General features: G+C 42.0%; 2 protein-coding genes across 2 annotated transcripts in view; both read right to left on the bottom strand.

Moving 5' to 3' along the window:
* Positions 1-83,838: 83,838 nt before the first annotated feature.
* Positions 83,839-124,183, bottom strand: foxo6b (forkhead box O6 b). The gene is made up of 3 exons (XM_053447159.1): positions 123,695-124,183; positions 84,468-85,536; positions 83,839-84,434 (listed from the first exon to the last, which is right to left on the bottom strand). The coding sequence occupies exons 1-3, from the start codon at positions 124,181-124,183 to the stop codon at positions 83,839-83,841; spliced, it is 2,154 nt and encodes a 717-aa protein (XP_053303134.1).
* A 19,769-nt stretch (positions 124,184-143,952) lies between these two features.
* The window catches only part of LOC128462131 (replication protein A 32 kDa subunit), a 5,050-nt gene continuing 4,823 nt past the window's right edge, over positions 143,953-144,179 (bottom strand). Inside the window, exon 8 of the mRNA XM_053447423.1 lies at positions 143,953-144,082. Within this exon, the coding sequence (XP_053303398.1) occupies positions 143,998-144,082 (85 nt within the window). The 3' untranslated portion in view covers positions 143,953-143,997. The remainder of the gene's footprint in view (positions 144,083-144,179) is intronic.

Below are 144,179 nucleotides of genomic sequence, written 5' to 3'. Positions count from 1 at the left end.
CACTACGATAACATCAGGGTTGCATTTTTCTATTCAGATTTTATAACGCTTCCTCCCCAAGCCACAAAGGACACTACATAACTGTTTTGACAGGATTGTGTATACTCCTAAGGGTTGAGTAATCACAAGATTGGTGGCCCATTCACACTGAGGCACTGTCCTGTGGTTTGTGCTGATGGAACCGGGAGAAAGAAAGATCATGGTATCTTGATGGATCAATTTCCTACCATACAACACTGAGGTCACAACGTGGTTTCGCAACATGATTTCATAACGACTGACCTCAATGGATAAAAGATTTCATGCTTGAGATATTGTCGGAGAATCAACACATTCTCAGCCATTGAGGTTGCAGCCATGCAGCCCTGTATTATGAAGGAGAAATTGAGCAGTTGGAGAAATCTTCCTTATCGTTTTCACTCTGACTTCATTTTACACATACTGTCCTTAGACACACCGGAATACTTAATACAATTTCACAGTTTAATGATCTATAAGATGTGATGGATTATAAATTCTAGAACTGGTATGGCACTGATATTAACATTGTGTAGTGTGTGTGAGAGGAAATTGAAAAAGTTGAGTAAACCGGAGTGTATCCCGATGAACAGGGCTAGCTGCTAATGTATTGTGATAGCTTATGTGTTATTTCCTTTTCAACAGCGTGCAGTCAATAGCTGTGAAGCTGCCCGGTTCCACTTTTTCCCATGCATAGTAAAACGAGTCAATATTTGCCTTGGTGCGGCTCCTGAAGCCTGGGCTTTAAGGTCTGAGTTATCTGAAGCCACAGCTGTAACACATAATCGTCGATCTGCATTATGTCTGATAGAAGTTTCTTATTGGTGATCAAGTATCACAACTTCACGCAATCATCAGACATACTCTGTGTGAGTCAGCGTAAAAAGGGCATGACTGAGATCTTCATAGGAGAGGGGGGGGGGGGATGTTGCAGTATTTTAGTGAACAAGTGAGTGAATCCAGCTTCTGAATGACTCACTACTACTCACTGCAGTGTACAGCAGTAAGCAGCAGGGATGCAAATTTAGAAGGACCAAGTGTACTTCATTAGATTAGAGATGTTCTGTTTAGTTTAGATATGCTAACTAGATTTACTGAGGTGAGTCAGTTGTTAAAACTGCACAGCAGAGCCCCACTTGTAAACAGGGTGACTGTTTACAGAGATGGTGGCCGCTAAAGCCGTCGGGCTGGTTGCTTTTGGGATCCTGTGCTCATTTGGTGTGTATGTCCTCAAAATTAACGCACGTCATTAGCGACAGACTTTCAAGACAAGCTGTGTGATCAGGCTTTACCCGTCTCTCTTAACATTAGCCAAATATGTTGATCGCCGTCTTTGTTCATGTTTACTGCACACAAATCAGGAAGAGGCAGACAGATTGGAGTCAAAGATTTAATCTACTAACTTTAATCTTAGTTTTGTGGTGTGGCTTCTACTGGAATCCTCTAGTAACTAATGTAGGTTTGATGTAAGAACGTGAACATTAACGTTCATGACTCAGCCAGTTGCCTACACATTTGGTTGGATAATCAGTAATATATATACACAACAGTATAACGCGGGCCTTAAAATGCATTGGAAATGTAAAAACTACATAGGGTGCAAACATAGATTGTATATAAAGATGGACAAAATAGCTCCACGTCCTCCCAATACACAAAAAGGGGGGGCCAAAATGTCCTGGATATGAACACTGCAATCTTACGCCGCTGACGTCATGGCCACGGTCTTATCAGAAGCAATCGGGGGATGGAGCAGCTGTATCAAGGTCCCGCCAGTACACACGGTTGACCAATGACGTTTCACCTTGATTTTATAGCCTCAAAATAACTGGACTAAAGGATATTTAGCATTTGCTGAGTAAAACTACACTACTGAAATGAAAGGACTACCTTTTGACCTAAGCTAATACATATGTATATATACTTTCATCAGTAACAGCTCACAGTGCATCAGCATAATTTAGTTCATACACAAATGAGGTGGATTTAAACCAGAGTTTTGTTTAGTTTTGTCAGCAGTGTCAGACTGATCATCAGGCAGACCTGGACAAATCCCAGTGGGACACCACATTGATTAGGTGATGTTTTTGTCCCTAATGCGGATCCACAGACCCTCTCTGTGTGCCTGTCAATTGAGGTGCACATGCATCCCTGGATACACTCTGTGGTATAAACAGTATGTAAATCCCAATCCTCCGCAGTGAGGATGAGGACAAATAGAATAAAGCTGATGACGGTGTCAATTTAGGGGAATTAATTCATCGTGGTAAAACATTGTGACTCAACATGAATTTCTATGGGAGCTTTACCATTTCTGTGCTGCCTCAACACTTGTTTGTGTTACGACTACAAAGCTTTGAATGTCTTTTAGCAGCTGCATTGCTGGATGCCAATAGGTGTTTGGAAAATAAAACATGTTTGTGCAGGTTTTCCATATTCTAAGAGGCACTTGAAATAATTATTGATTTAGAGATTTTCTTGAGTTACCAAAGTTGTTGGAACAGAGGCCTGCCCGAGCATGATGTCATGACTTTGGTTCTCTCACACATCTTGTGGGAAGGATGAAGTTAAAGGTACAATTTAGGTAATTTTAGCTCTGAAGAGAGAGGATTAGGAATTTAACTATGGATAAATGCTGCTAGGGAAAGGTCAGCGGTAGCCTGTTTTCCCAATTAATTTCTATGCTTTATAGTTTTATTTCAAGTCATGATTACACCCTTCCATCTGTGTATACACTGGAGGTGTTGAGTCACACGCTGCTATACAAGGAATAGCACACAAGGCTGTTAGGTGTGAGCGAGAGAGTGTGAAGAGCTATTTTGCACATGTGTAGACCAGTGGTTTCCAAACGTTCTTCAAAAATGAAACCTATCCAGGTTTTTTTTGTTCATCTCCAAAATGTCCTCAAAGGTGAAATTCAGTGATGTAGATTCAGCCAAGACAGCTAATTGTCCATACATGAACATGACATTGAATTAAATCTGTAAAAATATGAAGAGGAGGAGGCTGGAGTAGTGTTTGGAGCTGCACATGAACAACGCAGCTGGCTTTAAATTAAATCAGAGGCATTTACTTGGACATGTGACTGTCTGAGCCCTGGGCAGGACTCCACTGAAAGGCTTCCACTGAACAGCCTGATTTCAGTTCTCTTGGTTGGTGCAGGACAAAATGTGTCAAATAAGTATTTAATAGTGACAAATCCATCACTTCTCTGACAGTTACTGCTGGCAGCAAAGCATCTTACACTACTATAACTGCTTTCAGACATGCACTGAACTTCAGAGATCAGTTTCTGCAACCTTGTCTGCAGAAAGTCAGAAGTAGTCGATGTGAGAACACAGCAGGAGATCCCCCGCAGTGCAAGCGGAAAAAAGGGGGATTGATGACGTTTCCAATACGCAACAGATGCAAAATGAAAACAACAACAACAACAACAAAAAAACATCTCCGGATGAAGAAGCGGGGCCATACACGGAGCAGAGAACCTCCTGCTGCATTGTCCATGTGTGAAAGTTAAGCTCTGGAGAAAGTCCGAACCCAATTCTCAGGAGTTCCTTCGCGGTCTGAACAACCAGCTAACGTGTGATGTCCTATTTCTGAGCTAACAGCCCATTTAGGAAGCTTTTCTTTCTTTTTTTACAGCATTTCAAGGTACACAGTTCTTTATTATCATACACATGGTAAAAACAGGTGTTACACATACAGTGAAATTCGTACTTTGCTAGTCCTCCAATAGCACACGAATAGAGATGAAGACAAATAAAGTCAGATATGGGGAATGCAAATGAACAGTAAAATGAAGAAATCTTGTGGCACCCCCGCCCATCTTCAAGGCACCCCTGGGAGCCAGGACACCCACGGTGAGAACCACATGTGTGGACAGCTGTGTTAAATGAAACAGAGACTTATCTGTTCTTTCCTGTGACAAGACAAAACACTGGGGAAACATGTTCTGTGTAGACAGGCAGTGTCTTTATTTTCACACAGCTGATTTTACACTTTATCATCCACACTGTTACCACAGTCTCTTCCATACTGAAATGTAAGTGGCTCTGTGACTGTGAAGTGTGAGCGCACAGTTCCGCCTCAGGTACATTTGGCTCCGTTCCTTCTGCGTCTGTCTCACAATGTTTAGGAAACAAAACGTCCAAAGTACGACCCACTTTTTCTTTCTACTTTGTATTTTTGTGCTTTGCAAAAAAAGACAGAGCACGGTCCACTGTTATCTCTGTCCAGGACTCACTAGTTGAGATGCTGCTCTGCACTTAAGTGCACCACTCTGTGAAACCGAGAGGAACACTGCCAAGTAGCAACGGAAAGAAATGCAAACTTGTCGTCCGAGCCGCCTTAGTGCTTCATTTCATCTTTTGCCAGGGATCACCACGGTTCACCAGGCAGACTTTGGACCAGGGCCATCTCCTTGGTTTCTTAGATTTGCATGGCTGTCCAGACGTCAGCAGCCCCCATCCCTCCACCCCTCCACCCCTCCACCAGCTCCTAAATGCGTCAGCAGTCCCTCCTCCCATCCCCCTCTCCTCCTCTTATCCACGCTGCCTCCCTGCAACACCTCACCCAGGCTCCCACAGCACATTGTGTCCTTGAGGACTCACTAACAACAGGCACCCCTTCCCCCACTTATGCACTCTCTTTCATTGATATTCAGTGTGTCTAAATCGGCACCATTAATTCAGCTGTCACCAGATTGACACAAGTATAAATACTCTGATTATTGCCACTAACCTCCTTGATCCCAGGTTATCTGTGTTCAAATAGGATTGAAACCAGAACAAATGAGCAGATTAACAGATGAGTTCCTCATGTCAATTTCTCTGCTCTGTTCATGTCACATCAGACTTTTGATTCTTTACCCAGACAGCAGAATGGTCCGCCATGGATCCATGCACATGTTTCTGTTCTCTGATTGAATATAATAGGTCAACTGTTAACACGGGATGTGTCTGGTGTCTATGTGCACTAATGCATTTAACCTGAACAGCTGTGTGACATACTCATAAGTACCTGAATGTGGTTGATGTGTCTTATTTTCTCATTGAGACATCCAATGACATTCAGTTCTTTTAAAGTAAACGTGACACTGTTTCTATGGACTTTATCTGCCTGATCTCCTGGTATAAAGTTCGTAGAAATCCAGGAGAAGTCGATATGTGAACACAGAGGGGGATTCACCGCTGGATTCAGCAGGAGCGAGTAGGGGATAAAGAAACTAAAAGAAAACAAATATCTGCCAGTGAAAAAGCGGTGACACAGACTAAGATGCCAAAAGATCAGCAGAAAGTGTCCGGGAGCTGTATACATGATCATTTCCTGCCTTTGCGAACTGCACCTGGCTGCTGCACCTGTCGCCTGAATAACACAGAGGATTTGATGGTGTTGTAAACGTGTCTTTGCATGTGTGAAAGGCCAACTCTATGTAAACTGTGTAGCCAATTGTCCGGAGTTTACCATGAGGTCATGTTGTAAAAGGGGTTCCTTGAGATGAGATGATGCAGTTTCTCCTATATTATGGCGGTATAGTTGGAGCAGTTGTTTCACTGGGAACTCTTCTGCATTTTTCATTGGTTGATGCTGTAGCTTTAGTGACTCAGGAAGTGGATTGTCGAGATTTGTTGAACCACCAGGCGACAGTCTAATAATTGTCAAAAAAGCACTATGAACAGCAGTAGAAGAATCAGATCTTAATGTTCGACTTTTACAAGGACTTGTGTCAGTGCCAAAGTATAGAAATACTCAGTACTTTGGTAAAAGTACAAAAGTTTGTGAAATATCAATTAAAATAAGATATGACTTGATTATATTACTGATGCATATTATATTGTAAATTAAGTCTTATTTTAACTTGTATTTAAGTAAAAATATGAGTACATTTTTTTTTATAAAATCATCACTCAATCTGTCTGTTTTAATTGCACATTGTTTTACATTTTCCACATTTAATGGTGTTGTATTTGTTTATAATTTTAACAGAAGTACTGTATATTCCAGGATCACTTTTTTCATGTTCAACAGATGTTATTGATAACATTAATAATGGCTGCATCAAATTGGATGTTTTGGTTCCAGGGGCTATGGAGGATTCTGTCTTATTAATGATAGCACCTCAAATGAACAGACACATCATCAGTGTTATTTGTACCACATGTCCTTTGATTGCAAGTCAAATGTTCAATTGGTCATAGGAGGAAAAACATGTTACGACTTAAATCAATGATATGTAGCAGGTGTTTACATCAGCATGTACAGCACCAGGGCCCTGAAGGGGGCTCACCTAAATGGAACACAGCCATTGAATATGTTGTTAATTAAATCAGTGCAGACTATTCAGGATGAATACTGTTGAATAAAGGACAGATCAAAGCAGTACAACCTGTGAGTAACATGTTACTGTTATGTTAACATGTCATAACACAGAGTAAAGATATCGAGAGCAACAGCTCAAATTCATGATTGGACATTAACACTGCATTCATGATGTGTCAACAGAAGGAAAAGACCTGGATACCTTTTATTCCAACCAGGTAGCAATGAAACAAAATATGGTGACTGTTCATTATTCAAGTGAAATTAAATAAAAATGAATTCAGCTATCTATATTTTGCAGCCATTTTGCTGTAGCTACCATAAATTTCTAAAATATCTCAGGAACATCTGGGTTTGTACAATGTCAACATTAATTAGCACAGTGACATTCTCTATACTGGCAATGCAGGTAATTGTGGACGTGGGCAACCAGTTTGTATTCAAATGTTTCCACAGTGCAGATTCTGTTCCTGATATTACTTAACTGACCCACATTCATCTCTGAGCTAGTGCATAACCAGAGCTGCTGATGACTCCAGTAGCCATCACCCGCACACAGAAACAAAGTTACTTACACCAAAACTATTTGTGTATATCCTATAAGTCTGAAAAATGTGAAAAGGGTATTTCCTTGATCAAATGCAAAGCCATTTCTTAAAACTAGAACTCAGTTGAATACATACCTCCCCCAAGGTCCAACAGTCCATGTGAAAGCACATTTAAATTCACTAGATCCTGATATTCATTTAGATCTGCTCCAATGTGCACACATTCATATGTATGAGTCCCCTAAACGTGCCTGGTTTTTGTCAGGAGATCCACAAATTAAAATGCTGAAAATAGCAAAAAATCTGAATCTGCACAATATATGTTGATGGGGTCTTCTCTGCTTCACCCTGCCACAATTTGTCATGGGAATGGGTTTTTTGCATAATCCAGCTATAAAACAAATGCAGATAAAACTAGAAGGGCGCTCTGAGAGTGCATACCTCTGCCAAGGCTACCACCCTATCTTATCATGTCAAAGCAGTGTTTCCTATCAATTATCAACACGGTCGTGGCCCTGCCATGTTCTCATTTATTTTTCTCGTAATAACATTAGACATCTCCTGCTTTTTGTGTGCAGTGCAATTTGCAGATCTACTGTATTTGCCTTGTATTTGCTTGCGCTATCGTCCATAACCTTCTTAACGTCCATGCAGTCATACCTCATGGTTTCAGCTGCTGTTATCTACATACCTGCGAGTGGCATGTAATGCAGATCTCCTGTGCGTGCGTGTGAAAGCTCTAGTCTGTGTACCCAGAAGCTGTTGCGCTTGAGAGCGACATTCGTGCCCGTTTGCTACCGCCGTAGGTACCAAAGTGGTGCTTGTTGTCAAAAATATCTAGAGGGTACCGTTTAGTACAACAGATAAGCACTCTAATTTGAAGTCAACTCACAAATAAAATAACAAAAAATCCTTCTTTGTTTAAAAGCATAAATTAAGTGTAGGTCTTAATTTGAAATGCTGTGTGAGACAACTTTACCCTTTTACCTTTCAGCACTGTCAACAACAAAGCTTTGGCGTCTTGCTGCCATGTTAGTCACTAAAGCTGCTTTCAGACATGCACTGAAAGCTGCAGACTATATCCGTATTTTCTGCAGAGGAGGTGCATGTGTGAACGCGAATGTCCAAGTGAGACGCCCTGCTGTTTCTGTGTATTTTATCCTGCCAGACCTCCTAGTATGAAGTCCATAGGAAATCAGGAGAGTTTGATGTGAAAACACAGCAGCGACAGATGCTAAATTTATACAAAATTAATAAAGACAATAAATACCTCCCGGTTACTCAAATTTCCCCACTGTGGGACTATTAAAGGATTCTATCTATCTACAATGCGGTAACACACTTAGAAGACCCGTGAAGATGTCGAGAGAGTTTGTGGTGATGAGAACTGATGACGGTGTTGTTGTGCTGTAAACATGTTAACGTGATCTCCATACTATATTATATTATCTATTGTATCGCCAAATACTTATATTGATACCCGTACTATATATCATATATTATATCATACTCTTTGTATATTCTTTGTATATATAAGTCTATATACACATATTTTATTTATACATGTGTACATGTTATTATTATTATATTCTACTATTATTATTATTATATATACTGTTGCTGCTATTATTACTATATACTGCTATTATATTGGTATAATTACTATCATATATAAATATATATTATATACTATATATACTGTACTATCTTTTATATACTGTCTAACAATAACATTACCATCATATCATCAGTACTATTACCATCATCTGCCACTGCACCTTATCTACCCATTTATCTTGTGTTTCTGTTTTTATTCTTTCTACCGCAATATTTTATATTTTATATTTTATATTTTATTCTATTGTATTGTATTTTATTGTATTCAAATGTACCGGCTGCTATGACGACTTAATTTCCCCTCGGGGATGAATAAAGTAATCTATCTATCTATCTATCTATCATAGTAGAGTTAAAGCATTACTTCCTGCCTCTGTCTGCTGCTTTGGGTAAACTCTTAATACAGCTGGCTTGATGAAAACCAGTATTCAGTCTCCATGACCCCACATGGCAATATATTGTCAGTCCCAGCGCAGATAGTCTTTTATACTATTACACAGAGCGACAATCAAACCAATAAAAGTTGTTGTTGAACTCTCCTACAGCTGAGTGAGCAACAGCTCCCCAAACACATCGGAAACCTGCTTTGAGTGGCTGAGTCAGGCACTCTCCCCTGCACCCAGTGTGCAAAGACAGGCCTTTTATTGACACAGCTTGAAGAAAAAAACCACACTTTAAAAAAAAAAGCAATTGATGTGAGGTAGTCAATCCTCCCTCCCTTAGCGGAGGCCTGATTGTCTCAAGAGCTCTGTCCAGTAAACAGGCGTCCCTATAGGACCAGGCAGCCAGACGACCAGCGTCGGAGCAAAATTCAAATAAGATAACGGAGAAAAAAAGAGCAGAAGACAAGGCAAGAAAAGAGCATCCCTGTGAGAACGGCTGGCTAAAAATATATCCTCTCTGAGCCTCCCCAAGGTCACTCTGTCATTTTGATTTGATTGGAACACAGCAGTCACAGCCATCTTTCCTCCTGAGCCTCACTAACAAGCATAGAATTACTCGGCCAGCGTCTGCTCAAACATCTTCCACATCTGAAGCACATATTAGCCTCTTAGATTGATTTTGAGTCCTTGTCTGAGCCGTAGTGCATGTCGTCTGTTAACCAGGTACAGCAGACCTGATCCCTATTTCAATCTAATGAACTGTACTTCTGTCTCTACTGTTAGGAACAAACTGTATCCTCATTCAAGGAGAACCGACGTGGTGAATCATTTGCAGAGCTCTGCCGACTTTGTTCCCCGTTCACTCCCATGTATCGTACATTTGCATGTTTCCCAAAGTGTTTTATCAGGACAGAATTTCAAGGGAATTATCATATGCTGTTCTCTCAATGTCCTTGATGTTTGTTTACACCGGTGGCTGTCTGTATTTTGATGAACATTAGCTTGAGGTCACAGTCTACCTAGAGTTTTATTGAACGCGTCGCCATTTAAATTCATGACTGGTTTGCATGGGTTGAGTCACAGGAGGGTGTCTCTTATGTTTAAAAGCTATGACACATCTGGGTAAATATTAGTGAAGGAAAAGACAGTACACACTAAAGAAAAAGAAGAAACAGGAGGAGGCTTCAGAAACTGCTCTTCCATCTAAGTCGATGAGTTCGGCCGACTTTCTGCAGTATCCATACGATCACAAGGCAGCAGCGGGTGGCATGTGTTGCACCGTGAGTCAGAAGAGCTGGCTTATTGAAGATGGGGATTTCTCAGATATGTTTCTCGGAGGTGTGATACACATGTTGACTCAGACATGCAAATTTACACTGCCGCTGCGAGTTAACAACCCTGCAGGTTTCAAGAGATCGGGAAGAATAAAAAGCGGCGGTTGAACCAAATTTACTCAATGACAAGTCAGGTTATCAGCACATGATAAAATGTGTGAGTGCAGGCAGTTAAAGGGATGGTTCAGAGTAAAAATTGATAATTCACTCATTATCTACTCAGCACTGTGCCTATGGAGGAGTTGGTGAAACGTTTGAGTCCACAAAACACTTTTGGGGTTTCGGGGGTAAATAGTCAAATCCAATTCAATTGAAGTAACTGGTGACAAATTCTTAAACGTTAAAAGACAACAGAAAAAACATGCCTCCATACTAGTCCTGTGGTGTCATCCAACTGTCGTCATTTACAACATATTTTTAGTCCTAATGTCCTCTACCAGTAGTGATGCTACCGGAACTAGCCATGCTACCGTGTGCACGTGCCCTTGGGCGAGAGCTTTGGTGTGCGTGCTAACGTGAACGTGGCTCTAGAGGAGGACATTTAGGCTAAACATTTTCGAATTTCAAGTTTGAATGTCAGGGCCTCTGAACACTTGGATGACACCACACGAGCAGTATGGAGGAATGTTATGTTTTTTTCTTAAGTTTGAAGAAGTGGTCACCAGTTACTTTGATTTGGCTTCAATGTTATATACCCCTGAAACTCCAAAGGTGTTTTGTGGACTCAAACACTTCACCAACTCTTCGATCGGCAAAGTGGTGAGTAGATAATGAGTGGATTTTCATTTTGGGGTGACCTGTCCCTTTAACATATCCAGCGCTATCCTACTGTTTAATGCACATGTGGCATGATTCTGACACGTGCACAACAACGCACACCAACACTGGCACTGCTGTTGTTAAGGGGCTGTCTCTTCAAGGCTGATGGAAACAAAGCCTGCATTTATACTTTATGAGGTGAAGTGATGATAAAGTATGAGGAAGACTGTTTGGTTAATCTTTTACTTCCAAAATGCCCTTGAGCAATATCCCATGTGCAGAAACCCTGAGATGAAGGTCTGGAAAGGGTTTTAAATAAAGAGAAATAAGAGAAAAATAAAAAAAACAAGGACCTTATTTCCCTGTTTGTTTTTATTAGTCCTTGTAAAAGCTCCATTCACATAGTACCGGTGAGTCTGTACTGTACACTGTGCATTTATGATTTACACTCTTATGACGACACCCGGCCACAAGGAAAACAAAACACAACGTGACGCTCGATGTGTGGGCAGGCTGGGAGGAGGGAGCCAAAGTTTCTGCATGGTAATAAGACTTAGTCAGCCGCCCCCGTGAAGCTGAGCTGGCTGAGCGACAGTTTACTCACAGCTGCTGCCGCCGCTGCTGCTGCGCACGTAGTCCTGCTTGTGCGAAGTCAACCACACAAAAAAAACATGTGAGATAAGTTGAAGAAAGAACCCCCCCCCCCCCACAGATGTTTGTTGCAGGGCTGAAAGAAGAATAGAAACGGATATGTAACATGAAACCCGAATCAGAAAGGGGAAGCAGCTGATGAAGTGTGTTGGGTAGGCTGAAACAGTGAAACCAGGTCTCCAAAGTTAGCAAAAACCAATCTTGTATACTAATGTGATTGAGAGTTTTTCTTTATTAGAACTCAAATCGAAGACCATGCCGGTGTCAATATACACATTTCAAGTCATTTAATCCAAAATAAACTATTTTAAGCCCGAAAACATTGTGTCTTGGACTGCTCAGTTTTTTCCCTCTAATGTTCACCTTAACTGTTCTCATCCTAATTCCATTTACTTGAGAGAATTTGGGTTATTAGGTGGCAAATACCATTTAAATACCAGGGACTTGCAGCTGCGCTGACCCCCGCCTCGAGTGGAGGGCACTGGTGCATGTTCGGAATGGATGTGTGCTGTAGATAAATGGACAGGCGGGGGCCCTGGCAGCACGGCTCTGAACAGGCAGATTCATGGCCAGACAGTAGAAATCTGTCAGCCTCCTGGCAACGTGAGAGGACACCTGGAGGTAATGTAAGCAGAGCCCTCCCCACCCCCCCCCCACCCCCCCCCCCCCCCTCTCCCCTTCTATCACTCTCTCTGTTGCTTCTTTCTCTTTATCTCTCCGTCTCATCCCTCTCCCACCCCCTCCTCGTGACTCATCACCAGAACCTTAATCACCAATGAGTGGGCAATGCCTCCCCCTTCCACCAGACAGCAGAGCTGGAGGGGGGAGGGGGGAGGGGGGATGTGCCGGTGCTCTGTTGCCCCCTGCTGGGTGTTGGGTTGCACTGAAGCACATCCCACACGGTGGAGAGATTTTGTGTTTGGCTTTCATGGGAACAAAGGAGCTGTAAGGAGCGACCTGTTTGCATCGAGGCCCCTCACAGGGGCACTCCACAAGTTTTACATGTGAAAGTCACTTTGATAATGTGTCCTGTGGCTCTGGGGGGTGAAACCCCGACGACGCCATCACAGTGCCTCAGTCAGTGAGGCAAATGTATAACAGAAAACATTCATGGCAAAAGACACCACTTGCCTCATGAGCAGTGCTGGGAGTAATAAGCCCTGTTCACTACACACACACCCAGGTAACTAGCAGTGTAACCTATTACGTTTTTTAATTTACGTAATTACGATTCTGAAATTTAAACAGGCTTTTAGTGACCATTGCTTCTTATAGACTGGAGAAGATAAATGCTGCCATCTGCATCATTCCACACAATGTACAAGAGTCTGATCGTTTTCTCCTGGAAATATGGACGTTGCTGTTACCTTCTTAAGGACAAAAAGGACCGGGTGAGGACTTTGTTTAGATCAAACCTGGTAAAAATCACACTGTAGCTCGGTTTATTACTGTCTTCTGCATTTAAAACTAAAATGGAGGTAGCTGCTAAGAACTACTAGTCACTAAGTCCAATGTCTGGTCACATGTTATGATGCCGGCCAGTCTCTGTTCACAAGCACAGACAGTATACAAAGATTGATGTAGATTCTGGGTCAGGAGAGTAAAGCCCATGTAGAATTTCCTGAAACCTGAATGACCAGCAGAGGGCGACTCCAGTAGATGCAAAAAGAAGTGTGTTCTATAGAAGTCCTGGAGAAAATGACTCTAATTCTCACTTGATTAATGATGTCAATAATAATTGTATTTCTCAATCGCTAGTTTCAATTCTTCTTTAAGCTACTACTGTCCAATGGATGCAGGTGGCAGATGTAAGTGGGGAAGAAGTGCAATGTGTGGAATGAGTCCTAAGTTGGAGGAAGGAATTGTTGTCTTGGCCGGTCACGCCGTGGTAAGCGCAGCTGTAACAGGGAACAAATCATTTTTCGACTCTTAAAGGGACAAAGAACAACTGCTATGACACGTGAATATGCTTATGAGTGTGTTAAACTTCATCAGGCATTTGTCAAGAGGTTTATGGACATTAAAAGTAAACAAAAGGAACTAGAAATATCTGTTTAGGAAGAGAGGTGCACTGAAGTTTGCATCTCTGTTTGGGACAACCTACTGCTGAGAGAAAGACTGTGCATCAACTCAAGACAAGACAGATTGGATGACACCCGATATGTCAAACCTCATTCCCTGGAACCTCCCCCCTTCTTTTTGGAACCTTTGGGCTTCTAGCTCGATGATGCATTTTGCTGTAATTTGCAATAGCTTCTTCATGAGGCACCAAACAATAACATAGAAAGTAATGAATTGTACAAGTCTACACAGGGGTTTGTGCACGTACAGAAGTTGCACGGAATCTTATCGTGGAGGATTCAGCAGCAAGGTACACAATGTGAGATGATAATAAGGGGGCGTCAGTGCACTAAATAGATGAATGAACATGAGGAGGCTTGATAAATCATAGAGTCAAGGCTGATCAAAACAATGATCAATCAAAGCCATGAGGACTTGCGAGGGAGCAGTGCTGCCACTGCGCTGATGATGACAAAGCTTATGAGCGTGTGCAAATCAAAAACAGTGAACAAAGCATCGTACATTTTCTGCTGCGCTGCGCTGGGGAAAGTCAACCTGCTGGGGCTCTGTCTCTGTAGGAACCTCAACACTTCAACTAACCAAATCATGGCATCGTTACAATGACAGATTAGGGACTAGAATTCTGCTTGGTTACCAGAATGTGGAATGCGTGGATTTCACTCAGGCAAGTTTTGAGCTCGGATACAATTACTTGACCACAAGCTTGATGTATGAATTACATAAGATACGATACGATACATTTATTGATCCCAAACACATGCACAATCACACGAGAGCAGGACAATTTGTCTTCTGCTTTTGTCCCCTCTGGTGAACATCACAGGACAGCCATGCACAGCGCCTGGGAAGCAGATGTTGGGGGGGTAAGGTGCCTTGCTCAGGGGGACTTAGACAGTGGGGGTAGGGAGAGTGCTCTTTGGACTTTGAAACAGAGAAAGGAATCGAACCAGCGACCTTCCAGTCCGATGTCCGTTACTTTCTGCCCATAGTCCAATTATTCTGCCACTAGTCCACCGCCTCTCCAATTAGACACACTCTGACTCTATAACAGTCCCAGAGAAGGCCTTACAACTGGCCTAATGGCTCATGACCATAGGGGACCCAAAAGCCCTTCACATAGATTCCTGGTTTGAGTGATGACGAATACAATTCAAAATGTCTGTTTATCGTATAATATTTAAATGTACAATATATAATATGGCCGCAAAGAGTCTGATTCAAAACAATAACTAATATCCTAGCTAACAAAATTCAACATTGTAGGACCTTCAGCTTTTAAAATATAGAATGTTTTTTTTCTTCTGGGATTGTAGTTGTATAGCTTCCCAGTTGACCCCAACTCAAGTTATATCATAGCATTCATAACACTGTTGCTATGATGATGGTTAGCCCGCTGGGAAACATGACACAGGACATACACTCACTGACCACTTCAACAGGTCATGTCAGATGGCAGAGATAATGATTATGATGATTCTACTCGCAACAGTTTGAACCCAAATAACCTACTCCAACCCATCCTCCCTTCAGAGCCCTGCATGTAGTAGACAGTTATTCCTCCCTCGTATCAAACTCAGCTATAAAACAGGTGGGCTGAGTAGTATTTGTTATATTTGTTGTTTCATCACACGCCAGAGAGAAAAACTGTCATTTGTTGTGTTGTCCTCTTATGTTTTGTTAGTATTTTGTGCCATTTGTGAGAGTTCCTCGATAGCCTGCTGGTGTTGAGTGTCCATTCCCTCATGTATGTAAATGCACACAACAAAAATTTAGGAGGCCTATATAATACAACCTTAGCCAAAATATGGGCATCATGTAGGTAGACTTCGTGTCACTTGCATTTGATCTGTACAGGTGGACCCAGTAAATAGGCCACTGGGTCTAATTATTGAATTATTTAAAATACAAAACAATAAAAGGCAAAACCATGATCTTTAACTGGTCTTAATCAAAGTTCTTTTGCTGCCTAAGCTCATTCACAGTCCTGTGCATGGAGACCAGCTCCCATACTCCTGTATGCACAATTTGTACATTTCATGTTTTTTTATTTTTAACATTCTACCTTGGAAATTAAATCACAACCGCAGAAAATGATGTCTTTGGAAGTTTTATTAGACAATGTGCTTGGGAATGAGATGCAGTGTGTCCCAAAGCTTCTTTTGTCTCATGAAGCATGTAGATTGTTATACAGTTCATTGTCGGACCTCGGTTTGGTTTTGTTTATTGTTAGTGTACATTATGATGATGATGCAATATGAGTCAGTTTATAGCTCTTCCGTCTTTTACTGCATGTCTCTCTGCGCTACATTTGACATAGTATAAAATAATAAAGATGTCATTGTGATTTGTGTGGTAAACAAATCATTTATAGACTTGCACACGTTTACCCTTTTCCCTGCTGTTTGTCAGAATCAGTCTCTCTTGCTCGTGCACTTGCTCGCTTAATAGTTGTACGTATGTGCGCACGCTGATTGGGAGATTCTGTTCTTGTGCGTACTATGAAATGTAATCCAGCCACAAAAACCAGCCACAAAAATGTTGCACTTCCTTCCCAAAAACAAAGCCACTGTCTCTCTATATATAACTGCATGGTCTCAGGAATTCCCCTCAAAATGCAACTGGCAAACCAAATGAGATTAGGGTTGTGGCTGCGGGAGGAAAGTAAGCCCAAAACAACAATGTTTAAGTGGATCTTTCCTTGTCTCTGTGTTCTTTGTTGTAAACTGTCCCAAAAAAAAAGTTGAACTCACAAAAGACTATTTTTTAAGGTACTTTAATATTTCAGTTGCTTTCATGTTTAAGGGTAGATATGTCAAAGTTTTGTGTTTGGATATGGTGTGGGATGGGAGTACTGGTTAGTTTGTTTGGGCTCAAGGCCCAACATGATTACCCAGTATACAGTATGGTGTGCAAACAGAACATGATGGAGCCTTGTAAACGCATGGCACATCTAATTGAAGGAGAGAGAGTCAACAGGGGCCCTCGTCTCATGTTGGCCCCTGGGCCTCCTGCTCGGTTAATCCAGCCCTACATCCAAAGTATTATTTACAGAGACATTTACTTTAGCCTCATTTCATTAAGTTCCTTTATTTTTCCATGCCATTTACTGACTAAATAGTGGAATGCACACAAAGCACATCCTGTTTTCACAGGAAGCGAAACAGAACATAGAGGAGGAACCGTTTAATGTGAGACAGTCTTCAACATCGTAAGGCATCACACGAGCAGTACAAGCATGTTTTAAGTGCCAATGTAATTAGTTATTAGTAAGTAATGTCATAATTACATTGGATCATGAAAACAATATGAGGGAGAGTTGTAGCAGGGCCCCAGTCTGTTTAATGAGATGTTCTGGAACCACCACTTGAGGTCAGTGTTGTTCTAATCTAAGAGCCATTCCTTCCTCTTGGTTGTGCCGATGTCCTGAATATGAGGTCAACGTCTGTAAGCCCATCCCGTGACCTGAGCGAGGAGAGGCCACGTGCTCCTTCAGCCTGAGAGGAGCCACAGCCAAGATGATAATATGATCATCTCAGTGTGAGCCTTGACAAACTGATAATGCCTGAAACAAAGGCTCACTGAGGCGTGGAGCGATGCTGAGGCAATAATTTTTATGCAAAGGAAATGCAGAGAGAAGAAAATAGCTTACAGTAAACCAGTAGAAGGGGATTACACAAAAGGTTTTATGTCATTTTTTTTCTATTAATGTAAATAGGATTTCAAGCCAAGCGTTGTGAAGATTGGTTTCGCTTGTATAACCTTCTACAGTTTATGTTTGTGTGTGTGTGTGTGTGTGTGTGTGTGTGAACATGGTGGGAGAAACAGTTGTGATTACAATATGTTTAATTCTATAACTGGAATTATGTCTAGTGAATAAAATAAGAAATAAGTTGATCTGTTTTTCTATGGAACCTCTTTAGGAAAAGAGCCTGTGGTCTGTGAAAGTACGTGCTTGTTCTATTTAACACACAGCATTGTAATAATTCGATTTATTGTGTAATTTATCCAAATGTTTTCTCCTTAAATACGGTCCGTATCATTTTCTAAGTTTAAATCAAATTAGAAGATCATAATCTGATCTGTGACCAGTGAGTGATATTTGTGTCAGTGTAACTCAGGGTTAAAGACACAACAGTTAGGACGTGACCTCTGTGTCCTCAAACGTAGGGGCCCTCCTGCTGCGTTCTTTTCTCCTTAACTTGAGTCAGATATGTAAGTATAATTACACCCCGACACGACAACAATCTTGTAAAAGGGGCCCTAAATATGTGCTTGATGTTTACATACGTTATATTGTTCTAAAAAACATGAGGCTAAAGCAAACAAGACAAAGAGTCAAGTTTCTTAGCAAAGCTGATCATGTGCTCATTGCCTGGGAAATGAAACTCGATTGGGTGTCGGGGTCCGTAATGGTTCTTTAATCATGATTTCAAAATGCCCGGAAACAGTGAACAAAGGCAGGTTTCCATAAAAAGGGTAATTTTCTGTCGATCAACTAAACGATTAATCGCCTCAACACTACACCTATTCACAACAACGAGGCTAAACTAGGGAGGGTGAGGAGCAAGCGTGAGGACTTGGGACTCGGGTTGGTGAGTGAGCCTGACTCGCTGCGCCCCGGGGAGAGGAGAGTCACTGACCCGTGGTCAGTCTTCGTCCAGCAGCAGCACACCTTACATATTATCACTCGAGTGAGTCATCAGTGGCACGTCAACATCACTGAGGTTCTTCCAGCCAATCTTCCTATTGCTTTTTTTTAATGCCCCCAGCGTGCTTTGTTTGAGTGATTGCTCCCTCTCTTTCTTTCTCCCTCACTTGTGCTTTATATCCTTTAAACAGCCCCCCCTCACACACACACAGACACACACACAAACACACACACACACACACACACACACACACACACACCCACACACACAAACACACGTTATCCACCCCTTGCATGCCTCCATCACATTCTGCTGCAAAATTTGGAGGTCTGCCAACAGTGTTACATCGCTGCTGCCGTGCATGAAGGTGGCGAGTGTGTAGGTGTGTGTATTTATATGTGTGTGTTTTTGAGGGCCTGTGCTTCCATGAGAGCGCACAGCAAAGTGTGTATGTGCAGATGCACATTGTGTGTGTGTGCGTGTGTTCACCAGTTTTAAGCACACAATGTTTTCTTGCAAACATGTGAATTCAATTGACGAATGAAGGGAGTAATCACGATGAAGTGAGTGTGTGTCTGTGTGTGTGTGTGTGTGTGTGTGTGTGTGTGTGTATGTGGACAAATGGATGAATGGATAGCTGGTTTTGTGGTTTTTAGGGCTTTGTTTGTCTGTGCGTGTGTGTGTGTGTGAGCGCTTGAGTAAGAGACGATATGTTGAAAAGAGTGAAAGAATGTGCGAAAAAGAGGTATTAGATGGGTGTTGTCTTACAAGCAACAACAGCACATTGCAGAAAGAGGCATTTTCAACCAATTTATTAATCCTTTTAGGCAATGTTCCCTGTTCAGAAATGCAAATTGAATCAATCTGAGTCTGACTTTTAAGACTTTCAAGTGGGATTTAATTAGAAGCCGAGGCACACAGTTTTAATGAGAGAGGGGGTGGAGAAGAAGGAGAGACAGAGCGGGAGAGAAAAGGGGGAGAAGGAGGGAGCTAGGGGAGGTGGGGTTTTAATGCTATTCCTACGGGATGAGGGTGAAGGACACATAAACCCAGCGCTGACGGCTTTCCTAAAAGAAGAAATTCCATCTTTCCATGCGGCCATCTGTCCATCCGTCCCCGCCGCCCTTCACCTTCGACTCAGCTGTTCTCGCCCAAGGAGGCGTTGGAGCTCGGGGTCTGTTTGGTGACATTAAACAACACCCGATCCACTCCAGACCCACACTGCCCAACAGCAGGGAAATCGCCCCACTTCCCCTGCCAGTGGTTCTGCAATCTCCAGCCCTGAATCCTTTGTCCCTTTGTGTTGTGTTATTTACTCCAATGCCATTTTTCTTTCCTTCTCCTCCCGTTCCTCGCTGAGATTCTCTAACCCTCCTCATCATCCTCCCATCATTTTCCGAGCCCTAAGCTGACTGAGCCTCCCAAAGCTATCAGGTCTGATTGTCTGATCTCGAGGCATCGAGTCCGCCGGCTGAAATGAAAAATGAGGATTCCTCTCAGCCTCTATTTTTATTCTGTTTTCATTCTCTTTTTCATTCGTCTCTCCTCGGTCTGCACCTTTTTCTTTTACCACCTCTCTTTCACAATCTCTATCATGCCTCCCCTTCGCAAACACAAACACACACACACACACACACACACACACACAGAGACACATACACACATACACACACACACACACACACACACACACATACACACACACACACACACACACAGAGACACCTCACTGCTGGCTCTACCATTCATGTTTCTTCACCTTTTGTGGCCCTCCGCGAGCCTGCCAATCTCATCCCGCCCCTCCCCTTGTTTCTGTGCATCTCTGTCCTCCGTCCTCCGCTGGGTTGACTGGTGAATGCTCTGACACGGGAATATGTGATGGCAGATGAAATCACTGTTTAACACTTTGGATTACAGCCTGCAAATCACAGTGTAAATATTTTGCCCATCTGACAAACAAAGGAAAGAAGTGACAGAAAACCGTAAAAGAGGGAACACTTTAATTACAACAAAGATGAACAATGAAACAGTTTATTTTACTGCCTGTGTGTTCTGTGACTACAGTTTAATTACAGCAAAATGTGAGTGGACCATAAAACACTCGTTTAAATTTCACATACTCATGTAGCTGTGGTGTAATTACAAATAAAATAAGGATGATCAATAAAATGTTTTATTTTAAAGCCCATATTTTCTGTGAATACACTGTAAGTACAGTGGAAATCCATCAATCAAATCTGATTATAAAGGCATATTCACAAATAAAAATGTGTCTTTTTCAATATTTTTCTTGAGATGCAACATCCTCTGCCCTGGGCAAGAGCAAAGATACCTACAAAAAAATCAGGATGGATAAAAGTCATACATTTAAAGTAAATGATGTGTGGGAAACTAATTAAGTCCTTTCAATATGTATCTGCATTGTTATCCCCTGGATCCAGGGGCAGGCCCAGAGGGGCAATGGCCCCAGCTGAAATCTGATTGGCCCATTTGTTTTTTATAAACCAGCAACTCATTAACAATACTAACAATAATATACTATATTGTAACTATAACAGTTGTATCTTCCAAGCTTTTGGAAGTACCCAATGTGATTGAAAAAGGAACATGTGTACCTTACTGAGGTTTCATCCATACCACAATGTTTTCAGTTGAAACAATACTTGGAAATGATTATCAATGTTCTGGTAGCCGAGGCTAATGCTGGTTGTTTTCTTCCCAGTAGAGGGTCATGTGATAGGAGCCTGATGAATCAATGAAGATTATATCAAGACCGAAAAGTCCAGATCTGCGAGAGGTTGTCTCAAATGTCTCACCCCTGCATATTTAAACTTCTCTGTTATAGTGGCTATAAAACTTCACAGTAGATTGGATGCCAGGTGTGCAAATATCATAGTTGATGCATTTCCCCCCCAAAAATCTAGTAATGTGGATGTAGCCTGAATCAGTCATATTGCAAGGGTGTGGGACATATAATTGGCTCCACTGTGTAAATTGTGGCCCCTTTATGGCCCCTGTTTCAGAAGAATCCTAGATCTGCCACTGGGTGTATCCGGTGATTAATAAACAGGTAGTGATTACCCCCTCATTACCAAACCTCTTGCCTTCTTCCCTTGTACTTGCATATGTTCAAGTAATGTATTGATAACCTGTGTACAGTAAATAATTACAAGGTCATTTGCGACTGTAATCCAAAGCCTCACTAATCACTGTTTTCCATGTACCATTTATTACAGTGGTCAATAGAGTTGTTTAAAGGGTGTCTTTTCTAATGCCACTGCCCCCATTAAGCTTAGTTTGGTTGATAAGGCACTCTGTCTTTCACTTCACTATGACCTTGCAACTGATAATTACAGCCCCACGCTCATTATAATGCCCCAGGAAATCAGTCATGCCTTATGGTAATGTTATTTTTCCTCAGTGGCGAGCAGTGTAACAAATCTCCTCTAAATATCAATTGAATTATCCCCAAACTAAATCCCAACCTGATCCCTCAGCCCGTTATCAGGTCGTCCTCTCGTATTGAGTCGAATTCGGTGAGATGTGACTCGCGGTGGGTGGATGTGCCTCGGCTTTACTGAGCGAAGAACTGCCGAGGGGAGTGATCCATCACAGGAAAGACAACAGGCTCATAACAATTTTTTGAAGGGGAAACAAGATGTCGTGATTAACAAGGCGTCATGGAAAAATATGTGTTTTTGTGTTGCTACATTCCAGGGAAAAGATGACTAATGACTTATAAGGACCTTACTGAGTTAAGAGACAGACCCTAATCACATTAGAAAGGAATTTTGAGACAGGGTTGCATAATCTGAATTTTTTCACATAACTTCATGGACAAAGACACTGATACCAATATAAGTTTCACAATTTAAAACATATATATCACAATCATGGTTAAGGTATGTCTCCATGAGAGCATGGTACCTGTGCTCTTTATCATTTTCATTTGCTTTTTGGTTATGGGTCAGGCAACGAAAGTGTACCTGCTCAGGTGATACTATTTAAACTGACATACACGGAACAAGATGTGGTGCATGAATAGATCCATCACTGGACTTTCCCCAGGGCAGGGAGTTCAACTCCTCTAACATTATTATCATTGACACTTTTCACTCTTGCGTTTGGTTGTTAAAGCAAACAAAAACAAAACTTGGTTGGAGAAAGGTCACAAGATCAATCCTGTGATTGTCAGAAAAAACTAAAATATGTGTCTAACATTTGCACATCATTACAATCTTTTGCATACTAATTAGGTTAACCTAACCTCTCACCCTAGGGAAGACCACAACCAAGGCTCTAAATGTTTATTCGTCTGTACGCACCTTTGATCTGATGGAGGTGAAGCAGCACTATTGATCACGGTACTCTGCTGAATCAAGCAATTTGTTGCTTATGCCGGTTTCAAGCATTAACTCCGGAGTAATGTCCGCAGAATTGGGTCTGGACCTTCTCTGGAGGCTGTCTTTCACGCATGAACATGAACAACACAGTAGTCGACGGAGCGTTCAGGTGAGGGGTGGTGCAGCAGGCAGAGACGTAACATCCTCGTCTGTGTCCTCTATGTGTATGGCACCTCTTTTTCAATTATTATAATAGTTACGTTTTTTTTTTTAAATGTCATCAATGCCCACTCGCTTGCAGTGAATCCTGCAGAGGATCTCATGCTGTTTTCCCACATGAGGTCATTAGGTCGTGTTTTTACTAAGGGGCCGGCAGATGAAACTCCAGAGAAATTCTGGGGCCTCTCACTAAGACGTTTTTGTTCCCCTGAGAATGTAAGGAGATTTGCTGTAGTACAGGGTATGCTTGAAATAAATGAATCTAGACGAATTGTGACAATAGATCAATCATTTTTTTAATTTATCATGCAATAAAGGATAACATCTCTTTCAGGAAGCTTCATAATGTGAAGACTTTTTATCATATCCTTTGAAATCTGTTGTTGTTTTGGTGAACGAGCATTTTAAACGCTGCATTTACAAAAGTTTGATGGGCATTTCCCCCCATTTTCAGATGTTAGAAAGTAATATTAAATTATTATGTGAAAAACATAGGTGACACATACAACTAAAGTTAAAATGACTGTAGAATGAATCAATACTAAGTTGTTGCCTGTTGGAAAACCCATAACCTGACCTTATCCTGATGAATGTGTTCAATGATAATCCACAGAAGAAAGGATGAATAACTAATCACCAGGTTTATTAGATTTAAAGCTGTATAAAGTAATTTCACAGCCAGTGAAATGAGCTGTAAACACAACATTAACGTGCTAAATTATTAACTTGTTGTGGCGGACATGTTAGCAAACACTTCATACACATCCAGCTGAGTCTGAACAACATTAGCATTTATTTAGCATTTATTGAATAGTGGTGTCCAGTACTGCCAACTTTGTCTGTTGCTGTGCAGGTAGTGCACAGTGGGTGTATCACAGCTTGTCCAATGAAATGAGGTTATTGACAGCAGAGTGTTTCGAGGGGAAATCCAAAACAAAGAGCTAAAAGAGGCTAAAAGGCTTGGTGGAGCTGAAGGGGAACTGCGGAGGTTAGTGATCGTTCTCTGTGGGTTTGAGACACATGACACCTCGTGATTTGATCCATCATTGTGATGATTATTGATTATTGAACACTTCAGCTGAATTTTAGGGTTAAATCTCAATACCTTATAGGGTTGATTGTGATATGATTGAATGTAGGAATAAAAAAGATTAGCCACTGACAGATTTAATCCGAGGTGACTGGTTATCACCTGTAATAGATCAAATCTTTTTACTGCGTCGACCTAAGTGTCATAAAAACAGACAGAGGAGAAACTCCTGGCTGAGACGTGGCTGACAGCCGAGCCAAAATGTTGTCTGGGGTCCCCTGAAAGCATTGCTCCTGTCCAGGGTTGATGGTGGGGTGAGGCAGGGCGAGGCGGGGGTGAGGCTGCCTGGTGCCACTGTGGTAGACGAGCTGGTGCTGTGTAAGGCACAAGGTGATGGAGTGTGTGAGGTCCGGTCTATCGCTGTCATTAATAACCCAGACAGGTCTGCCAGCGCCTTGGAGCCCTGCTCCCATACATAAACCTCAGAGCAGCCGCCAGGGCCCCTGCACTGGCCCCCGAGGAGACGCACACACACATATCAGCAAAGCAGTCGGACTACTGATGTTAACATGATAGAGAGGAGTCATGTGTGGTGTGAGGAATAGTGCTGCACCTGGGGTGAAAAAGTGTCTCAGCAGAAATACCCAAGCTTATGGTCTCATCTGTGACGTTCCAACATATTTTCCTTCCCTTCACCGGGTCCACTCACCCGAGACAGACCAAACAATACAATATTTGATGGAGCCGGGCAGATGTGTCTCTGCACTTGTCTTTGTCACAAAGCAACTTTCTTTACCAGTGAGAGTAAATCTATTAAATCAATGTGCACAATGTCCTCTGTCATTTTGGCTTTTGTCTTATTTCAGTCCCTTGACTGTTAGATCTTACTTTGTGCATCTCGTCTTAGTGTCGGATAGTTTTACATGATTCAGGTCTTTTTGAACACTAATGACAGAGCATTTGGAGCTGTTAAACCCTTTGTTTATGAGGGAAGCAAAGATATGGCCCAGAATAAAAAGCACATCCAGAGCGGAGACGGGATGAGGACCGAGCGTCTTCAAGGTTCCACAGCTCTTATTGATCAGTAAATCTACACAGATATTCTTATTTTTGCCAGATATCAGCTTCGATCACTGAGTAGCTTCTCTTTTACCTTCTCTGCCTTTGAACATAGTCGAGCACCTGTCCTTCAACATCTCAACACGCAGGGGAGGGGGGGTAGGGGGGTGAAGGGAAGCACTGGAAGGGCTTGGTTGATGGAAAATGCAAAAGGGAAAAGGAGATGGAATGGCAAAATAACTCTGTGTGTTTGTGCGGGAGGAGAGGGTCCTTACCGATGGAGATGGGGGAGATAAAGATAGAGATGAATAGGAGAAGAGAGGAAAGAGGGAGAGGCTGTAATGAATTAATGACTGTTCTCACAACTAGATGCCTCCTCTCTCCAGCTCAGACACAGCCGATGAAATAATAAATAAACACATGAATAAGTGAAAAGGCCTGGATGAGACGGCACTCCAGAGGGGGAGAAGATGGGAGTGGGGTGTGGGGTGGTACTGGGAAAGAGGGGGGGTTGATGGGCGGCGGAGAGGGGGAGAAAGGGGTGGTAAGGCGGATAGGCAGGCGGTGAGCCTCTCTGGTGATTTGCTCCAACATCAAGCAGCTGGAGGTTACTGAAAAATTTAGCAATGTGCAGGGAGCCAGTGAATGCTAATAGTGCAGACTGACACCCCCCCCCCAACCACCTCCCTTTACCCGCACCAACTCACCAACTCCGACCACCTTCCGTCTCTGGTGACCTTGCTCGACGGCGAGATCGAGCGGCCTGCCCGCATGCTAACGAGATGCTGGCTCTGGGTGTGCAGGGTTGCCAGACGCAGCAGGGCGCTAAAAGGCCAAGCAGGGGCCATCGAAATGACATGTTAGCATGGCCGGGGCCTGGACGGAGACGGGCAGGGTGCCACTCATCCGGGCCGACAAGGTCTAGCAGATTATATCAGAGAGAGAAAGAGATTTCACTTCAAGAAGAAGGCTGTTAATGAGGAGCGTTGGACTTGAAAACAACTTACAAAGGCACACAGTACTCATGGAGTGACTGAGTCATATGTCCAGTTCACCCATCTTTCCTATCAGTATAGATGTGTGAAAATGAACTGATATTCATCCAAAAGTCTACAATACAAGAGACAAAGATTTGGCTACATCCATATCCATCTACAGATCCAACGTGAATTCTCTATGAAACTTACAAAAGTCAATAAGTCTGTATACAGCGAGCTTGCTTTGTGGCCTGATCACATACCAGCTTCAAGCCCTCACAACATTCATACACTGATGGAAATAATGGACTCACATTGAAATCTAGGTGGGTATTGCACTGTTGGGCCACGTCACTGTCTTCCCGAGACTTAGAAGTTGTAATGAGTACAAAAACAAAACACGGAAATTAATATAAAAAAATGTAAGACCAGTAATTGTAATTTATTTGACCACATATAGAAAATAAATGTCTCTGGTTTAGATATTAGATCCCCAACATACCAGCACTGAAAACCTGATTAAATCAAGTCCTCCCACTTGTCTTTCCATCATCAGCCCAGAAAACTTTCCAAAGCTAAATATCAATGACTCTCATTCGGTGATATCATATTGTGTCTTTTTTTTAAGGTTAATGTTGAACTTGGCCAACTCCATCGAATGCTTGCTGGTGAATGACTCGCGGCAAATCCAAATCTCCAATCACTGTGGTTCGTAAAAGGGTCTCAGCTAACACCTCGTGTGAGAGTAGGAAAAGAGAGCAGGTCGTATTTCTGTCTTTCTCCCAACCGCTCAACCGATCTTCAGAGCTGAGGTTTATTTATCACCAGGACAGTGCCATTATTAGAACGCCAATACCATAACCCGAGTTAAACTGAGAAACAGGGTTTTTTATCATTATTGGAGTCGTTAAACGTAGTGACACAGAATCTCAAGACTGCTTGTTTCAAACTAAATGATTCTTTGCAGAACCGCAGGGATATGAACCAACATTTCACCACGTTTCTATAGGGAACATTTCTCGATGCTAACCGAGCACAGTTATGCAACAGAGGATGCCTAAAGGACTTCTTTTTTTTTTTTTGACAAACCCTTTTTGTTAAGAGTGTCGGATTACTGGAGGGTAAGCAAGCGTTACAAAGCTTTAACGTGTCTGGGCCAGTAAGCCCTCATCAGAGCAAGTGAAATGCTGCTGACCCTTTGTGACAGTCGTGTCCCCTTCAGTGAACCCTCTGCAGTGTTAGTAATCTGTCATTTTCACTGCTATTTGTGGGATATGACACCATTTACTTTGCTTGATGAAAAAATGAAGGATTGAATTTTAGCAGATGTGGTTATTTATAATTTTTATAAAGAAGAGAAAAGCCCGATCACAGGAGTTTTTTTCCACTTTCATTGGGATTTCTCCTCATTTGACCCTAATCTGTCCCCAAGCTGAGTCATCTAACACAGATAATGTTGTTCTGATCTAGGATTTCTGTTGTCACATTATGGGAGTATCACAAAATTCTACATTATCCATTTTTCATGTTTGTAATAGGGCCAAGGGGCAGGAAAAGGCTATGACTTATAGGAAACATTACATTCAACTGTGACAGTAATGAGTTATGAGTGATTGATTCTATTTTTGAAGGCAGGTGAAGTGTTTCTTTAGACAACTGTGACCCGAATGTCCTCACCACCAGCTCTGGTCCTGCAGGCCCTTTGGCCCGGATGGCCCCCCGGTCTCCGTCCTCCGACAGGGATGCTGACAGACAGGATTGGAGGCTCTGGGCGCCGCCGAGGAGCCCTGATGACATGATTTACGGGAAGAGCTGCTGGGGTTGCTGGGCGACGTCTCGCTGCGGTCCCCCGCCACTATAATCGGAGCTCCTCGTCCGGCTCCGAGGAGTCTGCCCAGGCTCACATCACCTCCTCCCCTCCTCTCACTCCTCCTCACCCCCTCCCCTCCTCTGCAGGCCTAACTCAACGACTCACTCCCTCTTGCCTCCCCTCTTCTTTGTAAGACAGAGGGAGGGAAGGTCAAGAGGCTCGCAACAATAGTAGCTATGTTATGAGGGCCACTCCCTTGAGGTGAAGAGACAGATGCACACGCAGACACACACACAAAAGATGCACGCACTCAGGCACACATGTACACACAGACACAGATATGCATGCAATACATAAAACAAAGAGCAACACCAACACAATGGCGCTGTGTTGTCTCTCCTTCCACTGTGGTGTGGATTTATTGGCTGCTCTGTGGCGTGCACATCCATCCCTCCTGTAAAAGCGCATTGTCTGGGCTCCTCTGAGCAGCAGCTCCAGTGCGCTGGCTCTCCATATCTGAGCCTAACACCTCCACTGCTTTCCTACCCGCCCACTATAATCAGCGGAGAGCGCTGGGGAGCGACTTGGAGTCTGGCTGGCTGGCTCGGCTCGCTCCAGAGTGCTGGCTGGGAGCGAGGTCATCTGTCCAGAGCGAGTCTCCAGGGAGGGAGAGGGAGCGGGATGCAAGGGGCTATTTGAGGAGCAATGGAGGATAAGGAGAACCCTGTCCTAAGTCACACCGGTCAAGGCTTTCCTGAGAAACTCAATTCATTTTCTCTTTAGATCTTTTATTGGCTGACCTTGGAATACCTTTCAGGATAATGTTGTTTTACCACGCTAAGATTACATGACGTGCATCACTTAAAAGAGGGCACATAAGTTCCTCACTGCTCTGTGGATTCAGATAATTAGTTCATTAATTGGCCAGTGTTTTGACTTTCTGACCTTTTTTTATAAGGATGACAGAGGAAACCTCCTGTAGTGATCAAATTCATCTCGATAAGCTGACGATTATTAAAACCTTTCATTTCAAATGCACATTACCATCAAATTGAAATTTGTATATATTAATTACATGAAAACCAATGATAGATAGAATTACTTACTCTGTGCCATTGTCCTCTCCTGCTCTATGTCTGAATGGGATATTCTCCATCTTGTCCTAAGTTCTAAAATGGGAAAGTATTTCATATTAAGAGGTATTGTTGTCTGATCTGCTGGACGGGCCACATGGCTTTCATTTTACTGCCATACAAGCCAGTAGCCAGACAGATGTTGGCATGTATCATTGATTATAAGGCCAAAAGACTTGATGATGCTGAGGTGCACAACTGAGGTGATGTCCCTAACATCCACTGGTGCCCACTAACACCTGCTCACCTCTACTGGTGGTTGGTAACCTAAATTGTGCAGAAGACCTTCAAATGGGAAGGGGAAATTCAACGTCCTATATTCTAAATATTACCACTCTATTATGGTGCAGCAGGCAAGAGGTATTTAGCTTAGCTTAGCATAAAGTCAGCACTGGGAAACATTATTGGTTAGCCTGAAGCTTTTCAAAGTAAAAAAAAAAAAGAAACACCCATCAGCACATTTAAATCTCAATAATAAATGTATCTCAAAATATTGTCTCAGTAGAATTTAGCCAAACAGTGCAGAACCCAAACTCCTATGTGCTATCTCTCTGATTCTTCAGTGTCCATTCATTATTTATAGCTTATTTTATTGATATGTTAACAGGACATGCAATCGGTCAAGCTACCGGTGGATTTGATCTGCTCCAAATTACATCACTAGCACAAGATGGTTGCGCTTGTGTCATATTTTGGATACATTTTTACAGTCGGAGGAAGTGGAGTAATCCATCTTCATTTACGACAGTTTCAAACATTCAAATATTTAATATTTATCAAGTTTGGATTTAAATCAAAGAATGACAGCCTTACTGCACAAACACAAGTCAACCCAGTTTTATGGTGGTGTAATGATGATCATTTTATAATGCATCCATTATAAAATGATTTTCAGCATAGATATTGATGGTGTAAATATAGCTTGTTTCTCTGACAAGACCCATTTAAACCAGACAAAAGTAGTACAGGTCTATTAGCTTCAGGCAGGGCTGTAAATACACCTCATCAAGGAGGACATGAGTGAAAATATAAATATAAAGCTTTAAAATGCCAATACCCATGACATGACACATCAGTCTGCGTTTTACATTCAGCACTTGTCGACAGTGACTGGCTCTTCCATACTTTAATGAGATCAGGGCCAGTGCTGGCTCACCCATATATCGCTCTGACCCCTGTTATGGCAATCTATTCATCAGACAGCCTGTGTTTTTTCCAGCTGAGCCTGTGAAGCAGCCAAAGAGGCCGACACGACTGTGATCTTCCATGCATGAAAACGTGCGGCACAGGAAGGGGAAGAAGAGGGGAGTACTGAGGAGGCTGTGCGAGAGTTGTCTGCGCAGAGGCCTTCAGCGAAGTCAACAACACAGAGCCCTGATGGAAGCAAGTCGACTAACACTGCTGCTGGAGTTGTGTGTGTATTTGTGTGTGCGCACACACGTAGGTGCACGCGTTTAAGAAAAAAACTGATGGGAGCCAAAGAAATATATATTTTTTTTTTTTGCGTTTTGATAGAAGGTTTGTCACCATAGAGCCTCTCATCACTTTTCAAGTAATGAGAACAGACGCTTCTCAGAGATATAAACCCACTTTCTCTGCATTTTCTGAGCTTTATCACACTCGAAAAGAAACCTTCAGCTACCCCCTTTACTCTTTCCCTCTTTATCATCAATCATCTCGCTCTTTCTGACACACACACATACACACACACAAACACATACCGTGTTGAGAGCCCAAAGTGTTGAGGTAATGACTTACACATGTCCCTATTAAGGATCTGGCACATGGCGGGGAACTTTCCCACCCGTCCATAATTGATATTAATCCCTGCTCTTTGGAGTGGCTCGGGGGAACGGTCGGAGGAGACGTTAATGCTTATACAATGCCACAGTCCTAGACCCCATGAAAAAAAAACCTCCTCTTTGAAAAAAAAGGACTGGAATAAATGAGATTAGACCCCGGCAGACAATGAGGGGATGAGACAAAAATGACAGAAAAGGGAAAATAACAAAAGGAGAATAGAAATCTCCTTCAAATGTGGACATAACAGTTAATGAAAAAAATGGAGCCAGAATTAGGCTTATTAAATCTCTAGTATCAGATAAAAATACCTTTTGTTTGGATACTCTACCCTAGAAAAGCTTTCTATTGAACCCTGGCTTAAAAAACTGAAATGCCACCTATTCAAAAAAGCACTCCTAGAAGTCATTATAAAGGGACACAAATATCTATAGGTAGAATTAGAGCTAAAGCAAACAATAAGATATAATAACTAAACATTTAGTGCATACATCTGTAATGCAAGGAAGGCAAATGCATCGTAGTCAATCCTATTTGTAAATAAGTTTGGCTTGGCTGTACTGTCTATTCTTACTTACCTCGGGTGGTGTCTTTCCATGCCTCCACTGTAGCCAGATAATCAGATTGAATTAGCATTTTGTCCTTCAGGCTGACATCATGTATGTGTAATGTCCAACATCCTTCTCATCCAACATGGAGACTGAGATTGCATTTTTCACAACAGCTAAGAAATATGCAGGGTTAACTTCTATCTACTATTCAGTTTACGACCAACCTATTCAACTGTGTGATTTCCATTTCATCATTTTCTGTGTACATTATTCTGTCATTACATTTCATACATGTAGCTTGCACGAGATGTTAAATATCCCTTGTACTTTGAAGGTCTTCTGCATAATTTAGGTTACCAACTACCAGTAGACGTTAGCAGGTGTCAGTGGCCATTAGCAGATGTTAGGGACATAGAATAGAAGACATGATAGAACCTTATAATCCAAGTATATACAACTCATAATCTCCATACAAACCATAATCCTACATTTTTTTTATTGGTTTGTTTCTGCAAAACCTGGGGTCAGGTCAATGAGTCAATGAACACAACACCAGAGTAACTTAATGTCACTGAAGAAACTGAAAACAACAACAAAATCAACAAAACCAATGCAAATGAGTTGATTCTGTCCACCGACAGGATTACTGTCTAATCAACAATATATTGATAATGTTAAATTGGCTAGTTGGCAAATATTCAATGTTATGTTTAGATGATGACAATGTAGTGTGTATCATTGTGTGCTATCATCATCCTACCACTTAGTATTAAATATCAGCTTAATGTGTTTAGTGTATTTTCTCAGGGGTTAGCTTCAGCGTCCTATTCGGTGGTTTAAGATAAAGATGAGTGTGAAAGAGACAAAAAGGGAAATCAGCATTTATCTCAATCATCAACTCATGCTAAAAACTACATAAGTAACTCAGAAAATGTGTTATATCCCCATTTTGATAAATCCGAATTAAATAATATTTTCGAAACTTTAAAGCTGAACTCAGATCTGTTTTCTATGGATGGGCTCTGTTCTTTTGTCGGTTTACCGGTAAATGGTCTGAATGTAAATGGTTCTTTTCTCGTCTCGATGATGTTTTACAATACAGTTTTGCCAATGATCCATTTACACACATTTCTATCAAACATCATTCACCCACAGACATCAGGGAACATTTTAGGTCCAGTGTCTTGCCCGAGGACACAGTGGCACCACAGGGTGGCCGTGGCTGAAGGGTAGAGCGTTCATCCGACAACTTGAAGGTCGGCAGTTCGATCCCCAGTCTTCCCCATCTGCATGCCGAAGTGTCCTTGGGCAAGATGCTGAATCCAGAATTGCCCCTCATAGAACAACAAAGTGATGCAAATAGATGCACTGAATGAATGTGTGTGTGTGAATGGGTGAATTTAAAACTGTACTGTAAAGAGCTTTGAGTGGTCATCAAGACTAGAAAAGCGCTCTATAAATACAAAACCATTTACCGCTGTTCAATGGACGACCTACCATCCTGAGCCACAGCCTTCCTTCTAATAATCTTATATGTATTACCCAAATGGATCGCAGAAGCCTCGACCGTGATCAGACAACTCTGATCATAATGAACGGCGATGTGTCTGAGAGCACAGAATGACTAGAATAATGCAAATTTGTGCAGCCTTGGCAAAAAACGGGAACCATTATTCTAGTTCAAAACGGCAAAAAGTCAAAGTTAGTTATATTGCACTAGATGCGACAAAGCTGGTTGCACCTGCACTACGGGGTAACAGGAGGGTGTATTATAATCTGTGACTTTTGTCTGTCACAGCTTTAGACCACATTTTAAGCACACATGCTTAACATGCAATAATTTAGCATCTATTAGCACACCCTCCTGTACCTTACTTTGCCCAGATGTCAGCCTTACTGGGTGGTTGCATTTGCAAGCTACCACTTGTGTTCGACTGTCTGTCCCACCACTCAATGTCGAGCAGATTCAGCAGCTGCTGGTGTACAGGAAACTGACAGCCTTGCATCTCTGTCCAGTCCAGGGTGTGAGAGAGTCGACGGAGTTCAGAAATGAAAGAGAGTCACCTGTGGTTTCTATTTCAAACTGCGTCCTTGCTGTTGGGTTTGCAACAGTTTAATCACAAGTGAACTGGGTCAGTTAGTGTAAGAAATTGTGGTCCTTGGTTTTTTTGTCCTTTGTTCTGTGGAAAAGTGGCATGTCCTTACTCCTCACTCTATGAGGGACAGAGAAGAACTGATGCATGCTTTTATTACGAACAGGCTTTACCTCTCCCATTCTCTGGTCTACCCAAGAACGTCATAAATCAGCTACAGTGGGTTTAGAACTCTGAAGCCCTTTTGCCGACCAGGACCAGAAAAAGAGTCCACATTACTCCTGTGTTTAAGTCCTGAGATACATGTCTCATGTGCTTACAGTTTATGGACCTGTATGGCTCCTTAGTTCCTCTGGTATGAGTTTGATAGCTGTTCCCAAGTGGAACTAAAACCTTTGGTGATTGTTTTTCCGATTGATTGATTGACTGATATTGTCCCAGAACCTTTCTGGATAGAGGACGACAGCTCCACTCCCTCAGCCACAGTTGTCCAATGGTGAGGGAGATAAGTAAGGAAGTAGATAAACTATAGTGGGAAACTGAGTCCTTGTAGAAATATCTGAAGCCCTGAACACGAATATTAATTTGACCCATCACCAATTAAAATGTTGGTGAATTGGTGAAAATTCTTGAATTCTTTCTTTTCAATAAATTGCATCATTAAGGTTATGTATCCCACTCACAAAAAAAAAAAATTGGGCCCATTAAATGAACATACAACCCTGTGGAGTGTACCTCCAGGTGTACATCTGAAAAAGACGACTTCGACCTTCTACCCTTTATTGAATCAACTTCTGGATGTTAAATACAATGAAGCAGAACAAATGAGAACTTATGGACAGTTATGTGCAGCTAATAGGTTTCATTGATTCATCCTGCTGACCAAATTGTTCTGATAATATATAAGTTCACTTATATCATAGGCAGTTACAGAAAAAGCTTCCCTCATTGCTCATCCCTGAGGGCCCCGATGAGTTCCCAGCTGAGTGTCAAACACACTCTGGAGTCTGCCTGAATAGACACCCATCTGCCCCTGCTGTCTGCCTGACGAAGGAGGGAGGGAGGGAGGGAGGGAGCAGTGGGAAGGTCTGACATGGAGGTCAACCGAGCCCTTACAGTTGTAATCCGCAACGAGGGATAAAAATGAAACTCTCCCTCATACATATAAACATGACCTCATACTAGTGATTATATCAGTTTCACTCGAGTGAAGTGTTATTTCTCAGGTAAGATTAATACAGTCATGCTCGTGCAGTCAGGCGACATGCATGCTCTAGGATTATCAAAGCAAGAAGTATCAGGAAACAATGAAAGGGTTGTGATCTTCGCTGCTAAAGAATGACAGATGAAAATGTAGTTCTCTGAAGATTATCAGCAAAACCCAATAAACAAAAGGTACAGAGCCTGACAATACATCCCCAAACACATCAGTGCAGGTCAGCTTCTAATTGTCTAATTGTCAGACTTTGTTGTAATGGACAGTCTGTTGTAAATCAGATAAAAGGTAAAAAAAGAAAGAAATATGAAGTGCCAGCTCAAGGAGTAAGTGTATATATATATATATATATATATATATAGCGATAATAAATCACTCCAAATCATTGAAACTTTAGCGATTAGCTCACTCACTGCCAGATCCTTGCTAAACTGTGGTCTTGATAGAGCTGCTTGTCGGGCAACCAATCTCCATAGAAGAGCATTCACTTTATAAGAGTGCATTTATCTTTGAAACTCATCCAGATGTGCCCCATGTTTCCAGCTGTAACGATGCTCCGGACTGGAGTTTTTCATCACTGTAAGTTCATCTCTATTAAGAATAAACACTGGCTTGTTTTCAACTTCTACAAAAAGATTCAATTTCGTTTAGACAATCGGCATCTACTGCTTGTTTCTTGTAAGTCACCGCGATGATCATCTGCTACACGTAAGAGTGTGTTTTCTTCACCCTATCACTATGCCCTGAGTATCTCTAAAGGGTATTTATTATCATTAGATTTAAATAATCTCACCCAATTTTGGTTGTACCACACACTATTAACCCCAATCTGCTTGATCCATTGCAACTCCTCCTTCTCTTAAAGTGCAGCCATGCAGAGCAGCTACTTTTGTCTTTATAGTGAGACATTACTTTGTATGCAGGATATTCTGCGTAGTGAATTAGATGAAATATGGGTACATCCACATATTTTGGATACAAATAGCCAACTACTAAGTGTAATACAGCATTCATCATCTGTCATCAACAGCAGAAGTGACCCTCCATTTCTCACTTTGATCCTCACTTGTATTCTTTCTGTTGTTTCTCTTTCCCCACAGAGTCCATTGATTACGGTCATTTCTCCCTTCATAATAAAGGCTTTGACAGCTTTGTCACAGTTTTCTTGGCAACCACAGTTTCCGGCGTCATGGAGAGCCTTTTGGAGAATTGACTGCACTCATATAAAAGCTAAATATACAACAGGCATTCAAGAGAGACAGATTTACCTGAAAATGTTAAGAACCAAACCCTCTGCAAAGGGAATAAAAAGAAGATGGAAGTGCCGTTGCTATATTGCTAAACGTTCAGTGGTTGTATGATGATTGGTTAAGTTTCCTCTGACATACGGGCGAGCTGATAATGACCAGATTCTTCTATTGGGTGGAACACTTTGTTCAAAGGTGGAGTTTTTCATCATTTTGCTCCATCTGATGGCCTCGAAGATAGATGCTCTGCTGTGAGCCCTGCTGTTCCTCACCGCACTGATTGGACTTCTGCAAAGACGCCCTGACCGCTCAGGGGCCCACTGGCATCCCAGAGCGATGCCTCAGAACCACACACTACTAACAACTACTACAAACACACAGACACACACACACACTGGCTTTTCAACATACGGATGAGCACAAAAGGATTTAAATTAGGGGCATGGATTAATGCTTTCAAATGTGTCAGTGTTTCCGTTGATGCTGTGATCTACTGAGTGTGTCAGAGGTGGATGTTTGCGTAAATTTCAAATGTGTGTACATGTGCTTGGGATTGAATAAAAACTAAAGAAGAGTGGGAGAGAATTCTTGAGGGAAAGTTTTAGAGTTTTGATGTGGGAACGGTTGGGTTTTCCCTACAAACTTAAGGTCTCGACCTTATTATATTATGATCTGGCTATTAAATTGGAGTGAACAGAATATCTTTTATTACAATCGATTCTTCATTTTCGCCATGGACTTTTGTGTGAAGCACCTTGTAACCTTGTTTAGATAAGTGCTATACAAATAAAGTTATAATTATTATTATATTATTTGATCAGTGATGAGTTTAGCCACATTTTCTGGTAATATGGTGTAAAGCAGAAAACACACAGCAAGACTGAACCAGACTTAAGAAAGAAAAAAAAAACCACAACAGACGATATGCCAGTTCTGTAGCCTCATTGTGACTGTGGCAACTTTCATGGCATTTGCCTTCTGCAGAGAGATGATTTAGGTCAAGCTAAACAGCAAACAGGTGAAGCAGTTAAATACATTACTGACACCACATCCAGTTCATCACCTCTGCTTCTCATAACAAGAGCGAGAGAAGGTGGAAACTCGTCTTCATCACTTAATCTCTAAATCAGGTCAGTCTGGAACAAGCTCCTTTATCCTCTTTTTTTCTTGGGGTGTTTTTGTAAAGAAATCCCCGGATTCCATTACATTTACCGGGCAGCTCACAGTGGACGTAACTCAGTGACTTCGGACATACCTGAACCAGCATCAAGGGGTGACCAATCACATTTGATTAAAAAAACATAAATCAATTCCTATTGGCTATAAATTAAAGTGGGAGTGTCCAGGGCGCAGAGAGCTGCGTCCCTTGGAGAGTCTGCAACAACCAATTAAAGAAAAACCTCAGGTCCCTTGGTTGCCAAAAGTTTAAGACCTTATATTCACTGTCATTTGGCCGGCGCCCTGCACCAGGAAGTATGTGTTTAGACCGAAATTAACCGCATAGAATTTGAGACGGCTTGTATTGAATGCTAACAGGTGCTTACGGTCAACAAGGAGCATTGTACGAGTAATATATTTCTATATAATTAAATTATGTTTAACATTTTTATACAGGCTTTTTAAAGGATGTTGGAGTATTAACCAGCCTCCACTGGTTAACTTGCTAGCAGCAGTTCACCAGCTATCCCAGTAAGATTAAGCACTATTGCTGCCTTCCTATGGGGTCGTGTTTATGTGTTCACAAGAAGAGACAATTTAAATGTCCAACTTTAGAGCTCATAGATTTCTTGAAGCGCTGAGTTCACAAGTAACAAGGTGTTGCTGATGTTTGAGTCATGGTCACTGAAGTAAATTTCTGTTGGATGATAAATTGTTACATTGTCATTTCAGTTGTAAAGAGCTTTTCTTGTCATTTCACCAGGTATCAAGTGCTGAAATCCCCAGTGGCCTGTTTTCTCTGTCCTTTGTGTTTTGTACAATACTGCTAGCTTGTTTAAGTGTGAGCCTTTGCAGCATTCATGTTGTCAAGCAGCTGTGTTCTCAGTACATCACTTGAATGCTGAGCATTTTGTGTATGTGACTTCCCATATTATTATCACAATAAGCTCTTGAGTTTCACTTGAAGGCAGATGTGTCACCAAGACTAAATATTCTGCAGATAACTTCACTATACCCCTTCCTGATGTGACCAGGCCCTCATGTAAAGTCGGTGTGTCGGTTTGACAAAGAAATCTGTATTGTAAGTCTTCAGGTGTAAACACATAACTAAACTGCTTGATTTCATGTCAACCGTTTTTTTCTTCATATATGTACTGGTACTAACATCAATTTTGCATGTTGAACTTCTGTTCACAAAATGGTCATAAATGTTGGTATTTCTCCCTGCAGGGCTTAGTACTTATTTAAATATTTGATCGATAGCCACCGTTTAAAGTAGTCATGTTTCGACAAAAGCTGTTCCATTCACTTTCATGCAACATCACGAAATGAACTAGTTGGTTGCCATTAACAAGAAAAGGATGAGGACCTTACCTCAACCCCTGTGGGTTTGGCCTACTTCCTGCGGTCGCTCCACTCATCCCCTGCAGCGACGTACACTCGCCATGTGCTTGGGCCAGCCATCTCTGGTCCTCTTCTCGTTTTAACAGCTGTGATCTGACCTCGGTTATCCTTCGTTTGTCATTACAGTTGCAATGAAAATTACTCGTTTTAGTCATCAGCAGTACAGCACTCTCACACGCAAAGAATCTTCTCTTTTCGTCTGGCTGCTACACTCATAATGGCTGATGTTACACCGCAATGAAAATCAGTGATGAATGCAATGTAACGATCAGAACAAAAAACTTTTATCCAACATTCCTTCCTATGATTTAGGATTTGTTTCACAAGAAGATGAATGTAAAAAAAGAAAGTTCTATATCCCAGTCATGGACATATAATCAGGTAATGCTTATGAGCTTTTGTAGTTTCTCTGTCAACAATTATTACACAATGTAATATTTTGACTAAAGTATTATTCCAGCCCTGTGTATTTTGTTAGGTGCTACATTTGGTGCAAACCCCCTGGAGTTGCACAGGATGTGTGTCAGTACTGTTTGCTGTTTAACTTTCAGCCAGTTCCTTCATCTGCCACCCTCCACCTTTTCCCTTCCCGCTCCTCCAGCTGTTATAAGTCTTGATACCCAGGTTGAGACTGAACCTAGCTGTCGGGACCTCCCAAGGTTTGGCCTACTGGGTCAGGGACCACCAGTCAGGGGCTAATAACTCAGATGGCAGAGGGAAGAATCAAAACCAGACCCTGCACCGAGCTGAGAGCTGCTCCCTTCAGCACCACATCAGTTTTCTATGTGTGGAAAGACAAAAATCCTTCTGAGCTGCTGGGAGCCTAATTGTATAATTAATGTTTTTTTTGTATAATTGAAAAGTCTCCTTGATTAGAAAGAGCTAAGGAAATAAGGGAATAGGCTAACACACAACTTCAGGGCTTGTTATCAGCAAGCTAATGTGTAAGCTTCATCGAACCTCAAGTTCTGGATCGAAAAGAATTTGCCACCAAAACGTTCATATCTCAGAGTGTGTTGAGTCGTTCTTCTATTTTCTATTCACTTTTTTTGTCTTGAACATGTCTGCTGAGTTAATAAAACAGCAAACATAGTTTTGTAAAGCATATTTACACCTGGCGTTTTTAAGTTATTACATATTTATTATTTCTTAACCGAAGTACATTTTGCAGTGAAGCATTAGAGTGATGGCTAGCTAGTTATTAGATGAGGATAAATTTATAAATTAGATTCACATTCTTTAAAAATGTTCAAATGTTTTGCAATCTTGACATCAGGCATCCACACAACTCTTACAACACTCTGTCAACCACTACATGAGCTAACAGTCTGGGCAAGATTAATTGTTGATTGGTTCATATTTAATTTTAATGTGCCATCACTTTAAAATAAAAATAATACACCAAGCTGGTACACGACCATTGATCAGATAATATGACAAATATCTTAACATCTTATTAACATTCATGTTGGAGGACTTCTATTAGAGAGGTTGGGCAGGGTTTGCCAAACCTTACAGCCTATGGCCCCCAATATAATGGTGCTAGAGACTAAGAACCCCCATTTTTCCAAAGGAGACAGATTTGACAAACTTTGATTTAGTTCGGGGATCCCTCAGGGCACATCCACATTCCCTTTTATTTTTAAAATTCATCACTATTGCTCAATAACGCCTTGCATCCAAACTTCTCTGGATTGTGCAAACCCCAAAAATGTAGATGTTTGGAAACGCTGCTGCTCCTGTTTTAGTTTAAAACATCTGGGGTTGCGTTGTATTGTATTGGCAGAAATTGAGATGTTTGGAAACAATGAAACAGTCCCCTGCATTCACCTCCTGGTTTGGTGTTATCGATCGATGATGAATTCAACCTCGGTGTTTGTCCGACAAAAGACATGGTTACTCTTACCTTTCACATTTTGGGAGCATTCAGGTTAAGCATGGTATAGCATGCAGATATGTAACATATAAAGATTGCTCCAGAGATCAAGTGTTTTTATTTACAGCAAATCAATACCATTATCAGACCTTATCACCAAAAACTCTCTTGTATGACCCTGCTGTTTTATCCTGTTTGTATTCTTTCTTTTCCAAATCTGTCGTGTGTTAGAAGCACCATCAACACACCCACTTGCTCGCAGTGATACCTCGCAGGGAGAATATCTTGCTGTATTCTCACATCGGCTAATTCCGACATGCTTCTCACTAGGACATTTGTGTTCTCACATCTAGCCCCTCTGCAGAATGTCAGGAGATTATTCAGAGTTCAGTGCATGTCTTAAAGCAGATTTGAACCAGTGCTGATATAATTTAGTTTCTAACTTTAGATGGCGAGGATACAGTTACAGTTTATTTTTATTTGGGTTGGAGGACTCTTCTCTTCTAACTTATTTTGGTTTGAATGTGGTCCCTTGATGGTTATTCCAAAACCTCTTACACACAGCTTTTTATGTAAAAAATAAGTGAAAAGATTTCTTTTCAGATAAAAGGACAGAGCGTTAGTCAGGAATGCTCCCTTTGTTCTAATATGGCTTCCAAATGCACTCTTATTATTTTTATGGCCTTTGTTCTCCACACTGGCTCTGTGTTCTGAGGAGTTTCACACCTTCATACATACTGTATATATGTGATAATTGTCCACAGACTGCTCGCCCTCCCACCTGTAGCGTTTTCATCTTGGCAGCTTCTCCTCCATAACGATCTTGGCTCGTATCTTTTGTGCTTTTCCGAGCCCGCCGCCCGCTCCCTCATTCACTAATCACTAATCAGAGCTTGTGCCGCTGCTGGTCCACAGTTAACCTCTAGGCACTTGGGAGATGCTCCTCCACCTCCTCTGCATATGGCCATTGTAGATCTTGGGTGGCAGCCAGAGTGCCCCCTCTCGCCGGCCCCTCCCCCACCATACGTTGGCGCAGTACTGAGGCATAAAGGCATTTGTATGCCAGTCATGTTTCGAAGGGGCCGCTGGCTCTTAAAGACTGTGGGAAAGGGGGCATTTCTGCACTGAAACAGCCCCGTTTTCACACATTCCTGAGGAGGGCATATTGAGCTCATTATCATAGCTAACTACAATGGCTCTCTGTGTGGGATATGGGATTTGGTAATGTGCCAGATATCCTTGGGTGCATGTGTAGATGCACATGTGTGAATCTCTTGTCATTCTTCGGTGTGTGCTCTGAAGTGTAACAGATAAATTTAGAAATGCCTAATTTGAATTATCCAGTATAATAACCAAATTTCAAAGCTCAGCTCTGTTCTTCTCACCAGAAACAAACACTGCATTCTATGTGATGCATATTATAAGAAAATGTTCTAATAATTAAATTCCACATCTTTTTTTCCAATATATTTAGTAGACAAGGTTATCAAATGACTTATGGGTAATCTAGGCAAGTATCAACATTTTTTATTTCAAAAGTCTAATTCCAACATCACTGATGCGTTAACTAGCACTTACTTTAACACACTTATTTACCTTCTCTACTGCACTTTAAACAGATTTATTACTGCACACTTATTCCAAGGTCTCCTCCTTTACTAATATTTCAGTGTTGTCCCTCAGTTTTAAGTCGGTTTGAAAAAAAGCTTCTGACCAGTGAGAATATATCAATTTGAAAAGATCAATAACAAGAATGAAATATTTTTACCATTCACTAATCAAATTTGCTTTGGTTTCTCTCCACAGCCAGAAGTGACAGGAGCAGAAAGTACAACAAACAGTATTCATTCTAAGTTTGGATATTAGGGCTGTTTTACCAAATTATTTATTGACCATTAATAATGATATCATAATTGAGTTCAGTACCTGCCATTCAATGACCTTTCATCACCAACAAACCATTATTTCCCTTCCCTGTCTGTATCTCCGTCCTAAGCTCACATGGTTTCCACTGACAAGGTCGTATTTTGACTTTTATAATAACATTTAAAACAGCTGTGGATTTTTTTCAAGAAACCTTTTAGAAGATGTTGCTCAAACAGGAGGAAATACTTAAGTTGTTGGGGACTATTTTCAACAGAGGATTCATCCAGATTTGGTGATGTAGCAAATACCCCAAGGAGCAGGACAGTATGTGTGGGATTGAGGTAAAACAAACTCAATGGTAATGAACCAACAACATATTGCTACAATGGGACTTATTGTTGTTTATTCATTTCTTTTGCTCCCAATTTTCTGTTACTGGCTCAAACATGGCTATCCCATGAAGACCCTGTTTCAGAGAATGAGTTCATTCTGAGTTTAGCTCTGAGTTGAACTCAGGACTTGGACCACACTGGATAAAATATTGTTCGCCAATGGAGTCTTTTTTCTTTCTTCTGACACACATTAATGTTTCCACCTCCACTGGATTAAAATGAAGGCTCCTTATTTACTTGTGGCCATGGTGAATGGTGGTATTGAAGCTGGATTGATGGGGACTTTTATTTATCTACATGGTACGATCCAATTCAGAGTGAACTATCTCTGAGATGATGGAGCAACGTCAGGCTCAGAGTTCTTAAACCAGCTACAACTTTTTCATGTAATCATGTAAATAAAAACAAGTATTGTGCATATATACAGTAGGCCTACATGTTAATGTACACTTACTTGCATGTAAAACAGGTAATAAACAAGAAGGAATAAAACAAAGCAAGATACAGCAGTAGTTTGCAATAAAACCAGGAATACTCCCACTGCAATCAAATGTCCACAGCTACAGTGATAACAGCACAATAAATGTGCTCATTATAATTTTGTCAGAAAAGCCTTTTGAGATGAGCTTTAACTGTTTCCACGACTCATTAAAAATCTCTCCAACTGTTTTTATGCCTCTGAGCCGGCAACAGCCATATTCCGAGCCATTATGTTTTCAGGTTATCCGTGCATCTGTCCGTACGTCTGTCCCTCTCTCTGCAACAGGATATCTCAGGAATGTTTGGAGGGAATTTCTTTAAACCCGGTACAAAGGTTCATCTGGACTAAAGGATGGACTGATTTGATTTAAATGGTGATGTGTCCAAGGTCAAGGTCACTTTGTGCTCACAAAATGTTTTTGGCATATTTAGTGCAGTATCTCAGGAACACCTTGAGGGAATGTTTTCTCAGACTTTTAGGGGATCAAGGTCAAGGTCACTGTGATGTCATAAAACACATATTTGAACATGATTCATAAGCAACGGCGAGAGGGAATTTTATTACATCTGACACTTAGACTCATATATGAGCTGATTCAATTTTGGTCATCAAAGGTCAAAGGTGACCCCACAGCACACACTTGTGGCCATAACTCAAGAATGCACTTAATTATTATGATAAAATACTTCATACATTTAATTATGGGCGGTGTGGCCTAGGGGGTAGAGTGGTCGCTCTCCAACAAGAAGGTTGCCGGTTCAAATCCCACTCTACCCCATCTGAATGCCAAAGTGTCCTTTGCAAGATACTGAACTAAGTGGCCCCTCATAAATGTTGAGTGTACTCATTGTAAGTTGCTTTGGACAAAAGCGTCAGCTAAATGACATGTAATGCAATTAAATTCCTTTAATAATAATGTATGAGTCCAGACAGACGGATGTAAACCCAGACTTTGAAAAATCTTAATCAGGAAATATCAGGTGGTAAATTGGTGAATTGTTCCATTGAAGAGCCACCTTGAATAGAGCAGTTTTCTTTCCAGTATTAATTCTGAGCTGTGGAATAACCTTGTTGTTCACCGACTCATTTCTTGTTTCATTTTAGTGCTTCCTCCTAGAAAGGGGTTATTATTTAGAAAAGAAACAGTGTGGCTGTTTCAGAAGAAATAATCCCCCTGAGGGAGGTTAAGAGACAACACACCCACCTCCTCCACCTTTTGCATTCCCCCATCATTTGTCTGAAGCGTCCAGCATGTTGGAACAGACCAGCTGCAGATCAAACTAAAATCACAGGCTAATAGTCCAGATGTGTCAAAACAATGTGCTGCATAACCAGCTGTGATGTGTCTTTTATTGTGTTGTTTTTATAGCTTGAGGTATAATAATACCTAATAATTATGTATATCAGGATTTGGGTACACATACTATAATTGTTAGGAGGCTTCTTTGATGCGTTTGGTCTTTACAGCCTAACCCTTCAATAGAACCCATACAGATCTTTGGTGTTTGCAAAATAGTTAGCGCCGTCTGTTTGCAGCCCTGGTGTGATTGCACATGCAGTGTGGTGGGTATGTTTGACTGCATGAGTGTGTGCTGTAGTAGAGCTGGTGATGGCAGACTTTGAGGAGTGTGTATTGTGTTGCACAGGAACACATTAGCAGCCAGCCACTCTGAAAGTGGCGCGCTCGTTTCCTACCAGGATGCTCCCAGCAGCCGCTCTGATCGAACCCGACATCAACGACTCTCCCTCAGCTTCCCTCCCACAACACACACATACATGCAAACACACAAACACACACACACATACCAGCAGCAAATCATTTTCCATCACAAAAATGGCGACAGCAGCCGAATCAATTGGAATCTTCCGTCTCCAGTGACACCAGGGAAACGGAGCCAGGCAGAAGTTACTGAAACAGATGCAGTGCCATCACCGCCGTCATGTTTCGCTTCGTATTCCCAGTTGCAGTCTGAAAATAGAGACCCCCACCCACCCAACCAGCGCCAACACATCACCCTATCATCTAAAGACCCCCGTCTCCGACTCGCTGCATGGGGCCAAACAGAGAGGGAGGGGGATTCTTCCTCTGCTGGGAAAAAGGTTAAAAGGGGCTGTCTTTCATCAGCTCATCATCCTCAACTCTCCCTGCATAATTTATGAGCTTGTTACTGTAATCAAAAATTCTTATTTATTTATTTATTTTGTAATGGGGTGGTGGTGGTGGGGGGGCATGGTGGTGGCTGTCCTCTCCCACACAAACAGTTTCCTTCGCGCCGGGGTCTTTTCATGTGAAATGAGTTTCGGCTGTGATGTCCCTCGGGTAAGAGGGAACACACACACACACACACAGACATACACACACACACACACACACAAAACACAAACACAAAGTTGTGGAGGAAAAAAAAAACTGTGTGTATATTCATGTAGCACACTATCTCAAACTTCCCTGTGCTCTGCTCATGAATGTTAATGAGGGCAGGATGTACAGACAGAATCACACACTGTACACTCATCCAACGCCTGTGATGGTGTTGGTTTACAGCCTTACACTGGCCAAACTAATTGATCGTGAGGCCATGTCGTGTGTGTATTTTTTTTTTTTTGTTGCCCACTTTGTCGGTAACAGCTGCACAGCTAAATCCTGAATCTCCAAGGAAACACTCTGGCATCACATAAGGAAACGGCCGAGGGAAAGTCAAAGAAACTAAATTTGACAAAATCAAATTAATGATATATCCCTAATTGTGTATCATATGAAGTTTAGATGCAACACTGATGATCTCTCTAAAACACTAAACTGAATTTGAATGATAAGGACGTAGAATGTTACTTAGTTTATAGCCATCAAAAACTTTTATTGTAATCTGTGTGGTCAGATTCAAAGAAATTATTTTTCATTTTTTGATTTAGGCATTGGATGCCTATTTTTTGGATCATCAGAAGGTTCAATTACTTATTTTTATAAATATGACTGTGTGTTTTGGGGTTTGGCAAAAGCACTTGATAGCTTTATCTTAGCAACACAGATGCTATAACATGAACTCTTGAATTTTGTGTCTGAAAAGCCAGTTTGACTGGACTGAAAATATGTAACTGGATTTTAACAATTCGAATCTATCTAAATAGCTGAACCTTCAAAATAATAGATTTTGAATTTGGCACCATTTGAAAAAAGCTTTTGGACCTTTTTAATGAGGGAAATTCAAACTATTTGAAATTATTCACACTATTATGTAAGATATATATGCATATATTTACATACACATATTATTATTTTTAAAACATTAGTAAAATTGAAATACTGTGTATTCAATTGAATATGCAATTCTCATCTTTATGGAGTGTCTTTGATTCCATAGATGAAGCATCAGTGTAGTTAAGAGCACTCAGTCTACGCCTGCTCTCAGGTGATTATCAGCCAACTCTTGCAATCAGCGTCTATGTTTAAACAAGTAATTCAAGCGATGTTGACGATGTCACACTCTCTCTTGTCAATCACGCGGCTCATTCCCACCTGCTTCATGATACTGTTGCTGCTCTTATTATCCTATTTCCACTGGCATCTTGCCTTGTGAGTTACAGTGTAGTTCAGTGATAAAGCTGTCTCAACATCTCTCGGGAGCTGCAGTCAGAGTCAAGTCATCCAGATGCAGTTTTTATGATTATTATCAGGGAAGGTGTTACTTAATACAAGTCATATTGTGTATTATACCTGACCCTAACCATGTTTTACAGACGGTTGCACTGAAACGTCTGAGGGCCTCTGCAGGATGCCATAGATTAGATGTTTAATGGTGGAAGTTGCCATCCTGTCTCTGGTGTTGTGATAAGGTGATCCTTAAGAGAGATGCCACTTACATGAGGATAGTGGGCTTCATAACATGACGTATAGTGAGCTTGACTGTGATCTGTTCCCATTTGGTATAATACTGAAATGCTTCTATCGTACTTCACGTTTTTTGGTTTGACTGTCCTCATGCATATTAGACCAAAAACCAGCATCATCCATGTTGTAATAAACTGATATGTTCAAGTGAGGACAACCGAGAGTCATTGAGAACGTGAGCTATGTGTGTGAAAAAGCTTGCAATGGAAATATAAAGTTTGTAAATATAATGTTTTTGTAGATTTGATTATAGGTAAAGTTTGAGTTAAAGTTTGGATAAATCATTTATTGTAAATATATTATTATGGTAAATGAAGCTAGTCCCACAACTTCATTGATGAGGTTTGGATTGGTCTTAGTTACACCATTTACACCTGATTTGATATGTGTTGTCGGTGATCAGATATCATAAAAAAAATCAGTTAGATCTTGACCACATTACTATTATGTGTTTGATTTATTTAACTTTAACTACAAGACAAGAGACAAGACATTGGCAAAACAATACAAGCAGGATAAGAACAGTGAATGAAACAGAACACAATGAAATGACAATGCAGAATTTGTGTATGTGTGTGTGTGTGTTTGTTGTTTTCTGTTAAACATAATGATTTAGCAGGTAGCATTAAAGGGAGGTTCAAGAAAAAAAATAAAAGGGTTAGGGTTATACACAACATTTTTTAAGTATAGGAATGAATTGATTCCTTGTGTGATTATATAAAGTGTATAGCTGGACTGCTACTTATATAGAAACATCTGTAACATGTGTGTAATGAAAACATTGTTTAATTTATTTTCTGTAGCATCTTCCAAAGCAGAGCCTTTTCTGCTCTCCACATGCATCAACATTGACACGTTGAGTTGTTCTATAACAACTTTACTTCTCCAGTTCTTGCTCAGTAGCCAGAAAGTGTACTTCATCATGTTATATTGCTCTATAGATTGTCCACAGAGTCAGCTGGGTGATACTGAGGTCCTCTGCAGTGAGCCGGCCCACTGACGTCCCCTGCAGAGGCACAGAAGGGCGGGGCCGCTCTATCGCTACAGCTGGAAGGGTGAGTGTTGCATGTGAATGTGCTACATGAAAACACGCATGTGGGTTGGAATGTTGGTAAGATGTTTATAGTGTGTGTGTGTGTCAGAGAGAGAGGGAGAGTTACAAAGCTGCCGAACATGTGATGAACACTCAGACATCTCACACTATCGGAATCTTTAACCACGGCCTTAAAATACAGTCCTGACAGTGACCGCCGCGGGGGGAAAGGAAGTTGTTGGCCACAGAGGCCGGCGACTTCAAATGATTCAGCCGCCTGTCACCCACCTCATCAAACCCTGACCCACACCAGGGCTCTCGACAACGCAGCCTTCCTTCCCACATGGCCGCTGACGAGCTGACCTGAGAAGCTGGGCGACAAGTCTGGGATCTGTGAGACACATTCCTGCCCGGCCGCTAGACTCTCCACCCTGTGGGCTGGAGGCCTGAAGCCCATTCCTGTGCTCAGGACTTTTGGTAGCTCACTGTGCATGTGCTGAGGAGTTTGAGGTGCAACATCTTGATAAGATAACATGAAAAGTATCCTGATCTACTGAGACAAATTAAAGCACATTTAAACAGTGAGGATATACACTTGAGTTGGGCTGCCACAAAATAGTCACATTTGTTTCCTCACAGCACAATGTTACTTAATTTTCTTGTTTATCCTCACATTTTTAGCCTTTTGTGGCATTTCTAAATGAAATTATGTGGAGTTTGGGTTTGGTTTACAGTTTCTTTTTAATTCAAGTGCTGATTTTAAGATTAAACAACGTGTAAAGCTGCAATAAGAGGTTTTTTTGTTGATGTTGTGAACACAGTATCCATTAAGGTTTTAGGTTGATATGGGAAAAACCAGTTGCTTATATTACACCTTTCACAGTTACATTATCTTTCATTTGCATAAGAGTGAGAAATCACTCCACTTTCAGCTCACCTCAACCCAGAGGACGTATACATATACATAATCAATTAATTATTCTATACATATATAAGAATCTATTGATTATGTGTATATGTTATGAATTCGGTCCCAACACCTCTTTACAGGGCAGCTACGCTTATATAATAAAACATGATCTGTTACTTCTGTAATAGCATTTTCTAATAATATGGGTGTCAAGGAAATTTTGCGTGAATTTGGTGATGGTTAATATTCCTCAATGGATGGCACAGGTCTTCTGACCCCACCCTGCTCATGATGATTTTGCTGACTCTAAGCTAAAGTTTATGGATGAACACCTCTATATGGAGGAGTGTTTCTACCACTGTGATACTAACTTTTCTGCTTGTCCTCCTGAAAACAGGTGCCATCCGCTACGAATGATAGAAACTTCAGAGGGAAGAGAGGCTGAGGGGAGATGAAGAGGCCTTTGAGTAACAGCTCATCTTTTATTTGGCAACACTTCAAATGTAGCCCGTTTACCACGTCTAGACGTGACAGCTTTCAAAGCTAGTGTAGGGCTCTGTTTCTTTTTTTTTTAACCCAAGTATATAAAAGCTATTTACTGTAACAGCAGAAGACAGACATCTCTTTTAGTTTTCCTACCACAGACGCTCTGCTTCTCCTCTTCGTTGCAGATGAGTTTGTCAGATGCCTCCATCCACCTCTCTTTCTCTCAGCCTAACCCTGCTCCTCCCTCCTCTAGCAGTCTGTTTGAAGTCGTGAGAGAAGTGAGACAATCTGATCGTGTTTGATGGATAATTTGAAAAACTCTGTGTGCGAGATCAGGGCTGAGGCGCTGTTCGCTTTCTGGTGGCTGGACTTCAGAAGACAGGTCGCACAAAGGGACTCGTTCTGCTTCTCCTGCGGCCCTTCAAATCCGACAGTCAGCGCGTTGACACCGCTTATGTACTCCTAACTACAACCGCCAGCTTTTCATGTGGCTCTTCATGCTGCTTCGCTGTTGAGAACCCTCATAGTAAAAGACGTGCGGTGCAGAGGAGACTTTCTACTTCTAACAGTTGTGGGTTTTTATCAGGTGCGCTGAAACGGACGCAGGGTCGATCCCAGCGTCTCTCTGTGTTCCTGCTTTCTTCAAATACAACTCAGACAAATGTCTGAATAATTAATGACAGCTTGTCATTGTTTGTCTCTGATATGATGGAGTTTTATAGACTAAATATGGAATTATTCACTAATAATTTACACAGAGCTGATTCCACTGAGGCATTTGATCAAATTCAACTAATGTGTGCATCAAGATATTTTATTCATTTTATGGTTCTTTGAGATGTATTGCGTGATAATGGTGTCGATGTCGCACAGCAGGTTGTGCAATCAAATGTATTCTGGAATAAACCTTCTTGAAAGGTTTGAGTATCAAATTAAAAGAGTTTGAATATGGAAAGAAAATTTATTTAAATACACTTTTTTTTAAAACCCATAGAGTATATATAAACCTGTGTTGTGCAATATTTATGCAAATACAATCCCACTGTGCCAGACTTACTGATGTAATGAGTTATCCTGAGTTAGAAACAGGTATGTACTTTATATTTCATACATATTCGGAAGAAAACTTGTTTGTTCCACAACTTTAATGGATGATGCAGGGGCAATCAACCAAACAGTGCAGACTTCGAGGGTATTATTCCACTTTTAAATTTAACAAAGGCACTTACCCCAAAAATAAAGCAAATAATATCAGTTGTTAATTCACACAGGCTATAATATATTTTCCTGGCAAAGCTGCTTTTTAAGCCTGATTATGGTTATATATAAAAATCTATTATTTATGTAGATGAATAATAGAGAGACAATTTAAAGCCTATATTGATCAGATTATTATTCCATCACATCATGAAGAAGTCAAAAAAGTCAGAAAATGCATAGTTCAAGAATTCATTTCATAAATTTAATTATGGAAAAAAAGGCAGGGAGGTGCACTGAAGATACTTTAATGAAAATAAACAGGTTTAGTTAACAGTACCTGGACTAAACTTTGTAGCTACTACACATTATTCCACACCAATAAGAATTCAGAACTTTCAGGTGCCTTTTCAGACTCCACCCCTGGTATTAATGTGGGTGTCCTACACTGCTCAAAAGAATTAAGGGAACACTTAAATCACACATCAGATCTTAGTGAAGTAATTATTCAAGCTGAATATCATTACTGATGTACATTATATCATTTGTTGAGAATAAATGACGTGGCAACAGTTGATGGAAACAGAGATCAACAACCCATTGAGGGCTGGATTCAACACCACATTCAAAGTCAAACATTCAAATCACAGGCTGATCTAACTTGAGTGAATTTCCACATGGCAACTCATCATGTGACTCAGTAGTGTGGCCTCCACGTGCCTGTGTGCACTCCCGAGAACATCTGCCAATTCTGGTGTTTCTGGTGAATGCCAATGGAGCTGCACGGTGCTGGGCTGCGGGCACAGGTCCCTTTGGAGGACATTGGGCCATCATGTTTGTCAGAAACATGCACAACAGTTGCCTGCTGGAGGTCATTTTGCTGGACTCTGGCTGTGCTCCTCCTGTTCTTCCTCTCACAAAGGAGCAGATACAGGTCCTATCCAGCTCTCCTCGTGTAGCGGCCGGTGTCCTGCTCTTGAGACTGTATTGGGAGACACAGCAAACCTTCTCGCGACCTCACATATGGATGTGCAATCCTGGAGGAGCTTGACTATCTGTGGTCACAAGGACACTAGCAGGACACAAAACTAAGTAAGAATTAGTCCGGAAGGATAAAGAGAGAGCAACTGTCTGTGTCCACCACATGTAAAAGCATTCCCTTTTGGGGGGTATTCTTGCTTTTGCCTTTCCATTGCACCTGTTGTGACTTTCATTTGCACCTAAGCAGTGAAATTGATGCACACTCACTTGGTTTTATAATATGACGATTAAGTCTTCCCTTAATTCTTATTGAGCAGTGTATATGTTCAGTATATAATGCTAAGTTTATGTCGTCATTATGATTATTTGATCAAATTAGACAAAATACTCAGAAGACTGAATCTATATCAACAGATTCAGAATTTTAATATGTAGAATCAGATTTTGGGGCTGGAAGAATTTTGGTTACTGTTTCAAGTTTAACCAATCACCTTTGAGCAGGCGTTGGTCGCCAAAGGAAAGAGGCGGGAACACTTTGATTGAAGTGCTTCAGCATAGAGTAGACAAAGTATCCTCTGGACCTTAACAAAAAAAAAAAAATACGGTACTGGTTGTCTTTTATGTGGATAAATGTTTGACTCATTTGATTAAAGATGGAGTCTTGGCCCGAGATATCTGTTTACACTGTAAACCCCCATAATACTGGCTGTTGCCCCCAGTGGCTAATTTATCATCAGACAATAGCCAATGGTCTCCTAGAAGACATGTATGTATGTATGTATGTTGTTGTTTTGTCTCATTAAAAATTCTTTCAACGATATTGACTCCTCCTCCTGCAAGATCCAGAATCTATGAATATGCAAACATATTTCTCTCCCTTCACATACTGGTCCGTTCTCAGTGGGTCTGCACTGGGGGCTAAAAAAAAAATTACGTGTGAAACAGATATTTAGGATGAGCACAGAGAAACTCTCCTCCTCCAGGAGATCAACCCAAAACTTCACACACGCATCGTTCTGCACAGAGAAGCTCCAACATCCCAGTAAAAAATAAGCAGTTTCTGAATGGAGGGTTAGAGGACCACATGCTCACTCACCATGAGGTTAGGAGAGATTGAAGGCTTGAAGGCTACATTTCAAATCCTGCCGACCTGCCGCACTGCATGGTGAAGTAGAGCTATGCATCCGGCCCGCAGGGTGTCCTGCTCTGCCTCGCCGGTGGGATCCTGGGCTTCTCTGATGACGGGGTGCGACTGTGGCTTCTGGGGAGTGTCTGGACTGGGTGCCATCTCCCTGCGGTGCTCCACTGAGGCCTGATGACGGGAAGTGAGGGGACATTTCACCCTTTTCAAAGCGTTTATTGGCCGACATGGGAGGACAAGGAGGAGGAGGAGGATGGGAGGTGGGTGAAAGCGGAGGGTGCATGGGAATGGCTTATTCTCTCCTCCACCGCCCAGCAGATCTGGCATATCACCAGCGTTATGGCGGTAATTGATTCTCTCTGTGCCATTAGTCTCTGAGACAAAGATGCGCCAACGAGAGGGGGTGCTGTCACTTAGATGCTGGCATGGCGCCCAGCCACACACACTCGGCACACAAATAGATACATGCAAAGATATACTCATTTTAGAGTCGCACACACACACACACACACAAACACACACATGCGCATTCGTTCTTTCACACAGATGCAAAGTAGCATCACTGGAATGTCAGCTGTCAAGGTCTGCTGAAGCAAGAGCTTTGCTCATTTGCAAATAGGCCAAACATCAACAGTATATCACAAACATGGTTAATGCAGAACTCTACACACAGAAATCAAAGAGAATACAAATGACTGGTGATCAGATTTGACATTCTCCTCTTATACATGACATTATGCTGTTTGTGTTATGTTAGTGAGGTTACTGTGGTTGTGGCAGAACAACATTCCTCCATCAGAGACACACACACACACACACACACATACACACCCACCACTTGAATATAAAAAGAGAACTCCCCAGACAAAGAGCAGAGCATGTCTTTATCTCATTAAAGTTAACGAGGGGCTGCTGTCTTCTGCCTGCAGACCGGCGGTAACCTGATACTGGGCTGCGGACATCAGGCCTCAGCGCCGTCACTGCCAGCGCTCTGCTGCTCGTCTCATGTCATAACGCTCCTCACCGAACACACGTCTCCGCTGCAGGCTCCGTAACGCTCATTGTCGTCATAACGATGATAGTCATCGCCGCCCTGACGGTCGTTACAGAAATCCTCACCGTCACTACATCACCGTATCATCTTCACTGTTGACGCATTAATGCCAACCACTGTACACCATCTCCATGGCAATTGTCTTTTGTCACCCTCATCCATGCCGTTTTCTCATCACCATGGCCACGGCGGCAGTACCTGCTTCACGCAGAGGAAAAGAGGCGGAACAAAAGCAGGTAGTGCACACACGCACAAGCACACGCACACACACACACACACACACACACACACATAAAGGGGGGCATGCACAGAATGCCAATTAAACAAATGAAGGATAAGCTAGCGGAGACAATAGCGCCCCAAAGTCAGTTACAAACTAATTAAGGAACATATAGCATACAATCTGAGATCACTCAGATCATTTTGCCCTTGGGCGCTGCGAGCTGCTGGATAAGCCTCCTTCCACATCTCTAAAGCGAGCCGTGCTTTTAAAGACTGGTGTAAAAGCAGGGCTATAAACTGGTGGCACCCCTCCATCACACCGGCAGAGTGGAACCAGCCATGTCTGACTTTATTCCTCTCGCCTCTGAAGGCCCGTTACTACTTGGATGCTCATTTGGAGTCTGTAATTAATTGGAGCCTCTGTTTTTTCATCTATTTTTGTTTGGCTGCTGACCGACGTGTGGTCCTCTCACGCACTCGTCTTCAGGTCGACGTGGCTCCCTAATTAAGACTCCAGAGGACAGCTAATTGCTGCTGCATGCCTCTCGGCGGAGCAAGGGAGCCTTCTCCCGGCGCTGCCCGGAAAGAGCGCCCAAGCGCTGAATTAAAGGGGCTTATGTAAGCTTGCGGTGAAACTATTAAACACCAACCAACTTTTCCTTGTGAGGAACTGCCACTTGATTTAATGGGCCTCATTAAAAGTGCACATCACAGAGATCCAAACCACTCTCTCCAGCTTCACACGACAATGGGATAATGGTTCCTCCTCCATGCTGTCAAAGCCTAATCCTAAATATTGGACAGTGCTATTGCTCCCGCAGAACAAACCAAAATGGGCTGCAGCGTTCTTAAAAAGGAAGGATTAGCATCATTTGTCTTTTTTGACAAGGGGCAGAGAGGAGCAGCCGAAGGAATAGATGGCACTGATTGTTGTTTATTGGGAGAGGTGAATAGAGAAATAGGGAGCTGAAAGAGAAAAGATCCTGTATCAAGCCGATAAACTATTTTTATTGCACTCCTTAAAATTTTAAATAAGCTTCTGTGAATAGGCCGAGATCAACTGCATGTTGGCATGTTTAGTAGGAGACTGGCAAGGCTGAGATGTGATTAAATGTTGCATCTATCAGTTTGCACAAGTCCATTGTAATACCTTTACACGCGTGCAGAATAAAAACTACATCAGTCCTAGAGTTAATTGTTCTGGAGTGTCTTGGATTTTTGGATTTTTTATCAGCACCCCTCTTTTTTTTCCCTTCCTCTAAAACACATTAATACTTTTGATGACTCATCCTGCAGTCAGAAGAGAAAATATGCATTTAATGTATCAATTGCGATCCAGAGTAGCCACCTAACCTCTCCCACCTTACTTTGCATTAAGGGTCCTAGCTAGCAAATCAACAAAGACTATAAAACAGTTGGCTACAGTCAAGCCGTTTCCAGACACAGTTGGGTCCGTACTTTCTCCGGAGTTGCCTTTCACATTTAAACAGCGCAGGAGGAGATTCTCCGCTCAGACACGTCAAACACAGAGCCTTCAGCTGAGGGGCGACGCAGCATAAAGAGGAAGGAAGTAAAGTATTAATTAAGCTTCGGTGATCGTATGCTTTTATTAACAGCACATACCTGCCTTGGATCTTATCACAGAAAGCTATTAAATCTAGATTTTCCAATTCTACATATTTGTTGGTATCTTCTAGATGGATGACACCTTGTTTTCCTCATTCATGTTATATTTTTCTCTGTTGTGCGTTTGTCGCGTGTTAGAAAACATCAACTCACTCACTCCCTTGCAGTGAATCCTCCCAAAAATCCTGCTTATTCTCTCTGAGGCCTGGCAGGAGAAACTCCAGAGGAAGTCTAGAGAATGGTATTTCGGACATTTGCATTCTCATATAAAGGCCTAGGGGGGAATTTCGGGAGATTATAGCCGACTAAGTAAAGGCTTTAGTCCAATGAAAAACGAGGAAAGTATAGATTCTGTAGGCGAGACCAAATGAGGATACGTAGCAGCAACAATTACATAAGAGACCCCATTTAGGCTTGAGAAATGTAAAGAGCACTACCACAATGGGCGCTTCACTAGACACCCTTGAAACATTCCTTTACTTCAAACACATAACTTGTGCGTCTCATAGAAGAAAAAAAATCTCTAAGAGAAGAAAGAGAGGGCTGAAGAAAAAAAAACAACAAAAACAAATCAGGAAGAAGCTGGAAATGAGTCCAACTCATGCATAACTTCAAACACGCTATCTTCAAAGTTGCATAACATTAAAAAACCAAGCCCACTCCGGGTTCTCAACATCAAAACCCAGGCAGCATCGAGGGGACACTGCCGAGCCTGCTGAGCCATGCCCTCACTCTGAGGCGCAACATGCACCCAGCCTCCTCTTCATCTCCAGCCTTTGTCGTCCCTTGCTGTCGTCCTTGGGGTATTTGTTACCACAGAGCAGTACAGCATTGTGAGTAAGAGAAAGGCCAGGTGGCGACACGCACGCTGACTTCCCACCCCGAGAGCAACACAGACAGAGCACAGGAATCCTCTGTATTCTCTCCACTGCTCTCTTTTATACCACATGCATACATTTTGCTGTAAGCCTGTGACTACAATGGAGGCTATAAAGCCACATTTTCTGTTTGAAATACTCTCAGTGCCTAAAACTTATGTAGCCTTTTCAGCTTCAGCCCTTTATCTGCTCATTTGGATTTTGAATTGATTTTAAACTCTATGTTATTTAACAATATTGATCATTATTTTGTTCACAATGAGGTTGGTTTGGTTCGTACTAAGTGGCAGAAGCTGAATATTTCCACCAATGTCTTCATACTAAGTCTGTATTTCTTCCACTGAACAGCCAATGATGCCTCATGGGACATTTACAAAACAACAGTACATGCTAAAACACACTGGAACAATAGAATGCAAAAAAGCCAAAGGGCCGTACGTTACAGGGGCGCAGATCAGTGAAGAGCAGCACAAATTGGCACAAAGTGTCTTTGTTGGTTTTAGAGCAATAGAGTTTTATTTTTCTGGTCAGCACCAATGTTGTTTCAATGGTAAATCTCCCTCTGAGTGCCCATGTGTGTGCTGGTCTTAAAGTGTGGTGAGATGCATCATCAAGAAAATCATACACAGCTACGTAGAAGGGGGAACTACACACATACTTTTAAATCACTCTTAAATAAATTCTCACATAGTTGCCAGACTAGTGACAGTCAGTGACAAACAGGAGTAAATTATCTCAATCGGGAGAAAAAGCTGAGCAAATGTACATGATTCAGAACTTACCAACCACCTCTAGTTTTTGTAGGTTAGAAGTAGTTCCACCACCCGCCAGCCTGTGTTATCATCTGGACTTTGTCTGTTTGAGGCAAGAATAGAGAACTGGCTTTTCAAAGACAAATTATAATATTTGACTAATATAACTATTAGCACTTAAAGGGGACATATTATGAAAATTTATAGTGCTTCTTCACGTTAATTTGGGTATCTGGCATGTCTACCGTCCCAAAAACTCTGGAAAAAAACAACTCCCGTGATTTGTTGTGGTTCCTCTATTTCAGAAACGATACGCTAGAGTACGTCGAATGGGATTACGACCAGAATTGACGTCACAGTCTGTCTACATGGCATTGTATGTGCTATGCCAACAGGGTGCTGGTTTAAATGATCCATGTAGTATTTTTTCCAAAAGTTGTTACAGACATTTCATTTAGACCCCTAGGAACTATTTCAACTTGCGGTAAAATGGGCATAAAATGTCCCCTTTAATTCAAGCTAATGATGAGTTCTCAACTGTACAGCCGTTGCTTCCGGATAACTTTCTGAAACAATCATATGTTATATTAACCTAAATGTGAACTGTAAATTCACAAGCTCTATCTAATTCACTTACTTTAAACTAACACCTTCTCTGCTGACTTGTTGATTAGGTTTCCGGAATGGTTTTCTGTAGCGTTGAGGTGCTACAGGCAGCAGCAGAATAACCACAGGAGGCGCAAACAGTCCACCATGTCACATAACAGACCTGAGCTCAAAGCGGCATCTTTGTGCCACAGATTTGTTCATAAAACTTTGAACGGGGGAAAGGAAGCTGCCGTTTACAGCGGGGAAGAGCTACAGGATCAGGTGTCAGGGTGACAACAAGTAGATTGCAATCAGCAGTTACAAAGTGTGATCGTATAATTGATAAAACGACAAATGTATAGGAGGCAACGTGGGATAGAACACACAGCCGAGGTGTATATATACATCGGTGTTGGTGTCGTTATGTCTTCACTTGGCTTTAAACCTTCTTTGTCACTTTCCATTGAACCTGACAAATTCGACGCTACGCTGATAAACACATACAAAATCCCGCCCACACGTTTAAAGAGAGAAAGCTCTTCAGAAACGCACCTTTCCGCCCACATATGTTGACATACGCTCATGAACAAACTGGTAATGTTCCATCAAAGCTTATGGCGCCCATTAAAACGCCGAGACACACATGGAGCCATGCTCGTCGTTAACACCCACACACTCTTGAGTGCCGTGCCTTTCCATCACTGCAATTGCCAGTGACAATCATGTACCCCACTCAATTACACCTGGCTAATTGTTGAGATGCCACATTACCACAGAGAAACTCACTAAGACAAGTCGCACACTTTCACACTTAGTCTGTTTATACATTAACTTATACAATGCCGTGGTATTTCTGAGAAAATGTAAAGTATTGCACTTTTGCATAAGCCTGCAATGGCCTCATGTAGTCAGATAATGGATTATTTAAGCAGCTGCTGTGCATCTCTCCATGCTATATAACCCGGTGGAGATACAGTAGATTTAGTCTCTTTCTTTTCCCCGCTCTCAAACAAACACATATAAGCACACACTGCACACAGTACACACTTTGCCTGAAGGATTTTAATTTGAGATGCATACTCCAGTGTCATAGTGAATGATATTAAAAGTCGTATCATGAATAAATCAGGAGACAGAGGATTCACCTCAGCAATGTGACAGATAAGCAAAGAGAAAGAGCACACAGGAGGAGACAGAGTGAGGGAGTAGAAGAGGTTTGAGTCTGAAGGGGGAAAGGCCAATAAATAAAGCCTCTTGCTTTTGAACAATAAAGACAGCGGCAGTGTGCGATGTAGGCCATTCATTTATGGCACTTCTTAATAAGGCTGTAATGACTTCACTGCTAAATCCACGACATACCTTCATCTGTCATCTGATCTCTCACGAATGCTTTTTAATGACTATTTCCAAACAAGGAACATGTTCTTAATGAAACGCTTCATTTGTCACAGATCACTCAGCCGTAGCACCAGTCGGAATGGACAATTTGTCAATTTGTCATGTATTTACCGAACGAGACAGTGTCACAGCAGGAGAGTGGCCGACAAAGTTTCTGAAGGGCAAGATTTCATTCAAACCTGTCAAAGACTGAAATGGAGAGGGGCCGCGGATGATGAAGTGATGTGTTGGTTTAGGTGATACAAATATGTGAGACCTTGGTAGAAACCTGTAACTCTTAACAGCTCTTACCATCCTACTCTTAAGCATAACAGGTTATAAAATATCATTTAAACATTGGTTCCATTTAGCTTCCTCTACAAACTTATGCTATAATTGCACTGGATGAACTGCGCTTGCTTACATTTTTGCGCCATAAAGAAGTATTCCTTTCACCAGTAAGGAATATAACTTCTAATCCAGAAATGTATTTGATTTTTCAATCAAATCAGTGGCTGTTGATACTAAACCTCTGGTTATACTTAAAGGATTGGACAGTCCTCTCCAATGTCTTAATATCTGTAGAGACGGACCATTATTATATATTCAAATTCCATCTCTTGACTGCTCATACAGTCAGGGATTACTCACCACAATCATCCACTCTAATGACTGGATTAACTTTGGCTGCATTGGTTGTATTTGTACGTTTTGTTGTACTTTTCTTTTGTTTTTCCGCCAGACTTCTCTCTTTTATATATTCTATCTGTCACATTCAGGAATGGGAAAACATAGAGTGACAGTTTCAAGTTCAACATTAAAGGTTGTGAGGCAGCATGTATGTCTTTGCTTGGACTTTTATGCATTTACACAACCAAAATTTCATTCACTGGGATGATCAAGGCCACTTTCCACGTCCATATTGGACCATTCTACCCTGTACACTTCAGAGTTTAGTTTACATCCAGTACTCAAACCACACCTTTCCGAAAACAAACTCAACTGAATTCAGCACCAGACTGAAAAGCAGTGTTTTCTGTCCTTTCTGCTTCAAAATATCAAGCCTGTTGCTTTGTTACCTCTTACCCAAGTGACATCCAACAGTCGTGAGTCTACCTACGTCACTTACAGCAAGGTAAGTTAGACCACCAGAGTTCAGCCAAGGTAAGATTACAAGAGGATGTCGGTTTCTCCTCAACATCCAGATTGGATTGTCAGATACTGATCTTGTCATGTTTTCTTGATGTTCCCAAAACAAGAAAACACAATGTCAGATATGCGAAGGACTTTTATGAGATCAGATATAATGTACAAACGATGCATAATTCTTTTACAATGAAACAAAAAGGTGAACGACAAGAGAAATTGTCACAACCTTTTAGTTCTTGTTGTAGCAACCTACCATAACACAACATGAACTATTTTCTAGGAGTTATATATAGCTGTACTGTACATATGCAATTGGACTTGAATTTCTTGTAGATGTTCCAAATATCATCCAAAAGGCTTAATCTGTTCTGACTAACTGGTTAGAGGTTACATGTCACAAAGATTTCTTGTAGTTTTATTTATTTAACACAAAGGTTTTCCTAGGTTCTCTGTTCTTTCTAGGGGTACGGACCACTGCGGATGACCAGATCCAAGATGGACTTTGGACTCTTAGTCTTTTTGATGTAAAGCTTTCAGGCTTGCCAGTTGTTAGCGGGTGGGTTTTGCAGTTAAAATGGAAATTCCTTCAACTGATGTTTGTTAATTGGTTGCAATCTGTGTGTGGTGGAAATTCAAGTGGGTTTATGTCCCTGGCGATGAATCCATTTAGGGAAATTTACAAAATTGCCAAAATTCTATATTTTTTGATGAAACACCAATCAAATGGGCAAGCGGCCACCTTCAAGTACCTACATCTCTATAGTTTTACAATGCAGTACAAACATTATAGTGTGGTAAAATGGGAACTGAACCTTGGATCTGAATTATGAAGTTGGCCTTCGACTTCCTGTATGTCCACAATCAATAAGTTGTTATTGCTCAGAACATACATCAGTATGTCATTTCTATACTGTACATAAAGACACAAAGGTTGCTTTGCTGTTGTTAGAGGACATCTGTAGCACAAGGACAGGATGAGTCACTTTAACAAGGTTGAAAAATATACTGAAATATAGGAGAGACCAATGAACATTGGCTGAATCCAACGTATGTAAGAGGGAACAATGCTTGCTAAGCTTAATTCATAGACTATCAGGGGGATAATCCCGCTTCTGTAAATACACAAAGATTAGAGTCTGTTCCTTCAAGAAAAAGCAACACCATTGGTCATTTGTTCAAATACTGTTTCAGTTCAAATAAAAAATTATTATAAAAAAACAACTGCCTGCTTAATTAGCCTAAAAGCAGCCCAATATAATGTCCTGTACTGTGTCTGCCTAAGACACATTACACTAAGTAAATATTTTCCCAACTCTGCCATTCCAATCTAGTTTAACTGAGCAGAAAGCCAACTGTGGTACTGTATCATTAATTCCTGGAAGGAAACTATCCTGATGTTAAAGAGGGACCAGGAGGTAAGAAAATGCAATGCCAGAGATAAGTGATGGAGGTCCAGAAATAATATATATTTGTCTCTTTCCTCACTGAAACATTATTGCATAAGTAAAACAATTTCGAGTAAAATAACACTTAGTATCAGGTTATCATATAAACAGGCTTTGAGCGGTTGATGTGAGTGAGTTCCTGAGTTGCTTCACATCTAAAAACATTGAAAACTACAAATGCATATTCTCTCTTTTTCTAAATAGTTTCTCTTTTGTGGGCACGAGTAAATCTTTCAAGAATATCTGACTTTCCTACAGCAGAGGGTGTAAACATTTGTTAAAGGAACATTCTCAGAAGACTTTGATGAGAAACTTGTTTCCTCAGTCTGTGGATCACGTATAGAGCTGGAAGGCAATTAGTCTGACTTAGCATAAAGACTAGAAGCTGTGGAAAGGAGCTAACTCAAAATGTTGATCCAGTCTTTATGTTAAGCTGGGTCAAACCCATCCTGAGTGAAACCTGATGCTTAGCACACAGATTTATATCAATCTTTCCAGATACGTTTCTAAGAGATAAATACATTTTTTTGAATCAGTATTTTATCAGTAATTTGAATCAGTTTTTTCATCAAGATCCATCCCTTCTTTCTCGGGAAACATCAGTTTCCCGAGAAAGAAGGGATGGATCTTGATGAAAAAAAGGCATATTTCAGAGACTGATATCTATGAGTGTGCAATTTGGTTGAAATTAGGGGAACTCTTGCAGAGGTATGTGCTCCACTGAGGGCCGTTCTAGTTTTGGGACATTTTTTATTATCACTGCAAGGTTGCTGGTTTCCTCAGAAGTGAGAATTCCTCTCTGCAGTCCCTGAGCTACTTGTTTGTGTCAGTTGTGTTGTTAGGATTGCTTGTATCAGGACTGGTGAGTTATTCTTCAATAGAAACATTATGACACTGATGGCTTTTCTTCTGACTGGCTTCGATGGCCTCGGTTTGGTCTTCACCATCTCTAAGTTAACAATAAAAAGTGCTTGCTAACTTTGTCGTTTTTTTGGTGTACCCACTGTTTATTTGAAAACAGTATTGTGGGGAATCTGAGAGCAGATTTATGAGAGAATGAATCAAAACAGTGAAGCTGCAACTTCAGTTAGCTACTCTTCTTCAGTAATCTTGAAGAATCTAAAAAGATCCATTAGATCCAGGTTACAGCAAATTGGGTTCTTAGGATTTATTGCACATACTGATTTGAAGTGTTGTATAGTAATATAAATAAATAAAATGATGATTAATAATAAATGAAATAAAATTAATAAAAAAAAAAAAATTCAAGGTTGGTGGATGCACTTCCATGGCCACGTCTTAATTAAAAAGGTCTGGAAGCCTGTAAAGAAATTTGATTTGCCAAATCCCTCCCTATTTTATTCTTCCTTAAGAATAATAATTATAAATAAAATAACAACCAAGTGAGTTGTGAAGGGGAGCTGGCCCACACTGCCTTAGGGAGTTGCAATCACTGGAGGAAATGTCTGCCATGTCTGTAGTCTGCTGAGTTTTGTCTCCCGTGATGCTTTTCTACATCGCCACCCATGAGACTCCACCTGGAGCCATTAACGGCACTGAAAAGAGGGAGGCAGAGAGAAAATCATTCTGCTTATGAGCGTGTACTGCATTTCATCTTTAGCTCTGTCTAACTGGCCAAGAGCAGCGTCCACCACGTCAAATAGTGTCTGCTGTGTGTACGTGCACGTCCGTGTACATGAATATGCATGTGTGTTTTGTGTGTCTGTATCTACGGCTACCTCTGAGGGTGAGGCAGCGGCTCTGTCGGCAGGTTAATCCAGCCCTCAGGCTAAGCATCAAACTTTCAGATCAGAGAATCAATAATTCAGACAGCAGCTTGTCAGGATCTATCACAGAACACAGAATGAGAGGCAGGCAGCGGCACGACAAAGGCACAGAGGTGATTTACAGCCTCGTACAACTCACACACACAAAAAATAAAGATGGACGCAGACTCCCTGCGTAATTGTGCGCCGATACACTCGCTCTAATCACAGTTACACACACGTAATGCTCAAAAGCGAGGAAACATGCGCATACATAAATTTACCGCCGCACAAAGAGCCACACCTTGACTTCAGTCCCTAGAGATATTACAATATTTGTTGGCAGGGAACTGATTGATGGCTACAATCACTTTTTTATCCCAAACCTCAGAATCTAAACTCATCCCTGACTATGGCGTGTCACAGATCTACTGCTGTGCTTAAGATCCACCAGCGAGTCCTTGAAGCATACACCACCCTATTAATATGGCCGTGGCACTGTTGTAAATCCCCTGCAAATCAGAGAAACGTAGCAACAAACCGTGTCTGTTTAGTGTGCATTGTGGGGGAGTGAGCTGGTAGGGCGTAAGAGAAACTGAGGGATATTTCAGCGTGTGGGTGTATAATGGCTATCAGAGGTGACTTTCAGTGGGATCAACTCAAAACACTCGCACACAAACACACAAACAAGCGCTTTTATTTTTTTTCCTTTCCTTTCCACAGAGCATTAGCTTACACAGATACCTATTTCAAATTATTGTGCAGCTCTGTGGGTGTAGGTCTGTGTATGTATGTATGTGTGTGTTTCTGCATGAGGCAGTCATAAAGTGAAAGTGCTGACGCTCAGAGACATTTACTTGGAGCTGAGTGAACCCCTGCAGGCCTGGTAACCTTGAGTTCCATGCCGTGTATGAACAAGCCTAATTACGCATGTTTGTGTGTGTGTGTACATATATTACAGCCAATCACAGCTCACCTTACTCTCTAGCATGTAACCCTTTACTACCGGCTTGGTGATCCATACTTTGGAGCGTGAATCTGTGGGGGTTGCACCAAACTAAGAATTTCCACCTCACATCGGCTTAATTTACTGACTTAACAGTGTCTTCTACAACCGTCCAACCAACAAAATCCAGAGAAAGCAGAAGTAAACGGTTTGCCATAAACCTCAGACTTGCTGGGTTCTATTGAGCTTGATGGGAAGAGATACATATGCTACTCCAGCCTGGACAAATTACTGCCTCCCCATCTGCATATATTCCATGGGAAGAAAAAATATATATATTCTTTTGATTTACAGGTGACAGTGTTTAATTACAATGGTTAATACAAAAGTATATTCTCCAAACTCAGCACTTTGCACCCTTAGGGTCAAGACCATAGAGTGGTCATAGAACCCATATGCAGGAGCCAGGCAGGAGCTAGGTCCAATTCCCCAAAAAACTGAATTATATGAAAACATTAAATATGGCGCAGGCCCAGCAAGAAACAAACAGGCAAACTCAAACTGTTCAGGAAGAAATAAGACATGATAAGGAACTTGAAGCTGGCAGGGTCAGGCCAGAATCAAGACAACTGTATCTAAAGATTGACAACACACTCCCCAAAACTTAAGCAATAGAGTCTTCATCGCCACCGGGTGGCTGGCTGCATTATAGTTCATGAACCCTACCTCTTCCATGGTAATGGATGTGACATGGACCAAACTAAAAATACATTAATGCTTCTTAAAGTTGGTTTCTGTTACTTGAGAAATTGCTAAAATGTGCAAATTTTGTCGGTAATTATGGTTTTAGTTATTTAATGTTATAAAAATGGGGTGAATTGTTATGATTGACAGCTGTGACTGACTCATGATTGTTGGAAAATGTGCATCAAAGGTACCTTGACACTGTGGCTTCATCCCTCATTGCTTCTGCACAGACTCCGGCTCCAAATGCACAAGATCATGGCGTTCATATTCAGAATACTTTAGCATAATTTCTTGATTGTGGAAGAAAATCTAGATGCGTTGCCCATCTTTATATACAGTCTATGGTCAAGACCCCACAAGTGGTTACTCAGGGAGGAAATTAGGTTATTCTTACATCATCCCTCCACATTTGTTCTTTATTATTTTGAAAACATTAAATTCAAACATCAGACAAAGTGCTGTAGAACAGGAAAGTGCTGTTTTAGGGAAATTGCAAACAAATTATACAGACAATACAAGAATCATTAAAATAGAGGTCTAAACGTGAAATTAAGATTAGTGCATTACCACAATTAATACAGCCTTTCTTTTTAGACTAAATGTTTTTATAATGTGGGCAGTGACAATACCTAATCTCACCACGAAGTACAATTGCAGGTTTTAGATAAAGTAAATGGATAAATACAGTAAACAATCTCCTATGATATGCCACATGACATATATAGCTTTAGTCAGGGTCTTAGTTTTCAAGGATAAGAATCATTTTAGAATTGAATCTCTCTTCAAAACTGCTTCAATAACTACAAAAGGGGACACTGTTCCCAGGCACTTACTCCTTCTTTGGTCCTGTGACTTGCTATAGGAAACATGACTGGCTAACAAAGGCCTTACAATGAAACAAATGAAACAGAAAAGTGTGTGGGAGCACGCAGCATAAGTTTATTTAGTCATTTGGAAAAAGTAACAGTCTTCTGCCTTTCATTATGTTTACTGTGTCCCCAGCATCTGATGACACACTGCAACTCCAGTCACAGGGAAAGCCATCATTATCCTCAATGCAGTGTGTTTCTCCTTTTGATCAGAACTGGCTGGAAGTTCGGTAAAGTGGTGAAGTGCTTGTTGGGTCGTTGGCTCTTTTGTGTCTCACGTAAGTCTCAATGTGATGTTGTATGATGTTTTCTATGAAATAGTAAAGTCAGTATATATAAAGTAAGCAAACAGTTCCACGTTTCCTCTTTGGTCAAAAACGATTTTTGGAATCCGTATTAAAAAAGTTCCAGATTGTGGGAGAAAAGAATCCCATTTCTTTATTTGAATAAATATTTCCCCTCCGTAAGCCCCTTAGATCCTAAAGTTCAATAAAGAAAGCAATTCTCACAGACAAAGTTTACTTTTGACACTTTGCTGTTACACCATTACTTCGCTCACAATGACAGCTCCATGAAGGAAAGGTGTGGAGATATTTGACTGGCCTGCACTCAGCCCTTACACCCACACCAACACCTTTGGGGGTAAAGTGAAACAGCAACTTTGAACCAAACCTCATCACCTAGCATCAACCCCACAAGCTCCTGTAGCTAAATGTGAGGAAATGCCAGTAGACAAGTTCAAATATCTGAATATCTAAATCATAAAGGTTTTAAAATGTAGGTTTTCAAATAGTTATGACCAATAATAACAGTGCTCACAAGTATATGGTGCAGCATTACCAAAGTCTTTTATTGTATTAGTAGAACTTTTAGTTTATTGTGTCCCTTCACGTTTGATACCCTACCTACCTGAACTCATGATGGAGAGAGTTGGGGAGCGAGTTAGAAACAAGGAGAGAGACCGAGAAAAAGAGAGAGAGAGAGAGCAATCTGACCTGAAGAGGAGAGGCAGATAAAAAGATAAAAGGATAAAGAGGGATGAGAGATGGAGGATGCAAGACCGGAAAGGGAAGGAACAGCCTGTTTGCTTCCTGTGTTCATCCATATTTCACAGCACTTTCAATTAGTACCAGTGTGGCTGCAGAGCGGCTGAGAGAGATAAAGAGCGAGAGAGGCAGGTCACTGTGGCCTGGTACTGGCATCTCTCTCTCTTTAAAAGGTGTTTGCAAACATAAAGTCTGTTTGCTTTGCCCTGGAGCAGGGCACCAGCTCCTGGTTTGTTACATCTACATATTGCTCAGGTTATTTTTAATGGTGCAAATCTTCCATCACGCTAGAATTTATCAAGAGAAGCCACATGTCGTCTTGTTTGCTCCTGGGAGGCGATCAATTTAAAACTTTTTTCCTCCAACACGGTGCAAGAGGAGGTCAAGTCCCGAGTACGAACAAGCTCAAACTCTCTGTGACCATTGTGGAGACAGGTCTTGAAGTTCTTGATGACTTTGGACATAGACTTTCATTTTGGTATATTTGCAAGTTGGTCAAATGTATATAGATTATTGATTTATTCAGTAATGATATAAGGTTTTAACAGAGTTAGATGAGATGTTTGACCATGTCTGTGTGTTAAGTGTGAAGCTGCAGCCATAAGTAGCTTAGTTTAACATAAGGACTGTTAGCCATAGATGTATCAAGAGAGCTGATTATGGAGCAAATTTGTGTCTGTGGATATTTGTGGTTTTGCAAACTCCTCTGTGGACCAAAAAGCCTTACCCAATAACCCACTTAATAAAAGGGAAATATGTATTACTAAGCTCAAATTAACCAAAAAACTATGACATTGTAAACCAAGGAAACCAAATTTATTCTAAAGGAATCTTTAAAACATGTAATCTTGCCAAAGCAAAGAATAAAGTTTGGACCTTCAATAGAGCAATCAGCTCTATTCTCAAAACTGTGCCTCATTGTGTTCAGTAGCCCCATGATTAATTTTCTTGAATTGCATTTTGAGGAGGTGGCTCCCCCCTAGAACCTGATGGAATTGATTTTTCCAAAACTTCTTAATATCATGATCATCATCAGGCATGTGTTCCGTCTTAACATAGTACCTGCCCATATTATCTGTGATAATAAACCTTATTCATTTGAAGCCTAACCTCCACCTCACAAAGTGCAGTGTGCACATGGCCAGTTGAACATCTCCAAAGTCAAAAGCAAGTGGTCTCTACCAACTACACAGCAGAACCTGTCAGTCAAATAACAGGCTTGTTGTCAGAGCAGATCAGATGGATTGTCAGGTTCGGTTAGGCAGATGGACCCAGGATGCAGAGTTTAAACAAAAGGTGGAAAATACCAACAAACGCAGGAACAACAAACACAGGAATCTCAAAAGTCTAAACTGAAAGTACACAGAGCACACAGGGAAAAACACCAGAAGTTTACAGAGACCAGAAGAAGCAGGGGACGCAAGCACAGGAGATGAAGTATAACGATTACGGGAGGCAGTAAGACAAGCACAGGAGATGACGACAAACATGACGATAACGAACCGACAAGGACAAGCACAGAGACTTATACACACACACACAGGGAAGGCAGGGGTAATTGAACACCAGTGGAACACGTGAGGACTGGTGGAGACAATCACAAAGACAGGAAGTGAAGAAAGAAAACTTACTAGGAGCAGGGCCTACAAAATAAAACAGGAAACATAACACAGGGAGTGGGAAAGCCAGAGACACAGAAACAACAACACATACAAACATAAACACAAGGATATACATGAAACACGAGGTAATAATTAAACAGACAACACTCTTATTAAAGAGGCGGAAAAACACTGAAAAATAAAAAACCATGACAGTAGTAAGGCAGTACTGATGCTACCTTCTCTGACCTGTCTGAGGTGACTGTTATTAAGTCTGAGTTCTCATCTGGGTACCACTAGCAGTACCACTGGGATTCAAGGGTCAGACGGGTTTGACTGTAACCACTCACTACATTCACACAATCCACAGCCATAGAGGGGAGAGTCATAACTTAAATAAACTTGTGTTGTTTTTTGTTAGAGTACAACTCTGAGGTGGCCTCAAAGCTAACAACGTCAAGTTGAAACATTTACTCCTGCGGAGATGTTCCCTAGGAGAAAACAAACCAGCACCCGAAAAACATCTTTGAAGTTTGAGATGGGCTGCACGCTGAATATTGTGCAATCAATTACGAGATAAGAAAGTATTTCTTCTTTTGAGCCGTGTGCATGAAAGGCTTTACTGTTTCAATGAATCTTAGGCCGGTCGATGTGTGTTTGTACACCAAAGCCTCTTCACTTCATCTCCTGCAAGAACTGTTTCATCCAACATCCATCCTCGGTTTGAGTTATATTAGGAGCTCATTTCAATTTTTACTTTTCAAAATAAAATCTGCAAAGCCATCGATTGTCACAAAACAGCCAAAGGTAACAGAAAGAGACAGAGAGAAAAAAAGATAATCTATCCTTAGAACTTGTAATGAGTGATAAATGTGATACCCAATGTGGCACATTAGCTACCATTAGCTATGCGGTGGTCAAAGTAACAAAACGTCAGGGTCACAAGGACTTTTTCAATTCATAGATAAACTTTAAGTCATTAAGTCAAATTCACATTACCTTAACTGTGGTTGTCTTTCCATCTTTAACAGTATGTTAACATATTATCTGACTTTAACATTACATGTCTCAGTTGAATAGTTAAATCATTATATTTAAACTTAAACTCTAAAGCAGCTGGCAGCTCTTAAACAGCAGTACCACAGAACATGTGGTACACTCCTGTAGAAAACATCCCAAATTAGCACACACGTCTGCAAGTACTACAAGAATGTGCCACAAGAATGTGAAGTGCATGTACGCAAAGGCTGTTACTGTCTTAATGGAATTGCATGTAAGTCCATAGAACAGTTGTAGAGACATATCACTCTGAACCACAAATGTCAACATGCAGATGGTGATCATCAAAGTCAGCGTTTTATTCACGAAGGGCCATGGCAGACCATGGTAATCCCTCTAATAGATCTTTAAGTTGAGACTAAAGTGATGTGGCCTTAGAACCATGCTGGCTTGGCTCAGAGTGCCAAGAGAGAAGATTTAAAACTGTAATATCAGCATTTTATTGCAACATTAATAATAAGAGGAGATGATAAAGATACTTGTGTGTTCTGTCACCTTTAAGAGCATATGTGTGTCACAGCTCAGGACGCATCAGAAAAGAAAACACTAGAACATTTATACGACTTAGACCATGATGTTATTTGATGGCACAACCACAAATAGCAAACATGTGACTGAAGATTTACGAATGTATAAGAATGTGTAGTAAGAGTACTGTTTGGTCTCCATGACACCCTGTTCAAAATCTCTGCGGTGTACTGGTTGGACTGGAGAGAAGGGGAATCAGAGGTGCATATGAGGAGCAGCCATTTCAGCTGCATCCAGCAGCTGTTATCTGGCAGCACCTGTTTCTCCAGGGAGCCGAGGCCTACAGAGAAGGGATGCCAGCCCCCAGGCATAACCCCAGGCAGTGCATGTCAACCATATGCACGGCCGGCTGTAGGGACCAGTGCGACAGGGAAAGAATGACTCCAGTGTTGGGCTTGAGACAGAGAAACAGTGTCAGCTCAGGCTGCACTCTGGTTGATAGCTGTGCTGATGCCAGGCCGGGTCAAACCTCGGCCACGGAGGACGAGGGGTTCAGGCTCACCCCTTCAGCATTGCGGCAGACAATTCTATTGTCAAACATCCCGCCGTTTGATAAAACTGGGGCCACAGGACATAGCGCAGAAGACTGGACTGGGGGGAATGATGAAGAGTGACGCATTGGGAAATTAATTAAGGTGCGGAGAGGAGTGAAGCACCTGCCTCTGGGTGTCCAGAGCAGAGCAGGCTTCTGAATCAATGAGGCTTTATTCAGCTCTCTTTGACCATGCTGCCAACCTGCGGGAGTTAGCAGAATATGAAAGTGTAATGAGATGTCCATCGCCCGGCTCAACGTCACCCCCTCTGTTTCAAACTACCCACAGCTGGATTGCAACACTGTGATATTATAGTACCTGTGACACCTTGGGAATTGCAGTGAATTGCACTCCCCTTTAAAAAAATAAGCGAGCAGAGTCTGGAGGCGGACAGTGTTTTGAGGGAGATGATCCCTCTGTGATAGATGCAATCTACCTCCAATCTAACAGTGCTGCTCTCGGCTCATCTCTCTCAGTCTCATACTGCAGGTTTCCTCACACATACTCTGAAATGGAGCTTTAATCGTGGCAGGATGGAGAAAAATCAACATTCCTCCCCTTGGCAGGTTCATCCTATGTCTTATGCAAACCTCAGTTTAGCTACCAAACGTGGTGTTCCACACACTGTGAATTGTAGCCTATTCTAAAGACTATTTACTTGACTGCATCCTTGGTGCTAAGTGGTTTGTGGGGGTGTTTCTCCAATTGATTTCTCAGAGATGTGTTAATCAAATTGTGTGAGGCTCCCCGTCTTTTTTTTGGTCTTGGCAGATCACCAACGTTTCTCAACATGTGAAGCTATTCCCTTCTTTTTAATTAAAAATCACATGCTATTGAGAGGACAAAATTCAGTCATAACGCAAATATTCAAGGGGAATCAGAAGAATGACTTTCCACATCTGTTTTGGGAAGTGCTACTACGTCTGTGAAGAAAGTTCGGTAAAGCCTCTCATGACTCCAAAGGAAGCAGCAAAGTCTAATAAAAGATGTCTCTTGAGTCAGAGGTGGCTTGGGTGGAAGACCATGGGGGTTGTGTCTCCCTGGTGGAGCTATCCAGAAGTCAACTTACAAGATGTCTGTAATTCCTTCCTCCTCTCTGCTTGAGGCTGGAGGCTCCTGTGACATTGGCCACCAGCAGCACAGAACACCCACATCTTTGACCAAACTGTCAGCGATTGAGTTAGATTTGGGGTGTCAGGGTATATTTATATCATCAAACACAGACATCTGAGCTTTCTAGCAACTTTAAAGTTGAATCACGAGCGAACCACCACCAGAGTCAGTGCTGTAATGGTAGTCAGAACGAGGTGATGATGTCACTCTTTTTTTCGCCTGGTTTGATCTTTGCTCCTCTCTAATAACACTCGTTTCTCACAGCGTGTCCATCATCTGATATGGTGGTTCATTGATCTGTTTTCTCTCCGGCTTGTTTTGGCATCTCAACATGGACCCAACAGAGACGAGTCCCACGGGCAACAGGCAAAGGGTAGAAGTGGAATCACTCAGTTCAGCCGTATTACGGGTCAAGAAATAAGATCTACGCAACAGTGTCCAGTTTTTAAATCCTTGGAGAACTGGTTGAGAAGGAACTGGATCCATCCTTGATGAAGGTCTCCTATTTACTTCCTCCCGCTTTAATGTGTCAGCAGGAGACAGAAGCACCTTTTCAAAGCGTTATCATGAGTTAGAGAAGTTTGACATCCAGACAGTATGTGTTCATTGTATTTTCAACTAAATGATGTTGTTCTGATTAAATTCTTTATCTTGTTTTTCTTTTAATTTACCCTGTGTTATAAAGACAACATAATTATTACCGTCATTATTATTATTATCATTATCATGTAAGTGTAAAGATTATTGATGCCACAGATTCCGCTAACAGTAAAAGTGTTCCTCTGGATAGGTTGACCCTTAAGTATGGTTGTGATCTAAATGTGTAGGAATTGTTGAGCACAACAGCCTAATTCCATTTATTGAAGTGTCATTTAAAACCACAGGACTGAAATGGTCATGAAGTGCGATGGTAAATGGTTTGTATTTATAAAGCACTTTACTAGTCTTGATGACCACTCAAAGTGCTTTACACTACAGTGTATTGCCCTTCACCAATTCACACACACATTCATGATGCGTCTATGGGCAGCATTTATTCTATGAGGAGCAATTCGGGGTATAGCATCTTGTCCAAGGACGCATGAAAGACTATAAATTCAGAACCTTCTGAATCACTGCTTTTGTCCAGGATCCAAAAGGTGACACTAGACTTACAGGAGAGACAGGACTGATCGATTTAATGTGATTCACCATTCCACACCAGGAGGGGGAGATTTACTTACACATTAATGGCTGATGTGTTTCTCCCAGTGTCCACATGGCATAACAGGTCCTCAAGGTCCTCATGGATTACCACGAATGTGGTAAGTCTCCTTTTGTGCTTTTAAAATGAACTTAAATTGCAAGTGATTGATGCCTGCTTGCATTTACTGTCACTGAATTTTTTTCATGAATATGCTCACAAAGAAAATGTTAACATGGTGGTGTTTATTGCCTCCAGATAACTGTTCAAGAACCTTTGTGTACTAGAGGAGAGGTCCGAGGATCACTAAACTCAGGAAGATTCTTTCTGTGTGTAACATAAATTTGCACTACACAGCAATTTATTAGATACACCTCACTAAAAGTAATTCAGGCTAACAGCTACTCTGCAGCTCATGTTCCGGTGTCATATTCTCAATTCCTCCATTTTGGCCAGGCATCCACCAAAATCCCCAACCTCTTCAACCAGAACACAGAAAACTAAAGTCAAGCTAGGGTTATGCAAGGATTTTGACAATTATCACATGTGAAAGAAATTAAAGACTAGAAACCATTGAGCAGCTGCAGACGGCAGGCGGGCCAGAAGGTACTCGCTGGACATTTTTCTTCCAGCAAACTATTGTCAATAGTAATTAATTTACCAAAGAGATGCCTAATAAATTTCATTAGCCAAAAACTGGGACAGCGGTTGATTATCACACCCTTTGCTTTGTTTCCACAGTATGATGCACAATGAACACTTGTCTGCGAGACACACTGTATGTTTTTCGGAAACACACAATGAGCTGAGAGGAATTCTGAAGATCAGGACACATTAATAAGAGATGTAATATAATCACAGTGTGCATCTTTGACAGTGATATTACATACTGTTAAATAAATATGAATAAAATAAATAAGCTCTTTCTCTTTTTTAGCCAAAGGTAGTGAAATAAGACAATTTTTCACACTTGTTCTTGATGAAGATTTTAATTTCTGTGTGTTTTTATTATCAAAGTCTACTAATGCCAGCATTTGATTAACGCAAAACCAACTCACCATCAATGCACCCACCTCCATCAGAACCAGCTCTGCAGTCGATGTGGATGCTCATCTGGAAATCTAATTCAAGGCCAAGTTGCATCAAGTGTAGAGCGTCAACAGTTTGTATGAGCATATAGATGTGGATTTTGTGTGTTAAATTTAGACATTATATCGTTATAAATGGAGTAATGTGTGAGTTTAAGATTTGACCGTGATCCTGCAAATTAAAAGGAGCATCAAATATCCAATCATGCAACCTTAGCTGCTATCAGGCCATTCAGTATAAAGTCATCCTCCTTGCCCTGCAGGTGATCAAAAGGACCATCTTGACCTGCAAAATGATAAACAACTAAAAGTCATCATCAAGAAGCAGATAACATAACTTTGTTCAGCAATGATAAAAAGACAGTAATGGTGCACCCTGCCCTATTTTCTTAATTATTTCAATGCAATTTAGTCTTGACCGCTTGTGATCTGAACAGAATAATATTTTTCCTAGCAAGATACTTTCCTTGTAAAATATAGGCTATTGTCTAAGCTGTTTTCAATAATCATAATTATAAAATATTAAAATATTTTTTTAGATTAAAATTATTAGAGTGTCCATTGAAAAACGGCATATTCAATAATTGGTTTCCTCGTATAACTAACCTAACAATATGTGTGTGAGTGTGTTTTTCCAATATATACTCATTTAAACCATATAACCTCAGTCAGAGTGGCCCTTTGAGAATCTTCTTCGGTCTCAGCAGGTTATACATTAGCATTGTCTTTTTCAGCAAGTTCCCCTAAAATTACATTTGTTACTGGGTTTAAATATTTTGTGACTTATACTTAGAACAGCTTTGTATGGTTCATTCGAAGGGTTTCAGATCTCAAGCTAGCCAAAACTAGCATAAACTGGGGGGGTTATTAAAAAATGGTTCATGGTGTGACTACCCCATAAACACACATCTCTAACCTTTTACTGGTGAAACCAAATACATTTTTGACAGCTGTTCGAATAATTGCTTCTGATTAAAATTATTTTATTAAACAATATATTTCCTCACATCCTGAGAGCAAGATGACAAATTGCAACACTGATAAAAGGCATTTTAAGCCCAATTTACCTCCATAAATGTCATTGTAACTTCCTTTGTCTTTGTTTCTCCCAGATAAGACCATGAATGTTAATAAAATATGAAATACAGTGTATTTTCATACTGACTGACTAAGACACACTTCGGTGCAAGAAAAAAAAATCGGTTTTCAAGTCTTCACCCTCCCCCAGAGTGGTAAGAATAAACTTCCAGATCAATTAGCAGTCAGTATCAAATCTCACACAGCATGTTCTAAGCCTGTGCTGCGTATTATTGAGGGGATAATTGTTGCCTTGCGGTGGTTTGAAGTTGCTTGCTGACTGACTGACTGACACTGATACATACACATACATGAAAAGTAATTACTAACAAGCACATGAAGACACATAAAGAATGAGTGACACTGATAATTAACACACATGCAACACATGCTCTCCCCTTTGTTGTGCCTTTCAGAGGGTCCTGTGCACACCCCACTCAGAATAATCCATCTCCATCGTGTCGACACAGCGCTCTGTCTCTGGGATTGTCACACTCTCTCACTTTAATTACTCTTTAAGATAATCAGCCTGTGTGGCTGGAGATGCAGCTCCCCTCCGTGGCTCCGTCTTCCCAGGGAATGAGAGGTTTAATCTGTGGCAAGATCAGAGCTACTGGGAGCAGGAGGAGGAGGGATGGGAGGCGATCGGAGGGAGGCGGGTGGAAATGAGAAGGAATTTGGGCATCTTAACAAACTCTTAATTACGTTCTCTATCCTCTGCTGGTGGCAGGCATAAATGGCAGTCCCCAGGGAGCCTCTGATCCACTTTCTGATCTGCTGAATTCACAGCCGAGCTGCTGATCAAAAAGATGGAGCGGCCTAGATGCTTCAAACACATGGGACCTTTTTCTAGCGTGGGACTCATAGCTTGTCACTGAGCGGAAGTTTGAATTGTCAAAATCCATGTTTAAAAAAGCAAAAAAACAACTCTGCTGCCTTTAAAGACAAGGGACTTTTTTTTTTTAAAGAGAAACACAGAGGGTTCAATGGCTCCATGAATTGATAATGAGCATTCATGCAACGTGCTGAAGGCGTTTGTCCCATATATGAGGCAGAATTCATCGGAGATGACCTCCACCCACATCCTCGCTGTTCTGATGTGCCTGGCACAGCTTTGATGTTTGCCATCAGCCGAATCCCTGGGGAGACTCTGCTGTAATAAACTACAGCAGTGAGCGTACTGTAACACTCTTGCCAGCAGGAATTCCCATCAGCCTGTCCCACTGGTTCAGGAGGCCACTGAGACTGGATCACGCCACATTATTGTACAGTACAGTACTGACCACCAGTGTTACATATCATATCCTTTCAGGATGAGAATGGTAAAAATGTGCTGTCTTCATGCTACTTTATGGACTGAGACAAATGATCCAAGTGTTTAGACTTTCAGTCTGTAATGCCATGCCCATGAACCAAACTAATTTCTGATTGGATGTAACGTTTTCATTAAGATTGCATAATGGAAAACATAAAACATAGACATAGAACACAGTTAGACCACTAATAAGGTATATTAAACTGCAAGTAACCATAGCAACAATGCTTCTAATTGAAGTGAAAGTGGTCATCCTTCTTTCTTTTACTCTCTTTCTTTCTAGAGAGCCAAAGAATACACTCAGCAGAGGTTAGTCACAGTATTCATATTGTAAAGTATTCTGTGAAATATCGGTCACTGAGCGTAATTACTTACTATACTTGAATTTCAACAGTTAACGATCTCATAAAGTGACACAATCCAATATTCATTTTCGCCTATACTCGAGCTCCCCCTATAGGTGGGATACATAATTCACTCTTGTAAATAAAAGTTGCGATCTAAACCTCCCAATGATCCCAATGAAATGCTAACCATCTAAACCTTGATTGAAATAGGTTTACCTGGCTTATGACCATTAACTAGCAAGTTCGACAATTTCACCTCCACAGCCCAAAGTTAAACAACCTTTTCTTTTCCTTTTCTTTGATTGCTCCGATAATGTCCTGGAGCTAGTTGTCTCTTATATCTACCTGCTCGCACCGGATCTGGTTGCTTGTGTGAGACGTTTGCTGTAAAGTTCTATCGAGGTACACCAGTGCTACATAGTGCTGTGCAGGCATCCAGGGGGCGGTGTGGCAATTAAAGAAATGCCATTCTCCCAATTACAGTATAAGTTTGTGTGCCATCAAGGTAAAATACCATCCTGCTTTAACATTACTTTTTACTTAGTTAATCTGTTCAGTACATGATACACATCTGTGATTTCAGATACTAACTCCAGGTTTTGAATTGCTGACACTATTTGGACTTGTTGAAAAAGGGGCAAAATAACCACTTTACATAATCAGCCACGCAGAAGCTTTAGGCTAAGACAATGACAATGGGGTTTTTCTGTCTAATGAGGGATGATATGCAATAGCTTTTGAATCATTTAACAGCTATGTTTCGACACAAAACATGAGGAGAGTTCTTCAGGCCCTTCTTAAGGAGTCTTTATTCTATATCATAAATGGAAAATATTGTGTATAACAAATTTGCTCTGAAGTCAAAACTCTTAATTTTGAACTTCAAAAATATGTTTTGTTTTCAACAGATGTTTTGGCTGAATTAGCATTTAATACATGCAGTTACACGAGAGGTGTGATTTCCTTCTGTTATTAACATAAGCGCACAAAGCCAAATATCTCTGGCTACAGTCATTCAGGACTGAAGAACCTCCCCTCCTGCTCTTAACCTAATGACATCTGCCTGTCGTCACACACAACTGGTCACAACGCATGCACTGCACGCAGCAACACAACGTTCAGTGACTTCATGGAGGTCATGTGTGGAGACAAATGCAGTTAAATGCTGGTTAGCTGCTGGCTGGACCATCCTGAGCACGTCATCAACACTTTATCATGCTATGGAGGGAAACATATATGAATGGACAAAATATAGAAAATAAACAGGTGTATACTCATCTCTGTCATTAACTCAGAGCTTCCTGGTGATCAACACAAAATGCCAGGTGCATAACGCATGAATTTTATATCTGTAGCTTTAATTATGAAGCACAAATGACTGACTACACGGCTGTTTCTAACAATGATAGATTATTTTCTTTAGTTTTGTGAAGTAATGAAATTAAAATGAGTTAAAGATATAAAAGTGGAGAGAATAATGACAGGGTTTTAAATGTGTGGAGATTGATCTGAGTCGATGTTAGAGAATTATTAGCACAGTCCAGCCGTGTTTATAGGCAGAAATTAATGCTTTGTCCCACTATAGGTTCCTCCTGAGAGCTGAACCCTCCCAACCTACAGGACAAAAACCATGAACAGAATAGAGGTTTGAATTTTTTCATGTACTGTTGGTAATGTATATTCATGATCTTTTTCTGAAAAGACGACAGAAGAGCTGTCAAAGAAAAGACAAGCAAATCGGGGTCTTTGTGTTTTAGTCTTTTATTTGTAAGATTATAATCATCAAACATGCACAATAAAAATGTCATCATAATTCGTTTTTTTATATTCATTTATTACACTACACCACTGGATTTCAATTCCAAAAGAGGCTGATTTTGCAGTCACAGTCTCAGGTTTCCGTGAAGAACTATTCGTGTTCCTCTCTGATATTTACTGACAGACCCTCCACATTATACAGCACCATGCAGCCTATGCAGATGCAGACTCCAGTGCAAAGCTCGCATATCAGCCTACAACCTTTGTCAGATCACAAAATCCCATATCCTGTGAAATATGGGGACGTCTCTGAACTAGCTGCTGAGGAACATGGGAGATTAGGGAGGAAAAGTGCATTAAGATGCTCCGGTTGTAAATATATACGAGGAGGGAGCGAGTGAGAGGGAGAAGGAGTGTAGGTTTTTAAGTTGCTGTCACCGGGCTGTCACAATGTCTGTCAGAACAGATCCATCACGGCTCTGACACGTCGAGCTTCACATTTGCATGGAGTGCAGCAGGAGCTTGTCCTTATTATGCATTCTGTCTCACACTAACCTCCCTCTCTCTACCAGATGAACTAACTAGCATCCGAGAGGCATATTTTATAGGATGGCATGAGCTGGGGATGATGGAGAGCTGTTCTTGGCGTCTGACAGCGTGTTAGTGTGTGTGTGTGTGTCTGTGTGTGTCTGTGTGTAGCTCTGAAGGGCGCCATCTTCCCAGGTGTACAATGATCAGCCATCTTGTCAGGTGAGCTGCTGCTAACTAACTATGTGTAGCTGTGGCTCTCTTTGTGCAGGCTGACAGTAACCAAGGTGAGGGGGCGGTGAGGACCCAGTCATGTGTTTGTGTGTGTGTGTGTGTGTGTGTGTGTGTGTGTGTGTGTGTGTGGCACAGTATGGCAGTGCAGATGCAGTCAGTCCCTCAGTGAGGAAGCCTCCACTGGGACAGACACAGCTGTGGCACGGCATCGGGTTGCTAACGAGCCTTATCACACAGGCGCTAGACTAGACGCACACACACACAGGATACACACAAACACACACACAAACACAGAGACACACACACACAAAAGCACACACACTAATATACACTCAGATGCTCACAAAACTGAGGCATGGGGTGATAGTCATACACATTGATAACACAAATGCATGGAAAGACACACGCATGCATATATATATGCCAAAAAATTCACATCATAATCACACACACACATTGTCTCATCAACATACATACACACGCTCAAAACAACAATTACATGCAGTTATGCATACACTCAAATCCGGATACATGAACATACAAACTCATGTAATTAATCAATATACAGTATCGATTTATTAACATATATATAGACACTCACCTACACTTTAATGTGCAAACAAATGCATACACACTACAACTGATGATGAACCCTGCGCCGTAACACAACCACTGAGTCAGTGATGTCAATACATCAGCTCATAAAGTGTTAATGTGAAAACCACAGGACTCCAGAATTCACATTCTTTAATATAATCCCATTTGATCTACAATGTTGTTTCTCCCATCATTTCTTAATGTAATATACCACTGTATTCACAAGGTTAATTGCTAAGATCTCGGCAGTAGAAGGTTGTCAGTGAAAAATGTAAAATGTTCAGAACAGTTTGAAAACAGACCTCTGGATTGGTTACACTTTCTGCAAACTATGAAATTACTACTTAAACTGCTCATTATAAATTCACATATCACCTCACAGCCTGGTGTCTTTGTCAAACTGACCACAATCCTGTATTTTTAGCACATGAGGTTGTCCTGAGTGATTAAGAATCATTCCAGAATTTTTAGGTTCATTCTGTTTCAGGGTTATCTCCAAATAAAGTGGTTGCGACAAAGTGGTTAAAGGTGCAGCTCACCGAAAAATGAAAATTCACTCATTATCTACTCACCACTATGACAACGGAAGGATGGGTGAAGAGTTTGAGTCCACAAAACCCTTTTGGAGTTTCAGTGGTAAACAGTGTTGCAGCCAATTCCAATAAAATTGAAGTAAGAGGTGATTATTTAGATGCAATAAAACATCACAAATGTAAAACAATATAATACCTCCATACTGCTCCTGTGGTGTCATCCAAGTGTCCGTAAGCCCTACCTTAAAATTAGACTTGAAATTAGGTCATTTACACCATGATATAAGCTTTAAAGTCCGCTATCGGACGTAGCGATGCTAACACGCACCCAATGCATGCCCTTGGGCAAGAGCTTGTGTGCAGTCTGTGCAGTGTTTCCGGTGTGTGTGCAAAAGTGAACACGCTGTAAAGGATGCCGTTTCGAGTCTATTTGAATATCGGGGCTTACGGACACTTTGGATGACACCACAGGAGCAGTATGGCGGATTTCAATGTTTCAATTGAGGATCCTTGGGCAGTGGGTGATATTTTTTTAATAGATGGTAAGGCGCTTAGAGGCAACTTTGTGATATATGATTTTGCTTGAGTAACTATTAATATAACTGAGTTGACTTTAAGTGTGCCTGATGGAAAACAAGTTTGGTAAGATTTCATTCAAAGGAGATACAAGGTTTTCACCTCACAACAATGCGTATCAGGGTATGAAATAACAGAGGCACACCAAAAAACATTTATGTACTTATTCGTTTTTTTATTTTACGGTCACCAGATGAGCAGATACATCATTTTAAAAAACAACTTGATATTTGCAAAAAAATTATAATACAATTTTTCTCAATATAGAATATATACAGAATGAAATGTAGTCAGACTGAAAAAAGCATTCTGCCTCTTTGTCAGCAAGAAGAGAAAGCAGTGAGGGGTCTGAACGGTCCTCCAAGACCAATCTCCCTAACCAATAAATATAAACTGTATATATTAATGTATGCGGCACTCAGCCAGGCATGGACAATACCAGGGCAAGTTAGTTCTCAACAATATTCCCTTAATCAGTTCTTGTACATCACTGTGCTACACACGCACACACACTCGCACACCCACGAGAAGCTTAACACACAAATGCACACAGGCCAGAGAACAAATTACAGTTGGTTTACAATAATGGGGCATCTTAACTCATGAAACAGAAAAAGAGAAAGCAAAAGAATTGTGTATGGAAATCCTCCTCATTGTCCTTGATCAGGAGGGAGAAGTGGCTTTCTTGTCAAAGCTCGATGGAGCTGGCTGAGTAGCACTTGACATTTGGCCCGATTCAAACAGCCAATTCTACACAAAGCTACCGAGCTGGAAAATCTCTCCCAGTCTCATAGATCCTGTCGACTCATCTAGCTCCCTCCCTCCCATTCACACTCTCACCGTATCTGTCTACCTTTCTTCTCTCTCTTGTTCCTATTCTCTCTATGTTGAGTGGGACAGGTGCCAGGACAAGGATTGGCGATTGGCCACATTTCCCGTTTTCCCCAAGGGAATCAGAAAAAAAAAGATGCAGAGGAAATCTCTTATCGACGCTGTATTGGAACAGGACAGACAATTGCACAATCACGGAACAAGCACCAGAAAAGACAACAGCAAAGTAAAACTACGACCTGGACAGGGTGGGTAATGCTTGTTAAAGGGGGATGCTTGAAGGACACTGTAAGCACACCGCTCGCCAGCCGCTTTACCTTGTCACTGGGCACCACTGCTCACAAACTGCCCTCCTTGAGCTTTGTAGGGGGAAGAATTATGACTTTGTGCCAATGAGCGAATACACACACTTGTATAAATCATCCATCTTGTTTGGCGGTTAATTACTCTTGTTTACCCTCCGAGTAACCTCGGAATTGGGCGGCGCGATAGGAGGGAGCCTGGGAAGAGGAGATAGCACCAAATAGTAATCTGCTGACGGTGTTCATCAGTGCGCAATTTGCAGGAGTAAAAGCACATAGCGGGCTTGAACCTGGGTGTTAGTGAATTAGACAGGGTTGCCTGGGGTCTGAGGACGGCAGCTTCATCAACATCCGGGCCCGACCACTGCTGCTCACTAAGCTGTTCTGGGGTCAGTCGGTGAAGGAGCCAGGCTGAGGCAGCCCAGTGCAGGCCAATCAGAAAGCTCCTCAGGATGTACAGCAGGCTCTGATTGTTGCTTATTTCATTATGGGGAAAGCTACATAAATCCACAAAATGGAGAGGAAGAGGCACTGAGGGAATATTTGCATTTCTCCTCTCCTATCGTCTCCCCTCAATGCCCCCCCACCCAACTACCTCTTTCAATCCCTCCCCCATTTAGTGCAGAGTGACTTTAATCATCACTTTCGCCAAAACACATTAAGCTGGTGTGTCCGGAGCTGAGGAGAGGGAGGGGGGTTGAAAAAACACAAAGTGGTGCATTAGATTTGCAATAGTGATGCATCACTCTGGCATTACTTTGGAGATTAAAGAAGGGACGTTGCATTTCGATGGAGTGGTGCTGATGGTTGCCTGATGGATGACTGTCCTCCTGCACAGGAACAAACAGGAAACACCACTGTCCAACCCAGGGAGGGAAGTCACACTAACCCCGGAGTTTGCTTCTTTGCTTTACTTCTAGTTTCTTCTTCCTCTAAAAATCTCCTTTTTCTTCATCCTCAAACCTCAAAGCCTTTTAACCCCAATCTGAGAACACCTCTACAATGAGAGATATTTATGCAGCTGTTTGATCATCTTCCCAAGTCAAAAACAACACCTCCTTTGTAGGAGGAGATAATACTGTGAAGTGGATTGCATACATTAAACTTAAGCCAACACTCAACGTGACTTTGCCTGTTCTTTGTGTTACTGCATCTGTATGAAAGGATGGATGTAAAGTGCTTGAGAGCTTAGGACGAGCAGGACGAGACTGAGAGGAGAGCTTAAAGAAACAGAAGAAAAAAAACTGAAGGGCATAAACAAGGGGTCTTTAGCACGAGGCTCATTGGGGGCAGGTTCAATATTGAGACAGAAAGCTTTATAAACAGAGAAGAAAGAGGAAGAGTAGGATGTGTGGTTATAGGGAGTCCCCAGGAAACAAAATGACAACAAGTATTTTGCTCTACAGTCTCAGAGAAACAGAATCACAGTCAGTCAGTCCAAGGGTAAAGCCCACCAGCAGCCTGACCCAGAGGGTGAGCTTTCCAGTTAATATGTTTATCCTAATCCCTGGACCAAGGTTCACCCTGGCACCCAACTCTGGTTGCTGTGAGCTTGTGGAGGGCAAGCAAATGCCCCTAAGCTCATGCCCATCCCCATGCCCAGACCTTGGGACAGAGAGCCATCAAAGTTGAAGTCCATGCCCTCATTTTCCATAAAGTCATTGAGCAGGATGGAGTCTACATCACAGTCTAGGCTATTAGGTATGTTTTCCATCTCCAGGTTGGTAGCCATTCGATTGTGGGAGTTGTGCTGTTGTCCATGGTAGCCAGCATTCCCCTGCTGGTGGTTGTTGTGGTAGTAGCCATGCCAGGAGTTGGTCATACCCTGATGGTGAGCTCCTGGGTACGGCTGATGACGGGGGTGAGGCGCTGACGCCAGGCGACAGGGATCCTGGGGGACGTCCATAAGACCAGCAGGGTTGGGGGGCAGGGATGGCGAAGTTGGGAGGTGGGGTCGGGGCCCATAGTGGTTGGAGGTTTTGAGGCTATAGGGCTGCAGGATGTCAGTGCTTACCCGTGGGGAGAGAGCCTGTGGGGGAGGACCACCGGGCATGGGGTTGTGGGTGTGCATGTGACTCTGGCTGGAGCGAGGGTTGTGATCATGGCTGGGGTTAACTTTATTCCTGTGACCATGCTCATGACTGGCACCATAGTCATGGGCAGGGTGGGGCTTGTGGCTGTGGCTGTATTCGAGGCTGGCTTGGTGTTTGTGACCCTGATTGTGGTTCTGATGGTGGGTTGTGTTCTGGTCGTGGATGGAGCCATGGCCATTGTGTAGACTGGGATTGTGAGCATGCTCTTGGCTGTGATTGTGGCTGCGATTCTGATTGTGGTTGTGCTGGTTGTGAACACCATTGGTTCCCTGTGTTATTAGTGTGTGTGTTTCCCGTCCCTGGACTAGTACTGTGTCTTTGTTGCAGTATGCAGGACCCCCGGTGAGTAGACTCTGCAGGGCGTTGTTCTCTGAGTAGCCTCTCATTGGGCGCTGGAAGCTAACTGGCTTGTTCTCCTGGATGGTCTCCATGGGAGTGTGATGCCTGAGCATCCCCAGGGAAGACTGTCCATAAATGGGCCCGCAGTAAGAGCCCTCCGCCTTGGGTCCAGGCACATAGGGATAACCGTTGCATTTGATTGGTGGTGGCTGGGGGTAGCCACTCTCATCGAGACTGATAGCACCAGTCAGATCAGTCAGCTGGGGCAGCTCCACAGTGGGGCAGTGGCCCCCAGTGCCCAGGGCCGGGGAACGGGTGCTGGTAGGACTGGGGTACAATCGAGGGGAGGCTGAACAGGACAACCCACCCTCCTCTGGTTCATCTGCCTCCGCCTCAGCCAAGATCGGGGACAGGCAGCCACTCAGCGTGGAGGCAGAGGAGGAGGTGCGGGAATGGAGATCCGTCCAGGTGTCATAGTCCTCACCCCCCATGCCCACACCTCCTTTACCTGCTGGACTGCCATGCTCCGGGGAGCCTTGCAATGCTGGTCCACCCCCTTGACCGTGTCCCCGTCCAAGGCCTATAGCCCCTGCTCTCTTCCGGCTGATTCGACCTTTAGTCTTCAGATAGCGAGTCCCATTGTCTACAGATGCTGCACGTCGCCTGGGTCCCTTTCCCATCTTCCCACCCTCTGGGTTCAGCATCCACCAAGAACTCTTCCCTGTCCCTTCATTTTGCACCCGTATGAAGCGACTGTGTAAGGACAGGTTGTGTCTGATCGAGTTCTGTAACAAGAGAGAAAAGGGAGAGAGAAGAAGAGAGATTAACATTAATACCCAAGGGAACATTTAGGGTTAAATAATCATTTCTTGAGAACACAAAGTCATTTCAAATTATGGCAAAACTATCAGGGCTGCATGGCAAGTGAGAAAAAAGATGGATAAAGAAAGAAAGGGAGATGGAGGGGAGAGCAAAGAGGACAGGGAGAGTAAAGGATCCAATCGATACCTCCCCTGACCAACCTCTCCTCTCCACACGCGCTCACTGAGTCATAATATGGACATGGGTGCAGCCTCCACATCAAACCATCACCAAGGTTACAGAAATGAATCACGCGAGGCAACCCAATCACAGACAGCCTGTATCGATTGCAGGGTCTCCAAATATGAGAGCTTGAGATCCCGCCAGACACAGGAAGGGAGGGTTGGAGTGAGGGGGGGCTGATTTGGCAGGAGAAGCTCTGGAAAAGCACCAGAATGAAAAAAGAAACACTCATACACAGGCTTGGAATAAGATAGAGGGAGAGTAAACAGGGGGAGGCAGGAGGGGAGGGCATGCTCATTTAACCTCTTTTAAAAATCATGGCACAATCAACATAACTGTAGTCAGCGGTGGCGTTATGATGAAGTGATCCTTCTAGGTGCTTTGAAGGGAGGGGGGGCAGATGTGGCAGTTGTGGGCGAACCTAGAATGGGTGACGGTGAGGATGGTGGGTTGGGGGCTAGGATAAGCCTCTCCAGACCCCTGTTTAAGTGTCTGAGTGAAGGCTGTATAGTTAATCCAAGGCTCTGCAGCAGCATTTGAAGCCAGTGCCAACCTGGAGTGAGTTGATGAGATCTAAGCCTGCCTAAAGGAGAGCTTAGCAGGGATACACATCATCTCAGCTGGCCAAGTTAGTTTAAGTACAGCATGTTCATCCAAATCGTTCCTGTTTGTGTCATTATTCACACTCTCGCCAGCCTTCCGCCCATTGCATTCTCTCCCTCACTTTCTTTTAGCTTTTTTTTTCTCTTTTGGGAGAAACCAAGCAACCCCCCCAACCCCCCCCCACCCACAACTCCTCCCCCACGCACACAATCGCTCACTTTTCCTTTTTCTCCCTTGAGATATCTATCTATTTCTGCCTTGTTTATTACCTGCACATAGCTCACAATCTCTGTCTCCCGAGATCTCGAGCCATTCTCTATCTTCATTCACCCCCCGCCTCCTGTCCAATTTTCCTGCTCTCGGCCCCATTCATCTCCCTCTCTGAGTCCCAGCGTCTCTTGATCACGACATTGCTCATTCTCTACCTCTCTCCACATCCATCCTCTCATCACCTTACACAACTTCCATCCTTCCCCCCTCTCATCATTCTTTCAATCAGTCATTCAGAATGAATGAAAGATGGTCAAATATCAGGAATATCAGGAAAAACAGCAGGAGATGCAAATCTGTGTTCAGTCGGGGGCCAGCTTATATTTCACCCTTCAGCACAATCTATACAGTTAGCATATGTACCCCCGACCACTCCTTACTTTAGCAGCATACAGAGCCGCATGGCTGCGAACTGGACAGCCAGCTGAAAGAGGTGACAGCTCTTTGTTGTTGCAGCTTAATATGAAAAGCACAGCATCCACAACAGCAGGTAATAGGTTTCTGGCAAAATATTTACAGGGGGAATTCAGCTTTAAGTGGGTTTCAGATCAGTCTGGTATCTCGCTACTACTCTCGTTCATGTAGAAAAGCCTCCTCCACAGGCACCCATCCCCTCAGCATGACTCCAAACAGGTAATTTCATCCCGTCCTCTATTCAAATCACACTGCTTTGACTAGATCGCTCTTCACAGACTTGGAAATTGGATAGGAAGGAGAGGTGGGGTTTTTTCCCGCTACCGTTCAGAAGGGTCCTCTCCAAAAAGCCAGGTCGGCAAAATTGCACATGCTCAACGTTTGACGACAAAATACACAGACTTCACTTCTCAGCTGCGCCACGCCACGGAGCACAGACTTAATCAAAGCCAAATTGAACGATGACGCTGTGTGAAAGAGGCCGCCAGTGGAGGCGACCTGCATCAGGTGATCTGAGAGCGGCACCCTGACAGGTTCCTCCTCAATGTGACGGCTCTGGCTGGGCGTAGCCATGGCAACTGAGTAAACCAAAAGAGGGAGAAATGAAGAGAGTGGAGGTGATTGTGGGGGGAGAGATGGGAGTGTGGGAGGGGAGGGTTGATGCTGTTTGATGCTGCAGGCAACTCCAAACAGCCTTTTATCTGAGTCTGTCAGATTCCTGCTTCCAATCCACCAGGGAGGCTCAATCACCAGTAGTCCCAATGCCTCACTACCTGTACCAAGCTGTGATTAGCAGCAGTGTGCTTGTGTGTGTGTGTGTGTGTGTGTGTGTGTGTGTGTGTGTGTGTGTGTGTGTGTGAGTGTGAGAGAGCGAGAGCTTCTGTATAACTACCTACTAATATAATGTGCCATATCGCTGCATTCGTTTATAATAATATGAAACTTATGGGGTGTGGTGGGGGGGGGGGGGGGGGGGAATTGTGCTTCAACAGACATTTCTGTTCTGAAACCGTTCTTAGTGTCAATGTGGTGCTGATACTCACCCCCTAATCTTACAATTTCTATGCCTCAATATGATTTCCAATGGTCCGCCCCTTACCTGAACACAGGAGTGCAATGAGGCTCCAATGAATCATTAACTAATTAGCAAAAGGCATATGAATACGCTCATGCATATGAATATGATGATCATTTTGAAGGATGTAGCTGGTGTTGCTGTTGGAGTGTATGTCATTATACTAATTATTTTCTAGCTAGTTTAAATCCTTGAGGACAGGCCAAATAACTGAAACCCCTCTCTCGCATCACTCCACTAAAGGCACCTGCCAGGCAAATTAAAGTTTGTGCATGGGGTGATTCAGCTCTAACTATAACTAAACAAAGAAAACCCGATTAAGGAACAAGGCTGGGTCCAAAAAATAATCTGTGGCATGGTCAGTGGCAGTACAATGGATGGGCTGTAGAAGAAAACTGATGTGGAACCACCTGAAACAATTAAAGCTAAATCCTGCTTGTAAACTAAATGCTGCTAGTTGGCATAAAATGCCAATTAACATATTGATGATGCCATTGCACTGTAATTAAATTCTGGCTGGTGTCAGATGATTTAAGTCATTCATGTTTCTCATACTGTCTGTGCTCACGGACTTGTTATCAAGTACATTTAGTCTTTATGTTTCTATTGTTCTGCTAACCAATAATCGGTCTCTGACTCCAAGTCCGTCAGTGATAACGGTTCTCTTTCTCTATTCTCACCAGCCCAGATGTTGTTCAGACAAAAATTATGTAACTCACCATAAGCACTTTGTGGCCAAACTACATGTATCTTTTCTTGATATATTTATGCTGTTATGGGTAATTTGAATGTCTCTAGTTTCAGTGGTATGCTGAACTGAATATTGTTAATATAGTTGACACAATGAACTCACTCACCGAAAATAAGTTAAATAAAAACAAAAGCATTTGTGACAAAGAGCAGCTGTGGGAGGTATGTGGTGGTTAGATGGGTCAACAATTCGTAGGACACCAGAAATGACTGTTATCCCATTTTCTACAGACAGCCAATGCTGGTCTCTTTTAACCAGGACCACAATTCCCCCCTAACCTACAAAGTAGTTCTTATAACCATGACAACAAACATTCCAAAACCCTAACGAAGCTGCCATTTTAACGCAAACCAGCAATCAGTCCCCGACCATAACCATGTCGTTTTATTCCCTAAACCTAACCAAACCATAGTGGCAGCAAACGCTTCTATTTCTGCAATGGTTCAAAGGCACAGACACAAGATATTGGCCTGTCAGCACTAATGTAAATTAGTACAAATTATGTATGTAAATATATGTCTCATTGTGCAAGATGGAATCTAGAGCACCTATTGGTAAAAAGAGCCCGTGGCATCTGTGGCGAGAACTGAGGAAACAATTAGCCACAATAAGCTGGTAAAGATGTACTGTAAGTAGTCATTAGCGAACAGCCAATAACAGCAAGTTAAATAAATGAACCTAATAGAACAGATAAACATATACAAGGATGTTGTTATTCTCTATAGTGTTTGACGATAAACAACTTACACAGTGTTTTGTGGCTAAGTAAAACAATAAAGAAAACACAACAACGTAACAGAAAGAAATGTGGCGGCTATTTGCGAGTTCTGAACTAACAGAAGGAAGCAATTTAATTGGCCAAAAACAAACATTAAGATGCATGTTTCGGGTTCGACAAAGTCAAATCCACTATTTTAATTCTGGTTAGAGGAGTGAGACCAATCACACACTGGTTTCATCATCACTGTGTATCTGGAAAACAAATTCTAAATTCAACAAAGTAGTAGTAAACAACATCTTATCTTGTCTAGCATATAGTAAACCCATTTGGGAGCTCATTGGAGAAAACATCTACTCCAGTGCTGTTTATGAATATTTTTCTCCAAAGAAGGATAAGCAAAAGAAAAAACTTAGACTTGAGTTTATGACAGGCTTATAAAAAGAGAAAATGGGTAATGCAATGGAAGGTTCTATTATGATGCTGAGCAAGCATCAATCACTATGGATCCATTTCGGACGGTATGTTTGATAGATTGATTGATTGAGAAGTATAATTTAAGCATTTGGCATGTTGGTGTGTAGGTTCAGTAATAAAAGTGCTGGATGTCCTCACTGAGTTTAATCATAATTCCTCTAAGACAACTTGAGTTATAGCCAATATCTTGTCAGTCCTCTTTCTTTGTGAGGTTTGATTGATTGATGGAAGCCATGTTTATTCAACTTGCTGCTCTATGGTAGAATTGTCAATTTCAGTCCAACCAGACTGTATACAAAATTTGGAGTTGATTCAAAATGTCTATGCCATTTTCGTACTATGCAAATTAACAAAAAAACACAATGCTGGCTTTTATTGTAAATTGAGCTGAGCTTCTGAGTAAAGTTATTAATTCCTCTCCAAAATTGTAGTTTTAAGGTGTGATTAGAGTGTCATCATCTGGCCAACTGGGCTACTGTTTTATTTTTTTGTAATTTCTATTAACAAATAATGAACAGTCTAATTCAAGAAAGGTCATATATCAGCTTTTATTGTTTGCAGGATTGGAACGTCACATGTGATGTGGATACTCCAGGTTATTATAGCAAATCAAAGGCCATGTCGCAGGAGATGTCACAGATTAGCACAGTGTCAGCCACAGTGGAGGAGCTGCTCAGTGAAATCCTCCAGCATAGTCTTTGGCTTGAATAAAACCTGCATGGTCTCAACCCTCAATGGCACAGCGCTGCCCGTCTGTGCTTCAGTGTATATATTAACTTGTCAGAAAGACTGATTCTGAAGTGGAGAAGCCTGTTCCCACTGCTCTCAGCCTTTGCCTTCCTGCTAATGCAGCAGGAGATGGACTGTTGCAGTACAAACGGTGACTAGACCTGGCCTCACATCCATCCTGCTCCTCCACAGGGAACCAGCTGCTCTGTATCCGTATCCACTCCTGTATTTCACACAAAACTGACTGAGTATGATCTGGACACAGTACTGCTTTTACAGAGTCCCGGGATCGTCAGTCCACTGGTTGGCTAATGGCCCAAGGACACACAGATCTGTCGACACACTATATTCTTGCACATTTTTAAAAGGGCAAGGAAAAATGTATGTACGTATGATTTCAACAAATCAAAGGATCCATACACAACTGAATAAAAAAATCACAGCTTTGGGGTCAGGACCCTGGGCAGAGTGTATCAGTAGTGACATCATCTATAATGGAGCACTGCCACTTTTCCTTTCAGCCTGTCTGTCCCAGTTACCACCTACTGTTACTATTTCTGAGGAGAGCTGGAAGTCTGAAGGGCCAACTTCATGCATGTTAAAGGTCCAGTGTGTACAGTAATGACCAACACTAACTCTGGTGAGGGACTTTTACCTGAAGGCCACCATAGGTTCTACATATTTGGAAGGAGAGGCTGAAGGAGGTTGTTGGTTGGTGGCAAATTATAACTGCAAAATGTTATATTATGCCACTAAATCTCACACACAACAGGTCTCTCTGAACAGTATTCTTTTCTGAAGTGTATCGCTTAGTTGCGCATTCAGAACAAAGTAACAGGAAGCTACCCAAAATTGTTCCAGGATAAAATATTATCCCTTTAGTGACGTAAAGGTTGCTGTGAAAGGTTTGTGGCTTCAAGAACACATTATTAGACAATATGTCATCAGTCCAAACACTCATAAATGTCCCTAAAAAGAAAATAAACATAATGCGAGTTCAGATTCTCATAAATATCATATAAACTATAGTAGTTTTTAAAATAAAAGTTCAGTCATTACAATTTAAAAACTCGTGATTGTTTTTGACATTTAACAGTTTGTGATGTGACATTAATAACCAGACCCTTGCTGCCAGTTTAAACATTCAGACACATTTCAGATTAGACGAAAGTGCTTCCTTTCTTTTCTTTCCCTGATGTTTATGTTGCTATGACGGCAGCAGCAGCCTCAGAGTCCAGCCACAGGCCCAGCGGAGGACAAGCAGGCCTCCTGCAGCTCTGATAGGGGACTCTCTACAGTGCACACCCTGTAATTATTATTATTATCATTCACTGCAATTATGTGTCAGCCAATAAAAGAAACTGACACTTAGAGATGGAGAAAAGTCTGACATCTGTTGGGTTTGTTCTCTTTTCCCTGTCACTCATTTTTCCATCATGTCTGAGGTGTGACGTCTACTCACAGCCGTAACCAGCACTCATCAGATTTTACTGCTTGTTATCTGTGCATTGGATTTTCGGTCGCAGCCTCTGATTCATGTCTCGATGAAAAGTTCAAGTTAGTATTTGAAAGTAATGGAAGAGGTCCTCTGTGACAACATTCAAACCTAAAGCAATGCAAGAACATTACAGATCACTGGATCAATTTTCATTGTGTTTTCCCATACAACACTAGTTCATTATCAGTAAATGGAAAATATATGAATGTAAAATCATTAAACTACACTTTTCCACCTTGAACAATTCTGAGGTTAAAGGTTCAGTGTATAGAATTTAGTGTTATCTAGTGGTGAAGTTGCATGTGGCAGCTGAATACTCCTCACCTCACCCTCCCCTTTCAAACATGAAAGAGAACCTATGGTAGCCTTCAGTTGTCAAAAAAACTCAAAAGGTGTTTAGTTTATCCAGTCTGGGCTACTGTAATAAACATGGCGGCCTCCATAGAGAGGACTCACTCCAGATGTCAAGATAAAGTATTTAAATATAAAGGGCCCATCCTAGGGCAAAGAAAAAAACAGTTTAATTTGAAAGTTTTTACTTTTTTTAAAAATTTAAATAAAGCTGCATTTCTTTTAAAAGAACTGTACACAAATACAAAAGGAGCTCCGTCATGTAAAAATAGGTTGGGATTGCCAGACATGAATAAAATATGGATGTGCTAAGCTACCATTAATGTACCCTTCACATTGTTCATACATATCCATGTTTTGTGCAGCCCACTGTAGACGGGCAGAGAGCACTGATGGAGGTCCTGCAGCCACAGCTTCACTCTCAACAAACCCTCAGATTTCTCCGCTGCGCCGGGTCGTTGCTGTGTCTGCTGCTGTGAGTCAGTCAGACCTTTAGGAGAAGACTCTTTCAGCAAACCACTGGCCTTCACACAAGGCTCATTCCTTTGTCAATGATTAACTTTTCCATCTTCACCAGCCATTACCGTACGACTTAACTAATTGCACATGAGCAGTTATCATATGTTTGATGTTTTGTAAAGCATAAATCATACTACATATATGGTCAACATTTTTGCAGCCAATACTGACTTTTATCCCCAAAAGATCTCAAAACAATACAGCTCCTTTACTACTTTTTCCGATCCTTCCAGAGCCACATAAAATAGCTCACAACTATCGTACTCACTGTGATAATTAAAAGAAATGTCATGTTGTCCGGTCCTCTTGACCTGAACATGTACTGAGAACGCACAAAGTGACACACGTTCTTTGTTTCATAATGTGATGAATCTGTGTTAGAGTGGGAGAGGATGTCTTCCCTCTAAGACTAAACATAACATTACACTATGAGTATTTGGGACCCGCATCCCCGTACCTATATTTGTATTGAGACCCTGTCTCCAGAATTCTTTTTTAAATGATCACTAACTGTGTGTTCTCCCCTTATTTGGAAACATTGTGTCTCATCCTCCTTTACAGAATAGCAGAGTCAAAGTTTCTTGATTATCATTATTTTAACCCCACTGACCCCTTTTCTTAGCTAGTTAGCTTGCTAATATTAATTACATCTTTTGCAAATTAGCCAGTTTGTTGCGTAGCAACTAGAATGATTGAACTCATCGCACCCGTTTCTCTCTCGCTGTTCTCCAGACATAGCTTTGTGACAGAGTAGGGAAAAGCCTCCATATTAATTATACAGTACAACTTGTATCAACATATCTCTGGACAGAGGTAAAACAAAAATATGGTTTTGAATTAAAAAATCAGACTACAACAGTGGTCAGTGCTCTCCACATTGATTAGACATTCATTCAGTTTAGACTTGTATGCTGCATCTTTATCCTTCATCAGTGTGGCGCTGCCTGGCAGCGTTGAGGTGCTTTATTCCCGCTGATCAACAAGAGACTTTGCTCCTCTGCTCTTTTCTAATCACTCTGATCTGCTCGTCTCTGTAGCTAACAAAACCTGATAACCACATGTATTTAGTTATTAATTGATGGTGTCGGATCATGAAACCAAATCATTCCGGTCACTTTAACCCTGATGTCCTGATCCTGAAGCAGCGGTGGTTATAATTATGCAGCGGCGGGACATCTAAAAAAAGATTAACGTTGCGGAAAACATGAATCGATCATGTTCTGTTTCTGCATCAATGCTGAGCCGTCCACGTCTTCATCGCGATGCATCTAAGCATCGAGAAATGGCCACACCTCTAGTTCAGACACTACTGTACACACACACACACACACACACACACACACACACACACACACACACACACACTATTTTCAAACAAATGGCACTATATATACAGTATTTCACAACTTGACACATGTTCACCTCGATGTGCACGCACACACAGACTCACACACATCGCCCCCCACCCACCCCAAACTGGCAATCATGCTTAATCCCTCTCCAGCCTGAGTAATCCCCGACAATCCAAGGCTAATCCTGGTTAATTCTGGGCACTCCTCAGCTGGGTTTCACCCTGAAACCACAGAGGCAGGGTGGGGATTGGTCGGATCATGGCGACTGAGGGTGGGCGCGGTGTTGGTAGACATAATTGGTCGGGCAGTTATTGGGAGCCAAGAAAAACAAGCACAGGTTTTCACAGGCCTTCAAAATAAATCTGGATTGACCTCGTCCACGTCACATCACAGCCTCAGTGTTGTGGCTGCTCCTGGTAGAAAACATGTTTTTCACCAGAGTACTGTGTGTTTGCCTGTCCACGTTCTACCAAGCCGGTGGGGCTTTGTCTGACTGCTATGAGAACCTGGGCTGAGAAACAGATTTAACCTTTCTCTTCAATTTAAAGGAAAATAAATAGCTTAAATAAAAACACAAGCAATATAGACAGTATGAGACATTGCTTCGCTCTTAAGGGGCTTCTGAGAAGTCATTAGCCTCTATTCAATCAGCTCTACCTATCGAAGCTCCTAGCTCAATTCTTCTTAGCGGCTATCGATCCTGATTCCAAAATGAAGCACTTAAGACGCCGTGATCAAGCTGCTCCTTAATCTAGCGTTAAGGAGATTGAGACCTTTTCACCTCCTGTCGCAGACGTATTACTTTGGCACAGGGATACAGTGACAGTCAGAGCACACGCAGAGCCTCACTTTGGGTTTTATAGTCTGTTTAAGCCCCTTTGGTGCAGAGCAGGCGGCAGTAACACTCTTACTCTGTGCCATTTGGAGAAAGCTGTCAATATACACAAAGCCAAGAGTGTTAATGAAGCAATATGTCACTGACAGGGGTTGGATGGGGGGGCTTTGTTAAAAACAAGGTGGCCTCTGGTATATGCAGGCCCAACTGTGTGCCTGTCCGACTGGGTTTGAACATGCAAACTGCAGGATATGTGCACTCAAACTGTTGATATACTCATGAGAGCGTGAAAGCAGAAGCAACGAGGAAACTGATTTACCTGCTGCTGCCGATCTGTCAGCAGCGAGACGGGAAACAGGTTGCAGAGGAGTTCTGCTCCTGGACAATTGCACAGGCTGCTTTTACCTCTTGATCCTCACAGGAGATACGACTCTTACAGGGGATTCTTTAGGGGTTTCAGTGGAACATCATGTAGTGGATGTTTTAGTGCTTTCTGCTTCACATTTTACGGAGCCCACCTCTAATTTATGACGCATTCCGAGGCACCTTCAAGAGGAGGGTCGCGTTTTAAATCCCGCGCAGCACTCCATTAGATGTGGTCCGGCACAATTCCGCAGAGTGTGGTGGGGATTTGTTCTCAGCCGCCTTGTCGAGAAGTAGTGGGACGAGGCAAAGCTGTTTTCTCTCCTTGCTCAACCATTATTTATTAATCCATTTCACACAGCCAGGAGTCATTATGCACGGTCCTGTCAATGGGTATTTCTCTATGCTGCACACTTATTTGATAATAAGCAGGAGTGGGGGAGAAGATAAAAGCACTGACTGCGCTCATTGTGGAGCGTTTTCTGCAGGCGGGGAGACTTAAATGAGAGCAGCCAGGCTCTGTGTGGGAATGGGTCTCGTCTGCTAAGCCTGTCTGGAGGCAATCGATGGAAATTAGTCAACGCTAAAGATTCACTTCCTGTGACTGATGTCACAGGCAGCGCTTGTCTCTTTGAAGGGAAATAAAGAAGTGGGAGGCTGAGGGATTAATGGGGTTGGAGAAGGTGTGAGCATGCAGAGTTTGGGTGGGAGCTAAGTTGGGAAAAATGCTATCCTTTAGGTGGACTGCAGGACAATAATAGGTCAAAGCATCCAGACAAATAGTGTAGCTATAGGGACAATTGCGAGACAAAATAACATGGTTGTAAATAAGCCCAGCAAAGGCACAGACCAATCATTTGCAATAAAGATGTGCAGTCCCATTTTCACGAACATGGTTGTGCTGCAACTTTTTAAAAACCATGACAGACCTAGTGTGGAAAGTTGCAAGTGATGAAATACTACTTAGATTATAACAGTTAGTGAGGTGTTTTGTTGTTGTATAACCTGCACCAGACAATACCAAATAAGATAAGTCTGGAAATACATTTGTAACGTTTTTTTTAATTGTTGGTTCTTTAAATCATGATGGTGTTAAAAGAACCACAAACCTCATCAAAACATTTCTCAGGAATGCTTTTTTTATAACTACGTTTGATAGTGTTTCTAGTACTAGCAGCAGCAGTTTCAGGTGTACACTGGCAGTAGCTGTGACAGCATGATCAGAGTTAGTGTCTCAAGCAGTTGTACTGAGGACGCCTCCTGAAAGGTGCACCAGTTGGCATCTCCTCAAAGTACAGCCGAGGGACTTGAGCCAGCCCTTGGGCGACAGAAGGCCTTTCACTCCCCCCTTACTCCACATGGAGCTACAAGCTCAGGGGGAAAAGGCAGAGAAGCGAGGCAGACAGGAAGGGGAGGTGGAGGAGAGGCAGGGAGCGAGGCATCGTCTGGGGCTAACCTGAGAAAGGTAGACGAGGAGTGAGCCTGAGGGGCCAGGGGCGGACAGCAAGCCCAGTCCCCAGCGGAGGGGCCTCTAATTGGAGCTGCCGAGGCAGCCTCTCCCTCTGCGGATGGACATAAGGAGTGAGTGAAGGCGGAGAGCCCGGAGGCGGGAGAAGAGGGCAGATAAAAATAGAGCCGGCAGATTAACGAGCATCTGAAAGCAGGGCAGGGGATCGGAAAATCCTCCCTGCGTGCCAGAGATGCCCGGTCCTCAGGCCACAGTCATCTCTGTAGAGGCTGATGGACTCAGAGTGGACACGACTGGTCCATCCTTTCTGTTGGCTTTCCTTACATCACGATCACCGATTCAATAGAATGATCCCTATCTTGATCTTTTTATTCATAAATCACTAATATGAATAATATGCTCAGATATCATAACTGTACTGGTTTTATAGCGAAATAATATATAAGAGGTGTTTCCCCTCATGCCTCCCCAGCTTAATTCTATTGGTTGGTTTGAAGAATCGCTGCTTGTTTCTTTGTTAAAATCTACAGGCAAGCTGAACACTGAGCCAGAGAATTAAACAATGTACCTGAACTTTTACTCAGTTGGTCACTTTCAGTGCTGATTTGACTTGGTTGAGAGTTCAAAGAACGATATTATTTCCATTTAACATTGCGAGGCAGCCGGACTTCACACATAAGGACGCCATCTTTCTAAGCTTCCAGCTATTTGTAGCCAAACCACAGTGGCTCTGACCAATCAGCGGCGTGTGAGGCAGGAAACACTGGGCCTGTAATAAACTTCTCTCACAGCAACATTAGTGGGTATACAAAGGTTTTTAATGCAGCTTAACCAGTTAAAAAAAGGCAATTGACCGACAATGATAGAGAGATATTTCATCCAATCAAATACCGAGTATTTTTGGAAAGCACCTGTCCTTTCCAATGAAGCCTCCCCAGATGGTGCTGTGTAACCAACCATCTGGAGCATCAGACAACTAAAAATGCTCACACTTATTGTTCTTTTGTTTTAAGCTATCGGGCGACTTCACGAGGAAAAATATAGAAAATGAGACCGACAGCAAACTAGTCTTGTTCAGCCCATTTGCTAGCTAATAGCTTTGTGAACTACCCTGATAGCTAAAAATGATTAATACCAAAACTCCACTTATTACCTACAATAATAATTAGGTGGCTAATTTAAGATAAGCTTAGGCTGTTTTTTTTATTTTTTATATTACAACCATTTTCTACAATATCAGGAAGGCTTGATGCAGCCAGTTTCGGATGCAATGCTCCGTAAAGGGACAGAACTTGGAGAACAATGGTAAATGTAGTTTGTCACCTCCACCTTTGACTCACACTCATAAAATGGAGTCACCTCCATGTCTCCCTCCCTCGGGAGCTTTCACACGCCAGGTGGAGCATTGTGACACCTATGGGAGCCAAAGGAGAAGCTGACAAACAGGCCTGATCACACCTGCCATCGGGTCTCAGGGGCGCACCACCCGCCTCAACACTCAGCTGTCACATCCATCCAGCACACTGACGCTGTGCGACACCTCCAACAAATTCACTGATCCACAGTCAAAAGCTGATACACTGGCAGAAACGCGGGATAAGACACTCTGAATGGCACATTCAGAAAAAAGGTTAGGTCGACTTTAGCTGGAGAGGAACTCACAAACACCAGACAACAACAGGCAGCTTGTTACAAGAATAACTACTACTATAGTAGAACAACCCTAACCCTAACGGTTCAAATAGTTTCCACCTTTGCACTCGGTTGCACAAAAGACACTTAATTATGACAGTAAGTATTCAACACTATTCGTTAAAAAGGGATTTGTTATGTATATAATATACACAAAACAAAACAATATTCAGAGCTCAAAATATTTTGCTTGAAAACCTTTGCTTGATCTACCAACCTATATCAATCAGCCTGTTGGTCAAGCAGGATGGACGTTTGGTTTATTTATTTTCATTTAGTGTGACATTGTGTTAGCAGGATAATATTTGGATAATTCATCATAATAAAATAATTTCTGATCTGAAACTGTAATTGATGGGACCTCTTGTTAGTGTGACTATGTAGGGAGAACAAGGCCTGTGCCAAATGAAGTTGTTATTTTCTTTACAATATTTGGTACTAAATCTTTTCTTGGACATTATTTCTCTGTTAAGCTGATGTGTCCTGCTTACAGCACTCAACTACCAGGAGAAAGACACTCTGTCACGTTCACTGCTGAGACTGCTGCTCTCGTTGGCCTTAGTGGCCGAGGGTCTTTTCCCAAGTCACACACCTTATAAATGCTACATTTCCTTTCCGTTCTTTCAGATGCTGACCATTCACTGATTCATGGAAAGGGGCTACTGACTAGGTAAACAAGTAGGTTTATTGCAGTGGCAAAACACCCGACAATATACTTACAAAAACATAGCCCCCAGTTTGACTGTGAGACTGTCCACCTCTGCCAGGGGTGTCCAAACTACGGCTCGCGATCCATTTGCGGCCCGCCATCCATTTTAAATTGGCCTGCCTAAAAAAAAAATTTAAACTAACAGTTTAGTAGCACTTAAATGGTACTTAATTATAGCACTTTGTAGTTTCGCTCTATTTTTCGAAGAAATTGTAATTTCTTTATTCTTGTTGTTCTGGGTTTGTACCCTTGAATGCACTTATTGTAAGTCGCTTTGGATAAAAGCGTCAACTAAATGAATGGTAATCTGATGTACTCTGGCCCACTGTATTGCAGCTGTCCCTCAGACCGCCGCCACGCTGTCAACATTCCACTCCAGGACAGGGGGGCGTGGCGGCGTGAGTGGCCCAGACCTTCGTATTTTTTTCTATATGTCGCCCTCGGGATAAAAAGTTTGGACACCCCTGACCTATGCCTTTGTAATTTTAAAAGTATCACATTTTGCACAACTAACAACCACGTTTTTCACCCATTTTACTGTAGTCACTACATAGAGGTATCGCTTCCCAGCCTGTACGGAGTCTAGGGGCGACTGAAGCCATCAGTAGCTCTGTCAGTATACATCTGGGTATGTGAGGGCTGTTTGAAAATGGACATTAGAATGTAAGTAGATAACTGCATCAGGTTCACCATTGCTTGTCTTCATTTATGTGGCAAATTTTCAATCCAATATGATTCATAATCTCTTGAAGATCGTTGCAGTTGAAAATGCTGCCACTCCCTAATACCATTGCAGTTGTGGGCAGCGATTCATAGATCTGGAACCAGACTCCCAAATCACGTCACTGAACTGTAAAACTTAACATGTGCTTCCTTTCATCAACTGCCACGAACATTACAGGATTAATCACCTCAGATAGAAACATTTATCAAAACAAAATGTTGCATTCTATTTCATTTAAACTTGGTTATTGTCTCCTTTCACAATGAATCCTCATTAGTTCCCTCTTTAATTGTTTCTTATTTAGCTGACCTGCTTTGGGGCCCACACTTAATTACCAAAGCAAGTCAGGAATAGCAATTATAGCTCATTTTATGGCAATCATACAAAATCCCTGCAGACAATAAATGCATCAAAGTTTTGTTTGATTCAATTAGTCCTTTTTTGAATTCGGACCAGCTTTGGAGACATTTTACAAAACTCAAGGGACCGGGACTTGAGGTTAAATGCCAATTTCTCTGGTCACACCCTATGATAATTCAAATCTCTTTCAAGAGAAACACATCTCTCAGCAGATGTGCTATTTTTAAGTATGCCAAGAATTTTTTGTTTATTTTGAATCAGACTCTTCTCTACATGTGCGTGAGTGTTCATTATTCCAAGAGAAGGTTATATATTTCCATTCAGCAGATGCAAGCTGGGAAATTGAAGTGAAATTGATGAGAGAAGACATGGAAGGGAGCAGTGTACACATCCAGAAGTCATATACATGTATATAACAGAAGTTATCCTGTACCACTAACTAACATCAGAGCAGAAGTCAAACCCCTCACTGACAGTGTGCACTCACACACACACACACAGACACACAGACACACACACACACACAGACACACACACACACACACACACAAACATCTCGTGCTTCACTGGCATGGCATGCTGGGCCGGCTCATTACAACAAAGCCAAGCTACTAGTTGCTAAGGAGACCTGAGGGAGAGGGAGGGATCCTGTTGCCATGGCAGCAAGCCTGCATCCTGCCAACTGTCTTCCCCCAGGAGACCTGACCATCGTAGACAGAGAGAGAAAAAGCGATGGGGAGGAAAAGTGAGGGCAGAATGGAGTGAGGAGAGAAAGGCTGGAGGGGGTTATGGTTAAGATGTTGAAAGAGAGGGACTTGCCTGCGAGGCATCAGGCTTGTTGCAGAACCACAGAGACTGTTGAAATAATGCAAAGGGAAAATTGATGGGGTGAGAGCAAAAGAGGGAGATCTTAAAAAAGAAAAACGTTTAAAAGCGCGAGCGTTTTCCCATGGCTAATGTGGTCGCAGCGTGGCCAACCACAACTAGATCCAGGCATTGACAAAATGACGTTAAGTACCCAGAAACCAAACCCCTTCTTGACTCCCACAATCCCCAGCCCATAATGCCACGCATGTCCCTGAGTGAACCGCCTGCCTCTCGGGCTTTTTACTACGTGAGCAGAAGATCTGACAGAGCTTTTGGATGAGCTTTCACAGAGCCCATCCGTCATGGAAAGAAATCTGCTTTGGTGAGAGTGAGCCGTAATGAACGACCGATGGGAGGGAGTGAGAAAAGAAAGCGCGCGCGCGAGAGAGAGAGACAGAGAGCATCTGGGAGGGATGAACGGAGAGAGATTAAACTGATTGGGGAGCGCAGAAGAAAGGCGACGAGGAGGTCATACGAGGCGAAGGAAGAGAGAAGAAGTCCTAAGTCTCAAATTCAAATTAGCCTTGTTGGTTTCCAAGGACACTGAATTGTTTCCATCCTCCGTCTCTCTCTCTGTGTTGCTGTCTCTCCCCCACCATCCCTCCTCCCCCCCATGTCTCTTGCCTTCTCCTCTTCTTCTTTTTCTCTCTCGGACTTCGCCAGCTCTCACTAAATCATTCTTTTCATTGCCTACGACTGGTCGGTCACATAGAGGTGTACATGTGTGTCAAGGGAGCAATAATTGCGGAGCTACAATATATTAACACCTGAAGCTCTTACCTCTCGCCGCCCTCTACACACACTGGAACTCTTCCACCTGATGTGAATTCAATAGTCTGAAAGGAATCTGAGGTCGGGTTTGGGTCAAACAGAAGAACTTCATTTTGTTGCCCATGGCTTCTAACTTGTGAATGAATGTCTCTCTTCAATCACCAGTGCCCAACCTGACTGTCACACAAAACGCTCATGATGGACGGTTTCACAAAACCAAAATCCAGAAAAACATTGGATTTTGATTAAAGATCTATTTATTAATGACTAATGTTAATGTTTTATCTATTTCACATTATCTGGAGGATATCTCTCGAAGGTACGCCAGAGACATCAGGCCGTATAGAACTAATCGTTGAGTTGAATGATGTAAAAAGTAACTATGACAACACAGTCATGTATTAACTCCTGGAAAATTGGACTCGGTGGTCCGCTGATAAACAAGCGCCGTAGCCAACTCAGGCGACTGATGACTGGTGGACAAAACACACCATTGGCACCCGACATTTTCCACTGAAACAGTTTCCATTTATTTTTGCAGGTTTCCACGTGGACCTTTAAATTGGTCGGCCTGCTGATGTGTCGCCAGCAGGTTTGTAACTGTGCTGCAGCGATGACACATCACACAGACGTGGGTAATTGCGGTTCTATTTGTTTTCTTTAAAACTTTCCACAATACTGCGGTTGCACTGCCCCTACCATTCAAGAGTGTCATGCATATTGAGTGTGAACCCAATCGACACAGGATACAAGAGGCAACTGTCCATTTCAGTTAAAAGTTAAAAGCAGGTCTAAGATTAAGAAACTAACAAAAATCGTGCTCTTCCAAATTGAGCAACATCTCCTGCTCAGCCTGCACCAACCAGCATCAAGGCACCACAGTGGACAGGAATCAAGTAACAACCCCGGAGACTAGCACTATGTTAAAAATAAGGAGAGAGAACATGTGTATTAAGACTAGATGTTTTGATATAAAAACTGAACCTGCTCCCTTTGACCTTTTTTTAAATGCCACATGATAAATTTGGGGTTTACTTTCAGCAAGAAGAGAGAGATTCCAGTTGGGATGAGTCGGGTCTCAGCTTGAGGCGTTTGCAAAGCTGTAACCCCCCCCCCACACACACACACATTCACACATACTTGCTTCCAACCAATTTCGTGCAATGTGCAAACATGCTGTAACTGTCCCGACCAATTCAAAGCACTCCTCTCTCATCCTCTGGTTTTCGCTCGTCCTCCCGTTTTCTCTAAGTCTGTTTCTCACTGTGCCGGAATGTGGAGTCTGTCTCATTGTCGCAGACGCTGGGAAACAATAAGCCTCATCACCCTGATCACCCTTATCCTGATCTGATGCTCCCCTCTTCCCTCCCTTTACTCTGTCTCACTCACTCACGCACAACCACACACACACACACACACACACACACACACACACGCACACACGCACACACACACACACACACACACACACACACAAAATACAGACATGTCTTTATTGACTTATTCATGCATGGGTTTGTTTCGGGGCAGAGCTCCTGTCTGCCAGTCTGACAGACACCCAGTGAACGCTCAAGACTCCCCTCCCCATCATCCGCCGCTCTCTCTCTCCGCGCCTGCACAATCACACAAGCGAACATCATCCCATCCTCCGTCTCCCCACCCTCCCAGAGCCCCCCTCACCCGAGCGTGGCACAGGGAGTACTCATGGATCAACCAGGGTTCACTCAGGTTTCTCCTCCGTCGTTTTCCCATACTCCTCCTCTGTTGTTTCCCTCCCCCTCCCCCCCTCCACCACTTTTTACTTCTCTTTTCTCTCCATGCCGGGGAGAAGGCGAAGGTATGCCCACATTTCCCAGAACAAAGACAGCCCAATTAAGTCAGTTTGAGTTAAGGTCTGCGTGGCAGAGAAGGATCGGAAGCGAGGAAGCTAAAGAGAGAAAAGCGACGGCAGAGGAGTGAATGGTGAGGAGAGGGGGAAGAGAGAGAGACAGTCTAACGAACAGGGAGAAGAGGGGGTAAAAAAAAGTAGAAGGGAGAAAAAAAAAGAAGAGCGCAAGTCACTTTGTAGCGGAAGCGGGTCGACTTCGTTTTTAGCTCCTCAATAGGAGACTATGAAATATTAATAACTGCTCCAGCCATATACTTCAGAGGCCTATGGTAAAACTTAAAGTCTAATGAGACGCCGCTCATGAATTGCTAATGGGGATGCTGGAATGTGTGTTTTTTGTGAGCGTTTCAGCGTCTGCACATGTGTGTGTGTGTGTGTGAGTGAAGAGGGAGGGGGGGTCAAACTGGTAGCTGGGGGGGGGTGGAGTACACCGCAGCGTTCAGTCTTTCAAAGAGCAGACGAGAAACTTCATTAGAGGCTTGAAGTTCTGCTGCCTGAACATCTAAGTGTCGTCGCGTTTTCTTGAACTGAGAAGTAACTCGGCTGTTCAGCACCGTCCAACCGCAGCACACAAAGTTTGAAACCGTCCCGTTAATTGAAACAAAATGGAAATGGGCTGTGGTTTTTAACTGTGGCCGTGTGTCAATCTTTTGTAACATCTCCACTCTTTTATTTGTGGTTAGACTCCCATGTATGTTTGAAGCAAAGACATAGCTGAGAATGTATTGATGTCTCTTAACTCCCTCCATGCTGCCCTTCACTAAGGGTTTTCCCCCACGTTGCCCAAATATTTAAGAGATTCCAGCTTTAATAGTTCCATATGCCTGAGTGGTACCCAGTTTTGCCAAGAAGGGATTTTACAATCTCAATTTGGATTGTTTGAGTGACTGTTAGAGGTCTGAGATCGCAAAATAATACAGCACTCATGACTGCCTCTTGGAAACATGCCTGTTCCTATTAACATACTTTTCCATTTTCTCAAGGACCACTCATCCAAATACTTCACAATTGCTCTTCGTTGGGTCCTCAGCAACACAACCTCCAAGTTTGGGTACTGTAAAACGCTATGCTTCAAGACTAGACCAGCACTATATGAATACATCACATTTATCATTTACCATTATCACCAGTTCCCCTCGGCAAGGCAGTTTATAATTTGTATGAACGAGTATTAATGATTAATTATACATTAACTAATGAGCTATCAGCCAATTAGTCATGAATACCTTCGGTGGTGTGGGTCTTCCTACATTGTCATTTTACCTACAGCGCATCCAGACCACAATGCACTGCTCTATTTACCAGCATTTAGGCTACAACTGAAGACTTGGAAGATGGATAATTGTAAAACCTTTTGTCAAGGTTTGTATATTTGAGTTTTATTTATTATTTTTCGTAATTATAATTTTCTATGTAACTCTTTTTTAAATACTTATTTTTATATTGTCTTATTATTCTGCAATTTGTCATGATGCCTTTCATATTTCATGTAAATGTATTTTGTATTGCCATGTTGAAATGTGCTGTACAAATAAACTTGCCATGCCTTGCAATGACTTGATGAAAACGTGTAGAATTTGCATTTATTGGCATTTATTAATGATTTATTTAAATTTATATCTGACTTGATGCTTGTTTGAAATCGAATAACTCGTGAGCACCTAATGATATGGCCGTCAATGACTTAACAGAAAGAGAAAAACTTTTCAAAACCTGACAACCCAAACCTAGTTATCATTAATGACGTATAGCTAATCTATAAAACCTTAATATATAAAGACTACCTTTAAAGTGGGTGAAAACATTCCAGTAAATAAAAACACCATCCAAACTCCAAGTCAGCATGCTCTGTGTGCCTCTACCTCTAACGTTGGTTTACAGCCCAGTTATTTTGTACAGCAGGGAAGTACCTGGCCGAGTATCCTGGTCTAATCCGTGCCAGGGCCTCGCAGAGCCTTGCATAACTGAGTGTAATGGCCGGGCTTAGCCATCAGCTGGGGGATTGTGGGCCATGTGCAGGCTGGGACTGAGGGGAGCCCAGGGGTGTCGCCCTGCACCGCAGCATTGCTTACTGACCTCATTTCTTTCTACCCTGAATCTCCCCTGGCAGGGTAAAGTGGTGCGGGCAGACTGAGCAGAGCGCACCTCAATAAATTGTCATCCAGTGATATGATGGATTGATTAGATATTTGTTATCGAGTTGATCAATACCACACTGGGAATTCGGGAATAATGATGAGAATAAATTACCCTGAATTGATTCAAATAAGTTATTTTGATCAGATATCCATATGCATGACTGTTTATTATTAGTAAGGGCCAATTAGTAATTAGGAGCAGGAGCAGCAGGAGTATACTGTGTAAGTGTTTGAGCGCGCTCTAATGAAAGAAAGGATTGAAGTTATTACTTCACTGAGAAAGTAGGCTACACCCACAAGCTGCAATTTGGAGGCGTTGCTAAACCTGTGAAGTGGATGCGATGTATTATCTGAGCATCGTTTCCAATCGACTTTCGTTTGTACTTTGTTGAGTAAAATCTCACCTACCAGCAGGTTTATACTAGGATGTGGTTTATTCATTCAAACAGAAAACCGCAGAGAATCGGTTTAGTCCGCCAGGTGAGAGTCAGTATGAAAAGACCTTTGAGGCTGTAGAAACTGTTAATTTGATTTAAAAGGAAAGACAAATGCTTAAGAACAACCCACAGGAAACAATAAGATTTTTTTTTAAAGCAATAATAATCCATTAGTGTGACTCTAAATCTCTTATGTTTAAACATAATATACGCACTAGGGTTGCAGCTGGTGAGTGTTTTTATCGGTCAATAACTTGTACTTATAGGGTGTAAACAAACATGTAATGCACAGCTTAGGACTCAAACTATGTGAACTTTGCCAACTAGTGTGAACCTACCATGTGAATCCTCAGGAAAGTTGTGTTGAAATGTATTTAATACAAATTGTTGCCGAGGTTATCATGTAAATCCTGAATCATTATTTGTATAACTAATACATTCCCTACTTCATTTATGACATTATTTATTTACCACATATTTCTTTATCAACACACACAAAAACCTTCTGCCTCAACTAAGCAACAAAATATATTTTCTGACACTGTGGGAATTTCATTAAAATATGCCACTCTGGAGTCTATCTAATTCAGCGCGTAGTGATTTGCATAAAAATGCCATGGATGGTATAAGTCAGCTGCCCCATTAGCATGCTATTGTATGGAGGAGGAGGAGTGCTCGCTGTGGATAACGTATACAGTGTGGTCTATTTGTGTGTTTGTCATCTGCTCTACATATATGTCTGTTGACATATGAGCGAACAAATGGGCGTGATTTGTTAATGTGGATCTATCTATCTCACCGTGAGTGCTTACGCAAGTTGGCGTGCACAGTGCATGTGTGTCACATATGCATAGTAAATATGTTGCGCTGGGATGTGTAGGACTTCATTACTGTGTGTGTGTGGTTGTGTGTGGGTGTGTGTGTGTGTGTGGAGGGGAGGAGGGGTACAGCCTTTCCGCATGAGTGGGGCTGTCAGTGGGCATCAGTCAGCCAGGCAGCGACAGGCGGAGCAGATCATTAGCAGAGACGGAGAGGGAAGGAGAGGGTAAAGGAAAGTGGGGAAGGGAGAGGGCATGCAGGGAAGAGCGAGGACAGAGTGGAGGGAAGGCCACAGCGCTGCGTCTCTAATACTTGTCTTGTGAGTATCGCACAGACAGGCCCGTACGCTGCACAGTCACGCGAACCCACCGTGCTGTATGACCATCCTATCCTCCTCCATCCTCCCATCAGCTTCATGACTGCAGGCTTCAGCTCACATCATATCTGCCAATATCTCCGGAGTGGGGCTGCAAATAGTTTTTGATGATATTCAATACTGTTCAATTTTCATGTCAAACCGTTTCCAGGCTTTTTTTTTATTATATACTAAACAGAGTGAAGAAAAAAAAACTCAGTTACAGCATCTGCACGGTAAAGCTGAGCTCCACTGAAACAGATACAATAATATAGCCCCTCATTTCCCTAATGCTATAATAGCATCTGGTCACAATCCTTTACTAGATTAAGATCTTCCCATCAACATATGATAATGATCATACAAGAGATCTACATCCTTTTAATCAGTGAAGACTTATTCAAATTATTGTTGTTTTCCTATAAGCACTTTAGCAATACCACTACCTATACATTTTCATTACAAGAAAAAACCTTAGTTCTGAAATAGTAGTCCAGGTGCATTGAGCAGCGATTGAGTGTTTCACTTTCAAAAACTTGATAAATTCCATGAGTCCATCTTTTGTTAGACCTTGTCTGCCTTGTTAACACAAACGTGTCACATTACTAGTCAGAAATGCAAGTTTCCAATAAAATCTGTTGTTCCCGATCCCCAACTGACCTTGATGACATCATAATGACATTATCAGGGTCACAACATCATCAGATGGCAAAACTCCTCCAAAGCCACAAAATGATGCAACTGTTTTCACAAGCTATATCACACAAAAAAATGTTACTAACGATGGAATGTACTTGTTTTTTAATCTTTTTTACATGTAGTTAGCAAGATATGGCTTGGAAATACATGTAGCAAAGTAAAAACTTCAATATTTGAATTGCTGAAGTTGTGTAATAGTATAAAAACATTGTACAACCTAGAGGTCTAGTATTTTAAACCTTAATTAAATACAGATTTGAAAATAATTTATAGAATTAAATGACATGATCAATTATTATAACTGATGTTTTAGGAGGTAAGCAGAATTGTGATGTTTCAGCTGGTTGACATGGAGCAAATTTCGCCTATTGTGTATTCTGCTTGGTAATTAAATCGATAAAAATGCATCATATTTAATGAGCTCATCATTATGATCACATAAATTGTCCGAAAATGCAGTGGAAAGTTATCAAGTTGTATGAAATGGACATAGAGTATAGAATAAATACCCCAAATAAAGTACTTGAGTAATTATATTTAATTACACCTGACCGCTACACACAAATGAGTAAATGTAATGTTTCACCACTGGTGTTTATCCTAACAGAGGCGGATAACACTTGGTGGCATATAGTACATGATAAAAACGTTTTATCATCGTCCCAATCTTAATCATTATTCTTCTTTATTCATTCCCTTATTTATAACCACAGCCAATTAAACATGACGACGTCCTCACTGGGACTCATTACCAAAAACCTGAGAGAAAAACCTGCCACAATGTTGACTGTTGTGGGAAACACCTGAAAGAAGGTGTGTGATATGTAGTCTAAACATGTTTCAGTCTCATCCGCTATGACAAGAAGAGAAATGAAGTTACTTGTGAAATCCCATAAAATCTCACTTGAGGATGAGTTATGGAGTATTTTCAATGAATCAGCAAAGATGGAAATCGCACTAACAGATGGAAACATCACCTCAGACATGCCTTTAGGAAAACGTCACAACCGGTGACGACCCACTGCAAAGTGTGATAGCACTGTCTGAGACGTTTTCATTTCACATGTTCAGTGACGGACTTGATCTGTCCTCTGTCCCGTGCAGTGCAGAGGAGAGACCTTGTTTAATTCCACCTCTCTCCTCCACTTCTTGACTATTTTGCATTTTGCCCTTTCATCGTTTGCCGGCTGGGCCTATAACTCATCTTTTAGTGCCGCGTCTTGCCGTGGCCACCTTCCACTCAACAACACCATTAAACAGGCAGATTAATGCTGCCATTAAATCCACACATCGACTTTGGTGGCACTCATCATAGACAGTATATATGACTGGCCGTATCAAGGATTTGATGAAGTCAGACTTTCAGAGGGCCAATAAATCAGGTGGGGAGGCTCAATCTCACAGTTCACAAGGTAGGAGGCTAACAAAGAAGGAAACAGACACTGGACAAATAAGGCTTTGCAGACAGTAAACATAATAGACGTGTTTTGGGGCTGAGCAAACATTTAACCTAATAGTAACACTAGCAGGTGCCTATGCCTCGGCGTTCTCTTCAGGAACAAACAGACATGATCACTTCCATTGCGGTACGTTCATGTTCATGGCTGGATTGAACTGTGAGGAGGCTCTGGAACAAAACTTTGTCTTTGGATCCTTATTGGCCAATCTCTGTGCATCGTATATCTGTGGCCAACCAATATACACGATAAATGTATTTATTTAACAGCTAGTTTCCTATTGATTAAACATAACTTTTTTAGCAATATGTACCATGTGATTAAAACTATAAAAAATGTGTGGTTGAGGCAGAAGAGCAGTCCTTCTCTAACCAGAAGGGATTCCCCATCTGCACACAGAAGTGGGCAAGATCCTGCTCATAGATGCAAAGTGCAAATCGGTGTGTGAATAGGTGAATGGCCATGACCTGTATTGTAAAGCGCTTTGAGTGGTCATCCAGACTAGAAAAGCACTATATAAATAAAAAACCATTTACCATAAAATAATACACTTAGCATAACTAGCTTTTGGCCCACTTTATGAGACCAAGTTACCTAACACTGCTCAGTGCACTCTAGTTAGTCCACTTTATTGGGGCAGATTTCCTAACAAATCTGCAAGAATTAAATCACAAAAAAACAGTTGACATGTAAGTGAACCTCGGGAATTCTAAACCCCAGAGTTATTTATTTCATGGCCGATACACGTGATTACAGCGACTAATAGGTCAATCTGCATTTCACTGCGTTGTATAATCATATTTCCCTCCTCCTTTGATGGATCTGTTAACAACACATCACAGACACTGAAAAAGCCATGCCAGTGGCCATTTAAGATAAAAAATCCTATTAAAGCCAAAATATGAAAGTACTGGTCAGTGCCAACAGCATTATTATGATCTGAAGAGTCTTAAAATAAGGGGTTGAAATACAGTTTTTATATCGTTATGGTAATATAATTTTTTTCTGAGGTTGACACTGAAAGAAAGATCATACACATCAAATACAGTACACAAGTACAGTACAAACACGTATTCATTCATCCCCTTAGGAGAATGAAAGTGCTCAGCAAATTTCATTTAAATATAGTTTCATATAATTGTTTCTTTGAGACCACTTCTCATGCACCGGAATCGGCAATGTGGTTGCGATTATGGGATATATTACTTCGACAAACATTAAGCGAGGTAGTGTTAAAGCAAAGCAAAAAAAATCATGCACTAGTGAACAATAATGTGTTCAGTGAAATTTCTGACAAATATGTCGATTCGATATTTCCTGTGTACAAGAGTTATACGATGAATTAAATAATTCAAATTGTTTATAACCTTGCTAAATTCTACAGTAACTTGGTTAGCTCTTGTTGTAGTGCTCTGGTGCAAGCAGAGCCGAAACTAGCGTTAGCTCAATAGCGGCAAGTATAAAAATCGTGGTTAAATGAGCTGTTTGCCAATGGCCGGCAGAGAGAGCCACACATTCTCAGTCGACCGTGCTCTGAAGGCTATGAAACAACCTGTTCTTCTGTCGAGGTAATCTAATTGGAAACAAATCAACCTTATCAGAAAATGCACTTAACAGACCTGACCTCACAGCAGTTCTTTCACTTATCTCCCCTCGCTGTTAGCTTTATATTTACCCAGTATGTGTGTTCAGTAGATTCTCCCCATGCCAGAGTTGGTTGCTGTGCCTTAATCGCACCGGCTCAGATGTAGCTGAACATTGAACTGGCTCATCGCTGAGTGAATTCACCTTTACAAGAGATGTTTTTTAAAGCATGCCGGTCATGTGAGATGAGGGCCTGCTCTGTGGGAGAATAATAAATCAAGCCCTTCTAGAGGTGACCAAACATACTGCGGACCTTATGCTAAGCTAGGTCACTACTGGCCACAGCGGAATTATTATCCTCGTATTACTTTGCAGCACATCTATTTTCTCTCTGTAGAAAGTGGGACTACAATACTCAAAAGTACATCTCAATCAAATGCATTCCACCAGATGCAGTCTATTGTGAATCTCAGCACTGGAGTGGACTGAACCTATGGCCACAGATTAGAAATGTCTCTACTTGAGCTTGAAGGCGAGGGACGCCACGGCAGAAAGGCAGAGGTTCAACAGCGCAGGGTATAGATCCCAGAGACAGACAGGGAGAGGGGGAGAAACAACGAGACGGGAAAAAAAGTCTGGGGTTCATTCGAGGGTATGGCTGTCGTCAGGCGCGGCGTCAGCCGTCACATGGGCAGAATGCTAAACGCCAAGCTCTGAATCCTGACCTATTTTCATCAAACTGATACAGAAATCCACCGAGGGGTCGTCTTACACTGCTAACCTCTGTCTGCCTCCTAGACCGCCCTCAGCAGGCCAGGACACACACACATACATTCACCCAGTCCAATTGTGCAATTAAAATAATTAAAATTTGCTTAGCTGTGATTCTAAGTAGTTCAATGACATTTGATTAATAATCTCCAAATACGACTTTTTCTACTGAGCTCCAGCTTGAAAGGCTTTCACTGTAATTTGTCCAAATATGTCGCAGGGCTGATGAATATTCATTAGTGAAAACACTCTACCCTGACCCTTCTTTGAGCTGACAGAAAAACACTAGGCACGTTGTTCTCTTTCTGTTTCTCGGCTCGGCTTGACATCGTAAGCAGACACCTTCGCGGGTGTAGCGACGGCTCTAACAGACTTTTTACAAAGACAATGAGCGAATAGCTCCGGCTGAAACACAGCAAATGATCTTGCAATTGAGACGCTAATGGCTTTAATATTCTGCGGGCTTTTATCAACAACGATCTAAGTCCAATTACAGACGTCTGTAATGAAAATGGATTCAATTGCAGGAAAATGACTGTTGCTGAATAGAACCTAAACTACACTGAGAACAATAGGCATTAAGGGTGACTAATAGCACTTTTGTATTATGGAGTATAGCCTTTCACAAATATGCTCTGTTATTCTTTAATTATTGTAGCATTCATTTCCCCCCAAAAAAAGAAACAGTAACCTTTTTCTTTCAGCCTCACCACACTGAGTGGCTGTGTGCTCATGAGATTTGATCCAAATCAATACTACAAATTGCTATATACAATAAGTCTCCCTGTTCTGCTCCATTTCTGGGTACGTTACATTCATAAAAATGTCACTTTAAAGTCATAAGAGGACATTTTACACCACCAAGCTTCAAACTCTGCTGTGGGAAATCCTGGGACACGAACGCAGTGAATTTATATTGTGTCAGTGGTGATACAAAGGGCCCTGAAACAATTAGGTAATGTTACTGCAGCTGTCAATGCTGGGTCAACTCAGAGTTCCATGCTGACAAAAATAAAGGATTGTTATGACATCGTAAAAAAAAAGTAATTTTGGACAAACATTACTTTGAAAGTTGACATTTGCTGCTTTGAAGGTTTTGACCAATATTTGAGGGATTCAAGTTAATGTTTCCCTCAGGATAATTTGCCATCACTCGGACAAACGCTTAACTCATCCAGAACATGTTTAATACCAGAGACAGTATAAAGATTTAGAACTGAGTCTTCACTTCCCCCCACTGTACAAAAAATTATTTAATGGCATTTGGAGCCAAACTCTGCGGAGTAGTGCGAATATAGTGCGAGTATCGAGGTTGTGCTGATTCACCCACTTAGCCGTCAATCTTTATGTTTCATCCCCTATTTATAGCATAAAATAAATAAATGTATGTACTTTGACTTTGGGTCATTTCCTATTCATATACAGTCAGGAGACACCGTTAATGACTTACTACTGTAACCAGCCAGCCAGCAGGGGGAAATCCATATTCTTTGGCTTTACTTTTGGGAGCTTTCATGTCATCCATCTTTATAGTCTATAGCCTTCAATGTCTTGCATTTTGCATTATATAACACTAAAGTTAAATGGTTAATAGGGTCAACGTTAAACCTACCTAGCATCAGTATACCAGCATTGTCATTGAGACTCAAACATGTGACTCAAACCAATCCATTTGGTTAAAGCCCTCATCAAATTCAGTTTGAGAACATTTCTTGCTTGCAGCACTTAAAAAGGAAGACCCAGTGAGTGCACATTGAAAGCTCTCTCACCTCAGTGGGCTGCAGAGCCACTGAACTCCTGCTCCTCTTTTTAACTGTGTCAGAACTCTAACTCACAGTGTCCACTGTGCTACATGTCCGCCTTCTTTCATTTTCTTATTCCAGTAAACTTATCCAACAAAAGAAAAAACCCTATACTGAAAACTCCCTGGTGAAAAACACAGGTCCACCTATCATGACTGGATGGATTTGAAGAGCAGGAATACCATCTCCAAGCAAATATCCATCTTTGACTGGACAATCGCAGGCTACAGCTGATTACTGTTTCTATGAGTGCAACCTGGGCAAAGGCTATCCTCAGCAGCAGTGTGGATACAATATTGTTCATTCACATAAATCTTACCTCAGTATGACCAACACAGGTTTAAGTATTTAGATATTGATAAGTTATGGCAGGTCAGATTATACTCCATCTGCGGAGGAGACTCTCATTCCCACCAACATAGGCATTGTATTGACTATATTGACTTGAGTTCAGTGTGACTACATTTAATTCTGGCATCAGGTACAATCTCCCATAGGGGAATCACTGAATGGTAATCTCATTGTGAAATACTCGGGTATTATTTAAATGCAACACAAGTGTGATAGTACTTGCGAGGCCGCAGCCGTTCTCTTGTGTGTACACGCCCCTCCACGAGTTCGACTCTACAGAAACTTTGGGGTTGAAAAGCTGTGATCCAAGCCATCCAGCGTGGCGCTGAGAGCTTCACTCTCCAGCAGCATTAATCACAGAGCGGCTGTCCTCCAACTGATTACCTGCCATCAATCTTAGTTTGTTGAGTCCCCCCCCCCCAACAGGAGAAAATCTCTTGTGAAGATCTGATTAAAACTGTAAGTGACTCATAATATGAGCACGTGCGTGGCCCTCAGAGTTGATACTGTGTAGTCATAATCTCTGAGTGGGATTTATCTACTCATCTCCAAATGCCCATTCACCTGCTCCAGCCCTGATCTCAGAGAGGGGACCTGCTGCACCATGGTGGGGTCTGGTGAGATCTGTGTGTGTGTGTGTGTGTGTGTGTGTGTGTATGTGTTTGTGTGTGTGTGTGTGTGCGGTAGTCATTTGCAGCTGCAGACGGGAGGGGGAGTGACTTTGAGAGTGTGTCTGAGAGGCACATCCTGCCTGCAATTAAGGTGGAATCAGAGAGAGATCTGTGCTGCCTTGATAATGAGCCTCATCTGAATTATTAACTAGAGCTGTACCCCCCGGACCTGGACTCCCATCAGGCCTTGCTACACAACAACAAGAGCAGATGCACGCACTCACACACACACACACACACAAACTCTTCAGATTCATACAAACCTCTATCAAACCCATTTTAGTGTGTGCAGGAACTCAGAAACTAATCCCATTTGCGGTGGAAGAAGAAATAAGGGCAACACATTACTTGAAGTGTTGCTCATAAGGCATTGCATCAAAAGCCCATTATAAACACACTGTGAGTGCGTGATGATTTATTAAAATTGGTACATAGTATAATGAGAACAATATGCAGAAAGTTAGGGGGTTGAATACTTTATGAGGCTACTGTGTCATTAATCACATTAAAATTTAGTGTAATTTCAGATGCATGATTACATTATAACTTTTTCCTCCTCTGATACCAGTGGGACCACAATCAGGTTGTTGCTGGTGTAGATTGATGGATTAGGGTTGTGAGGATAAATGTATTTCAATTGTATCCCAATGTTTTTCATTTTTAAGTACGGCAGAAATACGAAGAGCCCACTGATACATTCATAATTCTCATAATTTTCATACTATCACTATGGGAATGAGCTTTTTCTCCTTAACATGTACAGTAGGCCTACATTTAATGTAATTCTAAAATGCATGCTATAAAGTTTTTGGCAGCCATTGGTTTCTATTACTATCAAATGGTACACAAATCAATCAATCACATGTGCTTTGCATTACAAGCAGATTTTCTTTGCAGCCTAGGCTGTTGTACTGTATGGCAACCACAACCACAAGCAGCCATTGTTTTCCAATTCATTTCCATTCGATATGAAAATCAATCACAATTCCTTTTCATCACAAATAGCAAGCCGCCCTGTCATGTTTTAGAAATTGTGTGGCCTTCGTTCCAGTGAATCCTTTATTTTCCATTCATTTCTGGATGAAAATGATTCAGTCACATAGAATTTGGATAAAAAGCAGCCATTCTGCAAACCATGCAGCTGTGTTTTAGAAATTTGGATGCATGTCATCAACGGATCCAGGCAGCCATTGTTTTCCATTTTTAACCATCTGGAAAAAAGATTACTTGGTGGTAGACTCGTAAAACTTTCTCAGGTCACATTATCTGCGAACTTCATCTCTACACCAGAGCGCCTCTTTTTGTTCAGAATTCAAACTGAACTCGTCGTTAGCAGAGTCATGTGAGACAGATCACCAGGACCAAACACCAACTGAAAGGTTGTACACAATGCAAAGTCTGCAGGCATTTTGGATTTGACACCTAACATTACGACGGCATAGCAGAAGTAACCTGTTACACTCTTGTTCCTCCATTAAGGCAGGGGAGAAGTGAATGCACTGAAGACGATTAGTCCAATGTAATTAAGGGTAATTAAGGATATTGTCAGGACTTTGTACAAACTCCAACAAATTCAATGTTCATTCTCATGCGTTCATATTCAAATTTTCAGCAACTTTGTCACCATTACATTATCTTTAAAGGATCTTATGATTCACATTCCTCTGAAACATCTGTGCTGCAAAAATACTATTCTTTTCGACCAGTGATGGTTGGATTATGTAATATAAGCACGTTTCAATATTCAGTTTATAAATCTTTTTGTTGCCTGAAGGGCAGAAAAATACATCACAAAAGTAATCTAAAAACATGTAGCATACATTTTAAAATAGCTATCTACCCTCTTAATTCGACATGACTTGTTCTAGGGTTGCAGAAATGTGCACACACAGTGGTAATATGATAGAATGGTCATATATATTTTGTATTGACTTATTTCTATTTCTTTAGTTGTGTGCAATCTCTAAAATTCCCCTCAAAGACAAATATGACTCAAGGAGTTTCTGTAATGGATTGAGTACGTTTCTGCTGACAGATTTTCATATAACATAGAAATGAATGAAAGCTTGTCAGGCCGGCTGCCTGGAGCCGTAGACAAAACACAAACTAATTTCTCAAACAGAGCAGCACGGTTGTCAACATGGTTATTTGTGATGTAAACTGTGTGTGATCTGCAGAAAATGAGCAGAGAAGAAGGAGACACCCAGGTACGGTCCTTTCAGGCCTTGTAATGCAATGTAGCGTCAGTCCGTGCTGACCCGCTCCTGAGTCACTGTCTGACAGTCACTTCGGACCGAGCCAGACTCATAGAACATTCTGCGGCCCTTAGGTCTGGGAGACAACATGGAGAGACTGCGTGCCGGGCCGACATTTTACGACACACCACCAGGCACGGTTCCCAAGATCCGCCTGCCTCCTTGCCTGTTGTGTGTCTGGACTCGGTTTTCTCTCTGGAATTTCCGCCTGTAGAGCGTTTCTCAACATTTTATTCCAACTGATTTATTCCAACTGATTGAAGTCTGAGGGCTGAGGGCGAGAATTTTATGTTCTATTCTAACCACTATGACTCATTTAGGCAGAGAAACACCCGCCTCCACTGCCGGTGCATCCCTTGTTTACATCCCAGCCCTTCTCCAGATTGAAGTGCTATCTGCCCGCGTTCTATTCAAACGCTTTTTTGTAGCTCGCCATCAGCTGACCAGGCCACCGATCCGACTCGGATCAAAATCTGTCCATCTCCACATGGCCTCGTTTCCATTCAAGACCTCAACGACTCTTCCCAACTGTTTCCTCTCCATTCACAGGACTGATCAGATGAGGTTTACTATAGTCTCTGATTCGACAACCAACCCCCTTCTCCTTTCAAATTCCTCTCCCTATTCCCCACCCCCAGTTAACGCAGCGCCAAGCCCGCCAACTCAAGAGCTGCCTCTCCTTCTGCTGCGCCTTTGTGATAATAACAATAACTGTGTAGCGGTACAGAGGGCTTTCTGTTGAGCCAGCGCCAGGCCGGCTGGCACAGGGAACCCTCTAAGCCTGTTCCACCATCTCCAACCAATTCCCCTCTGTCTCGGCTGGCGCTGGAGCATCACAGGCATTAAGGCTGCTATCAATGTGCTCAGCAGCAGGGGCCACCGCCACCACTCTCACGCTCACTCTATCTTTTCTCTTTCTGCCTTCATCCCTCTCTCCCACTCATTTCTGAATCCAATTCAGAAAAGGTTTCATTGGAAGGAAAAATAATACCTTTGTTCTTCAAAATGTCTCCTTGCCTCCTTTTTTGCCTCTCGCTATCTCTCTCTGTACTGGGCACCTTATTTTCCATCTCTATCGCCGCAAGGGAATCTCAGCAGAACAAGGTGATGACCATCATTGTGGGCGGTAAAGTCTGTTGTGGTGCATTACAAGCAGATTAGAAGCATATTAGAGGTAAAGATCTACTTTCATTCTCGGGGATATAGAAGAGGGTATACCATACCAGACTTAAATCTTGTAAGACTTTTCGATAACTTTAAAAATAAATCCAAATCACTTAATATAATAGATTTTCACCATCACAAATATTACTCATTAATTATTATTTATTGTTTCTTTGTAAATATGTCAGAAGCAACCTCCTTTTCCTAAATTCAGAATTTATAAACACATAAGCAGGAAATTGAAAAAGTTCACGCTTCATAAACAAACGAACAAACAAAAAAACATCTTCAGGTATTATTTGACGACAACTATTTTCAACTGAGTTCAACTCTCTTCAAACCACTGAGGACAGATATAGACAACAAATACAGAAATCTCTCATGCGAAATCACTGAAACAAAACAGTTCTGGCTTGTTTGTCAGCATATTACAGGACGCCATCACTTGCACTACGAAAGCTGATTGAAGAAACAGGCTTTCAGGGCCTTTAAAACTCCTCCTCGTCAGTCAGGCGTCTTGTTTTCTATTACGCGACTGACTGCTGGTCCTGAGGCTTGGTTGATATCCTGTCTGTATATTTACAGTAGCAGCTACTTAATAAATCTGCACCATATAAGTGTTGACAGTGTGCAGAAGCTTTTGTCCTATAATACATTTCTGCACGAGACCCTAACCTGACTCCTACTCGCAGCTATATATTTTCTTTATTTCATCCACTACCGACCATTAGCTTAGCAGACTAATGAAAGACCTTGGCTACACTCTTGGCTGAGTCTGAAATCACTCCTTTTAGTTTTTTTTACTATAAGTGAACTATGTTTACTTCCTGCCATTTCACTTGAGTGTCAGAGTGTAAACTTTATGCCCTTTACAATAACCTCTAAAAAAAAGACTTGTGTACAGCTCTTCCCGCTAACAATCCCACATTGCCACGGGTTGCGTTTTATGGATGCAGAAATTACGGTTGTGCAGCTCCACAGCTGTCAGGGAGGATTCCAAAAGGATGATGATTTATAAATGCCTGAAATCTCAATGTACAGCTCATTATAGAGTAAAGTTACGTGCTACTGTTGCAAACAAAGCTGTGGGTATGGGGAGGGAGAAATTATGACAGTAACCGTTTTTTTTACTCTTCCCGCTGGGCATTGTCACCTCTGTGCAACATAGGATGCATGGAGGCAGAGCGACAAAGAGAGAAACGTTTGAATAAATCCCATCTGAAACAAACACACCACACACACCATCTCACAGCCGACTGGAAATGTGATTCTCAGAGGGTCAGAGGGTTTAGGTCGCTAGCAGAAATCTGCTGTATACAGGTGTGTGGGGATTATTATCATTATTATGTCAGAGGCATGTGGGGACATGCAGCTAGAAACGGATGCAGATGTTTCTCAGAGTGATGCGAGAAAATATGCAGTCTAGCGAAAGAATAAAAATCACAATTTAGATTATGTGATGCTTAGCAAATGTTTGCAGCCGTCTTGCAGGTGTGTGACAATCCTGCAAAACTGACCAAGTTCTGCAAATCAAAAGACCGGATAAATGTATACTGAATTTATTACTGGTCCTTATGGGTATTGCTGCTTGTCTGTCTCATTATATCACAGCCTGCTCACAACGGTCTAACACCCACACTGTGCCTTTAACATGCTGCTCTGTGAAGCCTACAGGTAGAGTCAGCGAGCTCCCACAGTACCTGACTGTGTACAGTACAGCCTGCAGACGGGCCGCAGCTCGGCACATCCATTCCCACGCAGAGCCACTCGTCAAATCAACAGAGCGGTGTGTGTGTGTCTGTGTCTGTTTGTGTGTGCGCCGCATGAACACCACTACATGAACACCTACAGAAGTAAACTTACTTTGTTACTTCATAAGCTCAAACACAGTCTCCCACCTCAGATGCAATAACAAACATGGCCAAAGCACTTGACCGCAATCACTGAACCACAGTCGGAAAAATCCATACAGTAGCCATCTCAATGGCCCAGCTGCCAGTATACTGCATATATACACTCTGTGTATCTATGCAGTGGAGGTATTGCTGATGTTGCGGGGACCTTAATCTGTTAACACACTATGGGGACTTGTCTTCCTTACTGGCACAAAATGCAAAACCCCATTGATGTAAATCCTTCAATTTTAAGGTGAGGTCTTGTTTTGAGGTCAGGATTGGTTGTGCAATTAGCATTAATGGTTAAGGTTGGAGAAGGTGATATCCTATCAAGCCATGGAGAGACTTCTGTGTGTGTGTGTGTGTGTGTGTGTGTGTGTGTGTGTGTGTGTGTGTGTGTGTGTGTGTGTGTGTGTGTGTGTGTGTAAACACAATCAAGGAAAATCCATAAACTACCTCTATAGACAAGAAGTCGGTGAAAGATGTGAAAGAAATCCATTCCATCGCTGTAGCCTTTGCACTTCACACTTAAGACAAGTGAGAGACACCTCGAAAGTGTGTGGGTACAGTCTGTGTATGAGTCTTTGTGTGTGAGAGGAGACCTGCTGCACTGTGGTGGGGTCTGGTGAGATATGTGTGTGTGTGTGTGTGTGTGTGTGTGTGTGTGTGTGTGTGTATGCGTATGCGTGTGCGTGCCTGTGTTATTGAGAGGCAGGAAAAAGCTGCTGGCCCAGATGAAGACAAAGAGCCTGGCAGCCGAACTGAGCAGCAGCGTTCAGACAGGATTACACAACGGCTCTTAAAGACAGCTTTTAATAGCAGGAGTCTGACTGGATGTTGTTTCTCTCCCACTTAACCCATCCATCCATCTCTCCATCCATCCATCAACCCATAGACACCCCCACACGGAAACCAACAGGAATGTACAAGAATGTATGGTTTGTATATAAAGTACTATGTGTGTGTGTGTGTGTGTGTGTGTATTTGGTACCTCTGCATCAAATCTCGTTAAAAACGCTGCCAAATGTTACAGTTCAACATGTGCATGCATGTCTCTCTCTCTCTCTCTCTCTCTCTCTCTCTCTCTCTCTCTCGCTCTCTCGCTCTCTCTCTCGCTTTTAATATTATTTTGCTGTTGCCGTTGACGAGTGTTACACTGTGATTGAATCAAGTTGTTTTTCGCCTCGACTTGGAGCCTCTCTCACTGCCAATCAGCTCCCATTGACGCACTGGCCAATCAAAACCTCTGCACAGAGCTGGAATGGGAGCAGACATCAAGCTGGGCATCCCTGGGCAGCACAAACAAGGCCTCGGGAATTAAAGCCCACTTTAAATCCAATTTTTAAAACCCCACCATACCATAAAGATTGGACAGGGGTTGTTGCTGCTCTGCTCAGACCTAAATCAAATGGTGATTTTATTGAGATTAATCTGTGTCCTAATACTGCTCAACTGGAGGCTGGTGTGGAGCCAAATGAGATGTCAGGTCCTGGGAGAGCGTTGAATAAACCTTGTGTGTGAGGGAGGAAAGGATGGAGACAAATATTCTATAAGAATATGAAACATAAAGAGAAGCAGATAGATGATCAACTCAACTTCAAAATGCTTATTAATCCCACTGCAACACTTGTGTTGCCGCTTTTCGTGTATTGCTGCTATAAAATCTGGAGGATTATGTGGGATGTAAAAATGAAAATAAAATACCCCCCTGTGTGTCTGAAGATGGATTTAAAGTTGTAAAAAAAATAACCTTGATGATGTCATAGTGATGTCATCAGGGTCATCTCACCCTGGCCCTAAGATTTAAACATTTGTAAGGATCTGGTGTTTCCAGAGCTTGACGCATACCCACGACTGAAACTGGATATACTGCTTTGAATTTGACCATTCTTTTTAAATTTGCCTGTCCTCGTGAATTGCTTGAGAGACGCTTTAAGTATGTTCCCTGACCATCTTTAACATTATTACTATGTTAAACGGCCCGTGTCCTTTTAAAGGTCCGACAAGGAGCAGTGACTTCTGTCAAACTTAACAAGAAGGGAGTTATCAGGGCTACTCCTGTTCTGCTGGACTCAACTATGTGTATGTCGTGAAAATTCTCATTAACTACTTAACTCTTTGGTTAAACTCCCACTACAAACAAAAAGAAACACAGCAAAGATACGAATGTTTAACTATGAATGTTTACATTCAAGTAGAATTTCTCCCTGAGCAGCAACTCATAAGGAATATTCTCCTGCCTTTGAATAGGTTCAAATAGGAGGCATAAGAAAGACTTTGTCAAACAAAAATAAGAGTGTGAGGTGGAGCTACAGTAGAGGGCTTGGAAACAAAAGATGTTTAATCCTCGTAGAATGAGTGGTAAATTTAAGTAGATTACAACAACCAATCTATTAGATTAACCTCATATTAATTTGAATTTAAGGGATAATCTGTGGTTACATCTGTTTGCTGTGACACCCCATGTCATCATCTCTTGTTATTGTCCTTTTAAGCCCCTCGCCTTGTGCCACGCTTTCGCCAGCCTGTGCGTAATTCAACGTGCGCACAATGGATGGCAGGGGGGCGGGGTGGCTCCAAACGCTTTATCCCGAGCGCCCAACCGGAGGCGTGGGTGCACGCTCCAGCCGAGGAGCTGCGAATCGGACCGGAGGCACACTCTGTCCCCGGTGTGACCCGGTAACGCACAGACACACAGGCTCGAAACCAGACACTTTACCAATGCGTCACAGCGCGTAATAGGTGCCTATCCAAAGGGAACCGTGAGGAGACGGCGTTTTGACTCCGTGTGGCTTCCCCTATGAGCCCAGGCTCCAATTCCCAAATACGATGAACCCAGTGAACCCTCATCCAACCACGCTCACCGCCCCTTTCCACACACCGCGCTGTGGAGTGACACGGGGACACGCCACTGACATAAATTGTTGGAACCAAGGGTCAATTACGTGGCTTTCAAATATGCAGAAAAGGAGTTTTGCTGCAGACTCTGGCTGAGGCTAAATATAGTGTAGCTTCTCCACTCAAACCTTCGGCATGTGGTGTGAGAGAATTCTTTCATGTGGCCTACCTTCCATCCGGCTGAACTGTTGCTGTCGCCTTTATCCTTGAAATAAGGAACAAAGCGAACCATCCAGTCATAAATCTGGGACAGGGTGAGTCTCTTCTCCGGGGTGCTCTCGATGGCACGGGTGATGAGGTCGGCGTACGACAGGTTCCCCCACGCGTTCCGCCGGGAGGACTTGGCTTTGCGCAGCTGGCCGGCCACGTCAAGCGCAGCCCCGGACATGCAGGCGGGAGCCGCGACCACCGGGGCCGGGGCGCCGGCTGGATGCTTGAGCTCCGCCGGCGCGCCGCCTTTTCTCTCGGCCCGGCACGCGGGCACGTTGTACTGCTCCACTTTGACCGACGCCAGGGCCAGACCCCGGCTCGCCTCCTCTCCCCCGGGGAAATCCTCCGGACACGGCAGCGGCCAGGTGCACGACCGCGACCGACCGTGGGGCTCAAATTCCGAATCGATATCAACCTGATGCGCATCCATGCCGCTGTTCTCCATCATCATCAGCATGTTGAACTGATGTCAAAACCGGGCAAGGTCACTATAACAACAAAAGCACTGTTGACGTGGGCCAGTGAGTTCAGAAAGCCCTAAGTGGTCCCTTAATTGCGCAAAGAAAAATAATCAAAATGTGTTGTTTCACACGCAGAGCTGATGAACCAGTGTGACAGAGCCGGCAGCGGTGTGGGATATTATCATTCTCCTCAGCGCAACAATGTGGCATCACATCAGGACAGATGAAGGTGTATCCGAGGCACCAACAACAGTATCAGTCTCTCTTCCATGTTAATTGCACAACGCCGGCTGTGAGGCTGCATGCGGGAGGAGCAGGAGGACGGTCACACATCCATGATGAGAGGCAGACCCCACTTGGAGAACGTGGGTTGCGCTCGCTCCGGCTGCAGCAACAGTTGATCCCGTCTGACGGATGAGGTCCAGGGCAGGTGAAAAGCAGGGCGCATCAAACTCCCCTCAATTCATTGACTTCGCAGTTTCTCCTCCAGTCCCTGGTCCCAGTTCCTGCTGCACACTGGCTTCAGCTGAAACTCACCGTGAGCGCAATTACTCCCCTGGAAACGTGGGGAAGCGCAGGCGCTAATGAATCATTTACACGCTGCCGTGGATTTCCAGACGGGAGAAGGAGCCCCTCGTGGATTTGACGTGGAGCATCCTCCGCGTCTCCTCTGAACGCAGCCAGACGCTCTCCCTTGCACGCTGGAGCAGATCTCTCTACCTTTTGTCTGCAGCTTTCTGTTCACATGTCACATGGGTATCGCCTCTGCGCTCACTGCTCTGCCCTCACACTTACAAGCCGTGTGTCTCTGAAGGCTTCATGCCACTTAACTGGAGCCTGAAATAAAGTGGAATAAGTGCTGCCTCCATATAATTGGACGCCGCCTGGATCAAGTCACTCCCTCCAGAACAGGTTTCCAGAGGAGGAGGAGTGTGTGTGTGCATGTGTGTGTGTGTATGTGAACACCAAACAATACAATTTTCCATGCTGTAGTCATTCATATTGAGACAAAGTCAGCCAAATGCTTTCACAGACCGTTTTTCTTGAGTTTGAAATCACTTGTAATCAGTTTATTTCCAATGCTTTTTTGTGTATTCTTATTTTTTGGGCTAATCAGCAATAGATTGTGCATTAAATCAATCACTACGAGCCTGGTCAAAGAAACCCGTGGCTTTTAACATGTCTGAACATTTGAATTTCTGCCTGACTGTGCCGTGAAAGAAACTCCAAAAGCAAGAGTCTGCACTTCATCAGCAAACTCTTACGAAGGTTATATGTGGTGTTTCCATGCATTTTGGTTTAATGAGGCAGCCTACATCAGATGCAGCCTTGAATTATGTTATTTATCATTTATGCCGACCTTTGGTCAACAGTAATGAGTTTTCTAATGTAGTAGTCCATAAGCAAGGCATGGATCCATGTGTCCTGTATGCTTTCTTCCCTTCAGAGCATCTGCCAGGATTTTAAAGATCCTGAGGTCATGACTCCTCAGATTCACCCCCATCACCACATGGAAGTTTTTATTTTCATATTTAATTTATTCAGAGTTATATATTTATACTTTTTCCAATGTGCAAACGCTGTTTCAAAGCCTTCTCCACGCTCATAGGAATATGCTTTAATTTGTTTGACATTTAGTTGGCCTAAAAGATTCACAATTTAAAGATATCCAGTGGTTGAGAATTGGGAATAAGTGTTTAAAATACTGTGAAAATTTTTACTGACAAGAACATCAATATTGAATAAAACCCTGAGGTGTGATCTCTGATGTTTTGTGCCATTTTTCAATATTCACATTTATTATAAGTGCATTGATTAAAGATTTTTTGTTTTAGACATTATCGGCACATAAGAATATAGTCAGATTAAGGAGGCTAAGGAGTGGTCAGGGATTACAAATACTTAGTTAAGGTGAGAGGTTTTTATGTAATAAAAACGTAAACATCCGTTGACCTCATCAACCTATTAAAAAAATCTGTTTTAATTAAGAAAAGAAAAAATATTATTTGAGGTCAAGTCCTCATCATCCTCAAATCTTTTTGATCACATATGATGGAATCACAGGCACAAAATTAAGGAACTAAAACTCTAATTGTCCAGTTGTGGTTTTAAGAGATCTTCAGCATTGAAGCTTAGTTCCATAATGATCAAAAAGTACCAGCTTCCAGAACCAGGCCCTTTTTTAACCGAAGAACTCTCGTGGAGGATCTTCATTTTTACACTGGTTCCTCCAATTAGTAGACTAAGTGGTAGCTTTCCCTTCACTTTACTTAAAGCTACTTTCAGACATGCACTGAACTCTGGATGATTCTCCGGAAAAACGAAAAAAACATAAAATAATACAAATATCTCAGGATAAATAAGCGGAGCCGAACACGTGGAAGACACAGACAAAGATGTCAAGAGACCTTTTGTTGCGTGAATGCGTCTGAACCGAGAATCTACTGCCGCATTGTTCATGTGAAAGGCTGCAGAATGTCCGCGGAATTGGGTCCAGACTTGAAAACGATGTCTGATGTCTGATGTCTGAAAACAGCTTTATCGTGTCCACTTTCCCACCATCTGCATTTTCAACACATTTTACTTGCTTTATAACTTTGTACTGTTTATCATTTGTTTTTTTCCTAATAATTATTTCAAGTTCTCTCAACACTTTAAAATAAATTGTGCAAGTCAACTGTGTAAAATCAAATGAGACCAACGTTGCTTCCTGATGATTTAAACTCAGAGGGTCAAAGACTCAAACTAGCAAATCCCACTTGCCGTCTTTGTCACACCCCATTTCCTTTGGTGGGTCTGAGTCCATAAAGCCAGGCTCCATCAATAGTCGCTCTGTGTGCTGTAAGCGCCGGTGGAAACCCCCAACATTGATAGAGCCTGCCACTCTCTGACAACCGGTTGTCAGTGACAACCATAACCTCAAATGCACCTTAATGGAATGCTTTCATGAGGGCTAAAAGGGCCAATCAACACGAAGGCGGCGGACGCTCAGCGCTCAGTGTGTGCATGTGTGACAGAGTGAGAGAGATGGGACAGGAAGAAGAAGAAGAAATGGGGAGAGACTCTGTAAATGGGAACAAACAGTGGGGAAATTCAAAACACATGGCTCTGCGGCTTGGAGGGGAGATTTTGTATGTGCCGCAGAGAAGTTGTAACAGGAATGTGGTGTGACTCCTATCATATGGAATGAAAACACTGAAGCCGTGCCAGCAGGGTGGATGTAGGGGTGGTTGGAGAGAGCCCTGTGGCTTACGGCAAAGTCCTCATCATCACGGCGAGGTGATGTGCCGCCACAGCGCAAACACGAAAAACAGGAGTCACACGGTTGGACACAGCATGAGGTAGACGGAGAATTATGTGGTTTCACACAGGGGGGGGGGGGGGGTGTCTTTGTCAAAAAAATGAAGTGACTACAAGAAGAGCCTGAGCGCTCAGTTCATCCAACATGTTTTTACAGCAACGTTTCATTTCCAGCCAAGCCATGATTTGTCAGATTAAGTGCTTCAGCCAACTGGATTTGTGCTGAGATTCATGTTTATCCATTGTCCCTTTGTTTTCCCAGCATCTAGTATTAATGATATGCATATTGACTGTTGCTGCCGCCTCCATCAAGAAGCCTCTTTCCTGTGGAGCTCCACAACCACTGATGCCCAAAGGAAGGGGAACAGTGAAGAGCAAATATCCCCAACACAGCAAAAACTAATCTGTGTACACATGCTTTATGATGGAATAAACATGTTTGCCACCAAACCAACAGTCAGGCTAGAGGAGTGGTGTGAAGGTCCTTTGTACATCTAGTGCAAACCTTAAGCAGGACCAGGACATGTTAGCTGAGCATTGTATAAAGACTTAAATTAAGAGGAAACTGTTTGTGCAAGTTAAATGAAATGCCAGCTCTAAAGGCGTCTTCACTCGACGAGAACAACAGCCTCCATTGTTGACAACAATCTAAGTTTGTGATCACTGGACGAGGGACGTCTTGTGGTCACACATAATGACTGACTGTGGCATGGCGTGACATGGGGCCATAAATGGAGCGACGCCTGCGAGCTAGTTCAGGCAGCCAACTCGAGCTGCGCTGCTCCAATCATGTGACATCCATCATGTGACATTCCTCACTCTCCACAACCATCTATAATACACACCCACCTCATAAGGCGGTTTATTTAAAAAGAGACAATTTCCCATCACCCTCTTTGCTTGCCCTGCTGCTGCGTCAGTATTGCTGCCAGTTGCTTGAGTATTTGCTCTTCACTCCCATCATATCTATGTGATCATATCGGGGGAGTGAATAAGTCGAAGCCTAGATGACAAACACCAACCTGTTCTACTGTTGCAATACACATTTAGACGTGAGTTGTCTGACTGAACATCACTTGAGGAGGCAGTTGAGGTGCATGAAGCAACAGCATCTTGACTAAGGCTTCTTGTGTCAGAGATCATGATCTTTTCTGAACGTTAACCAATTATGGCTTTAGATGCACAAATGGAACCAACCACAAAGCTGCAATAATCAATATTTTGTATATTAGCAAGAGGTCACATGACGGTGTGTGCAAGGTGAGAGGGGTCACACAAAATGAAAAACCCACAGAGAATTGTCCCCCAACGTATGTCTGAGCTCTGCCGGTTAAACCCAGATCACTAATGGTGACCAGCGTTCAAAGTTGACATATCTCTTAGTGTCCTCTACGAGAAAAGACTCCTCTTTTCATCCTGATACATTTGTGTTTTCTTTTCTTTGTTAGTTCTTTTCAGTTTTAAATCCATCACGTGTTAGAAAACCCAACATACACACTCAACATTTTCCTGCTGTATTCTTGCATGGGCAAATTAGTCCTGTAGAATTTCCTGCGCAATTGACACAGACATTTGCTTTCTCACATACAGCCCCTCTCGATAATTCCAGGAGAATATCCAGAGTTCTCTGCATGTCTGAAAGCAGCATTATAGTGACTGGGCCTTTGCTGTTAGAGCCCCCAGAGTGTCCAACAGTTTACCTACTGAGAACAACCAGGCAAAATCCTCAGTGACATTCTTGAACATTTTTAATTGGAAGGTTTTCATGAATGTCTACTGCACTAATTAAGATGCCAACCACCAGTTCATGTTAGTGGATTGGGACATATCTTCAGTTGCGTAACATTACATTCTGCAACCTCCAATTTTCCTTCTTTTCAGCACTTTGTAACTGTTCAGAAAATAGTCATATAATTACATTGTATGACAGGTTTATTATTATCAGCTCTTTCAGCTTCCTTCAGCTTGATTTTCACGGCTCACAGCTTTAGTGATTTGGTTCAGTCTCATCACTCTCGTGAACCTTAGTTCCAGCTGTTCTCAGCAAACTCCAAAAGTCCTGCCCACAAACAAAAAAGATGAGAAATTTGTCAAATAGCCACAGACAGTTGCCCTCCAAAGGTCAAGTACTTGCAAATATGTTCACCATACCAACTTTATAAGGTGATAATAGGTCATTTTTTGAGTTTACAGACAACTTAGATCCACACCCGTTTTCCACTTATGCAGCTTTAATCATAAAGGTGGGAGATCCCCAAAAAAAACGGGTTACATGACTTACATGGGTTGTTTTGTAAGGCACTGACATGACCCACTATGTCATTTAAATATGGAAACTTGTGAAACCCAGAAACCACAGTGTCTTAATGTTATGTAACGGTCTCTACATCGCACGGGAGGGGAAGCTTTGGAGTTGCTGCGAGGCCTGTTTTTACACTTCAGGCCCAGGCTGTGTTCCCCTGCCTCCAGTTTTTTGTGCTAGAGTTTGGCTCCCAGCCCTGACCATACTGCTGCTGAACGCACAGGGATGAGGGTTGTCCAGAGCCACGGCTACTTTGTTCCAGTGTTTTTAAAAATGTTATCTGTCATCTCCATATCCTTGTCGATACTAACACACCTGAAAAATCATAAATATCATATGTACACTGGGCATACACAGGAAGAATTTGGTTGTTAGTTGGAGAATTGTCGCAGATTGCTTGATTAACAGCTCATCTCCCACGCATTTAAGTAGTTGTATCGTTGTAAAATGCTAAATTTAACTGCACAATAGCTGTTAGTAAAGACAAGAGGGTCAGCGACGCTTGTAATTGATTATCAATGTTGCGTGCTACACTGGTAGCTGAGGGTTATGTTTGTTGTTTTCTTCTGGAAGACGGTCATTAACGACATTACTGCAAAGATCTAATCAGCAAGCAGTTCTGTCTACGTCATCCAAACATTGTCATTTCTGCCGATCCAGACTAAAATGCATCCAGAGTTTTCAAACTGTTAAATGAGCGTTTCAAATCTTCTCTGTTTAAGCGATGGTTAAACTCTAGTCTAATACAGACATCAAGCCTATCTACAGCAGTTTGGACGTAGCCCAAAATGTCTCAACGTTCCTTTAAATTCATAGTATTGTGAATACTGTTCACCTTGTTTTTTTTAAAACAATTTTATAATTGGTTCATAAAAAGGAAAAATTCCCTTCTTTCTGGGAAACTAATAGATCTTTTACTTGACAGTTGTTTGCATTAGGCTGATCACCTGAGGGTTTACACTACATCACTTACAATTCCAAGGCCCTGTATACCTGAGAGTGAACACTAATTGCTTCTTCTTCACAGGTTTTCCTTCTTCGTCCTCATGCCTTATCCGGCGAGCCAGTCCGTCAACCTGCAGGATTATTGATGTGTTTACTGGCGGAGGGGGGGACGCCACTCCCTGCCTTGGGAAACCCTGAGGCTTCAACTGTTGAGTAACACCGTCTGCTGCCACCGGTGGCTTCAATCAGGGAAGATGGGGCGTGCACTTCTCTGCTCATAATGAAGCAAAACCCAAAGAAAGAGATAGAGGTTTGGACTCACTTAATTTAATCATTAAGCTGAATCTCAACTATGACTTGTAGATATCTCCAAGGAAATAATTCTGTCCAGACCTCTCAGCTCCTTAGAGAAGTTTGAACCAGAAGCTATTTATGGTAATTTATTCAAATATTTGTGTTAATAATATTAACACAATGCGCTAACGAATTACAGAGACCTGGGAGCTCAGCAACATCGCTTAAGAGAGATCAAACTAGTCAAGAAACATGTATGCCCACACAATAAGGTTGTAAACAAGGTTTAGCTCTGAGCTAAAAAAAAATGTTCTTACTCTAGTCAAGAGTTAAGTACAGAGGATGTCTCTATTAACATTAACCAAGCTCTATGTTTTATATGTCCTACCTCAACTCGAGCCCAATCTTTCCCCAAAAAGTTGATAATCTGTAAAACGTAACCAAACCCGACCCAGTTAACATTACAAAAGTGTTGTCTGAACCTAGCCATCAACAATCTCAGACTTCAGATGTCAGTTTCTAATTTCTTTGACCTTCTAGGCTTTCCACATATATGGAATCATGTTCCTGCCCAATATCCAAAGGAAATACAGTGTGGTAATGCCTATACTTCAATGTGGTAACTGTCTGTCGTTTGGTGCCATGTTGGTAGCATACAGTGGTTTTAGGATAACCTTTGCTGCTGGAAACAAGGTTGTCGAAAAGATGGTAAAACGCTTCCTAGAGCTGAACTGAATTCAAATTCTCACAGGGGCCATTGCTGTATGTGATCACCTTTTTATATAACACAAAGTAAATTGACTAGTTGGTAATGTATAAATACCAATTAGTGCAGCTTTAAATCTTTAAAACATTGATGTAGCTGCAAGTGCTAATGAGCCCTGACAAAGGCTAAAACATGTAGCTTATTTCAAAGACTACAGCAGCAAGTCATTAATTAGCACATGTGCTACCAGAGAGAAAAAGACTGGGACTGTAATCACCTGCTGGAGAGCTTTTGTGTAATGAAGTCCTGCATGCTGAACCTCCATGGCGCCTATTTGGGAGCCTCTAGGTTAGGATATAAACTAGCTTCGGGAAAGTCAATTACAGCACTCTACTTTGTTTCAGTCTCCAGCCTTAAACAACCTCCCATCTTTTCTCCCTTCTTTTGCCTCATCACTCCATAATCCTTTCCTCGAGCCCTCCCTTTTCTTCACAACCAACCCCGGTTACATAAGAGCGCTGGAACGGCTTTCTAGCGGGACACACTGCTGTGTGCGGAAACTGTGGGAGCAGAGGGATGGGCATCTCAGCCCGTACTCTGCCGAAGGCCATCCCAGGAATGCATCCTCTCCGTGGGTCTGGGCAACAGCCAACCATGTGGCCTCCCAATGTCACCGAGGCGCTGAGACAGAAAAGAGACGGAGCACTTTTTGAGGGTTTTCCTCCCCCCTAAAAAACAAAAGGCTGCATTTTGCTCCCATATTGGCAGTACATGTTGAGGCTGTCTAACACTGCACTCGTGGATTCTTTCTTCTGCTTTTTATAGGTAGAAACCACAACCGTGTGTGCTTCTCCTACCTGCCTTACAGCCCTTTGATGAATACAAATACACTTTTAGTAATATTTAAAGAATCCCCCTCAAGCAGAGTTGAGTGCTGAAAGGATTCAGCCGGATGCAATGACAGACTTCTCTCAGCGGCACCTGACATAAAGTGGTTTAGCTAACACTACCCAACACCTACTGTTAATCCTATTTCAAATTGCACTCTCAAGCATGAAATCCACTCACAAGAGGGAGAAAAAAAAATACACAGTGATACAGTGCAGACGTGTTACAAAGATAATCTTTCCCCTGCCACTTTCCCCCACTGGCTTTGAGGCAACAAAAGCAAGCAGGTACAATTAAGCACGTGTAGGTCTTCTGAGCGAGAAACGGCAAAGGGATGAAGGTTTTAGGGAAATGAAGTTATGTGGGAAAAATAAAACGGGAAATAGTATCACACTGTGTCAGCGGGTGGTGCCAGACATGTGGCAGACATTGGTGGTAAGGTTTTTTTTTGTGCCAAAGCTTGATTTGACCCAGTACTTTAAAGCTTCCTGATGGTGGTTGCAGAAAGTTAATCACATGAACTCTTCCAGGCCTTGCGGTCTGCTGACCCAGCACTGATCCCAGAAATCAGGCGTGGGTCTGGACAGCCATTTTTTCCAGTGCAACATGGCCTGTGCATGACCGTCATGACTGAGAGTTCACAGAGAGGAGCATCACGAACAAGGCCTCTGGGCTAGACGATAAACTAGGCTGAGATTCAGGGCTCATTCTTGACCTAGGAAATGGAAATCGAGAAAAGAGCTACAGTGTTTGGTAGCATCTCTGGAGCCTTCAGTCATATCACACGATCCTCATCAGAAAATGGAGTTTGTGGAGCACTTTATGGTTGCGGACTTGGTCTCCTTCAAAGATGTGTGCATTCATCAGTCACTGAGGGTTTAATGAAAGACGATATCAAGTGTCATCTACCTACTAATTCCACAATCATCTGTCTATCAGGTTCAATTCATCAACCTCACACTTGGCATGTATATTCTTGACGACCCAGGAAAGTGCGGTGTAGATAATCTTTGCGATTTGGACGTGTGATACTTTCAAAGGTCCATTAATAAAAATTGAAAAAACTGGCGACCAGCGACCTGTAGCTGTCAGTGCCGGCCGGGCAGTGTGCCTTCAATGTGTGACTGAGGTGAGCGTGTCTTCTTTTAGGTCCTCAGATAAACCCTAATATAGCCGACATGCAATTTATGAAAAAATATCAACAGTTAAAGGTCCAGTATGTAAGATTTAGATGAAAGGGATCTATTGGCAGAAATTGAATATCAAATAATCCAAGTGATGTTTTTATTATTGTGTTTCCTCTAAATTGAAAAAAAAATAATCTTTACCCTAGAATAGCCCCTTTATGTTTAAATATTTGATATTTACATCTGGAGTGGGTCCTCTCTATGGAAACTCTCTAAACACCTTTTGAGTTTTTTCGACAACTGAAGGCTAACAAAGGTTCTCTTTCATGTTTGGAAGGAGGGGTGAGGTGAGGGGTATTCAGCTGCCACATGCAACTTCACCACTAGATTCTACACACTGAACCTTTAAAGGGGACATATTATGAAAATTCCACTTTTGTAGTGCTTCTACACGTTAATTTGGGTATCTGGCATGTCTACCGTCCCAAAAACTCTGGAAAAAAACAACTCCCGCGATTTGTTATGGTTCATCTATGTCAGAAACGTCATGCTTGAGTGACTGCGAATGAGCTTCCATATCATTCTCTCGTCACAATGAAATGGGAGTCTCTCTTACATGGCGTTGTGACCAAAATATGTTACAGACATTTCATTGAGACCCCAAGGAACCATATCAACTTGTGGTAAAATGGGCATAACATGTCCCCTTTAAGTAAACCATGATTTTATAAAAAAAAACATTGACCCTAAGATCATCACTGCAGAGGAGTTTTTTTTAACTTCACTCTGCACCACAGACTATTTATAAAAAAGCTCTGCACACAAGGTCCAGCACTTAACAATAAAAAGTTACATCATATTTTAAAACAGTTTGACGAGGACTCACAAATGATGAGGAATAGTGAAGTAGCTCCTGAGCATTAACACAGGTTAAGCAAACAGGCAGGTTTAGAACGATCACTATAGTTATGGTAAATGTAGGATCCATAGTCATTTGAATGATTGAAATAGTTAGCTTGTCAAAGAAACGCACCCACAGATTGTTTTAACTTTGTTTCTGACCTCATGAAGGCTGTTCGTTTTCTGGCAGCGTCAGTTCCACAAATAAGGGGTTTAGATGAGAGAAGCTGATACTTCCGGGCTGATACTGATGATCTGGAGCATGTTAATGCCAAAAAACTTTGCAAGTTTTTACCAGTTTATTTTTAGCAAGTTGAACAGTGACTATAGAGAGCACTCAACTTGTAAATCAAATCCCAGTACTGGCTCAAAACAGTTGTTTTCCATGCAGAACTTTTACATTTCTGACTAACGGATGTCAAAAACTAGCTGAAAATAACTCGGAGGCAGGGTGGATTCTGTCCGGTGAGGGGGCCACAGGCTGACAGGAGGCAGGAAAGGAAGGCGGCAGACAGAAGGGGAGGCTTCCTGTGACAGGGGAGGCAGGGTGGGTGTCACCAGGTACGATTCCCCCTGTCTCCGTGTATCTCAAGAGTTTCGGCTGGCTGATCAGGGACGACGGGACCGCTGCTCCCAACCTTCAGTCAGCTGTCGCGCAGGGGTCGCAGCACAAGACAAAATATGTGAGTCACACGCTGTACAGGCCAGACACACGTCGGAGGCATGCTTCGGCATTCAGCACGGGCACTTGTGCTGCACGTGAAGCCTGACACCACCTGTTCACTCCTGCCCGGGCGTGCACGGCCCAGCAGGAAATGATGTGGTGCTGAATTTAATTTCTCGATCATTTCTATTATCTTGGCGGTCACGGGTTAACACCGGGGAGTTAAGATGGAGGAATAAAAACACAACAACTTGGATTAGAGAGGAAAAAATGAGGGAGTTCACAGGGTCGTATATCATTAAGCAATTGAGAAAGTTAATTAGGCAGCTCTGATAATTATTGCCATGGCAACCTGCACGCGCTCATGCAGATTTGATTAACGAGGTGCCATTTATCTGTACCGCGCGGCGGCAGGGCTGCAGAGCTGCAGAGACCCCTAAAGGTGGAAGACATGTAATGTGCGCTTTATTCACAGCCACAATGTACTCTTATGTTTCATTTAATGGATGCAAAATACAGACTGCATCCGCCTGTGTAGAAAAAAGGAAGATAATCTGGCACGGTTTATTGAATCACTCATATTAAGTGGAAATTTGAGGTGAAACAAAGCTGTAGTTTTCTATTTACACTGATTCTCTCAAACCACTGAGAGGTAATTTGTAAAGTGAAGCTGCCGAGGAGGTTTCTCTTCATAATAAATGACATTTCTGTATCAATAAGAGTCTGTCAGTGGCATTTAGTATTGAGAAGAAAATTGTAGCATAAAGAAAGGATGTGATTTGCATCCAGACTGAGTGTGGAGCGAAGGAGAGTCAGGGGGGGTGTTTGTGGATTACAGTACACATGTTGCCCTCTGGTGGAAAAACAACAACATTTAAGCTTGCATGCTTTGCTGCTGAACGGGCGTCTGGAGTCCTGCTTAGCAGCAGGCAGCATATTGTCTGAAACAGAGGCACTTCATTATGTGGTGGGGACAATTATTAACGGCTGTTAAGAGAGCACAGCACAGCAGTAATGTGAAAAATAACGCAATAAAACAAAACCCCACACTGCATTTAAAACAGACCAAAAACAAACAGCTGAGCCGAGCGATTTCAAAAGAAATACCTGTCACCAATCAGGATACAATTCAAAAAGAAAGAACAGGTAGGTGCTCAACATCTTCAGAGAATATCTTCATCAACGTGGCGAGAAAATGACACATTGAGCATGTGCTGGAGACACGCCATCAATATCAGTTTGCAAAAAGAGAAAAAAACGTAATTAGCATTCTCAAGAGGTTGTTTTTTTGTCATAGATGGCACCCTCGGCGGCATGCAGACAAAAGTGAATACATGAAAGTAGAATACGCTCAGTGTGACATTTCTCCAGGGACCCGCTAATCCTCATGCACATCATTTCACACGCAGCAAGTGAGAGGTATGGATTATAGTTTATTATACAAATATCAAGCATAGTCGTTTTCTAATAACTGTCATATCAATTACAGCTCTCTCACTCTTAGGGTTTTATAAATATCTGACAGTGGCAGTTTCATGGAAAGCCACGTTCTGGTGTAAAATTAGAAGAAGAGGGGGAGGGGGGGGGGGGGGGGGGGATTGATTTTACTGTCACAAATACCAGTTTCTTTATTGAGTTCATTCAAGTCAATCTTCACCCACAGTTCACGGCCTTGTCACCGTCTATTACAGCCATGTCTGCTCTCCTGGTCTGTGACATTTTCTTTCTATACTCTTATGAGTAAATCATCTGCTCAGTAAATAAACCTTGAACGAAGAGGAATTAAGAAAATATACAAGTACAGAGAGAAAGACAAAGAGCTCGAAGAGTAAAATGGATAAAATGCTGCAACGACAGTGAGATATAGAACCTGCATTAATTAAATAAATGATAAAAAAGTAGGAGAAATTGATCATAGATTTTAATGATCTACTAAGGTGGTTATGATTTTATTCATTTGTTGATTAATTTAATAATTCATGATGAAAAAAATCTGATCTATTGAGGGAACTGATATCACTGAGTGTGTGAATTTCAGTGCAGCTTGACTGAATTTCAGAGGACTGTTGGGCCTTGGCGGGTATATGCGCTCCACTGAGTGCTTGTCTAGTTTCCACAGTGAATGATGACAGACGACAATCATCACACTCTGCATTTTGCCTCAGCTCTACGAAGCCTTTTGGCTTCTTTCAGCTCACTGGTGTGTTTCTGTTTTTTGTTTCCAGTCCACAATCTCCACAGCAGGGAGCAGTTTTCTGGAAACTGAGTTGGTGGTGACCAAAACAGGGCTAAAAGGCGAATGAACATTATATACACTCCTGATCAAAATCTTAAGACCAGTTAAAAAATTGCATGAATTTGCATTTTGCACTGTTGGATCTTAGGAAGGTTCTAAGTAGAGCTTCAAAATGCAAAAAGAAGAAATGGGAACAAGAGACCAAAAGTTGTGAGCAGGCAATTTATTGAAAACAACAATTTAACTCAAATAGGCTGTTCAACAGCTGATCAAAAGTTTAAGACCACAACCTTTAAAAGCCAAAATCTGTGCAAAAATTTGGATTCCATGTCATTACCTGTCAAGTAATCACACTGTGAAGATCTCTTGATGGCAAAGGCAAAAAAGCTCACCGTCTTTGAACGTGGTAGGATTGTTGAACTGCATAAACAAGGGCTCTCACAACGTGCCATCGCTGCTGAGGTTGGATGCAGTAAGACATTCATTTTATATTTCTTAAAAGATCCTCAGGGTTATGGAACAAAAAAATCAAGTGGTAGACCCAAAAAAATCTCACCGGCGCTGAGCCGGAGGATCCGAATGGCTGTCCGTCAAGACACGGGACGATCCTCGTCCCAAATTAAGGCCATTACTGGTGCTGACTGCAGCCCAATAACCATCAGACGGCATCTGCGAAGGAAGGGCTTCAAAAACAAGAAACGTCTTCAAAGGCCACGTCTCCTTCAATGCCACAAAATTGCCCGTTAGACTTTGCAAGGGAGCACCCAACATGGGACATTCAAAAGGTGGAAGAAAGTTTTATTCTCTGACGAGAACAAATGTAACCTTGATGGTCCTGATGGCTTCCAACGTTACTGGCATGACAAGGAGATGCCACCTGAGATGTTTTCTACGCGGCCCAGTGGAGGGGGCGCCATCATGATCTGGGGTGCTTTTTCCTTCAATGGAACAATGGAGCTCCAGGTTGTGCAGGGGCGTCAAACAGCAGCTGGCTATGTGGAGATGTTGCAGCGGGCATCCCTCATGACTGAGGGCCCTCGTCTGTGTGGTAACAACTGGGTTTTTCAGCAGGACAACGCTCCAATTCACAATGCCCGTCTGACCAAGACTTTTTTCCAGGAGAATAACATCACTCTTTTGGACCATCCTGCGTGTTCCCCTGATCTTAATCCAATTGAGAACATTTGGGGATGGATGGCAAGGGGAGTTTACAAAAATGGATTTCAGTTCTAGACAGTGGATGCCCTTCGTGAAGCCATCTTCACCACTTGGCGCAACATTCGCACTAGCCTTTTGGAAACACTTGCATCAAGCATGCCAAAACGAATTTTTGAAGTGATCAACAATAATGGTGGAGCTACTCATTACTGAGTCAGTTTTTGACACTTTAATTTCTGTTTTAGGAGGTTTTTGTTTTTTTTGGAGCTGTGGTCTTAAACTTTTGATCAGTTGATGAACAGCCTACTTCAGTTAAATTGTTGTTTTCAATAAATTGCCTGCTCACAACTTTTGGGCTCTTGTTCCCATTTCTTCTTTTTGCATTTTGAAACTCTACTTAGAACCTTCCTAAGATTCAACAGTGCAAAATGCAAATTCATGCAATTTTTTAACTGGTCTTAAGATTTTGATCAGGAGTGTATTACTTAAATGTATCAGGTGGCCCAAAACACAATAACCACATGAAAAGGTTTAACGAGTAAAAGTAACCTTTTGTCAACACATACATACATCTTGATCACTTTGAGCACAGCATTATCTGGTCAATAAGGAAAATATATTTAAATTAGGGATGCACCGATATGGAAATTCTTGGCCGATACCGATATTTAAAATAACAATCTGGCCGATAGCCGATACCGATACCGATATTTGTTTATTTTCTTCTTGTTATTATTCATTCACCTTTTTGTGCCAGAAAAATAATTAAAACATTATTTAAAAAGCACTATTTAAAAAAATGTCAGCCCTTCATCACTCTTATCTTTTAATGAGCACAGATTGAATCAGATTTATGAAACAATCTTTGATTTAACTAAACTTTATTTAACAGAGACATATTAGGCCCATTTTACCGCAAGTTGAAATGGTTCCACGGGATCTTAATGAAATGACTGTAACATATTTTGGTCAAAATACCACAAGGATAATTTAAAACAGCACCTTTTTACCCTGTCTAAAACAGCCCTGTTAAAGTATCATTATAGAGAACGCTCTTCTCATTGATTTACGGTAGCAGTATTGCCCGTTTATTAGATGTGTTACGGCTTCTGTTTGTATGACGTATGTTGTCAATTCCCTTGTTACCTGTGCATGAGACGGATGAATAGAGCCGATGCACATGAGAATAAAGTACTTAAACAGACGCTACGCTCATACTTTTTACGCCAAGTTACACTGCGTGAGTCAAGATAACTTAACAAGCCCTCCTCAGTTTGACCTGTTTTTAGTGTCGGGCAGAAATCACATCGCGTCAACACCCACCGTGGCCCTTCGCGATGCTTGTTTTAATTAAACAGTCGGATTCCCCTGGTCCGCACCAGTTCTCAGTCAGCTGCTAGGCGCCAGCCGGAGGGTTCCCCCAGCGGTCGCCGTAGCTGAGGTGATCCGCGAGAAGGGCCCGACACGCGTCCAGAGTGGCCGCCGCTGACCGCGTACCCGGTCCCCTCCAACGGCCCGCCTTCCGCGCCGGCGATGGACACCGCCCTGCGGTCCAAGAGAAAGAAAGCCCCCCCACCAGCGACGCCGTGAGGTGCCACCGGATGAGGACCTCCCGGTGCCGCACACTGAGCCTCCGGCGGCGCGGAGAGGAGGGCGACGGAGCGACTGCTCCCCCAGCCGCGGCACGTGCCCAGCGGTTTTACAACAAATATGAACATCGGCCAATGATATCGGTGAAAGTCAAGTTTATTACCGATAAGCCGATATCAGTAAACGAGGCGAATATCGGCCGCTACCGATGTTCGGCCGATAAATCGGTGCATCCCTAATTTAAATATATATATAATATAGGTCCACCTCATAGACAAGAGGTAGATGAAATGTTCAAACTAAATACATTTCTTCTGCCTTTTTGAAATCCTTAGGCTAGTTATAATTTTCCTGGGACATTACCTTGAATCCCTCTCCAGACTGAATGGACACAGATTTAAATTCTGACCTAAAGCCACTGTGTGTAGAATGTAAACACCGATACATTTCTTACCCCTTTTGATACCATCATTTATCAATATTAGTATTCACAATTTGTGAACATATTATGGAAAATTCCACTAATGAATGTCTTACTACTGTTTTTACTGTTTTCTGTGCACTAACCTGATGCAACCTCAAAGTTCATGCCCTTACTTGGTAATTTCACCTCCTGTTGACCTTTATCTGTGCAACTGTTGGGTTTGATTCCTCTTTCTGTAACAGTGATAACAGAAAGTAGACGTTTCCTGTCTTTCTGTTTTGTTTCCTGTTAATCACATTGTATAAAAACCTTCCTCTTAGCCAAGTTGCTGACTGTGTAACCCTCTGCAGGGCTAAAAAATGTAACCTCGACAACTACAGTCTGAAAAACTTATTTAAAATCTCATGATCAATTTCTCGACAATATATGGCAAACACTGTGTACATAAGTTAAGAGATATGCCATATCATTATTGTTCATGAAATCAGCTGTATGAATAAAGGTTGTAACTTCTTGATTTCAACCTTTTTTTATTTTAACAGCTGCTGAGGATGTGGCAAAAACTCACAAATAATACAGTTTAAGATAAATAGTTTTTTTAGATGCAAACATTGACCACAAGATGACATCAAAGGCAGATAATGACTAGAAATATTGGCATCTTAGAAGCAACCGAATGCATAATAGGGAAATTGAATCACTACTAAAATATTAATGCTTAAATCTAAATGACTCCAAGTTTACGGCATCAAAATATTTCATTATTGATCCATAAAATCTTTAAATTGTCAAATTCAAGAAAGTTATTTCCAGTACATATATATTCAGGCCTCACAAATGAAAGAAAATACAAATGTTCGAAATTTAAACTTAATATTCAGCTTGTCTTATGACACACGATTGATTTAAAAATAATCTAAATCCTGGGGTTTCCTTTGCATTTTAAATCCAGACATCCCCAAAACACAAAATGAATAATTCTATCAACTTGAAAACCTTGACAATAGGTTTTATTTACAAAATAAATTTGGAATTATATTAAAATTTGTAAAACCAAATTGTTTATTCTTACTTGTTGCACGTTGGATTTTGCTTCCTGGGGCAACTGCCTTTTGTTTAAAATGAAAACCGGCTCAAGTTATAAATTATTAATGTCTACAGCTGTCAATCTGCAGCTCCGTCAGATCCACAGATCTGCAGTTTTTTTTTTTGCAAATTCCTCTTGAGTTTGGGGCTGCTCACACTCAAAGTTGTTGCAAGGAAAAGAGGGATTTCCCCTTTGAATACACAATTTTTTTAACACCCTGCTGAGAGCCAACTTTTGCAAACAAAAGATTGAGGCCGTGCACATCGAGTTCTGTCTCCTCTTCAGGAAATCCCAGCAGGCCTTTTAGTTCCTCATCCTCCCCTGCCTTCAGCTCCCCCTGGTGCAGCGTTTCTTTGGGTCTGGCTTTTTTTCTGCAGAACATAGACCCCAGAACTACATGGTGGAGTTTAATGGAACCTGCTGGGGCCTGTGTGGTTCCAGGAGTATTCGTCCCATGAAAGTCCCCTGTGCTGAAAAAGAAACATTGGAGCCAAGGACCAGTTATCATTTCTTATGATATTGTCGCTTGGCAACTCTTAATGGAAGAGTTGCTAGATTGAGAATACAGGAGGTTGGAAGAAAAAGTAGGTGAATCCTTTTTGAGGGCTCAATTATGTGCATTTAAATTTATTTTAAAATATCAGATTTTCATTTAACTTAAAACTAGGATTCAATTCAATGCATTTTACATTATGTAAAAATGAATATAACAAAGCTAATGAGTCAGGGGTCTAATCGGTGCAACAAGAGGTGTGGATGAAAGCTACGATGAAGAATTGTAATTTTCATGAGACTGGAAAAGGTTACAAAGTAATCTCAGAGTTTAGATATTCATCAGGCAGACAAACTGTGTGAAATTGAAACTGAAGTAGGGTGGAGAAAACGCCATAATAAGCCACTGTGTTGCTGCCTCTTGGCCCAGGAAGCATCATGGAGGGGAAAATGAAATCCCATGTTTATCTTACAGGATAGTGTCAGGGTGGCTGTCCGCCAGCTGACGCTCAGCAGAAGTTGACGGTGATGCAGCAGGAATACGATCCTAAACATCAAAGTTAATCTTCTAGCGAATGACTCCAAACAAAGAATATCACCCTTCTGGAGAGGCCCAGTCCGAGCCCAGATTTTAACCCAGCTGAAATGTGGATGGGAGAGAGAGCTGTTCACGTCGGACATCCCAAGAATGCGGCTGATTCGAAGCAGCTCTGAAGAATGACTGGTCCAAAATTATTCTTGGATGTTCAGGTCTTGTCTGCTGGTCCGAGATTATTGGGGGCCATCAAAGGTTTGATCAGGTAATAAATCAAACTTGCAAGTCTAATGTATACATATTCAATTAAAGAAAAATGAAAGTATAGTGAGTATAAAGTATAGTAAAAACTATAGTTGTGTCTCAATTCAGGGGCTACACCCTTCAGAGGAAATGAAACCCCCTCCTTTGTGTTGACCATTAGAGACAAATCGAAATGAGATGGTCTGGTCTACAGAGGCTTTCCGTGATCGGCATCACCAACCCCTCCCACCAACCTCTCTTTCCTGTTCTTAGCAGCAGTGCTGAAGTTTAAATGACAAAACAATTTTAACGCCCCTTGGTTTTATTAATATGTGTTCCATTAGCTGTTCAGTTGAGTTGAAGCCTGATACTCAAGCATTGGACGTTTTGGGGCATGCTGGCACCAAAACCTCTTTGAAAGAGGTGCTTCGATCGATCGGTCTTCAAATGCATAAAAAAAAAATCCTAGTTGGAAAAATAGATCTAAAGGATAATAATACAACCTGCAGTAGCTTTTTAGATGTATAGGGCCTGTAGTTCAATGGGGAAAGTAATTTAAATACAAATGACACAAGATATGATTTAGACATGATTCTTTATATGCAGCTTTCATTTAAGGGTCCTCAGAAAGCAGAGCATAAATAAACTATAATAATATGGTTAAACAGAACAAAGCTTTAACATCCATCAGAACATGCATGAGTTTCTAACAGGCAACAAATGATTCACTATAATAAACTATATGAGCTTTAGACCAAAGCCGACAAAGCCATTAGCTGCAGTGGCTCATAAATAATGACTGAATTTAGCCAGAACAACAATTCAACCATAAGATGGATTTACATTACATTCTGATCAGCTGTAGTTTCAGGCCAGCGATACCTTGATGTTTCACTGGCCTTCGGGCAGCCTAGTTGTATCCTGTTGTCTTAAAATGATGCTCATCGATGGTGCAGAAGACATGGCCTTCATTTATGAGAAAGGTCAAGGAGGATCTGTGAGCACAGGGACAGATTGCAAATATAAGCATTCCATTCTGGTTTTCCTCTTTCAGACGATTCACATTTTACCCGTATTCCCCAGACAGATGCT

The sequence above is a fragment of the Pleuronectes platessa genome, chromosome 18 (assembly GCF_947347685.1).
Source record: "Pleuronectes platessa chromosome 18, fPlePla1.1, whole genome shotgun sequence".
NCBI lineage: Eukaryota > Metazoa > Chordata > Actinopteri > Pleuronectiformes > Pleuronectidae > Pleuronectes > Pleuronectes platessa.
The sequence above is the reverse complement of the archived record's forward strand: the minus strand, read 5'-3'. Positions and strand labels throughout refer to the sequence as shown.

Excerpts from the sequence above, each read along its gene's own strand:
- foxo6b (XM_053447159.1), bottom strand. The coding sequence starts at position 124,183 with ATGATGGAGAACAGCGGCATGGATGCGCATCAGGTTGATATCGATTCG. Across the intron at positions 85,537-123,694 it reads ACAGTTCAGCCGGATGGAAG|AACTCGATCAGACACAACCT; the intron begins GTAGGCCACATG and ends CTCTTGTTACAG. Across the intron at positions 84,435-84,467 it reads CCACCCTGCCCATGACTATG|TTAACCCCAGCCATGATCAC; the intron begins GTGCCAGTCATG and ends ACAGGAATAAAG.